This window comes from Acomys russatus, chromosome X (genome assembly GCF_903995435.1).
Source record: "Acomys russatus chromosome X, mAcoRus1.1, whole genome shotgun sequence".
In the NCBI taxonomy this organism is placed as follows: Eukaryota; Metazoa; Chordata; class Mammalia; order Rodentia; family Muridae; genus Acomys; species Acomys russatus.
The window spans coordinates 120,256,862-120,401,040 of NC_067169.1; the positions used below are offsets into that span (position 1 = coordinate 120,256,862).

General features: G+C 40.1%; 1 long non-coding RNA gene across 1 annotated transcript; it reads left to right on the forward strand.

Moving 5' to 3' along the window:
* Positions 1 to 7,433: 7,433 nt before the first annotated feature.
* On the forward strand, positions 7,434 to 121,340 carry LOC127185623 (uncharacterized). Its single transcript, XR_007830198.1, has 3 exons — positions 7,434 to 7,513; positions 49,104 to 49,159; positions 121,247 to 121,340. It is a non-coding gene; the product is annotated as an uncharacterized LOC127185623 (long non-coding RNA).
* The last annotated feature ends 22,839 nt before the right edge of the window (positions 121,341 to 144,179 follow it).

Consider the following 144,179-nt stretch of genomic DNA (forward strand, 5'->3'; position numbering starts at 1 on the left):
TGTCTGGGCAGCTTGAGCCCAGAGACCATGGAGTAGAGTTAGTGAGCAACTGGCTGGGCTGCTGATTCAGGGAGTTCCAACAGTGAAAAGATGGGTCCTTGGTTCCTGAGGAGACCTGATAATCCTCATGAACATATAGGCTAGATACTCCTACTCCAATACCCTGACTGTGGGTCATACTGGGACACAGCCACCTGAAATGAACAGTGGAATATTCCTAAAGATCTAGCAGCCAGTCTGCACTCATGCCCTCCATTCCTAGGAGGACTGCACTAAGAACATCCAGCTTCCTGCCCAAGGATCTTCCTGCAACCTTGAGAAATCCAGCAGGCACTAGGAAGAACCAGCCAGTGCCAGAGACAGGTGGCTAAAGGCCAGCATAAAAACACAATCAACCAAAGATAGGACAATATGGCACCTCAAAACCTCAGTTATCCCAGGGCAAGCAGCTCTAGATACTCTAACACTGTTGATACACAAGAAAATGACCATAAATCTATGATTATGAAGATGATATGGGCCTTTAAAGAGGAAGATAATAAATCCTTTAAGGAAATACAGGAAAATACAATTAAAGAGATAGAGGCCCTTAAAGAGGAAATGAATAAAAAACTTAAGGAAATATAGGAAAATACAAATGAACAGGTGAAGGAAATGAATAAAACAGTTCAGGACATGGAAATAGAAACAATAAAAAAATACAAATTCAGGAAATCATAGAGAAGGAAAAATTAGGGAAGAAAACAGTAATGACAGAGGTAAGCATCACCAGCAAAATACAAGAGATGGAGGAAAGAATTTCAGGTGTGGAAGACACAATTGAAGAAATCAATGCAGTCATCAAAGAAAATGTTAAATCTGAAAAATTCCTGATACAAAACATCCAAGAAATCAAAGACATTATGAAAAGACAAAACATAGGAGTAGTAAACAGAAGATTCCCAATTCCAAGGCCCAGAAAATATTTTCAAGAAAATCATAAAAGAAAATTTCCCCAACCTAAAGAAAGATGCTTAAAACATACAAGAGGCCTACAGAATATCAAATAAATTAGACCATAAAAGAAAATTCTCCAACCATATAATAAAACATTAAATGTACACAAAGAAAGAATATGAAAATATGCATGGGAAAAATACTAAGTAATATATAAATACAAATCTTTATGACTACCCAGCAAAAACTTTAAATGTCAGAAGGGCCTGGACAGAACTTTTTTACAGACCCTGAGACCACTGATGTCTGCCCAGACTACTATACCCAACAAAACTTTCAGTTACCATAGATAGAGAAAGCAAGATATTCTATGACAAAACCAAATTCAAGCAAAAATAAGCACAAACCTAGCCTTATAGAAGATACTAGAAGGAAAACTCCAAATGAAGAATGTAAGCTACACCCAAGAGTACAGAGTAAATAAATAGTGCCACTACATCAAAACCAAAAGAAGAGAAATATACAAACACCCTATAAACCACCAACATCAAAATAACAGGAGCTATAAATGACTGGGCATAATAATCTTCAACATAAATGGACTTAATTTCCCAATAAAAAGACACAGCTTAACAGAATGGAAGTGTAAAGAGGAACCATAATTCTGTGGCAGAAAAGAAACACATCTTAACAACAAAGATACATATCACCTCAGAGTAAAGGGCTTGAAAAAGGTTTTCCAGGCAAATGGACTCAATAAGTAAGCTAAAGTAGCCATTCTAATATATAATAAAATAGACTTTCAACCAAAATTAATCAAAAACAATAAGGAAGGACACTTCATACTTATCACAGAAAAGTCCATCAAGATGACATCTCAATAACGAACATCTATGTGCCAAATACAAGGGCAACCACATTTGTATAAGAAGCATTACTAAAGCTTAAATTACACATTGATCCACACACATTAATAGTGGGAGACTTCAACATCACTCTGTCACCAAAGAACAGGTCATTGAGACAAAACTAAACAGAAAAATAATTAAATCAACGTATTCCATGAATCAAATGTGCCTAACAGATATCTATAGAACATTTCACCCAAGCAAAAGGCCATATACATTCTTTTTAGCACCTCATAGAACCTTCTCCAAAACTGACTATATACTTGATCACAAAACAAGCCTCAAAAGATACAAGAAAATTGAAATAGCACATGGTAGCTTATCATATTACCATGGATTAAATCTAGATTTCAACAACAACAAACAGAAGAAAAAACTACAAACTCATGGAAACTGAACCACTCTCTACTCAATGACCCCTGGGTCAGGTAAGAAGTAAAGAAATTAAGGATATTTTAGAATTCAATAAAAATGAAAAACAGCATACCCAAACTTATGGGACACAATGAAAGCAGTGCTAAGTGGAAAGTTCATAGCATTAAGTGCTTTCATAAAGAAGTTGGAGATTTCTCATACCAGCAAGTTATAAAGCACACCTAAAAGTTCTAGAACAAAAGGAAGCAAACATATCCAAAGGGAATAGATGGTAGGAAATAATCAAACTCAAGACTGAAATCAATAACTTAGAAACAAAGAAAACAATACAAAGAATCAGTGAAACCAAGAGCTGGTTCTTTGAGAAAATCAACAAGATAGACAAACCCTTAGCTAAACTAACTAAAAGGCAGAGGAAGAATATACAATTTAGTAAAATTAGAAATGAAGAGATGGAGAAAAAAATGACAGACACTGAGGAAACCCAAAGAATCGTTAGGTCTTACTTCAAAACTGAAAAATCTAAAAAAAATGAACAATTTTCTTGATAGATTTCACTTACCAAAGTTAAATCAACATCAGGTAAACAATTTTAAAAGTCCTATAATCTCTAAGGAAATAGAAACAATCATCAAAATCTTCCAATCAACCAACTACCACCACCACCACCAACAATAACAACAACAAAAAGCCCAGACCCAGGTGCTTTTAGCACAGAATTTTACCAAACTTTTAAAGAAGAGCTAATACTCCTCAAAATATTGTACAAAAACAGTAACCCAAGGGACACTGCCAAATTAATTTTATGAGTCACTCTGAAACCTAAAGCAAAGATTCAACAAAGAAAGAAAATTTCAGACCAATATCCTTTATGAACATTGATACAAAGATACTCAATAAAAGACATGCAAACTGATTCCAAGAAGACGTCAAATACATCATCCACCATGATCAAGTAGGCTTCATTCCAGAGATGCAGGCATGGTTCAGCATACAGAAATCCATCAATGTAGTCCAACATATAAACAAAATAAAAGAAAAAAATCACATGATCATCTCATTAGATGCAGGAAAAGCATTTGACAAAATCTAACTCCTATTCATGATAAAAGTCTTGGAAAGGTCAGGGATACAAGGCTTATACCTAAGCAGGAAGCTGATAGCTAACATCAAATTAAATGGAGAGGACCTCAAAGCGATTCTACTAAAATCAGGGACAAGACAAAGCTGCCCTCTCTCTCCATATTTTTTCAATATAGTGCTTGAAGTTCTAGCTAAAACTCAGGAAGACTAAGGGGATACAAATTAGATATGAGGATGTCAAAGTATCCCCATTCACAGATATTATAATAGTATACATAAGTGACCACCAAAATTCTACTGGAGGACTCCTACAGCTGATAAACAACTTCAGCAAAGTGGCTCTATACAGAATTAATTTAAAAATATCAGTACTCCTCCTGCACACAAACAACAAACAGAGAAAGAAATTAAGGAAACAACATCCTTCACAATAAAGACAAATAATCTAAAGTATCTTGGTGTAACTCTAATCAAGCAAGTGAAAGACCTATAGGAAATAAATTCAAGTCTGAAAGAAAGAAAGAAAGAAAGAAAGAAAGAAAGAAAGAAAGAAAGAAATTGAAGAAGATATCAAAAGATGGAAAAATCTCCCATGCTCATGGATCGGGAGGATTCACATAGTAAAAATGGCCATCTTACCAAAATCAATCTATATATTCAATGCAATTTCCATCAAAATGCCAACACAATTCTTCACAGAACTTGAAAAGATCAATTCTCAACTTCATTAGCTAAATTAGCTAAAACAATCATATATAATAAAAGATCTTTTGATGGTACTCCATCTCTGATTTCAAGCAATACTACAAAACAATAGTAATAAAAATACATGGTATTGGCATATAAATATTCTGGTTGATAAATGGAATTGAATAGAATACCCAGAAATGAACCCATACATTACTGACACTTGATTTTTTACAAAGAAGCCACATCCATACAATGGAAAAAAGATAGCATCTTCAACATATGGTACTGGTCTGACTAGATGTCTACATGTAGAAAATGAAAATAGAACAATATTTATTATTTTGCACAAAACTCAAGTCCAATCGCATCAAGGGATCTTAACATAAAACAATAAACACTAAGTCTATTAGAAGAGAAAGTGAGAAAAAAAATAAAAAATAAAATTAAAAAAAAAAGAAGAGAAAGTAGGTAAGAGCCTTCAACTCATTGGCATAGGAGATAACTTCCTGAACAGAACATCAACAGTTCAGGCTCTAAGATCAACAATTATAAATGGGACCTCATGAAACTGAAAAGATTCTATAAGGCAAAGGAAACACAACAGAGCAAACTGACAGCCTACAGATTGGAAAAGATCTTTACCAACCCTACATCTGACAAAGGGCCAATATAACATAAATAATTCAAGAAATTAAACATCAACAAACCAAATAATCCAGTTAAAAATGAGGTATGGAGCTAAACAGAGAATTCTCAACAGAGAAATCTGTAATGGATGAGAAGCACTTAAAGAAATGCTCAACATCCTTAATCATCAACGAAATGCAAATCAAAAATGACTCTGAGATCTTACACCTGTCAGTATGGCTGACAGCACATGCTGGTGAGGATGTGGAGAAAGGGGAACATACTTTTGTTGCTGGTGGCGTGCAAACTTGTACAACCACTTTGGAAATCAATCTGGTTCTTTTTCAGAAAATTAGAAATAGTTCTACCTCAAGACCCAGCTATACCACTCCTGGGCATGTACCCAAAACATATTCCACCATACTACAAGGACATTTGCTCAACTATGTTCATATAAGCTTTATTCATAATGATATAAACTGTAAACAACCTAGATGTCCCTCAATCAATGAATGGATCAAGAAATATGGTTTATTTACAGAATGGATTCTTACTTCCCTATTAAAAATAAAGTAATCATGCAATTTTCAGGCTAATGGATGGAACAAGAAAAGATCACCATGATAGAGGTAACCCAGACCCAGAAAGACACACATGGTTTGTACTCACTTATAAGTGGACATTAGCCTTATATTATCAGATAAGCATACTAAAAATCACGGATATAAAGAAACTAAGGAACAAGGAGGGCCCAAGAGAGGCCTTCCTTGAATCTCATTCAGATGGGGAAATAGAATAGAAAGTGGAATTGGAAGAGAAAGTAGAGAGGGAACTGGATAGGAGAGCATGTGAGAAGGGAAACGAGAGGGTATCAGATGTGGGGTGAGTAGGGAGGGGAGGTTTGAGCTCCTGGAAAGAAAAAGGAAACTCAAGGTGGGGGCATCATTGATACAATCTGGAGACCTGTGATAAGTTAGGCTACAGGGTGGATATAGGGATGTCTCTAGCTGAGCCTCCTAGCAGTGGAGACATGGAGAGTGAGGATGCCACCTTCTAGCCAGGAAGGACCTAGAGTGGTGGGAGAGGAACCACAATCCACCTACAGAACCTTCAAGCCAAAATTTACCCTGGCTACAAGATGTGAAGAGATAAAGATAGACTAGAGACTGAGGGAATGACAAACCAGTGCCTGAACTTGAGACACACCCCCATGGAAGAGAGCCAACCCCTGACACCATGTATGATACTCTATGTTTACAGACAGGAGCCTAACTTAACCATTTTCTGAGAGACCCCACCCAGTAGCTGAGACTCATAGCCAAACATTAGGCAGAGCTCAGGGAGTCCTGTGGAAGGGTATGAGGGAAGGATAGAAGGACCCAGAGGGGACAAGAACATTGTAAGACCAACAGAGCCAACTAGCCTAGACATATGGGGGCTTACAGAGACAGAAGCACCAGGCAAAGAGTATGCATGGACTGGACCTAAGCCCCTCTATACATGTGTAACCATTGGCCAGTTTGATCCTCATGTGAGAACTCTAGTAAGGGGAGCAGGTGCTATCTATGACATGGACTCTGTTGCCTGCTTTTGATCACTTCACCCTAACAGGGCTGCCTTGCCTGGCCTCAGTGGGAAAGTGGGAAAGAGGTCAATCCTGATGGCACTTGGTGTGCTAGGGTGGGTTGGTGGGGGGCCTCCGCTTTTTTGACGGGGAGGTAGGAGGAAGAGGGTGAGAATGAGGAACTGGGAGGAGAGGAGGGAGGGACTACAATAGGGAGGTAATGTGAATATATAAATTAAATACATTTAAAATAAAGCATAAAATCCATTTTAAAAAGCAAAATAATCATTTCTTTCTTTCCATCTATATTAAGCTTGGGATAAGGATAGGTAAGACACAAGAAAATTAGATTTGCCCAAGAATGTATTTGTTTAGGAATTCTGGTAATATGCTTTAAACAACATTAAGCTGTAAATTCAGTTTACCCACACACTTAGTATATAATTTATAGATTTGCATGTGTCTAAATATTTGCTGACTAATTTTCATATATTTATATCATACATCTGATAAACAATGGATGTCATTTCTAGATGCACACATTATGTATTCATAAGAACAAAACATATGTAGGAAGAGGGTGTTACCACATCTTTCTAGGCTGTCTCACAAAACAGTTTTTAGTTACGCCTTAAGGAATCTAACCAAGAACAAGATCACAAACCAAAGTGACTCTATTTCAGGGAAGCAGGCAAGTTCTTTTAATACTATTGGCATCTGGTTGTCTAAATAAACATGTTTTCTAACAGGCTAGGTTTGGTCATTGCTGCTAACTGAACTTGAATTAATATTTTCATTCACACGTGTTTATAGGAACACAGAATGATATGTTCCTAAATGAAAGTAGATGGTGATTATTTCACAGCTCAAATATCAAATGCATTGCCTTTATACAAATTAGAGTCTCTAGTGTATATTATATTAATGTACAAATATGTTTTTTCAACTTTTATTCTTTGTGAGTTTCATATCATGTACCCCAGTTCCACTCATCTCCCTGTCTTCTCGAATCTGCCCTCTACCCTTGTAACCTCCTCCCAAAAGAAACTAAAAACAATAACAAAAAATAAACAAAGCAAAACATAAAAACAAATCTCATCGTGGAAGTTGTAGTATGTCACAGTATGTTCCACAATGTAACCCTCTGTCCACACATCTTTACTTGCAAATGTTCATTGGTTAGTTTGAGTCCTCTGGTTTCTCTCACATCATCAATATTGGATCCTCACCAGGATTCCTCCTAGTTACCTTGTTGTTGCCCGCTGTCATGGAGATCCTACAACTTTGGATCAGGAGAATCAGATATTTCAGGTGCCCCAACAGTTCACAGGTGAGGTAGATTTTGGGATGGGACAACTCAAAGCCCTGAATCTGGGCCAGGGTGGCAGCTGGGCTGTTCAGCCCACAGGCTTTCCTACAATCTCACCACCAGGGCAAGCAATCCAGCTTTTCTTCAGCTAGGCCACCCAATGCTGCCTACAGCTGGTGAGGGGCAAGAACAGCTCACCAGCTTTCATGATGGGAGAGGTGATAGCATCTCTCCCCACTGCCACAGGTGGGAAGTAGAAAGTGGGGAGAGTTAAAAATAATCTTTAATCTTGTTCCAAATGTATTGCTTAATCTCATTTACTTTCAAATTATAATATGTTATATGAAAATTTACTTTGAGTGAAGCCTTTATTTTCAGATATGCATTTACCTTTCAAAACAGTTGTTCTCAAACTCATTCAAAGATCGGATATCCATACATCAAGGTGTTTTTATGTAATTTATGAACACATTAAGAATAGTCAATTTGTTATCTTTTCACGTATTTTAAGAAGAGTACTTGAACTCTTGGCAAATGTTTTAGTATTTTAACTTCTAAATGATGGACATTTTACTTCTATTATATTCACTCATAAACACTTATCATATCTTATGTTTATTCACTTCACTTTTCAGTCATTTTTAGATTACTCATGAAATTTAAGAAGCTAGAAAATTATAATCAATTCTTGAAGAAATTTTTTTGCCTAAGGAAAATCTCCAAACCTCATTGTACTAGAGACATTGAAAACTAAATGTCTTAGTAGAAAGGAAAAGCCAGATGGATAGAGAGATCAAAACTCTAATCAAATAAAATATATATCAACTTATTTATGTAAAACTGAAAAGTGAATTTACAAGAATAAATGAGCTCAAGAAAGTCTAAGTAAATATATAAACAAAGCAGCTACGATTAGCCTAGTAAATTATTTCTAGAAATTCTAGGGAATGGTTTTAATTAAATTCTGCCTGGTTCTACCTTCAGGACTCATTTGTTTCTAAGTCAGTAAGGTACCATTTAGATAGCATACAAACATAAAAAAAGCATGCATATACATGGTCACATCAAACAATACAGATGCAACCCAGAGGCTGTATTGATTCTAGTTAGAGTTATCATTAGCTAGTTTTAAAAAGCCTGTTTGCTTTCTTTTGGAACACTAATTTGGTCATCTCCTGCACAACCTTTAACTTCTAAATGCATGGCTCTTGGCAGAAACAAGATAGAAATTTACATGACAAAGACACTGATTTACATTAATATTTCCTTTTTTTCTCAGCAGAAGGAGATACCTCAACTGAAATTACTTACGGAGTTTTAAACTTATCCACTGGAACGTCTGAAAGACATAATTTGGTCTTTTAACCAAATTTACCTCTTTTTTTCCATATTTTTCCCAGGACTTGCTAAGTGAAAGAGAATAATACCATTCTCTCTTTTTTATACCATCAATCCAGCCCCCTTCATTTGAGTCTTCATTATACAAAAACACAAATGGCTACCCATAAGATATTTCAACTCATTCACCTGAGTTCTAATCACTCTATTCCAATTCTAAAGATCCATTAAACAGCTAAATTAAAAAATAGTAAACATGTAGGCTGCATGATGGCACAACAGTTAATCAATGCCTTTTAGTTATAGGGATATGGTTGAAAGCTGTCTATCACCTAAAACACAACTCAAAGGAAGCTGAGCCAGAGAACCCATAAGTAAAAGTACAATAGATAAAGTCAAAGCAAACAAATGAGGATTCTCCAAATACACTTCTTGAAAATTTTCACACTTCTGAATCTTTTCTTAGCCTAAAAAGTACCCTAGTATGACTTAACCCCAAACCAAATGGCCATGTAAGATCATGCTCCTAAGAGATACTCCCAGTTTACCTTAGATCAGTCTATAATGTAAATTGACTCAAGAGAAGTTCAAACAAAAGCCATATAGCACACCCAAGGCTGGAAACCATTGCCTTCTACCAAATCAAAACAACCCCCCCAAAAAAATCCAAAATCCTTTTCTATCAACAAAGGAGCTATTGACACAATGAGAAATAAAGTGAGACTCCAGGACATAAGATGCCTCTGCTAGGATGTGTCTGGAGTCCTGATACCTAGGCTTTTCAGCCACAGAAGCTGAGTTTCCTTTTCAGGAGTCATCACTGGTCCCACCAGTGGGAATTAAGAGTCACAACTCTCAAAGTTGAGTCTCTTTCCTCCTGTCCATCTTGTCTAAACTATTCTTGCTCACTGTTTTCCTGAACACCGGGGAGACGGAAGTTGTTATAAGCTGGCTCTGAAGAAAACAAAGGAAACTCTTCCACCTCAGGTCACTTTCGGGAGATTTTAGTGTACAAAATGATTTTATGGGAGAGAAAAGTATAGCGACAAAGCAGACAGGAAGACAAGTATCATCCCTCAAGTATGTCTTCTTTCCTTTTATCTGGAGGGAGCCTCAAAATGAGCTTTGCTTGCCTATATTTAGTTAACCAGGTCCGGGAATGGTGTTCTTTCAGTAAGAAAGATTAAAATGGAGTGGAGACCAAAAGGGAGGAAGGACAAGGAACTATTGCAAATAAACTTGTTACAGCACGAGCCCTATGGCCTATGAACCAAAAGCCTGTCTGTACTCCTGTACTTTTTGCAAACTCTTCCCAGGATAGCTGTAGCATCATAGGATGTGATCTTTCTGCCATTTGGAAGATGTTCCAGCCATAGTCAATATTGTTCCTTTGCTTCTCTCTCCAAGCCTGAACAGCTCATCAAACTTTACTTTCCTCCATGATGGGCCTTGAGTGGTAGCGTAATCGGCAAAAGAAACCAAACAGAGGCAAAAAGAAGCTGAGCATTCATATTGAATATAGCTAACGGAGATGACATGCGGTCAGGAAATATGTTTGTATATTATTTACTTTTCTTGTTATGACAGAATACCTTGCCCAACAACGTAAAGGAAGCAATGTTTCTTTTGGCTCATAGTTTCAGAGATATTTCAGTGCATCGTGGTAGGAAAGGCAGGGTAGCAAAGTGTGTCTCTGCTCAGACCAGAGGCTGAGCGTGTTTACAAGATGTGTTCCAGAAGGAAACAAAGGCCCGCCACTTATCTACTTCCAACATCCAAACCCCACTTCATAAACATTCCACAGCCTCCAATTTAGCAGCACAAACTGAAGCCTGAGTGTTCCTGGGGGTGATCGCAAGTTCAAACCCTTCCTTTGGCAGTACTGGCCATTGCTGATGTGGAAAGAAAGTTAATTTGGAGTCAGGTGATACAATTGCCATATATTAATAAAAACAGTGATGTCTGAACTGAACACAATTGACTAATTTACTAGAAATTGTTGGAAGAGCAAAGAACACCTGGGAAATACATGTGAAATGGGAGAAATAATATATTCTCAAGAAAATTTCCATAATTAAGATTTGCCTTGTTCCTTTTTAAAATTGTTTTACCAAAAAAAATGTGTCAAGTCTTTACTGTAGAAACTCAAAAAAAAAGCATTGTTTCTTGTTAAAGATGAAGCAAAACTGAGTCTTACTCCTTCCTACCTCAGTCCCAAGTCATCTCTTTAGAACGGAAATCAGCCATAGAATGTGAATTCAGCTCATGTGCTCACAGGTCTCCAGTACAGCCATCAACAGGGAGATGTAGGGGCTGGGGATCCTCTCAGAGGTATGGTGGAAAGAGGGCCAAGCACTGCTCTCGGCTGTCAGGGGAGTTATGTAAGGACTGAGACTCTGAATGGCTTTAGTTCACATGTTGCTCAGTGACACTGAGGGTGTTACCTAACGTCTCTAGGGAACATAAATAAAATTGCAAAATTAGAATAGTTTCTTCCTCACAGGATGTGGTGAGGGTTTGGTTGTATGGGTCTCATGGAGCTTCTGACCCATGAGTAGCATTTGTGGAAAAATGGCTGGTGCTAACAGCTGGTCTCTTTTCATTCTCCTTTCAGTCTTCCTTATTTCTCCTTTCTCCCTTTTCTCTTTATTCAGGTAACACTTGAACTCCCAAGTCTCCCAGACTCATGCTTGAACTCTGGTTCTGTGTAACTTTGAGTAGATCTCATCTCTAAAAATTCATGTGCAAAATGGGATGTGAATAGGCTTCTTGCAAATGCTTACTCCCAAGGCTCATTTCCTGTGTAGCACTCTCCTGTAATTTGTATAGCTCTTCTATTTCTAGTTCATATGACAATTGGTTGTAATTTCATCTGCTTTACAGGCTATGCCTAGAGCTCCCTGCAGATAGGATTGCTTGTTTATGTTTGTATCTGTAGTGCCTCTTATGGTGTCTGGTCCAGAATTTACATTTAATAAGTCCTTGTTGAAATGTTAGTACTATGCTATAATTATTTTTCTAGGTCTGTCTTCCTCATTAAGCTGTGAGATTCTGGAGGGCAGATATTTTATTTGTCTCAGTATCTGCCACACATAGCAGGGGTTTGGATTAGAGTAGAGACTCAGTAAAGTTAGTTAGATAAATAGCTGATAGGGTAGGGAAATGAAGGAAGAAATGAGTGAAGAAATGGGTAATTAAAGAAGTTTCTGTTTATATTTTATATTATCCTATAATATTTTAAATAATTCTTTGAAAATTTAGTATAATGAATTTTGAACATATTCACATCCCCCCATTCCTCATAAGTCCACCTCATCTCCCTCCCTACTCCTGCCCACCTGACTTCCTGTCTTTTTAATTTTTTCAAGTTATTTTCTTTTCTCATATATTATAGCCCTACTGCAATTTCCCCTCCATACTCTTACCCCAGTTTCTCTCCAGCCACCTTTATTTTTTCCCAGATCCACCCCCTCCACATGTCCTCAGAAAAGAACAGGCCTCCTAAGGACATCAACCAAATAAGGCATAAGAAGCTACAGTAAGAGTAGGCACATACTATCATGTCAAGGCTGGACCACGCAACCCAGTAGGAAGAAAAGGGTCTCACAAGTAGGCAAAAGTCAGCTTAGGGATACCCCTTCCCCCAGTGTTTGGATTCTCCCAAGAACACCAAGAAACTTAGCCATAACAATATACAGAGGAGCTAGGTCAGACTCATGCAGGCTCTCTGATCATCTGTGAGGCTCCATGAGTCCCAGTCAGTTGATTCTATGGACCATGTTCTCCTGGTGCTCCTGACCCCTCTGGTTCCTCAGATTCTTCTTCTTCTTCTTCTGTAGGACTCCCCGAGAGGTCCACTTAATGTTTGGATCTCTATCTGCTCCCATCAGTTGCTTGATGAAATCTCTCTGTCTCTCTGATAATGATTATGCTAAGCTCCTGTCCTAGCACATCATGCAGGCAGGTCAAATGTTTTATTTTATTTTGGGCATATACGTTTATATTATTACACATAAGTAAAAAAGTACATACAGCAAGAAGAACCATAAAACAACCAGAGATTATATGAATGTTACATTCATGGTGTTTTGGCTATTTGTATTTCGCAACCTCGTAGATGACATCTTTCCTATCTTGGTGATTCTAAAATTCTGAATGAGAATCAATATCTACCATATCTCATCTCTGTCAACTTAAAAGATCTATCTAGACCTAAAAACATCTTAGCCGCTAAACAACTAAGGTTAATTGTAAAACTAAACTATCTGGTCTTCAACCACATCAGAGACTTGAGAGTGAATGAAACAATTATTTGAGTGAACCAGAAGTGCAGGTTAGCAACTTCCAAAATGAGAGGGGAAAAAAGACAGAGACATTTTGCTGCCTGAACAGTCACCCAAGACTGTCTATAACATTGGAACATCATCTTCTGCCTTCTGGCCCAATGTGTCTGACAAACACACATTTGTTAGGCAGGAACTATTGAGGACTTGCTTACCCTGTCTTGGCAGAGTTTGGCTGTCGACTCTGCCTACATCCAAGCTTGCCCCTGTATATGCTCATAAGGTATTAAGTCTCTTCTTGGTAGCCTGCTATCCTTCCTCTGAGTGCCACCAGATCTCCTTATCAATAAGACGTGGTCAAATATAGGGCACCAGTATTTGTGTGAAAGTGAGTCCCCACTCTCCACTTAACTGTGGAGAATGTCTTGTCCATTGGGTAGATCTGGGTAGGGGTTTGAAGTTTACTGCACATATTGTCCTTGGCTGGTGCCATAGTTTGAGCAGGACCCCTGGGCCTGGAACCACCCGTTACAATATTCTTCTTATAGGTATCTAGGACCCTCTGGATCATTCTATATTCACTATTAGTGATGCAATTGACAGCTTGAAATTAAGATATATGGTAGAAATGTGTACTTAGGAATTGATCCATTTTCTGAGGCCTTTTCTTTTTCAACTCTGTTCTGGGATGTAACATGGCTGGCTACCTTTCTGCTGCTAACCTTCTCTTCTTTAGCTTTCTTGAAGTTAAACTATTTCAGATTTCTCATGCTTTTCTGACTTCTTCCTCATTGTGCTCTTCTCATTGTCTGCTCTTTTTTTTCTTCTCAACACTTTCTCCCTCTTCCATCCAGAGCATCCCATTGAGCTTGAAATCTTGTCTTGACCTAAAACCTGGCTCTGCCTTCTCCTTTCCTGGAGAAAGTCTAATCTCAAGGTTTCTCTCTGTAGAGGTGGTTATATAAATGATTCCCAAATCTCCATGTCTAGCTCTGATATTTCATCTGAGTTTCAGCCTCCCACTGTACATTTAAACCTGTTTGTTTGGCTGGCTTCTTGATCTCCATATCTAAACATTCTCATCTTTTTTGATCCCAAATATCTTTTTTCTCCATATTTTATGTTTTCCTTAGTAGCAATGTCTTTCTTCTTTCTTTTTCTGATACAGCAATCGTACCTATTGTTTTTTTTTTTTTTTTTTTTTTTTTTTAGATAAGGCCTCATTAATCCTCCACTGGCTTCACACTTGCTTTGGCTAAGAATGATCTTGGGTTCCGGATGCTCCTGCCTCTACCTCCCAAGTGCTAGGATTACAGATGTGCACTACCATGCCTAGTTTGTGTGGTACTGAGGATGCAGCCCAGGGCTTTGCACATGCTGAGTAAGTGCTCTACCACTTTATCTACATCCCTAGCCTCTCTGCCTATGTGTGTCTGGAATGCTTCCCCAAGGCCCAAAGATAGTTAGAACTTGGTCCCCAGTTTAGCAATATTTAGAGGTTGGACTTGAGGAGGTGATTGGATCATAAGGACCTTTACCTTGTCAACTGATTCAAGATTTTATGGGATTCCAGGGAGGTAGTGGAAATTTTAGGAGGCTGAGTCTAATTACTGTAAGTGAATAACTAGGGATATTCCCTGGAATGGCATATCCTATTTCTGGACCCTTCCCCATGCCCTTTTTGTTGTTGTTGCTACCTGGCCGTCCTGACATCCTCTTTGTCCCTCCTTTTCCTCCTGTCATGAAATTCTGCCTCACTGAAGACCCACAGTGATGGATGGAGCCAAGTGACCATGTTTTGAAACCTCTTCAACTATAAGCCAAAACAAATCTTTTGTGTTTTGAGTTTATTTTCTCAAGTGTGTTTGTCAGAACAATGAAAATCTGAATGAAAGAATTTACCTCTGTCTGTCTGTCCGATTGACTGTCTATCTTATCTATGTGTTGATCTATTACCAAATATCAAAAAATGAATAATTTATAAATATTACTGAATATACAACACATATTCAAATTTTCCTGATTTTTCTTCAAGACAAATTTTTGTTGGCTTACTTGAAATAGAATTTAAACAAATTTCAAATGTGTATTTTGTTATATCTTATAGCTTGTTGCTTTAGAGTTGTCAGAAAATTCAGATCTTTTGTCCCAAAGAATGTCTCATATTCTTAATTTATCTGATTGCTTACTTCTTGAGTTTTTCTCTATCCCTTCTATTTTTAGAAATCTTTTTAGCTATATGTAGAATATTTTATTAGATTATTCAAGTTAAATTTGTGGTGAGTGGGTGAAAATCCTTTCTGACATCACTTTATAAGTCAACTCTGCTTGCCTCTTGTTTAGTCTGATACTAGGATTGTTCAGTGATTCAAATGGTGTCATCTGAAGTGTTCCATGACAGAAAGCCTCTTTGTCCCTTTACCTAATGGTTTTTATCAATCATTGTAATTATAACTTAGGCCCATTATTTTATTAAGGGTTACAAAGGGCCACTTTTTCTATTTCCGGTATTTCTCCTACATCTATTAGTTCAATTTTTCTATATAGAAGAACTTTACTCACCAACCATTTAGTTACCTTAAATGACAGTGTAAACCAAAAAAGCAGGATAATTATTTGATACCTTCCCTTTAAAAATACCAATTTTCACAATGAGTTGGTACCCTAGCAACCTTCACTAATGGCCAATCAAGCCATTTAAGTATTGCTATGAGATCATAGCTTTTTATATATTTTGTGTGTCTTGATCCACTGTAGCTGTTACTCATTTTTTATATAAAATTATACCACCATAGGCTAATGGGAATAATTTCCTGTGAGCTCATCTTTCCATTTGTATTGAAACCGTCCTTGCTTATTTGGTTTGACAAGACATTTCATACTCATTTTGCACAATTCCAGACCCAGACATAGTGTCAACTGTTCTCTAAAGAGCACCACTTCTCCTTGATGAAATAGTATCAGATAGTAATACGCCAGGGCTGAGATTCTTTGTTTATACTGGGTTATCATGTATTTCCTTTATAGGGTATGACAGAAAAAATATTTTTTTCAAAAAGAGAAAAACAGTAATATTACATTAATATTTCAAAGTTAAATTTAAGTGTATATATTTATTTTTCATTTATTATCACAAAGTGGATATTTGTCTGGAGAAAAGGGCTTATCAGTAGGGTAGAAGGAGCCCAAAGGACCCAAATCTTAGGAGGATTCTACTTTTTCTGCCTTTCCCCATCTGAAACAAACCAACTTTGTGTTACTATTGGTTAAGTCAGGGAATTATACAACCCCATGTCGCCTTTGCCAGCATCCAGGAACATAGTGATTGCCCCATTATATGTTACAGAACAATGGATGTTTTACTGCCTCCTTTCTGTGCTTCTGTTGACTGCTTTCATCAATCTTGGTTTCTTAAATTTACTTCTGAGCATACATACAATTCTTATTTGGTTTATTTATTTATTTAATTTTTCTTATCTATTCTTTTACAAATATTTTATTAAGTATTTGAGAATTTCTTAAAATATATTTAGATCATATTCACCTCCCATTCCAACCTCTAACATCCCCTAGATAAATTTTATATCCCTACCTCACAATGTTATATGTCCTCTTTTTATAACCTAATTAGTCTAATTATGTTGCCCATTTATGATGCCCATATGGGGCCATCCACTGGAAAGAGGTCAAATTACCAGTGATGATAACATTAAAGAGAATTGACTTTCCCTCCTCCAGAAGCTATCAACTGAACAGAACCTATCCACAAATACAGCTTTACAGAAATTACTAGAAGAAAAACTCCACCCCAAAGGGACAACCTACAACCAAAATTACATGGGAAATAGATAGCTACACTGTTGCAAAAACACAACCACACCAACTCTCTACTGCAACCAACATCAAAATCAAGGGACTTACAGTCACTGGCCATTAATATCTCTCAACATCAATGGTCTCAATTCTCCAATAAAAAGACACAGACTAACTGAATGGATGCATAAACAAGATCCAACATTCTTCTTCATTCAAGAAACACATCTCACTAATAAAGATAGACATTACCTCAAGGTAAAAGGCTGTAAAAAGGCTGTAAAAAGATATTCCAAGGAAATGGATACAAGAAAAAAGCTGGGGTAGCCATTTTAATACCTAATAAAATAAACTTTCAACCAAAATTAATCAAAAGGGATGAGGAAGGACACTTCATACTCATCAAAGGGAAAGTCAACAAAGATGACATCACAATTCTGAATATCTATGCTCCCAATACAAGGGTACCCACATTTGTAAAAGATCTATTAATGAAGCTTAAACCACACATTAATAGTGGGAGGCTTCAGCACCCCACTTTCACTGAAGGATAGGTCATTGAAACAGAAACTAAACCAAGAAATAATGACAATAACCAACATCATGAATTAAATGGATTAAATTAAATGGATCTGACAGATATCTGCAGAACTTTTTATCAAAACACACAAGATTATACCTTCTTCTCAGCACCCCATGGAACCTTCTTCAAAATTGATCACATCGTAGGTCACAAAGCAAGCCTCAACAGATACAAGAAGATTGAAATAATACCTTGTATCCTATCAGATCACCGTGGTATAAGGCTAGACTTCAACAACAACAGAAATAACAAAAAGCCTACACACACATGGAAACTAAGCAACTCTACTTAATGACACCTGGGTCAAGGAAGAAATAAAGAACTTTCTGAAATTCAATGAAAATGAAACAACAACATACCCAAATTTGTGGGACATATTGAAAGCGGTGCTAAGAGGAAACTTCATAACATTAAGTGCCTTTATAAAGAAATTAGAGACATCTCATATAAGCAACTTAATGACATACCTGGAAGCCCTAGGAAAAAAAAGAAGCAGAAACACAAGTGGAGTAGACATCTGGAAATAATCAAATTCAGGGCTGAAATCAATAAGTTAGAATCAAAGACAACAATTCACAGGATCAACAAAACCAGGAGCTGGTTCTTCGAGAAAATCAACAAGATAGACAAACAGTTAGCTAAACTAAATAAAGGGCAAAGAGACCCTACCCAAATCAACAAATCAGAAAGGAAAAGGGAGACATAAAAACAGACACTGAAGAAATACAAAGAATCATAAGATCCTACATCAAAGACATATATGCCACAAAATTTGAAAATCTAAGGGAGATGGACAATTTTCTTGTTCAATTCCACCTGACAAAATTGAATCAAGATCATATAAACAAATGAAATAGCCCTATTTCTCCTACGGAAATAGAAGCAGTCATTAATAGTCTCCTAACCAAAAAAAGCCCAGGGTCAGATGGTTTCAGTGCAGAATTCTACCAGACCTTCAAAGAAGAGCTAACACTGTTACTCTTCAAGCTACTCCAAAAGATAGAAATGGATGGAGCATTACCAAACTCATTCTATGAGGCCACAGTCACTTTGATAACTAAACCTCACAAAGACGCAACAAAGAAAGAGAATTTCAGACCAATTTCTCTTATGAACATTCATGCAAAAATACTCAATAAAATACTTGCAAACTGAATCCAAGTACACATCAAAGATATCATTCACCATGACAAGGTAGACTGCATTCTAGGCATGCAGGGATGGTTTAATATACACAAATCCATCCATGTAATCCACCATATAAACAAATTGAAAGAAAAAGACCACATGATCATCTCCTTAGATGCAGAAAAAGCATTTGACAAAATCCAACACCCATTCATGTTTAAAGCTTTGGAGAGATCAGGGATTCAAGACACATATCTAAAAACAATAAAGGCTATATACATCAAGCCAATAACCAACAGCAAATTAAATGGAGAGATACTCAAGGAAATTCCTCTAAAATCAGGGACCAGGCAAGGCTGACCACTTTCTCCATATCTCTTCAATATCATTCTTGAAGTTCTAGCTAGAGCAATAAGACAGCAAAAGGAGATCACGGGGATCCAAATCAAAAAGGAGGAAGTCAAATTATTCCTATCTGCAGATGATATGATAGTGTACATAAGTGACTCCCAAAATTCCACCAGAGAACTCCTAGAGCTGATAAACACCTTCAGCAAAATGGCTGGATAGAAAATTAACTCAAAAAAGTCATTAGCCTACCTATATACAAATGACAATCATGCAGAGGAAGAAATTAGAGAAACTACACCCTTAAGGATACCCACAAGCAACATTAAATATTTAGGAGTAACTCTAACCAAGCAAGTGAAAGACTTGTTTGAAAAATTTCAAATCTCTGAAGAAGGAGATTGAAGATGACATCAGAAGATGGAAAAATTTCCCTTGTTTGTGGATTGGAAGAATTAATATATAAAAAATGGCCATCTTACCAAAAGCAATTTACAGATTCAATGTAATCCCTATCAAAATACCTACATAATTTCTAAAGACATTGAAAGATAAATTCTCAACTTCATATAGAAAAACAAAATACCCAGAATAGCTAAAACAAATCTGTACAGTAAAAGATCCTCCAGGGGAATATCCATACCTGATCTCAAGCTGTACTATAGACCAACAATAATTAAAACAGCATGGTACTGGCACAGCAACAGGATGGTTGATCAATAGAATCAAACTGAAGACTCAGAAATAAATTCACATACATATAGAAACTTGATATTTGACAAAGAAGCCAAATCTACTCAATGGAAAAAGGATAGCATCTTCAACAAATGGTATTGGTCTAATTGGATGTCTACATGTAGAAAAATGCAATTAGACCCATCTTTATCACCCTGCACAAAACTGAAGTCCAACTGGATTAAAGACCTCAACATAAAACCAGAGACACTAAATCTGTTAGAAAAAAAGTGGGGAAGCACCTGAGACTCATTGACACAGGAGACAACTTCCTGAACAGAACACCAACAGCCCAGGCTCTAAGGTCAACAATTAATAAATGGGACCTCATGAGGCTGAGAAGCTTCTGTAAGGCAGGAGACACTGTCAAGAGAACAAAGCGACAGCCTACAGACTGGGAAAAGATCTTCACCAACCCTACATCTGACAAAGGTCTAATATCCAAAGTGTATAAAGAGCTCAAGAAATTAAACAACACCAAACCAAATAACCCAATCCATAAATGGAGCTCAGAACTAAACAGAGAATTCTCAACAGAGGAATATCTAATGGCTGAGAAACACTTAACAAAATGCTCAACATCCTTTGTCATCAGAGAAATGCAAATCAAAATGACTCTGAGATTCCATCTTACACCCACCAGAACGGCCAAGATCAAAAAAACTCAAGTGACAGCACATGCTGGTGAGGATGTGGAGAACGGGAAACACTCTTTCATTGCTGATCGATTGAAAACCTGTACAACTACTTTGGAAATCAATCTGGCACTTTCTCAGAAAACTGGGAATAGGGCTACCTCAAGACCCAGCTATACCACTCCTTGGAATATACCCAGAAGGTGCTCTACCACACAACAAGGACATATGCTTAACCATGTTTAAAGCAGCCTTATTTATAAGAGCCAAAACCTGGAAACAACCTAAATGTCCCTCAGTAGAAGAATGGGTAAAGAAACTGTGGTACATTTACACTATGGAATACTACTCAGCTATTAAAAACAAGGAAATCCTGAAATCTGTGGGCAAATGGATGGAACTAAAAATGACTGAGTTAACCCAGACTCTGAAAGACTTACATGATATATACTCACTTATAATTGGACTCTAGCCCAACAGGGAGGTCCCCTGAAAGTCTTCACTTACCAGGAGATTGGGATAGAAGCAAGGACCTCCTATTGGAACTCTAGGTGAGAGAAGTATGGGAGAATAGGGAAATAGAATAATCCAGAGAGTCCTAGACACCTCTAAGAACATCATGATGGTTGTATCTGGACCCAGGGGGTTCTTCTCAAGCTCCTGCAACAACCAAGGACAATACATGTAGTAAATATTGAACCCCTACTCAGATCTAGCCTAGGGACAGGACATTATCCACAGTCATGTGGAGAGCAGGGACTGAGTCTGACATGAACTCTGGTGCCCCATATTTGACCATTTCTCCTTGGTTGGGAGGCCTGATAGCACTCAGAGGAAAAATAGGAAGGCTACGAAGATAAGACTTGACAGGCTGTAACCATATGGTGGGCGAGGAGGTCCCATTCTGTCACAGACCTAGGGGATGGGAATCAGATGAAAGAGGGAGGGAGGGAGGAAGGAATGGGAGGAGACAAGCAGGGGGATAAAAATTTAGATGTAATCTGAATAATTTAATAATAAATAAATAAATATCCAGAAAACATTTTAATTTAAAGTTAAATTTAAAAAATAAATATATAAAAAATTTAATGATATATTCATGGATTTAAGCACATTTGATGTTCTAATCCCCTCAGTTCTTCATATTTGAGTCTAAAATGGACCATCTTTGGAAACTGGGAGCTTGTTTAAATAGGCTTCTGAGTCCTTTTCACATAAACTTGGTAGTCTTTGAGAGCTTCCTTGCTAGGCATGATAAGATATTCCAGGATCATCATGTGAATTTCCTATTGCAGATCTGAAGAAGCATATTTTTAGATACCAATATGGTACAGAGAAAACAGCACAGACTTTTGAGTCAGAGAGAGAAGTGAACTGTGGCCTCATCCTATACTGCCTGCCTGGCCATGAGCGAATTAACTAATACATACTCCAAGTCTCCTAATTTTGAAAATGAAGCAATAAAGTGTAACTCCAATGATTCTTAGGAGAATTACAGAGGATATACATTCTCATTCTATTGATATATAATGTATCATAGAACTTAAGAATTAATAGTTACTTAGAAGTTCGGTACTTTTTCCATTTCTTGTTTTTACTCTCGTGACAACTTCTAAGCTATAATAACCTAGGCCTCTGTGTTTATAACATATAATATTCTCTATTATGTGTTGTAGACATTCCATGCATATGTCCAAACAGACTATAAAGCTAGACACTATCAAATATATGATTACAAGATCTGCCTCAATGAACTTGATTATTAGAAACATTCAAAGTAAAATAAATTCATAAATTATTAAATTTGTAATTTTAAATATGTATTTAAAATAAAAGATAGTGCTTTTAGTAATCAACGGGGGTAAAAGATGTAAGAGCCAGAAGGAGTAGACCTCTTTATCCAAAAAAGAACTGATAGTACATATGAACTCACAGCAGCTGGGACTACAAACACAACACCTATACAAGATCAAGCCAGCTAAAATCTTATAAAATATGGGGGAGGATTCAAGGAATTCCTATTCCTAGCTGAGAATCCATTGGCAATTGATAGCTTTTGGGGTCGGGGAGTCACTTTTCTTCAGTGACGCAGCCCCCCAAGAGGCTGCTATGTGGACTCAGTGGGTTCAAGAAGAACACATTAAGTCAGGAGGGAAAAAGACGTGGTTAAGGAGATAAGGGAGGAGTTGGAGGAGAGGGAATGGAAACGGATTTGGTCAAAACACACTGTATGCATGTATAAATATTAAATAAAAAACATACCACGAGAAACATAGACTCCTCTTTACACTTTCTGTTCCCTCCTCAGTTGTGTTAATTAAAGGAGGTAAATAGAGAAGTGTGAATAATTCATAAGCATAGTCTGAGTCATTTTAGAAGTCACTTGTACCATTTTGAAAGACATTATTTTATACATGTAAAGCAAACCTCCCTTCTTAAAGTAGCTATATTTATACTACTGCTAAGTTGTGTTTTCATTATTCTAGGTTGCAACAACTAGAGAGAACAATAAATCCAAATTGTGCTGAACAAGCCTCAAAAGCCAACTAGGAATAAATGCTTACTGGGGACATTCTGCACTGACACTGAGCTGTTTTCATAGTATTGTGGTTAACCTAGAATCAGAATTAGGAGTCAGAAAGACTAAGTTTTCTAGCCCTGGTAGTCAGAAGGGTATCAGCTGATACAAGGTGCATACCCTTCATTATCTCAGTGGAAGAGCCTGGGGAAGGTAGGACCAATGAGAAACATCACTTCCATTCAAAGTAGCATTTCCCAATGGCATCATAACTTCCATTGCAACTTGGAAAGCTCAATAGAGAATTAATTTGCTTTATACCCTCTTTCCTTGAAGTAGCCAGTGAAGAATCAGTTGGTCCCAAGGCAGTATTGAGTCAAAATTGTTGACATTCAACTGGAGGAAGCTGTTTGAAAGCCTCCAGTAGGTCCTTCTCACTGAGCTGTTTGTCTTTTGGTGATGTTGAAGCCACTTCCTGAAGCAGCTAGAAACCTCACTTACATTACATTCCTGAGAGACAAATTCTCAGGGTTTTTCCTTTCAGGGGTTGTATAAGTTCCAGGGATAGATTCTAAACAAATGGGTTTACACTGTGCTCAGAATCTTTAGAAGTTCTTTGTATGCATTCTGTTCTTGAACTTTGGTTCATTGTATGCATTCTGTTCTTGAACGTTGGTTGTTTTTAATGCATTCTGTTCTTTACCCTTAGACACAGTATAGGAGCATGGGTATTAGATATCCATCTGATACACAAAGAATCATGGGTTTAGAGAGACTCAGTAACATGTTGCCTTCCCTTCACTGGCCAGGATTCATACAGCCAAAAAGCAAGTTGAAGAGCTGGAATTTAACCATGAGTGTTGCATTCTGAAGTGGGTGCCTTTTTACTCTAACACCACGTTGCCTTCCTTCAGCTCCTTTCTTCTCAGTTCTTTGTTTTTCCCTTTCTTTGCTTGTTCTTACCCCACCTTCTACTTTTTAATTGCTTAAAATTTCATTTTAAGGACTGTATTGACAGCCAACCTTTAAGAAAAGGGAGCACAGACACCAAAGAGGAAAAGATGACAGAGGTTCTGGAGTACATCACTTGGTTTTCTTCTAATTTGTTCTGCATTCCGTCTTTTCTGTCTGAATCTGAAGCTCTTTTAGCCTTGCATTTAAAATTATAGACTCATGGTCTAATGAGAGGAAATGCATAGCTAGGTATGATGGCATTTGTCCAGCTAATCAGAGATAGAGTTTAAGGACAGCTTGAGCTCTGTCATTGAGATCCTGTGTCAAAGTAAAAGCCAAATAAAATCAACTTTAAAAAGGAAAGATGTACTTAGGGTCTGGCCAGTGATAATAACTGTTAGGTATAGACTTGCTCTGATAAATCTGGTGCTTTGGTTATGTAGCTTTGAGACCTTTCTGAGTCTTATTCTTAAACACATTCATATTATGTACTCTAGTAGTGCCCTGAAAAGCTAGATGCTGAGACACAAGGGCACAGTATACTTGGGGCTGATGGCTGAACCATACATAGTCTATATCCACTTCCTAGGATGCTCTAATCAACTGAGCCTTAATAGAATCAATAATGGAGCAAATATATCCTCATACAAGACTACAGATAAGTAGGAAAGGAGGCAAAACTTGGACATTAAATGTTTAATCTGAGAAACAACAAGCTAATCAGAGTCATGGAAGCTTGGAGCCAAGCGATGGAGCCAAATTACAGGAGCAGAAATTATTTGAGCATGTGCTCAGTATATTTAGTATTTTTCCTGTTTGCTTTACTCTGTGTGTAAATTTTACAGATAAAGAAGAAAAATTATAAAAGGACAATACTATTAGGACAATATTTCCCTGCAAAAAATGATTTTCACACAAGGGCACCTTTAAAATAGGTAATAAGAATAATAAGGATTTTTAAATGGATTTTTTTAAAAAAAGGATGGTATCTAGACAGAAAATATTTTCTTTGGGAATATTAATTCTTCTACTTTCCATCTGCTCCCTCATGCTGCTTTCTGCTGATACAAAATAGGGCCATAATGAATCATGCACTCTTACCAGAATTATCCTTCTCATTTTGTCATTTTTTTTTCTAACCACTTTAGATCTCGGTCCTTTATTACTCTGTGTCCATGTGTTTACATTTTTGCATAAAGACCAATTGTTTTAAAATTGGATTTAATTCACTATCTTAGAAAACTGAAAGCTCAATAGTTCTAGTAGTTTCTGCAGACTCCTTCACCTCATCAGACATACAAAATGAAATATCAGAAGGAAGCCTGTTCATCCTTCCATTCACAGGCCTTTGATGGTCTTTATACTGTATGATTGGCCTTCAGTTGAGCCCACATTGGACAAAGGACAGAATCTTTAATGCTACTGCTATTCTGTTTCCATTTTAACAGTTCTCACCAACATGATCTCCTTTCATTCACTATTGCCCAGCTGAGGACATGATTCAAACTTCTATTCCTGTTCTACCGTATGAAATACAACTTAGATATTAATCCTGAGCTAACATAGGAGAGATAAACAAACTATGATCTACACATTAATTCAATCCTCTGGCTTTCTTTCTAAAGATTTAATGGGATATGATGATACACACTTTTGTGTTGTAGCAGCTCAGAGTATTTACAAATGTTTTAAAGGTGAGAGTGAAAATCCACAAGGAAGATGCAGCAAGAACCCTCACATGGGCTCAGGAAAAGGTGTCATAATTCATGTTTTGCTAGTAGTTACACAAACTCAGGAAGATTCTGTTTATTTATTGGACCAGGTTTATTCCAAAGGTCAAATGAGAGAATTAAATGAGATGATCTATATTATATACATAATAGATATTATATATATATTATATAATATATATTGTGCATTCTATGATTCTAAGTTTTAGTCTAATGCAATTTGTTAAGACATACAAAAGTATATTCATAGTGAAAACTATACACTGCTATAATATTTTAAATATTTCATTTTGAAATAATTATGTATTTCCAGAGAAGGTACAAAACCACCATAGAAAAGTAATACACATTCTTCAAAGAGCTTCTTTCAGGTCAATGTTTTATATAATTATGGTATGTTCTTTGTCTTGGTCTTTCTTTTTTAAAATAACAACAACAATAATAATAACTTATTTTTATTTTATGTACATTAGTGTTTTGTGTACATGTGTGTCTGTTGGATTCCCTGGCAATGGAGTTACAGACAGTTGTAAGCTACAATGTGGGTGCTTGGAACCGAACTCAGGCCCTCTGGAAGAGTAACCAGTGCGTGCTCTTAACCACTGAACCCTCTCTCCAGGCTCTGCCTTAGGCTTTCTAGTGCTACACTAAAAGAACATGACCAAAGCACATAGGGATGAAAAGGTTAATTTCAGTTTATGGCTCTCAGGATCTCATCACTGATGGAAGTCAAAGCTACAATGTGGGTGCTTGGAACTGAACTCAGGCCCTCTGGAAGAGTAACCAGTGCATGCTCTTAACCACTGAACCCTCTCTCCAGGCTCTGCCTTAGGCTTTCTAGTGCTACACTAAAAGAACATGACCAAAGCACATAGGGATGAAAAGGTTAATTTCAGTTTATGGCTCTCAGGATCTCATCACTGATGGAAGTCAAAGCAGGAGCTCAAGGCAGGAATTTGGAGGCAGGAACTGACACAGAGGCAATGAAGGAGTGAAGGTTACTAGCTTGTTCTTCATGCCTTCCCCAGCCTGATTTCTTACAGCACTGAGGACCACCAACCAAGAGGTGGCATCATCCCCTGTGTCCTGGACTCTCTTGTATCAAGAAATGACATACAGACTTGCCTACAGACCAGTCTACTGGAGTAATTTGCTCAATTAAGATTCTCTCTCTTTACATATATGTAGGTTTTTGTCAAGATGACAAAACCCTACCAGTACAGTCCTCAAAAAATTACATTAACCTTAGTACAATACACTAAATTATAGACTTTATTTGAATTTTGATTTTTTTCGCTAATTTTTTTCTGTTTTTATTCCAATTTTAGGCTCTCCATTACATTTGATCATCATATCTTCATAGTCTAATCAATTTATGGCACCTTTTCATAGAAGTGTCAAGCTATTATTTGTAAAATGTCCCTCAATTTAGTTTTTCATGATTACATTTAATTAATATAGTATTGGGTCTTCTCAGTTCAACATATAGAGATATATGACATCACTATTTATTATTGTGGGTGTTAAACTTTTTATTTGAATAATGTAGTTTCTGTCAGTATTACCCAACATAAATTTACTCCTTTCTCTCCTCACTCCTAAAATAAATGACTGTTTTGTGAAAAATACTTTGAGAGGGTGCAGCATCTTCTTCTGCTGAAACTTTATTGCATCCATTGATGGATGCTCTTGTCATGTATATCACTATGGCATGTAATTGTGGTTTCCTAGTTCTTTCCTTTCTTCTACAACTATTAATTAGGATGTTTCTATTAAAAAGACTATATTAGTTACTTTTCTCATCTCTGTGACAAAATACCTGACAGAAAAATTTAATGGAATAGAATGAAGATTTATTTGTTCTCACAGTTTGAGAGTATACAGCCCATCACCAAAGAGAAAGTATAGAATAGGGGCTGCTTGTGGCTGTGGCTGTAGGTGTATCTGACAGCTGCTTATGTTACATTGGCAGTTAGAAAGCAAAAACCTTGGGCAAGAACTTGGGGCTGGCATATAATATACAAGGTTTTCCCATTAACTACTTACTTTCTTGAGCTAGGCTCTACCAACTATAACGGCTCCAGTACCTCCTCATACAGTGCTAGAGGTAGAGACCAAATTCTCAAGCACAAGAGCCTGGTAGGGCAGGGAACAGCCCACATTCAAACTATAACCAAGAATGTACTGTGTCTTGTACTTAATTATTTATTATCAATATTAATAAAGGATTTTATTTTATACTTATAATATTTATAAAATATTAAATATATTTATATTTTAATACAGAGTCCCTCTATATACATTGGGGGTTGGTTCTAGGCTACTTCCAACTAAGGTCTGCATATGCTGAAGTCAATTGGTATAGCATTGGAATAAAAATCATACCTACCATGATGCATACTTTAAGTAATTCCTAAATTGTTCTGCATGCCTAACAAAATCTAAGTGCAAAGCAATTAGTTATACAATATTATGTAGGAAATAATGACAAGAAAATATCTATATATTTAATACTATGGTCTCCAAGTATTTTGATAAAATAGCCCAATTAACAAATAAGGAAGCCATGGACTTGGAGTGGTGAGCACCTTCTCAGTATTTCTTACTCATTGCTCAAGGTGCTTCAGCTTTGCCCTTTGGGAACTCCTTCAGGTTGCCTGCTGGCCTTTTCTTATTTTTTAGGATGTACAATTTTTATATAAAAGGGAAAGTGTCTCTGAATTGTCACAGTATTGAAACTTTGATTCTCAACAAGAATTTTCCTCTTCCCTCAGAAGGCATTTGAAAGTTGTTCAAAAATCAGTTTTTTATAATTTGACAATATCACAGAACAAAACTCAACAATATTTGAAAGGACACAACCAAAAATATGAAATTACCAATGTAAATCCTCCAATGAAACATTATTTTGCATGCAAAAAAAGTCAGAAAATTATGATTCACCAGGAGATATAGCAATCAAGAAAAATAGAAATAACAGAGGTGGTGAAACAAAACAAGCATCTTAAAACATCTATTATAGATATGTTGCATGTGATTTGAAGGTAAAGAAAATATGCTCATATCTCATAAAGGATATAGAGATGGAAATACAATATATGAAATGAGAGATACACTGGATGAAAGTAATGGAATAGAAATGTAGTAGAGTTGTTAAAGCGAGCCATATAATATAACGACTTTAAATGGACTACAGAGCAAACCTCAAAGAAAAGAATAGACTATCAGTAAGTGAGCTGGAGGAGAAGATACAATGATCTCCCATCTGAGCAGTTGGATCAGAGGGAGTGCAACTCTCTTGACTGCAGCATTGGTGTTCAAAGGAAATGTTTGTCATGGGGTATGGAAGAAAAATGAGGCTGTGGTGGGGTTCAGGCATAATGGAATGAATGAGTGAGGGAAAAGAGAATCACTAAAGCATACTTGGCCTGAAAATGTTGATGTCTAATACCTTATATGCTATCATAAAATAAAAATGAACACCTGTGTCCCTCCCTTTGACTACCAAGATAGTGAAATAATTGACCTCATGAAGTTGGAATTGTCCAGGAGTCTCATGCTGGAAGAAGAAAAACCCTGAGTACTAGGTGCAGACAGAAGGGAAAGTTGTCTCCCAGGATATTACACACAGTTCTAATAACTTGTCAGGCAACCTTGTAGGACAGACTGGAGCCAAACAATGATAGGTCAATGATGTCCACATCTTGACCGGAACTGCTTAGTTATGCATACGTCTCCCCTTCTATTTAAATCTAAAGTTCATGTTAAGGCTGTAGAGATTGACCTAGAAGGGTAGAGGTCACTGGACCTCTTTGTTTCACTTTACAATGTGGCCACATGGAATAAACCTTCTCTCTCTGCTTTTCACTGTCTCTCATCTTTTTAATTGGCCTGTTGAAGATGGGTGGCTGAGCATAGCTTTTTAGTGCTGCAGAGCCCACGCTTTGATCCTAACAACTGTGAGTACAGAAGGAGCAGCCAGAAAAATATTTGGCAAATAAGACCTGCATTTTCTTTAAATGTTTTATGGCAGCTAAACAACAACAGATCCAAGAATCCCCCCAAACCCCAAGAAAACAATTTTTGAAAGCTGGATCATAACATACTGTAATCAAACTGATCAAAAAGCATTGATAAAGACAAATGTTGAAAGCAAAAAGGAAAAGCAATATATTTTAAAATGATGAACAAAAACTGAATCAGACTTCTTGCCAGAAATCATGAAAGCTAGAAGACAACAGATTGCCATCTTAAACCTACTGAAAGAAAAATAAAATAGTCATCCTAGAAGTCTAAAGTCAATGAAAATATTTATCCAAATTGAAATTGAAATAAAGATTTCAGGAAAAAAATCAGAGAGAAGTATAGCCAAGAAAAACTGTGCCAAATTATTATGTGGACATGTAACATATAAAGATAGTTAAATTGTTATGATAGTATACTTAGATGAAAATTGTTGATTTAAATGAACAACAATATAATATAGCATAATATGTCCCTATGTCTTCAGTATGCAAGAATAAAATGAATGACAACTATAACACAAAACACAAGAAAGGGATAATGGGAGCTTAGTTTTGCAAATTTTTATAATATATGCCAAGTAGTATAATATTCCTTGATGGTACACTGTGCTGAGCTAAAAGTTTTATTGTGAAGAATAGAATAAACAATAGAAATGAAACAGAGCTAGCTGATAAATCATATACTGAAGAGGATAGAGAATTATGAAAGTAATTAACCAAAAAAAAAAAAAAAAAAAAAAAAAAACCAGGAGAAAATATGAAACAAGGCCAGATGGGACAAAGAGAAATTGGGTACGAAAGTTTCAGACTAAAAACAAAAACCAAACCAAACCAAAACAAAACAAATCAATAATGTACTTAAATATAAAAATCTGAACTCTGTCATTAAAATATTCTCAGTTTGGATAAAAACGCAAGACTAAAAACATTTTAGGTGTAAATATGCATACAACTTAAAAGGTAAAAACTATAGGAAAAGACATGGCAGGCAAATGCTAATAAAAAGAAAGCTAGAGTGTTAAGCAACATTAGGCAAGATAGACATCAGTGCTGGGGATGTAACCAGGGCTAAAGAGGAATTATTTACAATTATAAACAGGTCAATTTATCAAAATGTTTTTATAATTAATAGCAAGCTTTAATTTGAAGCAAAAGCTGATGAAACCAGCAGAGGAATAGTCAAACTGACAATTATAGTTGGGGATTCTAGTAACTTTTTTAAAATTCATCACTGGACAGGCAGGAAACAAGTCAGTAAGAATATAGAAAATTTGAATTTGATTATCAACCAAATTGGTCTTCTTGACTTTCACATGACACTCTACCCACAAAAGAACAGAATATACGTCATTACCAAAGAACATTCATGACAAAGACAATATTCTGGGCCATAAAATAACATAAAAATAACCTAAAATAAAATAAGAGAACTGAAATAATTAAAATGATATTTCCTGATCTCCAAGCAACTGAACAAAAGATCAACTCTCTGAAATATGTTGTGACAGCTTTTATAAAGTGAATAAATAAATAAATTTTAAAAATAAAAATTCCAATTCATGTGTCATAATATTTATCTATGTAGAGTCATGGATCTGTGTAACTAATGGATGGACAATTTTATTTTATTTTTAAGATCTATTTCCACTTTTAGGTCTATTTTATTTATATGTGTGAGTGTTTTGCCTACACGTCTGTGCACTGTATGTGTGCCTGGTTTCCTTGGAGTTCAAAAAGGGATATTGGAGCCCCTGGGACTGGAATTACAGATGGGTGTGAGCAACAAGTGCTTTTAACTGAAACAACTACCATTGTTATGCAGCAAACTTATGTACACCTGTAAGAAATATCCTGAGCTTTTGGGTGTTTCACTGATTAGCTTTATTTGTAATTCTTCTATTCACAGGTTAAAATCACATGGCTTTATCATTATAGCTTGTAATAAATATTGTTATATTACAGAATGAGCCACTGTTAATTTTTTTCTTTTCCTTCACAAGTTGCCAATATATGGCTAATCCTAAATATCTAGATATTTGTCTAAGTAATTTTGAGCTCATTCTAATGTCACTGCAGACTTCTAGATGGAATTTCTTTTTTTTTTAATTTTATTTTTTTTAATTTTTTTATTATTAATTTATTCTTGTTACATCTGAATGGTTATCCCATCCTTTGTGTCCTCCCATTCTTCCCTCCCTCCCCTTTTCCCCTTATTCCCCTCCCCTATGACTGTTCCTGAGGGGGATTACCTCCCCCTGTATATGCTCATAGGGTATCAAGTCTCTTCTCGGTAATCTGCTGTCCTTCCTCTGAGTGCCACCAGGTCTCCCTCTCCAGGGGACATGGTCAAATGTGAGGCACCAGAGTATATATGAAAGTCATGTCACACTCTCCACTCAAGTGTGGAGACTGTTCTGACCATTGGCTAGATCTGGATAGGGGTTTAAAGTTTACAGCCTGTATTGTCCTTGGCTGGTGCCTTAGTTTGAGCAGAACCGCTGGGCTCAAATCTGCCTAGCATAATGTTCTACTTGTAGGTTTCTAGGACCATCTGGATCCCTTTACTTTGCCATTCTCCCATGCTTCTCTCATCTAGAGTCCCAATAGGATGTCCTTCCCTCTGTCCCAGTTTCCTGGTAAGTGAAGGCTTTCGTGGGACATGCCCCTTGGGCTAGTATGCAGATATAAGTGAGTATATACCATTTGAGTCTTTCTGCTTCTGGGTTAACTCACTCATTATGATCATTTCTAGCTCAATCCATTTATCCACAAATTTTGGAAATTCCTTGTTTTTAATAGCTGAATAGTATTCCATACTGTAAATGTACCACAGTTTCTTTATCCATTCTTCTACTGAGGGACACTTAGGCTGTTTCCATGTTCTGGCTATTATGAATAAGGCTGCTATGAACATGGTGGAGCAAATTTTCTTGTTGTGTGCTGGAGCATCTTCTGGGTATATTCCAAGTAGAGGAATAGCTGGGTCTTGAGGAAGCCCTATTCCCATTTTTCTGAGATAGCACCAGATAGATTTCCAAAGTGGCTGTACTAGTTTGCATTTCCACCAGCAATGAAGGAGTATTCCTCTCTCCCCACATCTTCGCCCTCATGTGGTGTCACTTGAGTTTTTGATCTTAGCCATTCTGATGGGTGTAACATGGAATCTCAGAGTTGTTTTGATTTGCATTTCCCTGACGACTAAGGAGGTTGAGCATTTCTTTAAGTGTTTCTCAGCCATTTGATATTCATCTGTTGAGAATTCTGTTTAGTTCCAAGCCCCATTTCTCAATTGGGTTATATGGTTTGGTGGTGTTTAGCTTCTTGAGTTCTTTATATACTTTGGATATTAGACCTTTGTCAGATGTAGGGTTGGTGAAGATCTTTTCCCAGTCTGTAGGCTGTCGCTTTGTTCTCTTGACAGTGTCTCCTGCCTTACAGAAGCTTCTCAGCCTCATGAGGTCCCATTTATTAATTGTTGACATTAAGGCCTGGGCTGTTGGTGTTCTGTTCAGGAAGTTGTCTCTTGTGCCAATATGTTCCAGGCTCTTTCCTACTTTTTCTTCTAAGTGGCTTAGTGTCTCTGGTTTTATGTTGAGGTCTTTAATCCACTTGGATTTGAGTTTTGTGCAAGGTGACAAATATGGGTCCAGTTGCATTTTTTTACACATAGACCTCCAGTTAGACCAGCACCATTTGTTGAAGATGCTATGCTTTTTCCATTGAATGGATTTGGCTACTTTGTCGAAAATCAAGTGATCACATGTGTTTGGATTCATATCTGGGTCTTCGATTCGATTCCACTGATCAACCAGCCTGTTGCTCTGCCAGTACCAAGCTGTTTTAACTACTATTGCTTTATAGTACAGTTTGAGATCAGGTATGGAGATTCCTCCGGAGCACCTTTTATGGTACAAGATTGTTTTAGCTATTCTGGTTTTTTTGTTTTTCCATATGAAGTTGAGAATTGAACTTTCAATGTCTTTAAAAAATTCTGTAGGTATTTTGATAGGGATTGCATTGAACCTGTAGATTGCTTTTGGTAGGATGGCCATTTTTACTATGTTAATTCTCCCGATCCATGAGCAAGGAAGATCATGCCATCTTCTCAGGTCATCTTCAATCTCTTTCTTCAGAGTTTTGAAATTTTTTTCAAACAAGTCCTTCACTTGCTTAGTTAGAGTGACTCCTAGATATTTTATATTGCTTGTGGCTAATGTGAAGAGTGTGGCTTTCCTAATTTCTTCCTCTGCAAGCTTGTCATTTGTGTAGAGGAAGGCTACAGACTTTTTTGAGTTAATTTTGTATCCAGCTAATTTGCTGAAGGTGTTTATCAGTTGTAGGAGTTCCCTAGTGGAATTTTGAGGGTCACTTATGTACACTATCATATCATCTACAAATAGGGATAATTTGACTTCCTCCTTTCCCATTTGGATACCCTTGATCTCCTTTTGTTATCTTATTGCTCTGGCTAGAACTTCGAGTACTATATTGAAGAGATATGGAGAGAGTGGGCAGCCTTGCCTTGTTCCTGATTTTAGAGGAATTTCCTTGAGTATCTCACCATTTACTTTGATTTTGGCTATTGGCTTGCTGTATATAGCCTTTATTATGTTGAGGAAAGTGCCTTGTATCCCTGATCTCTCTAAAACTTTAAACATGAATGGGTGTTGGATTTTATCAAATGCTTTCTCTGCATCTAAAGAGATGATCATGTGGTTTTTTATTTTCAGTTTGTTTATATGGTGGATTACATTGTTGGATTTCTGTATATTAAACGATCCTTGCATGCCTGGAATGAAGCCTACTTGGTCATGATGAATGATATCTTTGATGTGTTCTTGTATTGGTTTCGCAAGTATTTTATTTAGTATTTTTGCATCGATGTTCATAAGAGAAATTGGTCTGAAATTCTATTTCTATGTTGAGTCTTTGTGAGGTTTAGGTATCAATGTGACTATGGCCTCATAGTAACAAGAATAAATTAATAAAAAAAAAAAAAAATACACCAGAGAAGAGGAAAAACAAGAATAAAGTTAGAAACATGTCTGCACAAAAATAAGGCCCAAGTAGATCAAAGACTTCAATAGGCCTCTGGACAGCTAAGGGGTATGAGTGGAAGATGGCTTATAAATTGTCTATGCTCCAATAAATACTCCCCTCACTGATATTCATTTAAATAAACTTGATTAAACTCATTGGGTTAAAAAAAGAAAGAAAGAAAAAGACATCAGAGCAGAAGGAAGATTGTTGGAAAGAACGTTGTGTTTTTGGTTTGGTTTGGTTTGGTTTTGGTTTTTTGAGACAAGGTTTCTCTGTGTAGCCTTGGCTGTCCTGGACTTACTTTGTAGACCAGGCTGGCCTCAAACTCATAGCTATCTGCCTGCCTCTGCCTCTGAAGAATGTTTTTATTGGAGGAGGGGGCATTGGAAGTGTGAACGGTATTTAAATGCTCAAAACTTGGTATATACATGTATGAAGGAAAATAAAAAAAAAAAAAAAAAAAAAAAAATAAATTTGGTAATATTCCATCCATTTCTGTCTTTTGGAGTAGCTTGAAGAGTATTGGTATTAGCTCACCCTTGAAGGTCTGGTAGAATTCTGCACTGAAACCATCTGGCCCTGGGCTTTTTTTGGCTGGCAGACTATCAATGATTGCTTCTATTTCTGTAGGTGAAATGGGACTATTTAGCTTGTTTATCTGTTCTTTACTCAACTTTGGCAAATGAAATTGATCGAGAAAATCGTCCATTTCCCTTAGATTTTCAAATTTTGTGGCATATATGCCTTCAAAGTAGGATCTTATGATTCTTTGTATTTCTCCAGTGTCTGTTGTTATGTCTCCCTTTTCATTTCTGATTTTGTTGATTTCAATACTGTCTCTCTGCCTTTTAGTTAGTTTGGCTAATGGTCTGTCTATCTTGTTGATTTTCTCAAAGAACCAGCTCTTGGTTTTGTTGATTCTTTGGACTGTTTCCTTAGTTTCTAATTTGTTAATTTCACCCCTGAGTTTGATTATTTCCAGGCATCTACTCCTCTTGGGTGTTTTTGCTTCTTTTTTTTCCCTAGGCTTCCAGTTGTGTCGTTAAGATGCTTATGTGCCATGTTTCCAATTTCTTTTTAAAGGCACTTAGTGCTATGAATTTTCCTCTTAGCATTGCTTTCAGTGTATCCCACAAATTTGGGTACATTGTTCCTTCATTTTCATTGAATTTCAGAAACTCCTTGATTTCTTTCTTTATTTCTTCCCTGACCCAGGTGTCATTTAGCAGAGAGTTGTTTAGTTTCCACGTACGTGTAGGCTTTTGTTATTTCTGTTGTTGTTGAATTGCAGCCTAAGAGCATGGTGATCTGATAGGATACAAGGTATTATTTCAATCCTCTTGTATCTATTGAGGCTTGCTTTGTGACCTACGATGTGATCAATTTTGGAGAAGGTTCCATGGGGTGCAGAGAAGAAGGTGTATTCTTTCTTGTTTGGGTGAAAGGTTCTATAGATATCTGTTAGATCCATTTGACCCATGGCATTGGTTAATGATGTTATTTCTCGGTTTAGTTTCTGTTTCAATGACTTATCCTTCAGTGAGAGTGGGGTGTTGAAGTCCCCCACTATTATTGTGTGGGGATCGATGTGTGGTTTAAGCTTTTTTAGCAGATCTTTTACAAATGTAGGTGCCCTTGTATTGGGAGCATAGATGTTCAGAATTGTGATTTCATCTCGGATGACTTTACTTTTGATGAGTATGAAGTGTCCTTCCTCATCCCTTTTGATTAATTTTGGTTGAAAGTCTATTTTGTTCGATACTAAAATGGCTATGCCTCCTTGCTGACCAATTTGCTTGGAATATTTTTTCCAACCTTTTACCCTGAGGTAATGCCTATCATTATGGCGAGATGTGTGTTCTTGAATGCAGAAGAATGTTGGATCTTGTTTATGCTCCCATTCAGTTATTCTGTGTCTTTTTATTGGAGAACTGAGACCATTGATGTTGAGAGATATTAATGAGCAGTGACTGTTCAGAGTCTTAATTTTGATGTTGTTCCCAGTCGAGCATTTGTGTAGTTGTGTTTTTGCCATGGGATAGTTATCTATTTCCTGAGTAGTTTTGGTTGTAGCTTGACCCTTTGGCATGGAGTTTTCGTTCTAGTACCTTCTGTAAAGCTGGATTTGTGGATAGGTACTGTTTGAATTTGTTTTTGTCATGGAATATTTTGTTTTCTCCATCAATGGTTATTGATAGTTTTGCTGGGTAAAGTAGTCTGGCCTGGCATCTGTGGTCTCTTAGGGTTTGCAGGATCTCTGTCCAGGCCCTTCTGGCTTTTATGGTCTCTGCTGAGAAGTTGGGTGTAATTTTGATAGGTTTGCCATTAAATGTTATTTGGCCCTTTTCCCTTGCAGTTTTTAATATTTTTCTTTGTTCTGTACGTTTTGTGTTTTGATTATTATGTGACGGGCAGTTTTTCTTTTCTGGTCAATTCTATTTGGTGTTCTGTAGGCCTCTTGTATGTTTATAGGCATCTCTTTCTTTAGATTGGGGAAATTTTCTTCTATGATTTTATTGAGGAATAGTTCTGGGCCTTGGAGACTGATATCTTCTCTTTCTTCAATGCCCTATTATCCTCAGATTTCTCTTCTTTTCATGGTGTCCTAATTTCTCTGGATGTTTTGTGTCAGAGTTTTTTAGAGATTCTCATTTCCTTAATGGTTGCTTCAAGATCTGTGATTGTATCTTCTAGACCTGAGATTCGTTCTTCCATCTCTTGGATTCTGTTAGAAAAGCTCACCTCTGTGTTGCTCGCCTTCTTCTCTGAGGTCTCACGTTCTCGTTTTTCTTCTGTCTGTGTGTTTATCATTGAATCCATTTTCGTCTTCAGATCTTGAACTGATTTTTTGATTTCTTTCATCTGGTTGTTTGCATTTTCCTGAAATTTTTCCAGTTCCACTCTATGTGATTCTTTAATGTCTCTCACCTGTTTGGCTGGGTCCTCCTGCATTTGATTACGAATTTTATTTGTTTCCTCCATTAATATCCTCATTACTAAGGATTTGAGGTAATTTTCTTGTATTTCCATTGTATTTGAGTTCTCTGGTTTGTTTTCTTTGGGATAGCTGGAAACTGGAGACGCCATGTTGTTTTAGGGGTTTTTGCGTATGCTTTTACGCTGTCCTTTAGACATCTTGGTGTCTTTGTTTTTGTTGGGTATCTTCCAGAGTTGGATGGAGGGAGTCTGATGATAGATTCCCTTGTTTTCTCATGATTTCTATAGGCTGGAAGCACTGCTTTGGATGGCAGGAGATTAGCCCTGTCGTTTTGGTCTCTGATAGCCAGTGATCCTCAGTTCCCCTGTGCTGTGGGTCCTGCAGTCGTTCTGGGTCTCTGAATGAGCGTTGGGTCAGGCCAAGGTATCCGCAGCCTTCTGGCTTCCCTGCCAAGTCCTGCCAGGGACACTGGGCCTGAACCACGTGCCGAGCTCAGCTAGATTCTCAGGGCCTGAACTGTCTGCCGAGCTCAGCTAGGGATTCTGGGCACAAAATGCACACAGGGTCCAGCCAGAATTTTGGGGGGCTGGGACTGCACACCAAGCTCAGCTAGGGGCTTTTGGCCCAAATTGTGTGCTGTGTTCAGTTATTGACTCAGGGCCTGAACTGTCTGCCAAGCTCAGCCCAGGAATTCTGGATTCAAACTGCACACTGTGTCCAACCAGAGTCTTAGAGCCAGGACTGTGCCAAAAGCTCTGCTAGAGTCTCTGGACCCAATCTGTCTGCCAAGCACAGTTAGGGACTCAGGCCCCAAACTGCACGCCGAGCTCCACCCGAGTCTCCAGGGCAGAATTGTGCCCTGAGCTCAGCCAGGGACTCTGGACTCACACTGCACACTGAATTCAGCCCGGGACTCCGGGCCTATACTGCGTGGATAGTCCAGCCAGAGTCTTGGAGCCGCCAAGCCTATGCGCACAGCTCAACTAGAGTCTCTGGGCCCAAACTGCCAGGCAAGTCGAGCTAGGGCCTCTGGACTGAATCTACGTGCTGACCTCAGCCTGTGTTAGCGCCCCAGAACTGCTCGCTGAGCTGTGCTAGTGTCTTGGGCAGAACTGCTCGTTTATGTGAGCTAGTGCCTCTGGTTGAGCTGAGTGCTCTGCCCAGCCTGTGTCACAGCTGGAGAACTGCGGCTGTGCTGAGCTGAGCTGGTACCTATGGTGGAACTGAGCTCTCCGACCAGCCTGTGTCACAGCAGGGGAGCTGTGGCTGAGCTGAGCCAGTACCTAGGGCAGAACCACTTGCTGCGCTGAGACAGCGTCTCCACGGCACTACGCACTGAGCTGAACCCGGGACTCTGGGGCTGAACTGTCCGCCGAGTCCAGTTTGGGTCACAAGGCACCACGCGACCCAAATCCCATCCAGAGTTCCCTCTCCCGCAGCAACTCCCACCAGCCACAACACTAATCGCCTCCACCGGAAGGCTCAGAGCAGCAAACCTCAGCCACCACCACTGCTGACGCTGATGCCACTGGTGCCGCCACTGTTGCTGCTGCCTCTGCCGCCGCTGTTCCGATCCGAGAAAATCCACGCTCCTCCCGTGTGCAGGGGCACGCAGGTCCTCCACACCCTGGTCCCTCCGAACCGTGGAGCACTCCCGCTGCCGTGGTGTGGGGACCTTGGTGTTCCTGGCTCAGAAATCTATGCAATTCCCTGAATTGTTCACTGGAGCCTCCAAACACGGTCCACGCTGCTCACTGCCATCTTGGATCCTCCGCACGTGTTTCTTAAATTCATGGACCAGTTCTTGTTCAAAGAGAGCTGCGGCGTTAGTTTTTAACATAGAAGCCAGACCTGGAGGCTTGAAGGGCTCTGGGTCACTGTTTCTCCATCTTGACTAGATGGGATTTCATGGTGTACTAGTTGACTTATCTTTGTAATTGAACAGAACGTTCCTAGCTCCATGCTTCAGTCTTCCATATGCGAATACCTAGGCTGATTGTCTTTCCTGTTTTTAACTAATACAGTTTATATCTTAGTTTTAAAGAGTAATTGAGCAGAAGGAACAGAGAGCTTGTATATATCCTTTCACTTTCCCCCTAATATCAATATCTTCCATTAGTGTGATATAGCCATTAAAATTGATGAATCAATTAACACATTATCAATAATTTGAGCAAATGGCTGACATTGACATTTATCCTTTGTGTTAGGGGTTTTGAAAACTACATCGTGTTATATAGCCACTATCACAGAATTATACAGAATAGTTGTACTGTCCTAAGGACTCCTTGTATTTTACTGCTCCACCACTTTTCTCCCTTCAAACTCCTGGCAACCATGGATCTTTTTTCTTCTGTCTCCATTATTTGATCTTTGAGAATATCATGTAAATGGAATGAGTGCTTACTGGATAACCTCAGCCCTACAGCTGAACAGAACTTTCAAGTTCATTACCTACTATATTCATTTCTCCACTATATTAACTACTTAATTAACTTGTATATATACTGTTTATAATTTTATTTGGGCTTTGTTACACAGGTTCATTATGTTGTTTAGACTGGCTTTGAACCCTATATCCATCTACCTCAAGCTCTCAAGTGCTAGGATTACAGACATGCCCCACCAAGCTGAACTTAACTCTCTCTCTCTCTCTCTCTCTCTCTCTCTCTCTCTCTCTCTCTCTCTCTCTCTCTCTCTCTCCCCCTCCCCCCTCTGTGTGTGTATGTGTGTATGTACACATATGTATATATATGCATGTATACGTGCATTTTCAAAATGTTTCCTTCAATTCTAATTTTTATAGTTTTCTTTTAACTAGCATGAAAGTAATGACCCTGCTCACAGTATTCTAAAAGAAAAATTAGAAGACCAAAAATTGGCAATGGAAACTTAGTTTGTTATAATTTGGCCAAACCAGGGAGAGGCAAAACAAAAGAAACAAACAAACAAACAAACAAACAAACAAAAAAAACCAAAACCTTTATTTCTATTCACTTTTACTATGATGGTTTCACAACTCATATAAAAGGTGAAACATAAGACCAGAAATTATGTAGATTTAACTGTGAAACAGACTGGGGGTCTTTTCCTGAGAAAGGGTGATTCTCTTAGGCTTAATATCCAGAGCTGGCTCTGTTTTTAGCATTGGCTGGGCATAATGTTGCATACATTTAATCCAAGAATGTAGAAAGCAGACATAGGCAGATCTCTGTGATTTCCAGGCCAGTCAAGGCCACATAGTGAGAAGACACTGTCTCAAAAACAAACAAACAAACAAACAAACAAACAAACAAACAAAAACCCCATCATCCATCTAATGAAATCACATTCTTAGCCAATGTATAAACAGATGGAAAGAGGTACAATTCATCCCATAACAGTCAGTAGTGATGGCTTAGGTAAGGTACCATCATCAGAAGGTCTACACAGATACTGACTACTGGGGTAAGAACAGGGAAACCCATGACCTCTTGACAATACCACACACTGACATTTAAGACTGCAAATATTTACTTATAAGCAATTGAGCAAACTGACTACTAGAAATAAGCATAGATTAATCTAAGACTACAGTCTTATGATTCCATATGGTTTTTTGTTGGCTCAACCATGAAGGTTAAGAAACCTATGTCTTTTGCTTCCTGTGATTTGACTCAATTACCACTTGAAATAACTTTTCATGATTCTTTTACCAGTTCCCCCTTACCCTGCCCAACCTGAAGAAACACATGCTTAGGACACAGAAAAGTCCGAATTCAGCCTATGGGGCAATTTGCCAGCATTTTTATTACAGATGGGAAAATCACACTCTCTCAGAAGTCTTGGTTCTCTCTTTAAAATGAGGTGAGAGCTTCTTTGAAATATTATCAAGGGAATACAATGAGGTTTAGGGGAAGAGCCTATAGGTCAAGCTAGTGTGGCTTGATCTCTATATCATGGCCAAAGCCCAAAATGGAAGCCAACCTGGGACATTACCCAGATCACCTGTGTTGACTGAGTGCAACATAAATGCCTAAGGGGGACAGCATCCAGTTGTGTCTGTGTATCTTGAAAGAGGATCCTGCATGTTCCTTTTAACATGCCACTGAAGGAGGAAAAGAGTCCTAACTTATGGATGATACAGAAGAAAAAGGTGCAGTGAAAAAGTTGAGTAGAGGCCCAGGAAATAGCAAGCATTTGCTTATCATGTACCAATATACTGTACCGGACAGGGTCAGGCAACTGAGTTGAGTGTTAGATCAGGACTGAGGAGTATAGGGGCAAGGGGTGAACCTGGGATCCTGATGCCCAGAATGATGTATGCGGAAAATTCAGCCAAAAAGAATTAAAATGAAAAGAAGGTTGTGTTGGGCCTGGGGGTGTGTGAAATGAACAGCTATCAATACTTAAAAGAACACATCTGAGAAGGAAGAAATAGTCTAGTGGGCCAAGTCCTGCTAGTAGGCAGTCCTTCTTGTCCACCTACTTTACAAAACTAGATTTGAGAACTGTCGATAGCTACTGTTGCAGCCATTGTCTTCTGTTTTGTCTGTATCTTCCTCCTAATCCTGAGAAGCAACTCCCCTCAAAATTAGTGACAAGGAAAGTGCTCTTGCCCCGACCTTGTCTTCATTTTGTACAAATTCCTTTGCTTTCTAGACTATCACTCTTTCAGCTTAACACTGATAGTTGGCCTATCTCTCCCCTGAGCTCCCTTCCTGCTTAAACTCTCCTTCCAGTCATTCACATAATTAACTTGAGTTTCCTAATCCAGCAGCTGAAAGGCCTTCTGCATAAGGTGTGTGTTCTCCAGGCAGCCTGAAGGAGAACTTCAGATGTTCCCTGTCTGTGCTTACCCTATCCTAGCTACTGATTTCCAACCATCTTGAACATGCAGATCATATATTATTTGTTGCTTTGAAGCACAGGAGATGGGAAAGACATCAGGGTTTATATAGCCACGAGGCACAAATCGACTTCTTTGCACATATTTTCCACCTCTTGGCCCATATACCTTTGAGCGACCTGAAATACAACAAACATGGTATGTGTCCCAGCTCTGTATTTTGGACTAAGTGTGCCTTAAAAATATGTATCACACTGAGATCCTCCACGCACAGCACACAAAAATAGCTCAATCCTGAACAACCCCAATTCCTTTCCACAGATACTTGGCCCATAGAAAGGAAATATTTCCACAATTAACTCTTTCTCTCCTATTCTTTTGTATACATGTTACGTCCTAGTTTAGGAAGGAAAAACTATTTACCACATTCTTGCATGGCCATTCTACACCAGACTGAGTGGGTGACAGGCAGAGAGGCTGAAAAGGAAATGCCTGTAATATTTAGTTAATGTGGTCATCATATTTGACTTGGCTATACTCCCTGAAATGCAAATATAAATGTCCCACTTTATTTGCAATTCAGTCCTTTTATCCACAGGGAGTGCTGAGTGAGTCTGCCCAAGTCTTAGCGCTGCTGAAGCAGAGGGACATATCAGCTGGGGCTGTGCTGGGCCCCAAGGAACAGCAGTGTGGTATCTAGGAAGCTGCTGAGGGGGAAAGGCCATATGCCAGTACATTAACCTCAACTGAGAGCTTGGAAAATTATTGCAGTTCAGTCTTGCAAAAACCCATTTCATTAGTTCCTGTCGCAGAGAAGGCCATGGACTTTGGTAAGCGCAAAGGTGCTAAAGTAGAATCATTCAAGTCAGATTTGAATGGCACCACTCGACCTTGAGGACATCTCTAAGATCCTTGGGGTCTGCCTTCTCTCCTTACTAAAGGAAGATTAAAAGCCCTGCTCTGTAGACCCCATGCTGCTATTGTTTCATTGACAGCTTGAAGAGTACAATGTTTTGATCATCACTATCATTAAGCGAGGAAGCCAGAAAATTACCATAAAATCAGGCAACAGATTTGAGTAGAGGTGGCTTAAACCGCTATTTAGAACATGTGCGTGTGTGCTTAATGTCAGGCTGGTGATATGGCTCAGTGGATAAACGTTCTTGTTGTGCAACTTTGGCGACTTGGGTTCAATCTCTGAAACCCATGGTGAAACAAGAAAATTGACTTCTGAAAGAAAGTTCAGCTCCTCTCCGACTTCCACATGTGCACTGTGTCATGCATGTACTTACACACACACACACACACACACATACACACACACACTAACAACAACAACACTACCACCAACACTACCAACGCCAAAATCATGTGCCCTGGAGGGGGAGACCTGGTGACAGGTACCGAGAAGAGACTTGATATCCTGTGAGCATATAAAGGGGGAGGAAGTCCCCCTCAGTCACAGACCTAGGGGAGGGGAATAAGGGGAAAATGGGAGGGAGGGAAGAATGGGAGGATACAAGGAATGGGATAACCATTGAGATGTAACAAGAATAAATTAAAAATAAATAAATAAATAAATAGAACAAAAAAATTTAAAAAGAAGTTCTCAGCATATGGGCCACAGACCTAAGTAAGGCCAGAGAGTAGTTTAACTCACTTGAACCCTCAGAGGCTTGTTGTCCTTTCTGGCTCCTACTATATTCCCATCTGCATCTTGTAGGCATGGTCTCTAGCTTCTTCTCCTTTATGCAGCCTGCTCTATGGTTGGCATCCATCACCCTCTCCAGAGGTTGTGGACTCACTGAGCCAGGAGGACTGAGGAAAGTATAATGGAAAGTATGCTGATAAAGCTACAGTAGGAATCTCAGAGGATCTTGGAGAAGAGAATGAAAAAAATATACAGTAGGGGAGAACAGCATAAAGCTTTTATTTAAATAAACTTAGTGTTTTGTCTTCTGCATGTTTGGTGGGCCTGCTTCCAGTCTGTTTGTAGGAACCCAAGAGAACTCTGATAGAAGCTGGGCTGTGTCCTTAGCAGGATAGTCTAGTAAAGAGGAACAGGCAAATTGTCTAAAGTGACAAGAACAGGACTATGGTTGGAACTTTGTAGTGGAGCATTTTTCTAACCTATAGAACACCCTGAGTTCAATACAACACAGCAAAATAGTAAAAACTAAGAAATACTTTCAAAGCATAACGGCACATGACTATAATCCCAGCATTGAGGCTGCTGAGGCAAGAGATTTGTGAATTCAAGACCAGAGACCAGCCTGGGTTATAAAACAAGACCTTGGAGAGAGAGAGGGAGAGAGAGAGAGAGAGAGAAAGAGAGAGAGAGAGAGAGAGAGAGAGAGAGAGAGAGAGAGAGAGAGAGAGAGAGAGAGAGAGAGCACAAGCGCTTTTGTGGGCAGTGGTGTCTGAAGTGTAGACTTAGCTTGTGGGCCAAGTATAACCAAAGAGCATGGGGATATTGGGTACTTAGTGCTTGACTGTCAGATGTTAACTATTGAAACTGAAAACTTATCAGCATCTAGGTAGAAGAACGGATATATCTGTCACCTGTGATGGAGGCTAGGAGGACGTGGAGATGGGACCAGGTTGAAACATACTCATGTTTATGTTTGGGGCTGAAGTTCATCAAAGAGCCAGAGTACTTTGGAGAAAAACCAAGGCAGAATATATCTCCATGGTCTCAGCCAACATGCCTGACGCAGAGAAAAACTGGGACTCTGTAGGTACACAGTGTGCGGCTCCCTTGGCCTCACCAGCTGTTGACTCAAGGCAGCATGGCAGAGTCTGCAGCTTGCTCTGAGAGGGTAAGACTATGTGGAGAGACCGGGGTTTGACAGAGAGCAGAGGTATCTTCAGGGCTGACAAGCTTCTCTTGGCACCTTGTCTGTCTTCACTTGTACACCATATTAAAAATCACTTGGCTACTTTCTCCTTACACATCTGAACAACATTGTTTATTATTTGTTTTGTCTTGTTTTATTTTGTAACAAGGTCTTGAGTAGTCCAAGATGGCCTCCAAACCTTGAATTTCCGATTCTCCAGGTTCCACCACCCTAGTACTAGGATTAATGGTGTGAACCAATGGGTGGTGTGTGTGTGTGTGTGTGTGTGTGTGTAAAATCACCCAAAGCTAGGACTCCTTTTTGATGGTTGCGTCCTTACAGGTCTTCCCTGGTCTCTAAGGGGTTCCAGCCAAACAGACTGACAACCAGAAAGTGACATAGACAACATGTGACAAAGTGCAGGAGATTCCAGTAAGGGGCATCTAGTGAGAAGCTGGTTGCTATTCTTTCAACTTCTTTAACAGGCACTGTTTCCTTTTTCTTCTCTTTGTATTATTAGTATAGAACATGGTTAAGAGAGGGTGAAAATCAAGGATGGTTGGATTTCATTTTCACAGCCAGAATTAAACCTGAAGCTCAAACACTTAAATAGGCAATGCATGATTGTACTAGTATTTTTATTTAAGGTCCAGCTCTAACATGGACCAGAAACTGGTAAGATGGCACAGGGCATTAAAAGGTTGGGGGAAGCAGAAACAGTTAACTTCATCTGGATTTCTCCAAGTTAATAGCAAAGCTTCATGGGAGAAATGAAGCTCCCAGGAAGCTATAGGAACATTTTTGTTTCCCTCTGGATAAGGAGGTTTTTCCCTTTGAAGAACGTTATGCAGATGCCCCACATCCTCCTGCGACAAAAAGAAAATTCTCTTTCAATGATGAGAAGTGAGGGTCTTATTTCACAATGGACTGATAATGGCATACATGGATTGCTGGGGAAAGAGTACTGTAGTCCAGGAAATTTAGTCTGGGTCAGGAAAATAATCCCCTGCAGCTTGGGACCCATGGAGGAATTGCATCAGTAGGGACAGACTAGCACAAAGTAGACACTAGCTGCTTTCTCTTCCCAGAGAGGACAGCTACAGCACAGAAACAAATCACCAAAGAGCATAATGGAAACCACTGGTGGGAATAGTGCAGCTTTCTTTAAATAAAGAAAAAGGAAGAAAGAAAGAAAGATAGAAAGAAGGAAGGAAGGAAGGAAGGAAGGAAGGAAGGAAGGAAGGAAGCTTTGGCAAGCAGTAGGGAAAAATTACATTGTGCCAGAATTCATGGCTTCTCTGGCCTCTTCCCATGCTAAAATGTCCTATTTTCTACCAAGAGTAGGAAATGCACATGTCTCCATGCTTCCTTCCCTCACTGCACTACTTTGCTCCAGTTTCTGAAACCCATGGTAAGGAGCAGCCTATGTCATTGGCAGAATTTTTCTCCTCTCCCCTGCAGCTGTCCAATCTCTAAGCCCCTCTTTTGTTTGTCTTGGAGGACTCTGAGTGCCACCTTACTGCTGGCAACTGTTTTTCATTATAGAGCAATTCAAACATACCCCAACTGGAGGCTACTTTCAGTTGCTAACTCCAAGATTCACAGAGGATCAATATCTACAAAATCTCTCGAAGGCTTACTCCCTGTCCTCTCTTATCTCTGTGTCAGAGGGATAGAAAGAAGAGCACCGAGTTTCACTGGCATTGCTTAGTGCATACTTGAATGGTTGTCGACTATAGAGCAAAGAGCTTAGCTTGGATGGCAAATCAAGTCAATCCCTGTTGTCCCCATGTGGAGGCTGAGAAGATAAAGAAGACAATTAGTTTGGATATGTGAGGTTTACCTCTAAAGTATAGGACCCATCTGTATTCACCAGGAAACAGTGAAAAGCTATTGAGTTGAGTTCAAAATGCATGAGCTTAACTCTTTCCTTTGTCACAGACTAGTATGTGACCATGGTAAATCTAGTCACTCAGTCTGGCCCTTGGCAAAGATACAACACATCTAAGCATAGGCTTGTCAAGGAGGGAGTATGGTAAGGAATTATTTTCAGGGATGTGGTGGTGGGTCCCTTGTCATCAAGTCCTCAATGTGGAGTTTCAGTGGACATGCTAGGCCTCCCTACAGCTTTCTGAAAGATTGTGCCCAGAACACAAAAAGCTACACTTGGTTACGAAAGGTGGTGGATGCCATTAACTGCTTCTTCAAAGCCATTGCCATAGTGGCCTAGGGATACAGCTACAGCAGCTGTGAGAAAGTGGGGAAAGCCTCTCAAAGTGGCTGCTTTCAAAGAAGGCATTTGTTGAATGTTGTAATGTCCTGTTCTGTAAGAAGTCTCAGTGCACTATCTGCTCTTGTGGTAAAGCTTAGTGAGTTGTGTTCTGTGAGCCTCCATTTTCCTGGATTCTGCTCCTGTGAATTAGAGTGGTGAGCTAGCCTGACAGCAGTTGGAGTGTGATGTGAATCTACAAAGCTTTACTCTTCCCTGAGGGATATATTGTTTTCTAGATGAGGAAACTAGGACACAGAGAAATGAAATGGTGCCCCTAATATTACACAGCAGCTAGAAAATTGAAGAGCCTAAGTAAAAATTCAGGAAGCCTGGCTCTAGGGTTCATTCTTTGTTTTATTGGAAGGGAACTGGTTAGCCAAAGTTTCCAGAATGTTCTTGTCTAATAGAATGAGTGAGAGCACAGTTTGTCCACACTGGAATATCTCTCCAAGCCTTTCCAATTGGCTCAGGAAAATAACTGCTGGAGAGAGGGTCATAGAACATATTCTACTCTAGAGCCTACAGAAGGGGCATGCCCCTGCTGACATCTGTGTTTGGGGCTTTTGGCGTACACAATATGTTTTCAACCATCTAATTTGTAGTCATTTTTACATCTGCCTTGGAAACCTTGGGTGGCAGGGGGAACTGATAGACTATAGCTTCTCAGAAGCCATTGAGGGCCAGAGTCAATAGGGACTCATATTAATAACACTAATCCTTTGGAAATGGTGAGCAGAACAGTTGTGGATGAGATGGACTCCTTCCTCTTCACATAGAAACAGCTATCTCGAGCAGCAGGGACATCTGCTTCCTGAGCTGCTGGAGAGGGGCCTCAGTTCCCAGCGGTATCTAGGAAACCCCAAGAGTGGCCAGTCATAATGGCCCTCAGGAGAGCTTATACATTCCAGTTAATTTACCTCTCAACTCGTTTGAGCTATATTTCATCCCTTCTGGCATATTTTGTTTTGTACCTGATAAAATGGAAAGAAAATGGATGGCTAGAGAGTGAGGGGGCGAGAGAAGTATATTTGTTCATTTGCAGAACATTTTCACATTACTGTCACTGACATTTCTCTTGCCTAGAGACATATTTGAAATCAGGGTCTTAGATTAATGCTGTCAAGTCTTCAGGGCTACAGAAAGGTCCTCTACTACATGTACCTCTCTCTCAGGGGCTTCATGGTGCTGACTCAAGGGATTGGGTTGTGAGAGCTGCTGTGTGGTGGGGAATGACTAAAGGAAGACCAAAAGGCCTCAGCTCAGCCTCCGCATCTTATGAGTATTTCCAGGGTTCATCGGGGCCATATCTCTTACCTTAAACCTGACAAATGCACCCAGAGAGATTTATCCCAGAGAGCACATTCTGCCAACTGCCAAACTGGGACAGAAAAGCAGATTTTTTTTTCTTTTCCTTTTGACTCATATTGCTGGACAGGCACGGATCCCTTTCCGAGTCACTGTGGGTTCTAAGCAAGCCTCCTGACTTTGTTTTTCAGCTCCAATTCCTCTGTTCTTTCCCTGGGATCTGCAGCTTAGCACACCACTGCTCTTGGAACACTGTGACCACATTATGCTTGCTTATTGATATCCCTGCCTTGTCCCTTAGGTCAACACCAAAGTCTAATGTATCTCTGCTGTCTTTGCTCTCCTCCCAGGGCTCAGGTAAGTAGATACCATGGAGCAGGAGCTCTGTATGTGTTTGTAAAATGAATGAACAAATGAATGAATGAGCAAATATGGGAACAGTGACGTTTTGTGTTAAAGTACATACTGAGAGTGAATTAAAATGTACTCATTTTCTCTTAAATTGCATTAAGAAGTACATTAGAATTTCAGATTTTAGCAGACAAGAAAATTACAGACAAATTCATATATTCTCATTCCTCAGTGATGGCTAGCCCCCAAAGACTGAAGAGAGAAACAGTAGTCTAATGTTGTCATTCTGTTTTCCTCTTGTTCTCTTCTGCTGCTTGAAGATCTGTGAAATGATTCATGCCTTGAAATACACTTTCTATAATATTCTTACATGAATCCTTAAAATTAATTCCCAACTGTTTCTCTCTTCTTTATTCTTTGCTTATACACTTTTTACTCTATTGGAAATTGGCACTGATCCTCACACATGGTTCCCCGGCTAGTGCCAGGAATGCCAGTGCTTGGCCAGCTCTGCTTAGTGCTGCTTGAAGTAAGGCCAAGTGCTGATCTGAGACCCTGAGTGTAGAAGGTTGGATGTGGGTGGACTCTCCTTATGGCACTGTGAGAAGAGGCAGTGAATATACTACTGTAGAGGCATAGCTCGTGAAAAGGCTTCTTTTAGAGTAGCATAGGAGATGCTTCCTGTCCAGAAGTCCCTCTGGAATAGAGCTAGTGAGAGCCAGATCCAGAAAGCTGCTCATATCTGGCTTTCCTATATCCCTGTAGTCTCTGTGGAAGCAGTTTAACAATGTAGCCTACCACTAGAGAATTAGTAGTAGAGAACAAGTTGGCCAGGTTCCCTTTACTGCCACATGTCTGAGCCAAGAAATCATGGGCAAGTTACTCAGTAGCTTTGAGCCTAAGCCCTCTCTTGTATAAATGGGAGGTAATGGTGTCTTGACAGATAGAATACTGATCTCTGTGCACATTTCTCACAGAGTATAAATGGTACTCTATGCTACCATTATGAATAGTGAGGGAACTGGTAACAGGCATAGATGGCCATCATGGACTAGGAACAGTTTCTTGTTGAGTGCCTTTGCTGAGCAGGCAGTGCCATTGTCCTGATCTAACTCTTGAGAAAAATGAGGTGCTGAGAAGTGAAACAGCTTGCTTTGGGTTACATAGCCACATTTCAGAGCTATCAAGATGATCCAGCATAGTAGCAATGACCATGAGAGCTAGGATGCTAGGACTCCACACTTCCTTACCTTCTCCTGTCCCTTACAAACTCGTCAAAAGAGCAGAATTTATAAACTGTGGCGATGAGTCACTCAGTGGCTAAAGCACTTACTGCACATGCATGAGCACCGAAGTTCAGATTCATAGAATTCATCTAAAAGCTTGACATAATAATCCCAGTGCCCTTATGGCAAGACAAAAACAGGAAAATTCTCAGAAGTTGGGCCAACTAGGTTGGGATACACAGCAATGAACAATTAGAGACCTGCTCTCAAACGAGTTGGAAGGTGAAGATCAACACCTAAGATTTGTCCTCTGAACTCCATACCCATGCCGTTGTACACATGTGCACTTACCTGTACACGTGAATGCACACACACAGACATACACACACACACACACACATACACACACACACACACACACACACACACACTTTTTAAAAGACTAGAATTGAAACAGTCTGGGCCTTCAGCTGCTACTTTGCTGACCTGGAAACTCCCCAAGTCTAGTGAAAAAGTTTCCTAAGAAGGGATGCTCAACAGGCTGTCAATGAACTATGTGGTCCACTGGCCAGCAAGAGGTCATGTCTGGACCTGTAAATTGTGTTTCTTTAGAGGAGGGAGAAGTCATACCTTGCAAACCTGTGTCACGTTGACTGAAAAAGGCCAAGCATTTGTCTTTCTATATTCTTCCCCTCATTGGCCTTCCTGGCTAAGGGAACTTGGAAGTATTTTTAGGCCATAAGAAAGCTGGAGAGGATACTGGAAAACAAGGGGAGGCATACAGCCCTTGGGTAAGGGGAAGGAGGGATTTGTGACTTCCAAGTATCAATTAGGCTATGACTGCATCTTCCAGAATCTCCCTAGGATTTGTCTGGTATTTAAGGTGGAGTGCTTTTGAGGATATAAATCAAGGAAATCTGAAAGGGAGGGAGAAAGGCATAGCAAGAAGAAGGCTATCTTTTACCCCAGTGAGAGACACTTAGTTTCCTCCTATGCAAGCATAAGGGAAAGCCATGCCAGGCCCAGTTCTTCCTGATCTATCATGAGTGCAGGCAGGAGGGGCATGCAAATCATTCTAAGCAAGATGTACTATGCTAATGATGCCTACAATCCCTGTTGCCTCTCTGCTGGCATGTTCTTTAGTTCCCCCTGCCTCAATGTCCTTATCTTCAAAGTAGAATAAATCAAGTGTCTGTGTTCCATGAGCCTATTGTTGGCCACTTCTAGAAGTGGAGGGACACCAAGAGAAGATGGTTTTATTGAGCTGTGGGGTTAACTTGAGGGCAGGAGGTAATAGTTGTTGAAATGTGGAGGTAGATGGACCAGTACATTTGGCTTGTTCCAACATTAGTCCAGCCACATCCTCCTTCCTAGCCACTTGTAAAGGTTCCACAGCCTGTTTAGGGAAACATTATCCATTCTTTGCAATTCCCAGGAGTACAGAAAACTGTTTATAGGATATATACAGGAATGTACTCTGGCTAAAGATTTTTTTCATGACTTTGTAATTTTCAGGAAACTAAGGGGGATGGGTCTGTGAAATAACACTACTTTTTGTATTTGCTTCACATTTAGATAGGGAAAAGCATGGATTAAATATTTTGTTCTCACAGGGCTGGAAAAATATATGTAATATAGCCTAGAATATGAGGAGACAAGCACCATTTCTAGAAGTCTCTGCTTTCTACAGGAAATTCCCATTTCAGAGTTAGATGATTGCTTGTCTACCTGTAAAGAAATGCTACTCATTACTTCCCAAGGCCACCTGTGTTAATACCAGACCGTGCTGATAAGCTGGAAAGCACCCCCTTTATTGAAAATAGATTCTTCTCTCAACCCAACCACAGTTTCTTCTCCATCCTCTCCTCCCACTCCCTTTACCAGCCATCTCCACTAGATCCATCCCACCTCTGTTTCCCTTCAGAAACAGAGAAAGCCCCCAAAAGACAATGTCTGGGTTAAAATAAAATGAATTTCTATGAAACATTTGCCTACCAGTCTTGGTTTTCTCCTTGTTCCCATGATGGCCTCAGCATCTCTTCTCTGGAAGCATCATTCATTCTTTCTAGTATTGAGTCTGTCTCCTGAACCACCCTTCTAGTTTTCTCCCACAAATGGGTTTTGTTATTTTATACTTCTAGAGATTGCAAGGCCAAAATTGGTGTGACACATGCACACATGTTACAGTAAGAAGACATCTTTCCAGAACTGGTTCTCTGCTTTTGTGGGGCACATAGACTGCATCACCAGGGAAGTTGGCATGGAGCTAGAGCGAGGTTGTCCAAGCCCAGAAAATCTGCAGATTGATCCCTTCTTGTTCAGTGCCTACACACCCTGGTGCACATAGTCTTGACCTCTACCTCCCCAAGCTCAAGGTAATCATGTAGTCTAGCACCTGGAATTCCTCTCCGTTCAAATAAAGGATCCCCACCATTTAAGCTCCAGCCAATGATACAGACCCACCCTGAAAATCCCTTCCCAAGCCCTAAGGTTCATATAACCCTTCTTCATCCTGAATAAAATGCACAAGCTGCTTCACCAAATATTGTCTAAAGAGTTGCTATGTCACTGGGAGAGCTCTGAGATAAAAGGTTGTAACACTTGAAGAGCTGTTTTGGCAAAGGCTTTCTCCCTCTAGGCACTCACCACTGGACTGGGACCCTCTGGCTGCCCACCCAGCTAGACTTTGGTCCTTAGGGTCTGGTGCCTGAGCACTCCAAAGGGAAGAAGTGGGCCTGGCTGCTATGGCTCAAAGGAGTTGTAACACTAAAATCCTCAGAGAAGGCTTTCTCCCTTGGCACTCTCATCTGGTCTGGGATCCTGCAGACCCACCCATTCCTGCTCTGCTTCATCATTCCCAGCTCAGTGTGCAGTGGTGCCAGGATGTCCCTAGGGGAGAAGAGGGCTCTGGACCCACATGCTTCTAATGTGTAGGTTCTGAGATTGAACTCAGGTCACAAGGCATGGCAGCCTGACAGCGACTGAATCAGCTTGTGAGCTCTCTTTGATTGAACTCTTTTTAAATGTTTTTTGGGAGTATAATTAAATGATTTCCCTCCTTCTTTCCATTTCCTCCTCCCAAAACCTCCCTAATCCTCTCCTTGCTCTGGCTCCTTTTTTCATTAAGTACTGTTACACACACACACACACACCTTAGTCTTATTATATATGTTTTTAGGGCTGGCCTTTTGGTATTGACATGTTCTTCCCAATGCAAAACAGTTTCTCCTGAGCTCCACATTCATTAGTTGTCTGTAGTTCACTGTATAGGGTTTTGGCCACCATTTCACTTTAGCATCTCTACTGGTGTCATTCTTGTTTAGGTCATATTTAAGCAGCCATGTTGGTGTAACTTCATTGGGAATAGCTTCTCACATTTCTAGAAAACACAATCTCACAGAAAACTCTGTTCCTCAGACTCTTGTAATCTTTCCTTCCCCTCTTCTGCAATGATTCCTAAGCCTTAGGTGTGGGAGCAGGCTTGTAGATGTATCCACTGAGACTGATCCTCAAGCTCTTCATTTTGATTGGTTATGGTTTACTATAATGGTCTCATCTGTTGATGAGGAGTGAAGACTGCATTTATCTCTGGGTAGCAGGACAACTAATTAGAGTATAGTTGGAGGTTATGTGGGTTTACTTGAATAGTGGTTGTAGGTTCTCTTGCAAGATCTAGGACTTCACCAGCCCAGACAGATGAGTCTGGTGAAGCACTCCCTGCCATCTGAGCCCCACATTTTTCTTTGATCTCTTAATCCACTTACAAACACTCTTGCCCTTAGCCTGGCTCGCCTGAGTAGAAATAATAGCAGCACACATTGATAGAGAACACAAACACAATGCTTTTTACAACTGCTCAGGCAGGTATATAGTTGTGTCTGTTTGTTTGGTTTGGTTTTTTATATAAGGAAGAGACCATAGAGTAGTGAAGCATCTCACCAGGTCTATCACTAGTAAGCCGTGAGTAGAGCCAGGATTCCAACTTGGGCATCTTGCTTTCAAAATCTATGGTTTTCACCATTGAAGTAGGACTCCTATCAAATGCTTCTGTGCCTTCATCTTAGAGCACTGACTTTTGGTAAGCTAGTTCTTCCTACCCTTTTGTACTGCAGTGGAGGAGTTCTCCATCATCTGGCCTCTGGAAACCACCAATAGGCCTCATAAATCTTAATGTCCTTACATTTCAGATCTCCTTACTTCTCTGGGACAGCTCTGTAAAGGCTCTGCAGGAGTGAGTGTATATAGAAAAGAAATTCTCTAAGATCAGAAGTCTTTAATTTGGTCAGTCATGGGACCTTTGTATGTTTCTCTGGAAATAATGGAACCTTGCTCTACAAGACCTTAGACACATTTCCCTATTGTGGATAATCTCTGGGTCTTTCTGCCACTCTTAAAGCTTGCCTCAGGGAAGGAAAATGCCATTTACAGAGTTCCTTTAGTCACCAAGGACCTTGATCTCACTCAGCTCTTTTAGCTCCATGGGAAACAGACATTCCACTTGGTGCCTGTGATGGTTAACATTGTCAACTTGTGGAAAAAAGTCTCAATGAGAGACTGTCTAGTTCATATTGGTCTGGGGGAAATGCCTGTGAGGGATTAGTTGCTGCTGCCATATGTTAGCTACCCCCTCATGTGCAGAGCTCAGACCTACAGCTTTTAGCTGAAGAAATAAGAGCTGAGGCAAGCGAAAAGATAAAGACCTGAAAGGCAGAATGTCAGTGCCTACCATGCTCTCTACCAGCTTTGTGATTAGGTCAGCAGTTTAGTTTCCTGTCATGTTGCTATGACAAAATACCCCTGTAAAAGCAACTCAAGGGGAAAGAGCTTATTTTAGCTCTGTTCCAGGTTACTGTCCATCACTGAAGAGAAACCAGGGAGCAGGAACTTGAAGCAACTAGTCACATTACATCGAGGAGCAGAGAAAGGATGAGTGAATGCACTCATCTTCTTCAACTCAGCTAGATTTCTGCACTCTTATACAGTTCAGGATCCCAGGGCTAGGTAATGGTGCCACCTACAGTGGGCTTTGTCTTCTCATCTCAATTAAAGTAATCCGTATAATCCCTCACATGCACAGAACCATAAAGAAGAATCAGAGACATAACATTGTTGACCCTGAGCCTTACCCTCCTGTGATCCTAGGTTAGAATAACTGGGGGATGGGATGACATAGGGGCCTGGAAGTAAGTCAGACAAGGGGTCTTGGTCAGTGAAGATTGTGAGTCTCCACTATCAAGCATCTTTATATGTCTTCCTATCTTTTTAAAAAATTTTTTATTTAATTTATTTATTCAGATTACAACTCAATTGCTATCCCATCACTTGTATCCTCCCATTCCTCTTTCCCTCCCACTTTCACCCTATTCCCCTCCTCTAGGTCTATGACTGAGGGGGACCTCCTCCCCCACTTTACTCATCTTGGTAGCCTCCCTATTCTTTCTTTGAGTGCAACCAGGCCTCCCCACCAAGGAGAGGTGGTCGAATATGGGGCACCAAAGCTCATGTCACAGTCCCCGCTCTCCACATAGCTGTGGAGAATGTCCTGTACATTAGCTAGATCAGAGTAGGGGTTCAATGTTTACTACTTGTATTGTCCTTGGTTAGTGCAATAGTTTGAGCAGACCCCACTGGGCCCTGATCCACCCGTTACGATGTTCTTCTTGTAGGTTTCTAAGACCCTCTGGGTCCTTCTATTTCCCCATCTCCTATATTTCTCTTACCTAGAGTCCCAGTAGGAAGTCCTTACATCTATCCTAATCTCCTGGTAAGTGAAGGCTTTGATGGGACATGCCTCCTATCTTATTCCCAATGAATAAGTACTGAGTGGGGACTTTGATGCTGTCTTTCAGAGTCCTCTTTTTTTTTTTTTTTTTTTGCCTTTATGACTTGCCTGCATTGAAAGAGGCTGGGAACCTGGATAAAGTACAGGGTTTCTGGATGTGAAAGAGAAAAGATAGTTAATTATTGACTCTGGGAGATATCTTCTTGTATATATGTCTCTTATGCTAACTAGGCCATCTCCGATGGCTGATCCCTAACTCTGATATCTCTAGTTCTATGATCCTCATCCTTGACTATGCCAGTGGCTTGGAATGGTACTAACTGTCTTAAAGTATCAACAAGTGATCTAGCGAGAGGGCCCAGGAACTACACATCCTTATATGAACTTGGCACTGGGCACACCTTCATGGAGAGTGAGTGTAGATGAGCACAATTGGGGCAAAGAGTGAGGGAGGAGCCTACATGGATGCCATTACTACTTGCCACTCTCAGGCCAGGAGACTGGGGTGGGAAATATCACTGAAACAATGCACTTGGAAAGACTGTTAACTTTCAGAGAAATAGTTTCTTTATATGCCTTCAGGCTGGCTAAGACAGATAGTGTGCAAATGATAACCTTTATTGGCTCCATTTTATAGACAACACAGGCCCAATGAAGTTTTTAAGTCAAAAGAGAACTTAAATAACAGAAATCAAATTCAGACCCAGATGAGACTGACGTCTAACCACTCCTACTGCCTTTTGCTCACATCCATTGGCTCTGTATTACTCTGGTGTGTTCTAAAAATCAAGAACTCTCTTATTCAAGTTAAAAATTTGCCAGCATCATTAATCTATGTACAACTTGAATATGGTGCTGGGCCCCTGAGCATCATGTGGTTTTATTTTATAAATGTAGGCACACACACACACACACACACACACATGCATACATGCATACACACATATGCACAGGCATAGGACATGCACACATACATCTTCACTCATCTATATCCCAACATGTTTCTTATATATTCTTCTTGGAAAATAGATACATAATCATCAGTTGTATTCTGATGACAGTAGAGGTGATGGCTTGGGATGAGTATGTCACTCCTCATCTAACATATTATTTTCTATCCTTAGTGGTGTCAGAGGTCCCTCATTTCTTAGAGAGATACTTAACTACCTCAAGCCAACTGAAACATTTTTTACAAGTGAGATTTGGGAGGAATATCTGGATGGCATAGCTGGCATGAACTCATGGCTCAACTTGAAATAGAGCCTTCCTCCATCCTGACCTTGGACTTAACTTGGAATGGATTGGTGCAGTACAGTCACAACATTGTTCTTGTACATTCTGCACTGGTACATTTAGGAATGAAAGTAAGACCAAGAATTTGCTTTGTCTAAGAAAGACACTGGGCTCAACTACTTCTGTCATATTTAGTGTCAATTATCAACTTGACATACATGAGAAGAGAGAACCTCAGTTGAGGAATTGTGTCCATCAGAATGTCCCAGGGACATGTCTATGATGCATTTTCTTTGTGTCGTCCTTGGGTATGTGAGCCTTGGCTGTATAAGAAAAGTAGATAAGCAAGGCAGGTGAAGTAAGTGAGTAACAAGCATTCCTTTATGACCTCTGCTTTAGTTTCTGCTTCTGGGTTCCTGCATTGAGCTCCTGCCTTGACTTCCCTAGATAATGAATTGTAGTCAGCAAGCTGAAATAAGCCCTTTTCTCTCCAAGTTGCTTTTTGGTTATAGTGTTTATCTCAGCAACAGAGAGCAGACAACAAAAATCTCAAAAGACTTTTCCATCACTGACATTCCATGATTGTATACTATATGTGTGTGCTTAAGAAAATACACTGATTTGTTTTGGTGTGTTTGTATATTGCATGTGTGCTAGCATGTGCTGTGTCACTTTCCTTGAACTACCTGATCAGGAGTGTCAACTCTTTGCTCCCATGGTTTCTATCACATTATCTTGAATTTTATCTTTATACATAAAACTTAGTATATTATTATTTTTAATGTTTAATATAATAATATTTATTATGTACTCATTGTGTACTTGACTCCTTATTATTTTGTCTTTTCCACCCAGAATACCTCTTCCCAGAGGAAAGAGACTCTGTTGATTTTACCCATCAATTTATTACTAGTGCCCAGCATGGTGGCTGGTTCACAGTAGAGGTAGAAAAATATTTGCTGATTCAATGGCTGCATGGGTCATATTTGCTTCTCTGTGTTTGAGGAGTGTGGGTGTACTGTGTAAAATGGTGACCCAGAAATTACTCCAAACCAAACAAACCTAGATTTGGCTACTGTCTGAGTCTTGGGTAAACTTCTAGTCATGATTATTGCCTAGTCCTTCAAAAAATGGTGCAACTGTTTGTCAAGATCATCAGGCACTGGCAACAATTGGGATAGTAAAGGAATTGTACTGCTGCCTACTTATACCTACTTTATCAAACTGGAACTTTGCCATTGGCCTTTTTTCTGTAGTCTGTATTAGCCATTCTCAAAGGTTCTGATCAAATTAAGGGGCCTTGCAGGGTGTACAAATGAGTTCTTGAGGAAGAGAAGAGTCCTCTGGAATGCTGCTGTGCTGCTTCCTTGATCTCAGCATGTTTTCTAACCAGCTTGCATACCATTGTTCCAGCTCTGTGTGGCTTTCTTGGCCTCAAAATGATTTTCATTGGACTGGCAGACTGGTCCACATAAGGCATGCAGGATGAAGATGATTCTACTCTGCATTCTTTTCCAGAAGAGGATCTATGTAAGGAGTTTGAGTGACTTCTCCAAGTCCCTTAAGCTGGTTCGTGGTGAAGTGAGGGGGTGGTGTTTGAAGCACTGCTCTGGAGCCCTCAGAAGCATTTTAATTTTGCTCAGCACCTCATTCTAGATTTAACCATGAGGGTTCTCTGCTGTCAGGCAGACAGCTGCGGAAATAACTCCTAAGAAGTTTTTACAGCAGCATCCTCCACAACAGCCCTCTCTGCAGTTACTGTCCATTTACATATCTTCTTTTGTAATGTCCTTCTTAAGCTATTTTGCTACTTTTTCTATTAGGTTCTTTGTCTTTTTGTTAGTTATCTATAGGAGTTTTAACATTTCCTGAAATACTTATTCTTTGCATCCTCTCTCTCCCTACCCCGTGTGTGTGTGTGTGTGTGTGTGTGTGTGTGTGTGTGTGTGTGTGTGTGCGTGTGTGTTGTTTAGTATCAAACTCTGGACCTTTTGTACACTAAGAGTTCTACCACTAATCTATAGACCCAGTCATCATTAAAAGTTTGAGACAGTCGCTAAGCCCACCTATTCACTCTATCAGAGGCATTGACCCTCCTTACACAGCCTCCTAAAATAGCAGGCGTCATGGGTCTACAGCACCAGGCATAGCACTTTGTTACTTTTCATGTGTTGCAAATGTCTTCTTCAAAACTGTGAATTCAGTATGAATATCACTAGTATTTGTTTATAATTCTTTATTCTGTGAGTAAATTTACGCAAATTGAAATGCACAAATTATAAGCACCCAGTGTGTCGAGTTTGGAAAAATTCATGCATCTATGTATCCAAGTTTCTTTCAAGAACTAGAGCCGATAAAAAAATCCCTTCTTGAAGCTATGAAATATTAAACAAACCCCTAATGTCATGTGTTGGATAACTCTTTATGAGTTGTTGGTCAAGGAGGCCTTAGTGGTCCATAAAACAATATAGGTTTTTGACATTCTTCTTTTGGTCATCAGAATTTGATGATGGATGAGACCCTACTGTTAAATATACCACACACCTTGGTTACAAGATATAGAGAAACCAAGCTGAAACTGAGCTGTAAGCCTTCTCCCTCCCTGCTGGCTAACTTTCATAGAGTTTGAAGGGTCTGTGCAGGCTTGAGGGAGAAATAAAACATCAAGAATCGTACCCATATGTGAGCCCTATAAACTAGATGACCAACCTTGGAGGTAAGATGTGCCAATTTGCACAATAGTGGCATGATTTTTATTGACCCAACAAAAAATTCTTAGATTGGAGTTGAGTCCCACTCTACAGGAGAGAATCCATACCTGATACTGTAAATCCTATCAAAAGCCCATGGCAAAGGAGGACATAGGACCTGGAGCAGGAGGACTTAATGTTGCTTTTTAGTTAAACTGACATAGCATTGATGGGCTATGAAATGCTCACTTGTTATCTTGGCACAGCCAATGCATTCATGAATTCTCAACAACTATGGATGACTGCCGCATTGAGCCGATACAAGAATGGGCACATCACTACTTCCCTTTCATTTCTCACTTGGTTTTTATTAAATATTTTTCTTATTTTTCACATATACCTTTATATTATTACACACTTTGAGACTCTTTGTTGAAAGAAGATAATTTATTCAATTTAAATCAATTCAGTAAATATTTGTGGAGAATAAATATTTATTATAGGAAAAAATTAGAATTACATTGTTAAAATATATAATGCGACATATGAGATTCATGAGGTAATATTTTACATTAATAGGATTGTGTTTCCTTTGCTTTCTGGCATGAAAATAATACATCTTTTGACTCCTTTCCCTCAAAATAAAGTTTCTAAAGTAGAAAAAAGGATGGTCACATCAACAGGCAGACAATGGTAAATAAGGGACTCGGAGGTTCTTAACCCTCACTATTGAGTAATACTCTATGTGTAGATTGAAGAAAAGAGGAAATTGTTGCCTTCCATTGTATATCCATCCTGGTGAACCCAGCAGACTCCAATGGATATTCCCAATTCAAATGTCAAACAGATGCCCCTGATTATATTTAAACTGAATTATGCAACAAAAGCAAAAATTATGAATCTGGGAAAAGGACAGATAGGGATTTGGGGAGTGGTTGACAGGGGTGATAGAGAGACAGAAATAGGGAGGAGAGAGTGCCCAGAATGTGTTATAAGCATAAATAAAAATGTCAAAGAACTAATTTAGCTTTAAAAGGGGAAGTGGAGAGTTTCGTTGCCCTAGAAATGTAGTTTCATCATGTTCGTTCCAAGTTCACATGTGCTCCTGCATCCTTACAGACAGCTGTCTAGATTTCTCCACTAGACTTCACACAACTACGACAGGGATTCACTGAGTTGTACATGCTAGTCTTGCTGTGTTAGCCAGACTTCAGCCTATAATTCAGTCTAATAAATACCCTGTCTATATATAGATTCATTCTATTAGTTCTGTTATTTTAGAGAACCCTGACTAATACACTTGGCCTCTAGAGTAGCTGTGAGCAGCCACCCGGCCCAGCTTCACCTTTAGTCTCAATTATTTCTGGGTATGGAACACTTGGTTGTTTTCATTTAGCACTTCAATGACAGCGTTGACTGTATTGGGGCCTCCACTGTATACCAGGTGTATTATTATTAATTATGGTTCCTTTGTACATTTTTATAGCTGCTTTTAGGTTCTTCCTTGTTGATATGCTTAGGTGGAGCTTTCTATGAATTTGCCGTTTGGAATTTAGTGACCTTGAACCTATGTAATTTATATATTTGTCAACTTGGGGGTGTGCTTTTCAATTGCTTTTCATATTTTTCCTGATTTATTTCATTCCTTTCTGGCACTATGTATACTTGAGATTTGTTTACAATATCCCATTGTCTTTTGAATCCCTGGACTTTTTTGTCCTATAAAAATCTCTCATTTATATATTATGACATTTCTGTTACTTCTATTTTGCCCTTAACCCTGTCCAGTGAATTTTTTTTAAACCATTGAATGTGGTGTGTCTAGAATTTCTGTAAAAGTAATTTATTTTCCTGATTCAATTGTTGTCTTGGACATTAATTGACTCTTTATGCTAACCTAGTACTACTTTTGGAAGCTTCTAGCCTCCTTACAATCTATCCTAGGCCTAGAATGTTTTCAGCCTCTGAGATTTACTGCTTAATAAGCTCATCCTTACTTGTTCTTTCTGAGCTCTAGGGTGGCTGGTTCAACTCAGCTGTTCTGGCTTAACCTCTTCTCCCAGCTGACTTATTCAATCTGGCTTCTCTCTTGGCCTCTGAATTGCTCTGCTTGGACTCAAATGAACTCAGCAATCTGCTCTAATCAGGCTTCTTCTCAGTTTCTTGTTCGTTCAGTCTTCAACTGAGTTCTCTCTGTGCAACCCATCCCTCTATTACTGTCCTGGTAAACCTGCCTCCTCTCTCTGAAAAACTACCTCAGTAGCTTCCCTTTCCACTCTCTTCTCATGAGAGTTGGGTGTATCCTATCCTGTAAAATCTTCTCTGATTCATCACTCAATTAGATATCATTTTCAAACATAGATGCTTCCTTCTACAAACTAACTTTACTTTTGTTTGTGATTAAAGGTGTGGATCACTACACCCGGATCTAAGCTTTTCTTTACTTGGTATTTACTCTACACTAGGCTGACCTTAAACTCATATTGTTTGCCTCTGTCTCCTGTATTAAAGGCATGCTTGTATTTCAGCTGGATCACACAGACCTAGAAGATCTTTGGATGTGATCTCTTGCCAGCGGGATCACATAGACCTAGAGGTGTTTGGATGCGATCTCTTGCCAGAATAGCCATGTTCTGAATTAACATTCTTCTACAAATTTCCGTCTGTATCTTTATTATGATTTTTATTTCTTTCTAATATTTTCTGGCTTTTTATTCATTATAGGCATGTTTTCCTTTATACGCTTCATTTTAGCAATAGTAGCTATTTTTAAATTCTCATCTGCTAATTCCAACATCTGGGGCATAACAGGGTTGCTTTCAGATGGTTGCCGTTTCTCTTTTGTTCTCTCTCTCTCTCTCTCTCTCTCTCTCTCTCTCTCTCTCTCTCTCTCTCTCTCTCTCTGTGTGTGTGTGTGTGTGTGTGTGTGTGTGTGTAATGATTCTGTTGTGTTCCATTGATGTTTTGCTTTTTCATTTTGTTTTTGTTAGCAATCAATTAGATAATTGACTAGATTAAAACTATGAGCTACTTTTCTCCTGCAGTAAGTGGCAACTCAAATAAAAGTTTAGTTTTCTCAGTCTCATATGGACTTCTCAGAATCTGTCCCATATATAGTTTGGGGTCAATAAACTGTAGAATGGAGTTTATACAGAAGGTTTGCTCACTCTTTCTTTCTGACTCTAATTTTCAGGGATTTCTTCTTTTCAGTAATTGTGTTTGCAACAAAGTCTTTATTCTAGTTCCTTTTTTGGAGTTCTTTTTTAATTAATTTATCTTAATTTATATATTCACTTTACATCCCAATTGTAGCCCCTTCCTCCTCTCCCCCAGTCCATCATTTTCACCCTCTTCCCCTTATCCTCCATCCCCTTGTACTCAGAACAGAGGACCCCAACCCCACCAACCTACCCCAGCACATCGAGTGCCACCAGGACTGAGCTCCACCTCATCTACTGAGGCCAAGCAAGGCAGCCTGTTAAGGCAAAGTGATTGAAAGCAGGTAACAGAGTTCATGTCATAGACAGCACCCGCTCAACTTATTAGGAAACTCACACTGAAGATCAACCTGCCCATTGGTTACATATGTGTAGTGGGTCTAGGTCCAGTCCATCTTTGCAGTGATATTTTAATGACTGGCTGGGTCAATGAATGGAAACTCTTTGTTAGGTCTTGTGAGAAATGTTTAGGTCATTAGGTCATTTAGGAACGCCAGAATTCCTCTACATTCTACTATGGGTAGTCCCTAGCTCTTTTCTTTTTCTTTTTCTTTTCTTTTCTTTTTTTTAGCTATTTATTTATTTATTTATTTATATAAAAATAAAATCATTCATATTACATTTCAATTGCTATCCCATCCCATGCATCCTCCCATTCCTCCCTCCCTCCCACTTTCACCCCAACTCTTTTCTTCTTTAATTATTTCCACAACCATGCAATCCTCCTATGATGGACTATACTATCATGAGCAAATAAAGAAACTTAGCCTCTAAGATGCAAAGGACCTTACCAAAGCTAATAAAGCTTTGAATTGGTAAATCTGGTATTGATACTCAGGCCTGCCTCATTCTAGTGAGCATTATCTTACCAGTTTTACATCTCATATCCTGATGATTAAACATGGATCCTACTTCTTGGACCCTAGATTGTTTTTCAACAGGGGTAGAATAGAAGGTATAGATCAGGCAATAAATATGAGCACTGCAGTTGTAGTGATATATAGACAGTCTAGGGAAACTATAATTTTGAGCTGAGGGCCTCTATAAGACAGGCTTTCTGCAAGAGAGAACATTGTCACTACATAACAATGAAGGCTAAAGATATGGATATGTGGAAATGCAGGTTCAAAGGCTATGATGGCCCTAATGTTAAGGATCTGCAAAGAAGAGCCCTTTATGTGCGCCAATGAATCTGGATTAAGTTTTCCCTTTTCATACACCTTCCTGAAAGCCTATGGTACTTTAGATCTACCACTTTCTCTAGGATATATTAAAATGAAATGGAAGGAGTGAGTTGTTTTCTGTAAATAGAAGTGTTTTTCTTTGTGGTCACTTTGTTGGGTACAGCACTCAAGCCAAAATTGATACACATCTTATAAAATACATGACCAGTACAATTTTCCACAGCTATTAAGGGCATCAAAGAAAAGCAGAGACCAATGGCATGGATAGGTACCTAAAAGCACTTGCCACTCAAGCCTGATGATGACCTGCGTTCAATGCGCCAAACCCATGTAAAAAGTTGACAAAGCATCTGTCCCTGTTTGTTCCACAGGAGGGAGGGAGTAGAGCTTCTTTAACCCACTCCAGTTATAGGATCAGGTCAGATGTCTGTGGCTTTTCAAGGTGGTCAGTTTTTGACAGTTTGTCTTCAAGGCCAAAACGACTGTCCTTAGTCTAGTTTACCAGTGTTTCACCATTCTCCTTCCTTCATCACACAAACTGTTTCTGATAATGTCTCTATCCACTTGTGCTTCGACTCCATCCCCACACATAGCAGATTCATACTGAGTACTGTACTCCAGACATTCTTAGGGACCAACAGGAATTTCCAAGTATTTATGACTCCAAGCCCTTCAAAAACAGGTAAATTGAGGAAATGTACATATAACTGGATGCCAGGGTGAGAAGGGGAAGCACATGTATCTTCCTGGAAAGCTTTCTCAGTCTTCCTCAAAATATACATGCTATTTCCGGTCTCTTTATTCTTCCAGTTGAATATGAATTCTCTGATTTCCAAATCTATCTATCATCTCAAATATACCTTCTGGTTGTGCCCCTTGTTTGAGGAGATACTATTGATGGGAGGTTTAAAGGGAGAGTGATATGTAGGTAGCAAGCTGTTGGTGTCCAGAACTGACTCTCCAAGGTTTCTAGGCCATGGCTTTGTTTTTGTTCTTTCTACATGTTCTCCTTAGAAGATTTTTTCCATTCTCCTGCTTGAACTTCATCTTCTCCTTCAATTTGGTTTAACTGGAGCATTTCCCTATAAAGTCAATGCTGATTGGTTATCTACACTGAACATTCCACAGTTATTGAAAGGGGAGTCTTCAACCCTCCTTAACTCCACTCAAGCAACTTTGTTTCCAGGACATGGCTCCAGCACCTGCTCAGTTGCCAGAACCGGGTTTTTCAGTGACATTCTTAGCTCCTCCTTCTCCCCCACCTACTCATATTGCAAATCTCCCCAATTTAATTATCGCAGCCTACAATTTTTGAAGGGATTTATATTTTCCAACTTAGTCTACCCATCTCTTATTTTGCACCCTGTTCAACACCAAATTGTCCAAGCAGCTGTTGTGCAAATTCAAACCTAGTTAGTTCACCAGCCCTCCAACCACTGCCCTATTCCTGTCATCATTACTGTCCCCCAACTGACCTACTCTCAGCTGGCCTTCTCTAGAGCTTTTCTTACATGACAAGTGTAGGGCTGTAGCAAAATTGCTGATGAAATCAAGGTGTCCAAACTACTGTAAACCATCCAATGGCTCCCCAACCTTTAGGGCACCTTATATGCACTCTTTTTAGGGTGTTACAGTCAAGTTGATGTGATCCTTCCACAGTTATATTAGTTGAGGTCAGGAAAGTCTTTTTCCTGCTCTGGAAAAAGCCTACTTATCTTAAAAATGAGATTGGAATAGCCTCGAAGACATTGCCTTGATTTATGTTCTCATGAAATACTTTCTACACATGTCTAGCATAAAATATGTTTTGTGAATGCTGCATTCTTTAGACCCCAGAAGAGAGAATGAGAGAGAGAATATTGGGGAAACAATATCTGAGGAACATTTTTCTGGGAAACAATGGAGTGGATAATTACCATGGGCAACTTAAGTACCTAGGTTTTTCTTTGCAGAAGGGTAATGACATTTACCTAGGTTTGCATTTGCACAGTAGATGCTGTGAATTTGGTGTTGAACAGGGTGAAAAATAAGATATGGATAAACTGGGTTAGAAAAGCAGCTATTTTTGATGTGGGCACTGAAAGAGCAGAAAGCATAGATTATACCCAGAAAGTATAAGGCCTGATGAGAAAAGCATGCTAATCACAGAAGTGATATATACTTCTGTGGCACATGTAGCACAGTAGGGCATGCCAGTTCAAGGGCATTCTTTTTTATTAAAAAATAAAATCATTGCTATTACATCTCAATTGCTATCCCATCCCGTGCATCCTCCCATTCCTCCCTCCCTCCCACTTTCACCCCATTCCCCTTCCCTATAACTGTGACTGATGGGGACCTCCTCCCCTTGAATATGATGCTAGGGTATCAAGTTTCTTCTTGGTAGTCTGCTATCCTTCCTCTGAGTGCCATCAGGCTTCCCCATCAAGGAGACATGGACAAATAAGGGGCACCAGAGTTCGTGTGAAAGTCAGTCCCTAGTCTCCACTTAACTGTGGAGAATATTCTGTCCCTTGGCTAGGTCTGGGTAGAGGTTTGATGATGACTGCACATATTGTCCTTGGTTGGTGCCATAGATCGAGCAGAACCCCTGGGCCCAGATCTGCCCATCATAGTGTTCTTCTTGTAGGTATCTAGGACCCTCAGGATCCATCTATTTCCCTATCTCCTATATTTCTCTCAAGGGCATTCTTAATAAACACTTCCTCTGAGAATATTTACCCAGCCCGGGACTTATGGGTGACAAAAAGGAGCTTTCCCACTCATATGCTTGCTGTACACAAGATGCTTTTGGCAGTTTTAAGTGTTGACTCTAAGTAGCTGTGCTATAAAATCAGCCCTTTTCTGTCTCTGGACCATATCCTGGACAAGGCAGAAGGCTTTCGTGGCACTGGGCACAGAGCCTGGTCTGCTGTATTCCTCAGTTGGGTCTTGCATTAACACTGATTGCTGGCAAGGCAGCCAGCCCAAGGCTGTGTTTTTCTAATCAAGGAGGAGGCCAATTTAGCACTTGGGAAATACTAGTCAGCTGGGCCATGTTACTATCCCCTCCTAATAGAAATAAGGCAGCAGAGCTTGTAGAAGCTTCTGTGAATGAGTGTGGAAACAGTCCCAGGTGTCTGAGGTCCCTCCTCCCTCGTCCGTTCAAGACTATTCACCAGAGTTCACCAAAAGGTCTTCTCAACTTTGGATTGGCGAAGGAGATCCAATTCTCTTTTTGGTATCTTTCTGGGATTTCATTTATTTATCAGAGTCCTTCTTCAGAAAGATGTCACTTTTTGCCTTATTTCAGTCAAAATTACAAAAGAAACACAGTGCAATTTCCAGTAGTTAATATTTACTGAGCACTTGGTTTAGCACATGCCAGACACTGCTACATGCTATCTTTCAGCTGGCCTATTAGCCCAATGGATGATAACACTAATATCTCTCTTATAGTCAACAAAACCAAGGAAGAAAAGATAAGCATAATATTACTAGCTTAAGATAACATAGAAGAAGAAGGCAAAGTGGGGGTTGCAGTTCACATTGTTAATTATTTGTCTCTATCAGAGTTTGTAAGATCTGAAGAAAGGAACCATGTCTACTTCATGATAGGACACACAGTAGGTGTGGAAGAGGGAAAGGAGTGAGAATAAGACTGCCTAGGGTATAGCTTTGTGGTTTACATGACAAGAGTGTGGGGGAAGTCCTGTGCAATGTGGGCGCAGAGAAACAAGCACATCTGCTCCTTCCTTTCCAAGGCCAGCATCCCCCACAGATAATTACTGTGGACTCTCAGCTGTTGGAGCTCAGAGGATATTCCACATTGGCTGGGTCTGTTTCCCAAAACAGGTTTGCATTGTTTTGAAACCATGGCACAAAACACCCAGAAAGCAAATAGAAGTTTTTCCCACACAACAGGCAGTAACCAAGACACCAAGAATGAGTGGGACAGATTTGGAGGATGGGGAACTTAAGGAGATGGCTTGCTACTGTGGAAGATATTCACATTTGAAAAGAGAGCCCACACCTGCAGAGCCAGCCCAGTTGACTGAAATTAGAGCCCTGGGGCTTTTCCTGATCTTTAATTCTTCCTACTATGATTTTATTCCTGGCAAACAGCTCAACAGAATTGTGAAGATATATGCACGAAGATGTGTATTATGAAATCGACTGTACTAATATAACAGTGGGAACAAGTGAATTGTCCCACAATAAGAGATGGCAAATGAGATTATGGAATATCCAGTCTGTGGCATTTTATGAGACAATTTAATGTGTTCATTCTGAAACAGTAGCGGAGTGGGAAATATGTAGAACAGACTTGTTTTTAAGACAGTATCTCCTTATGTATTCTAAGCTGCCCTAGAACTTGGGATCATCTTACTGCAGCCTCTGGAGTGTTGGAATAATAGACCAGGCTTGTAATAGGTTTTGCATAGGAAAATGCACTATTGCATTTCTCTTATGATCTTGCAACTTACAGAATCTCTTCTTGTATAGAAAATACCCAAATAAGAAGAGTTAGATGAGGGTGATGGGATTTGGGAAATTCCTTTTAAAATGTTTTAATTGTTTATATTTCTTTAAAAAGTGTGTGTGTGTGTGTGTGTGTGTGTGTGTGTGTGTGTGTGTGTGTGTGAGTGTTGGAATCAGCATGTAATTCCTCCTCAAAGCTCAATCTATTTTCAATGGCTTCTGCATCAGCTTAAGAATAAAACTGCCTATATGTAGAACAGGCATGGAAAAACAGGTGCTGGAGCTATTTGATGCATGATCAGGACCATGACATGTTATGAAAAAGAAGTCAGGATCCCTCCTGAATGCAGTTGGATATTCAGGAAGCTTTTGAAATGTATAAAGCTATAGCATCTGGTCCATTGTTATCATCCCTAAATTGCCAGCCAATACTCATCTTGTGTCTTCAATTTGCAAATAGTCCCTGTCTATCAGTGAATAGAGATGTTGCCAGAACATGTCTTCCTGATGAACAGATTCAACTGAGCAATTCTTCAAGCAGAAAGAAGCTTGTCCCAACTTCCAAGCTTGAATGTACACTGGTCTTGCCAAGGTCCTATCAGCAGAGAGTTCCTCAATATTTGCTCACAGGTAGGGTCAACTTTGGTCCATAAGACAGAGCAATTTTTGTAGACAGCAGTGGTAACTTCCAACTCAAGTTACCACATCTGGCACTGATGGTTTGCCTGGCCTGGAAGTGTCCACCTGTGCATACTTACCTCCAAGCCTGACTTGTGAATGTTTATCTCTTGGGACTGTGTCCTATGAGTCCAAGAGAAATTTGGCCTTCATGTGTCTTTGCTTTTCAACTTCTGATACTCCCTTCATAGTGATCACATTTGGGAATAGTTCACTTAGAATAGTGGCTATGTAGCCCCTTCTATCATGTGAATTCACACTCAGAGACAATTAAGACCAAAGACAACCAGATAGGGACAATTGACTGCTATATGTCAAGGACTTCAATGTTTTCATTTTAAGACTTTGCTGCCTTGATCCTCCTTAAAGCCCAGGGTTTGATGCAGAGTACATATTTATCTATGTCTTTACCTATCTCTAATCCATCTCTCCCTGTGCCTTATTGACATGGATGATGAAAAAGAAATGAACACAAAACCAATTGATAAAGAAATAAATGCTGAGAGCAAAAATAGTTTGTTCAAATCATGAGCTAGAAATGTCACTTCTGATGCCTAGCACCTGTTCAACTCCAGTACTGTTTTGGTAGGTAGCCTTTGGAGAATATGCTGTGATTTGGACGTACATATTGCATACCTGGATACATCAGCTCTAATACTACATGCTCATTGTCTGTGCTAGGTATGAGAAGAAAGGCACTGTCTGTCAACCTGGCCTGCATTTTTCTTCTCCAAGTTCAAGGGCCGTCCTAGATTTACTTCATACTCTCCTGACTTAATTTTCCTACTTGAGTCACAGTTTGGAGTTACCACTTCTGCTCTTATTTTTAAAATGTGTTGTAGATGTGAAACACAACATACAGCCAAACAGGTATAAAGCCAAGCCTTTATAGATTGACTACTTATTATAGAGCAAATATTTGTGCAATGAATGAAGAAAGGTAAAAACTGCAAGTTCATCAGGCACTGCCCACATGTCCCTTCCCAATCCTTATATTCCACTCCTGGCTAAAGGAAATGGTCCTGCTGAGTTTTCCAGCAATTGCTTCCTTATCTTCATAATTATACTACGTAAGTATGGATCCTTAAACATTATATATTACCTTTCCTTAGTTTTGAGCTTGATATAAATGAAAGCCTGTGGTATGTATTCCTTTGTGTGTGACTTCCTTCCATTGTGTGTGAGACTGATCCACGCTGTTGATACAGAACATTTCCATTCCCTCAAAAAGCCCCCTCCTGCCCTTTGGCAAGCCAACTCCTACTACCCTGGCTGGAGCCCAGCATTGATTTGCTTTCCGTCACTATATAGATAAGTCTTCCCTTTTCTAGAATTTAAGCAAAGATGCTATAAGCATGTATGTACAAGCCTCTTTGTGAACGTTTGCAGTTGTCTTGGCTAGTATTTAGTGATAGAGTTTCTGGGTTGTGTAGTTAGTATAGGTTGAACTTTGTAAGAAATTGCAGAAGGGGTTTCCAAAGTGATAAAAAAATTTGTATTTCTATAATGAAGTTTATGATCTAGTTGTTCTTTGTCCTTTCCAATGTTGTTCTTGGATGTGAAGTGAACTTTATTTGTACTAATCTGTTCATTTTCTTGCCAATTCACCTTATCTACTATGGGGAGGGTCTGATTTAACTACTTACCTATTGTTATCATTCAGTTCTTTTCCTAACTCCCTGTAAGTGTGATGATATATATTCCAGATATGCATTCTTTTTGGATATCTGATTTATCAGTTATGACATTTTCTGTTCTTATTGATTCTCTCCGAGAAGAAAATGTAGTAAATATTAGCACATTGTTATTTTTCTTTTTCTAGTTTTATGTCTTCTGTCCTATTAAGGAAATATGTTTACTGCTTCTATTTTGTGGGATAATGTTGGGGAGTAGAGGCATTAAGCCCTCTTTGAAAATCTGGTAGAATTCTGTACTAAAACCATCTGGACCTGAGCTTTGGAGACTTTTAATAGTTGGTTCTATTTCACTAGGGGTTATGTGTCTCTTTCAATTGCTTACCTGATCTTGCTTTAACTTTGGTAAGTGGTATGTATCAAGAAAATTATCCACTTATTTTAAATTGGAGTACAGGTTTTTAAGGATTTCCTTGGTGTCTGTTGTTGTGCCCCCACTTTCATCTCTCTTGTATGTTCTCTCTCTTCCTTATAGTTAATTTGGACAAGGGTTTGTCAATCTTATTGGTTTTCTCAAAGGGAGCACCTCTTTGATTCATTCACTCTTTGTATTGTTTTTTTTTGTTGGGAGTGGATTCTTGACTGTGTGAATGAGTGGGTCTCTGGTTCTTGTGTCTTCTCTTGGGTTCTTTTCCTTCTATTTGCTTGTTGGTTTGTGCTGTCCCATTTTGATGTAATATTCTTATTATATTTTGTTTTGTTATCTTTTTAAAAAGAGATTGAGGGAATGGCAAACCAATGAGTGGACCAACTTGAGACCCACTCTGTGGGAGAAAGCCAACCCCTGACACTATTAATGATACTCTGCCATTCTTGCAGACAGGAGCCTAGCGTAACTGTCCTCCAAAAAGCTCCACCAAGCAGCAGATGGAAACAGATGCTGAGACCCACAGCCAAACAATAGGCTGAACTCAGGGAGTTCTGTGGAACAGTGGGAGGAAGGATTGAAGGAGCTGGAGGGGTCAAGGACACTACAAGAAGACCTACAGAGTAAACTAACCTGGGCCGTTGGGGGCTCACAGAGACTGAACCACCAACCAAAGAGCATTCCTGGACTGGACCTAGACCACCTACACATATGTAGCAGATGTGCAACTTGGTCATCATGTGGGTCTCCTAATAACAAGAGTAGGACTGTCTCCAGATCCCTTTCTCCTAGTTGGGCTGCCTTGTCTGGTCTCATTAGAAAAGGATATGTTTAGTCCTGCTACACCTTGAGGTGCCAGGGTAGGTTGGTACCCCTTGGGGACCTCCCCTTCTCTGAGAAGAAAGAGAGGGAGTAATGGGGAAGAGGAGGCATGAGGATGGGACTGGGAGGAGAGGGGGAGGGGGCTGGGATCAGGCTGTAAAGTATTTAAATAAATAAATGAAATTCATTAATTACTAAAAACCTAGCCACTATGGTAAAGGTTAAAAACTGTACTGTCATTTATATCTGCTGGAAAAGGAAAATCAAAATAAATTGACTCTGCATCTATGTGCTACTCCAGGACGGGCCTCATCTTCAGGAGTAGCTGGCCAATAAAAAATAGACACCACACTTTTGTGTGTGTACTTTTATTTGATTACAGTTTGATGGGTTTTGTTTTTATTTTTCTTTTTAGAAATAGCAGCTACAAACTCTGCTGAGGCTCCATATAATATCTATTCTACAAACATGGAATTTGGGCATTTCTCTGGTAAGCTAGTAACTTTTCATCTTGTTAGACCCTTCCTTTGGTTTGCTTGGGTTTCTCAATCAATTAGAGACTAAAGTACCTAAGATTGTGATGCAAAATATGCTTTCTCTTATAAATAAAAAAGAAAATAGGTTTATACCAAAATTGCAAATAACTTTTTCTTGTGAAATTTTGTAGTTGGGTCTTTTATGTTTAGATCTATTTCAAGTTAATGTTTGTGTACAAAATATAAGGGTTGAAGTTCATTTTCCTGTACGAGTATTTAATTATAATCAAATATTCTTTCATCTATTGAATTATTTGATGTAGTTTTTGAAAACTCAATCAGCCTGAGTTGTATAAGGAAGAGCTCTAATTCTTTTCTATGAACATTTGTCTATCATTATAACAGTACCATACTTACCAGATTCAATCTTAAAATGAGTTTTTAGGTCAGTCAATTAAATCCTGTAACTTTCTTCTTTTCAATTTTATTTGTAAGTTGACACTTTTATTCATTCTGTGAATTTTAACACAAGTGTAGATTGGATATAGATTAGTAAACATATCCAAAATCAGTACATAGCAATTCATTGTAGGAGCAGTATAGCAAGACAGAAAATTTTTAGCAACCATCTGTCTACTCCAGTATTATGGGAAGGAAATTTTTTCAACACTTCCAGCCAGTAACAAGGTACCTATTTCTCAAGTTCACTAAATTACATTTGGTAGATGAAAAAACAAGTATACTGCAGTCGGATATGGGTCTAAATATACTTGGAAATCACATTACAAACAGAGGGTGTTAGGGGTGGCTATACTTTATTCAAACTGGTAGATGTATCAAAATGGATATTCAATATCATTAGCCATTAAATCAGCCAAAATGAAAACCAGAAGGATATGTTGCTACAAATATTTCAATATACAAAAACAAAACCAAAAATCAAAAGCCTTGATAACACCAGTTCTGGGGAGAACATAGAGAAACTGAATCACTCATATGTTGTTAGTGGGGACATAACAGGTCATAGACAGTCTATAAAAGACATCGACAGTTTCTTAAACAATACACAATTACCGTGCAACCATAACATAGTCACATAAAATCTACAAATAAAGCATAGAGGCTTTATTTAGCCCTAATAAACTAAAGTGGAAAAGGTTCAGATATCATTCCACAATTAAACAGTTAAACCAAAATGAAGCCACAAACAAGAACTACTACTTGCTAATAAAAGGAAAACTATCAGTGCATGCAGCCACCTGAATGATTGTCCAAAGAGTGACTCTAGAGACAAAATATGAAGCCAGTTTCTGATTGAGCTGGGAAAATTTCATAAATGTAGGATAGATTGATGGGCACTAGTGTTAAGAATAGGGTCTTGGAGAAAAGAAGTGGATGTGGTGATAAAAGACGCAGGCATGAAGTATCTCTGTGATGATGGATATGTTCTGTATCTAGATTGTATCAATGCTAATATCCTGGTTGAGATATTATAGTGAGATTTGATATAGTGTTGCTACTGGGGAAAAATGAGAAAAGGACCACTGGATCTATCTGTGTTATTTCTTAAAAATAAACACAGCTTTATAATGATCAAAACTGTTCAGCTTTTAATTTTTTTCAATTATGCAAGACCTTCCTTTCCTGTAGTCTAGGTATAGGTCTCATTTTTAGCAATATGATTTGCAAAAATTTTTTAATGTGTAGCTTTTATTTGATTTTATTTTTTATCATTTTTGTGTGTGTTGGTGTTTAACCTACATGTGGGGTCTGTGTACCACATGCACATGTGATATCCACAGAGGACAAAGGGCTGATTTAGATGCCCAGTAACTGGAGTTACAGATAGTTGTGAACCTTTATGTGGGTGCTGAAAATTGAACTTTTCCTTTGGAAAAGTAACGAGTGACTTTACCTGTGGAGCCTCTCTTTAGCCCCTCAAAATTAATATTTTATGAAGCTAAAGTCACTGTTTTCCATCTTTTGATCCTGTTTCTGACATCATGTCTAAGAAATCTTGTGTAACTATAGGCTGTGAATATTTTCTCTTTCCTTTTGAAAGGTTTATGGCAATATGTTTATAGCCATAAACTTTTTTTTACATAATCTCTATATTAGGTTTGAAGGTTGAGTTGGGAAGTTTTAGTTTTTATTTGATGTATATGGATATTCAATTGCTTCAACACCATTGACTGAGAAGATTAGTCATTCTCCATTAAATTGCTTTTCACATTTGTCAAAAGTTTATTAACTCTGTGGAGCTGTTATATAACTCTTTTTTCTCTTTTAGTCTCTCTCTCTCTCTCTCTCTCTCTCTCTCTCTCTCTGTGTGTGTGTGTGTGTGTGTGTGTGTTTGTACAAGTGAGGGTCCTTTTATTAATACTGAAAGATGGATTGATAGCTGTGATAAATTTTACTTTAGGCTCACTTTGCTGTTTTCTAAGTTCTAACATAAAAGCATACGTATATAATTGAACTGAGATCTTTCTTTTGGTTATGTGAACATTTACTATCCTAATGTTCCCCATAAGTACCACTTTCACTACACTTCACAATTTTGAATTGCATTGATTTTTACATTTTAAACTAATCTAGCATTGATGGAAATGTCTAATGGTCATAATAACCTATTTGTATATTAATGGATTCACTTGGTTTCTTTGTTATGAAAGATTTTGCCATGTATTGTATTAAGGATAAAAGTATGCAATTTGTTTCATTTAGGTTACCCTCTTCTCATTTTAGACTCAGAATGTAACTGAATTTGGAAGTTGAGGTACCATTCTAGAGGTATTAACTAAGTTATAATACTTAATATCATTTATATCTTAAACATCCTTTTTTCTAGTTGGTCTATCAGTTACTAAGAAAAACAGTCTTGAATTCTCAGTAATGACTGATTTATCTATCTTTTATGACTCTCATTTTTCTTGCCCCATTTTTCCAAAAACCTATACTTATGCACATATTTTACAAATGTATATCCCTGATAGAGTAGTTCTTACATCCTTGTGATATATTGTTATTGATTACTCAAAGGACTCTGTGTCCACCTCTCTCTCTCCCTGCCCCCCTCTGGTTTTTTGAGACAGGGTTTCTCTGCATAGCCTTGGCTGTCCTGGAACTCCCTTTGTACACCAAGCTGCCCTCTAACTCACAGAGGTCTGCCTGCCTCTGTCTCCCTGAGTGCTGGAATCAGGGTGTGCACCACCACATCTGGCCCTACTCATTCTATGTATTATTTTCTATTAAAGTCTATTGTTTAGATAATGACTGATGCTGTTAGGATAAAAAATCCACTGAAAGAAACACCTCAGACTCAGATAGTATGCAAATGGCAAAGAGCATTTTTTTTCTGCAGAAGTCCAGCATGTAGGGATCACCACTTAGGCAAAATGAGGTGAACTCACAGGCTCTTCTAACAGACAGTTAGGGGGATTCCAGATACATTTAGGCCATATTTAATTCTGTTGTTGTAAAATAGAAGCAGAGGTATGGGGTTATGGGTACATTGGGGATTGGGTGGCATCAGGTCAGGAGTTAATCATGAGTTAGGAAACGCCTTAAATTGCTAGTTGAACAACCTTAACTGCTTTTGCCAGATGTCTTGGCCAGTTCTGATTAGTTGCTCATTTTCTGGGAGGTTTCCTGTAACTTAAGTTTGTATTTCTGAAAAACAGAAACTTAGGTATAGGCTGCCTGAGTGAGAAAATGAAGCCTGTAGTAAAGTCAGTTAGTCTTATTTAACCAGGCCCTCCCAATGCCAGGTTTCTTACAAATACTCTTCATGTTATACTTTTTCATTTTTTAAAAATAAAATCTGTGTGGTTATATTTAAGTCATGTATTGTAGATATCATATTATTAAATTTCCCTTTTTTATCTGAAATGATAACTGATAGATTATCTGTTCTGATGAAATAAGCCAATCCAGGCCATATTAAAATTATTAAAAAAGCTAGGTTCTCTGGGCCCAAACTGCCTGCCAAGTTCAGCTAGGGACTCTGGGTCCAAACCACGCCCGAGCTCAGCTAGGGTCACGGGGCCCAAATCTTGCACTGAGTCCCACAGCAATTCCCATCACTTACCATGCCAATCGCCTCTGCCGGAGGGTTCCCAGCTGCCAACCTCAGCTGCCACCACTGCCACTATGGTCCAAAAGCTTAATAATATCATCTTAATAGTAACTTTACATTTATTATTATTTAGTTTTATAACAAATGCATTATATATTGGTATTACTGCCATTCTATATTTGAAGAAATGAGGTCATGAGGTTTTGTAATATAACAAAAGGTTCCTGACAAAGAAGCGGCAGAGCCAGAACTTATGTCAGATTTTGTTGCTTGTTGTCTGTTTTCTTTTTATTATCTATCTGTTTCTTGTGGTTAATATTTAATTATTCCATATCTGAGCTATACCTCTTATCATTTTTAATCTTTTCAGTGTTCACAATATACATTTTAGCTTATCAATGTTCTACCATTTTATATAACACTTTGCATTTTCTAACACTTTCCAGTTCTCACTTTCTGCATGGCACATCTCACTTGACTTCTATATGAATGTAGTCATTTTCAAAAAGCATAATTTTATCTACCAGTCATACTGTGTGCTTTGTGCTATATTATTGCCATAGCCTTACTCATTCATGTTATGGATTCCACCTTAAGAGTTCTGTCATTTTTTGAGAACCAATCAATCTTATTTTAAATAAATCATGAGAAGAAAAAATAAATAGGGAAAGGTCTTCCATGATAATCCATTTCTTAGCATTTACATCATTCAATTATCTTCCTCTAGTCCTGAGTTTCTATGGAGTGCTTTTTTGCTTTTAGTGCTGTGACTGGCCGTGAGTTCTCTCAGCAATTGCTGATCTGAAAGTACCTTTATTTCACTCTTGTTTTTGCACAGTATTTTGTTGGATTGTTTATTTGTTTCAAAAGTACTTTAAAAATCTTATTCCAGAACCTATTTGCTTGTGTTCTTTCTGATAAGTGGTTAGCCATTATTTGTATCATTATTCTTGAGTATGTTATATAATTTTTTCTTGTGGCTTTTTCAAGATATTCTTTTATTTTTGATTTTTAGCAAATGACTATGGTATGCTTAGATTTTTTCCATGTACTCTACTTAAGGTTCACTGAGACCTCTAGTTATATGTCAAAGGTTTTTTGTTTGTTTTTAATCAAACTTGGGAAATGTTTCACCACTATTTTTATAGCATGTTTCTGGTTCACCTTTCTTCTCAGCATATTGTTGCAAATGGATAAATTATAACAGTATCTTTAAAGTTACTAAGTCAATATTTGGTTCTTTTCACATTCTTATTAAGATCATTCAGTGAATTATTAATTTCAGTTATTATCCTTTTTCATTTGGTTCTATTAGATTTTTTTCACTTCTCTGCTTATATTCTCTATCTGCTCACTCATCAATGACATACTTGGATTTCTTTGTAGAATATACTTTTCATAGCTTCTTTAAAGTCTTTGCTGATTAAAATCAGCATCTGAACTATTTTAGTGTTAAGTTAATTGATTTCTTATGTCAAAATTCGATAGAACCTTGCCCTTTGAATATTTTATTGTATATTTAACATCATGAGCCTTAGATTTATAGCTGACATTCACTCATAGTCTTTAAGAAAATTTTGTAGTAGGACCTGTATGTTGAACTGAATCTTGAATTTTGTATACTAAATTTACCACCTCCAGTATTCCTGAATGTTTTCTTATTTGGAAATAGAGTCTTTACGGCATAGTCAAATTAAAGTGAGTCCATTAGTACAGGCTCTAATCGAAAATTATTGGAGTCCTTATAAGAAGAATAAATTTGGACAAAAAGATATATATCAAGGGAAGGTAGTGTCAAGAATTATAAAGAATAAAGAAGATGAAGGGAACCATCTGGAAGCAGATTATTTCTCTTCTCAGCTCTCAGAAGGAATCAGTCCTGCTGAAGCCTTGATCTTGAGCTTCTAGCCTCTAGAATTTTGAGAGAATGAATCTTTGTTGCTGAAGTCATCTAGTTTATGGTAGCTTGTTTTAGTAGTCCTGACATGTGATGCTGTGGAGTTTTGGTGCTTCTGTCCACCTGTGATCCTTCCGTGATTATGAGCCTATCCAACAGATGACAATCATTTTATATTTCCTGGATGCTGATCTCTGCTCCTCTGTCATGTTATGCTTTGGTTCAGTTCAGTTCACTACAGTTGAGACATTTTTCCCATGCAGATAACTGATGCAGTTATGGAGCTCCTTGCTATCAGAGATTGTATCAACATATGCATTTTCTCAAGTGAAATGTCTAATTTCTAGCACCTGGAAGCAATTGTTTGGGCTGTTTTATATAGATTTATGGCTGGTTGTTGCAAAAGAACTACTGTGATACTTGTTATTCAGTTGTTTCTGAAAGAAGAATTTCTCTATATTTTCATCTTTAATTCTAAGTATATCTGCCATTATTGCCACACATTTCAAAGTACAAAGTATTATGTAATTGAAGTTTACTTTATTTGCATATTTTCTTATTATTTTTATTACAGCAGTTTTACTGTGGTGTGCCACAGGGTGGCCCACTCTAAAATTCATCCTTTTTGAGGTATATATGCCTTTTAAATCTGTTATTTGATGCCTTCTCTGTTTGAAATGTCCTAAGAAGTACATGTTAGCTTAGCATCTATACTTTAAGTATTCAGCAGTTCTTCTATTCTTTTATTCTTCTTTTGATACCATATACTCATGGGTTATTTATTCTGTTCTTTGTGTCTCTTACACTCTTTTTATTGTTTTCAACACTTCAGTCTCTGGGCAAATTTTGGCTATTTTCCAATGAATTATTTTTTAGTTCATTAATTCTCTCTTCTGTTGTGTGTTATCTGTTATTATACCTATCTTGTTAGTTAATTATTTTAATTATTTTATTTTTTCATTAAATTTCTACATAATTGTATTTTAATCCTGTTTTTCCATTTTTTTTATCTCTTCACAGCAAAAGTCCCTAGATATTATATTCACCTTTCTGATACCTTGCCACAATAATAATTATTATCTTTACAAATCTTTAATACCCTACAGAAATTATTTTAAATGCATTGACTAGAATAATTATCTCTTTTGATGAGATTTCTGGTTTTCTATTCTCAAAGTCAGTAGTCTTGGCTTTTCATTTCTAATTTCACCATCATAGTTCAGGAATATGCAATATATTCATCCTCACCACCTGTCCTTATTCTCAATCATTTATTACAATAATAGGATTATTTACTAAGTGAACAGAGGGCAAATTGTTGCCACAGCCTCAGTATTAACAGAATGTCTTGCTCATAACACTCAATAATATTGTTAGAATAAATGGGTTACTTACAGTGTGCTTTTTAGAGGATTGGGAGATTTGTATTTGACTTCAAAGGATAGCAGGACTATGGAGAGAATAGAAGAATATTTTCTAGGATTTTAACATATATTTATGGGTTGTTTCAGGATTCTTGGTTAGAGACAATAGAAGGTGGCCCCGGAAAATTTAAGCAGGAAAATGGACATAGGAATAATAATGACGTAGATTATTGCCAGGGCTATAAGAATCAGGGTCAATGTCCTTATGTCTAGGGGCACAAACAAAATCATAATTAAGAATTTTTGTTGTAACCTCTTTGTTGCACCACTAAGCATCAGACTTTCTAGCTTATCCACCAACACCATCATTTATATTTATGGCCTCTGCTCGCACCCAGCATAATGGCTCCAGAAAATGAAATAATATTGTAGAGTTTTCTTCTGGCCATGTGTTTCTTCATCATTGACACTGACCAAAAAACCAAGTACTTAACTGTGAGTTGTGTAAAACTGTGCCTGAAGATCAAAGAGACGCTAAGGAGGTTAATAAATGGTACTTTCAGGTTCTTCAAATCTAGGAAGGGAATAAAATTTCTGGGCAGCTAAAAGGATAGTTAACCACCATGGACCCAAAATAGGATTCTACAGCGTTGATCTAGCTGTTGCTTATATCTGGCTAGCAGGCAGGAAGTGGGCATAGGCCTATGCTTGTGAGGGCTGTACATGAAATATCCCTTCCTTGTGATACAGTGATTGTGAGAAGAGACCACCATCTTTAAGTTGTCACTCTTCTAGCCTCTCTCTACTTCAACCCTCACTGCGTCTGAAAGCATGTGATATGTGGCTCTTAAAAACAGAAAAGATATTTGCCTCAGGTTTCACGTAGAGGTCTCAGTCTGAATCATGTGACCTAGCACATTCTTGTTCTTCTGCCTTTGAGATCTATCACGGCTTTCCGGAACCTCACTTTTACATTATTGGCTAAGCCCAAGAGTGGCTCTGACCTGTGATAGCAAGTTGTGGTGCTCCCAGTAGAACAGTTGCTGTTGTGAAGTTTGAGAGTCCCCAGGTCATATTCTACTCTTTCCATAGTGCACGACTGTAGCCAATTCTGTTGCTTTGGGGCTGACTATGATGTTTATGTCATTATTTGATTTCTTGGCATTCAAAATCCTCATTAATATACATTTGTGCCTCTCTGTGGAAATAAAGGAGCGTGTTCTCTGTGTCTGTGCTCACATTTCTTTATTTAGCCTGGCACCTGCCTTCTTCCCCAGCATGTTAGTTTAGCATCTGTGCTTTTCCCTTACAAATCTCTAGAGCTTAGAATTCTTAGAGGAAATAATTTATTTCTCTCTAGGAAGATTTTTCTCCTTCTCTTGAACTAGATTTGGGTGCTAAGCCTTTGTGCTGAAGGAAGGTGAGCTGCCTTATCAGCTCCAGCAGGGAAAGTTCTGCATAGAGTCCAGCCACTGGCTCCAAAGTGAGCAGGGAGGACGCTCCTGGTGATAATGACTGCTGCTTCCATGGACTCTCATGCTAAGATCTGAAAACTTCCTGGAATGACTTGCTTTCTGAGGTGTCTGTCACTGATATGGGACAACAGGAGAGTGTTGGTAAGAGCTGGGCTACAGACCAGTTAAGAGGAAAGTGAGGATGTCACTGAAAGAATCCTTCATAGTTGCTATTTACCAGGATCTAGGCAAGATATCCCTCAGATTTCAGGAGCTAGAAGGAAGGAATGAGATGATCTACAAATATGTATTAAGACCTCAGCCCTGAGACAAGGGTCTTCCTGGATGTTTTGCTGATCTACTAATTGGTTGATGGGCATTTGAGACCATTCCTTACAAACATCCACAGGGGGCTGGCAACCAACATTTCACTTGTTGAATTCTTCATCTCTGGAAGAGATAAGAAGAGGCAGCTCTGGATGCATGCCGCTGCATGCCAGGCATAGACTTGACCAGATCTACAATTACATACTAGTTTTACCACTTCTGTGCATTGTCACTTTAAGTAAGTTGCCTCCTTTATCTCAGTTTCTGTCTCTATGTTTGTAAAATGATACTGTGTCCTCTAATAACCTAAGGTGGTGTCTGGCTTATGGTAAGTGCTCAAAACTCAAGATCTATTACTATAAAAAATAACTTTAAACTTGAAGTCTGAAATTTGAATCTCAATCCAAATTCCAACTATACCAGTGATGATGAACTTTGCTTCAGTGGTAGAATAGAATAGCACAAACTTATGCATCCTACTTCTTTTCTTAGATCTAATCAAGTTGCAAATGGAACTTTAAAAAACATGAAGGAGCTTTGATACCTATTGTGCGCTGCTCTGGTGGGAAAGAGGATTGTCCCAGGATTAATGTAGGAAGATGATTGAAGTCTGTGGAAAGTTAGAATCATGATGAGCCAAAGTAGGAAAAAATAGTCACCAATAAAATAGGCAGAACGCCATCATGCAAGCTGGGAAGACATTGAGGAAGTGCTGGATTTTGCTTCAATATTTAGTTATTTATTCTTCTAACAAGTCCATTTGCCTCTGTAGCACAGGTAGACCTGGGCAGAGTCACGCACCAGCCTAGTACAGTGAAGACTGCACCTGCTAGTACTTCCTAGTCATACAGCCTAGATCAAAACATCTCACCTTAATGCAAAAAAAAAAAAGAAAATCTCACTTTATGGCATCATGGTCTCCACATCTGTGAGCTCTAGAGAATGTTACCAAGCATGCTGTGTTGATAGAGAGTTAAGCAACAATGGTGAGGGCTGAGTCGATAGAATAACACAAAAAGGAAGCAAGTTATCCTTATTCTGTACCTCTATCTTGGTATAAAATACAGAGACATTTCTTTGAATCCAGCTAATATTCATACATAGTTACAGCCTGCTGTGCCATACATCTCTAGGCATGTAATTCTTTTATACTAAAGTCCCATAAAAACAATTTATACCTATAAGAAGTATATGTGGGTAGACAGAGAGAGAGAGAGAGAGAGAGAGAGAGAGAGAGAGAGAGAGAGAGAGAGAGAGAGAGAGAGAGAGAGAGAGAGAGAATATGATATATCCATGGTGTGGTAATACTGATAGTGCCAAAATACTATAAGCGAGATAAGGGTCTTGGAGCCTGGAAGTCTAAGCTGTCAGTGGAGCTGGTTCCTTCTGAGGGTTGAGAGAGATAAGCTGTCCAATACCTCTTTTCCATCTTCTCTGGTTGGCAAGGCCAGCGGTTTTTCTTTTGCAATTCATACCTGGCCAGGATCTCATGGTGCATTTTTGCCCTTTATGTCTGCTTGTTCAGGAGTTTGGAAAAGACTATCCATGGAGAAGGCAATTCTTTAGGAATTTCTCTAGAATTATTTCTGCAGGTAGAAGCTCATGCATCAGTCATGAAGTATTAGAGAAGCTGCAAAACTAGTAGAGTTTACATTATCATTTGTCCAACTCCTCTAATACTACATCACCTCACATTAGCTTAACATGGTGATCAAAACTTGTATGTTACTGTTTACTATGGTAAAGATGCTGAGATTATGGTTCTATCATTGTCTTCTTAAAGATCAAGAAACTGACTCTTGAAGAGATGCTCAGACATTCAAAATGAGTCAGAAGGCTTGCATTCCAATGTTGACTGTCACTGAGAATCTGTGTCCTGTTTCTTTCCATTGCATTCACTGATATGTGTCCTCCCTCTATCCTCAAAGCCAGTAAAACATCACCCTGACTTTGACTTCCCTTCTATATTACTTTTTTGTTCTTGTGAGTACATTGGAGCTACCACAAAATCTGGTATAATATCCATATTTTAAATTCTTTAACCTCATCATAGCTGAAAATTACCTTTGCCATGTAAGATAACATAATCACAGGTTTGGCAAATTATGATGGAGTTTTCCTTGGGGTACAATTACTTAGCTTGCTAGAGCCAAACATAAACCAAAGACTGAAGAGGGAGTGGAAGAGGATGTCAGACAGACAAGACTTTCAAGCTTGATTCTGGTTGGGCCCAAGGTATTCTAAACCTTTGGTAGAATAAATAGACAAATGGAGGTTATATCTCTAAGCTCTTTATAAAGAAAGTACTAAAGTCAAAATTGGTTATCTGAAAAGATTTGAATGCCAGCTAGAAAGTGATTTCCACTCTGCAAAATCAATATGCCTAAGTGGGATGAACTTAAAGTTGAGGCTCAGTTGAATAGGTCTCATAGAAAATAAGACCATAAAAGAGGGAATAAGCAAGGTGGCCATCCATAGAGCATCCAGAGCTGTTAGTATACACATTAAGTATTTAGAATACAACCAAAGATGATATTCTTTAGAAAAATGGCAGTAGTATGTTCTTCTCTGGGGTTTATAAGCACTTCAATCACCAATAGTTGGCTAGATTTATAGTACTCAGAGTGATTTTTCTCACACTGAGTGGGACATAAGTCCAATTAGGCAGCTGTTGGTTACCTACCAAGAGAAAAAGTACCACTATTATGCCCTTGGAGATATCTAGCAATGCTTAGTGTTGTGGTGATTCATTGGCATTACAGCTGGGTAGGACTATTGATTGCTTTTCTCCACTGGCAGCTTGCATAGCACCTTTGGTTACTATGAGAGCTGGCTCTCGGAGAGGAGGCTTCCAGATTAGTTTCGTATCATAAAGTAAGCTCAGACTATTTCCCTTGGGTTTATGAGATTTAAATTAGCATCTGTGCTCCTGGATTGGCTCTAATAGAACTGTCAACCAGCAGGGAGCCCAAGAAACCACTAACCTGCACTGAGACAAGGTGGCTTTCAGTATATCTGGGAAGCTAGTTCCACACTGAGGACTAAAGCTGACTGTAGCAGTGGGTCAAAGGATTGACTCTGCCTTAGGGAGCTGGGATGTCTCAGATTCTAGAGTGGATGAGTCCTGTAATACTTTGCAGCGGGCTTTCCACAGCAGATGGTAGTTTAGTATTTCCTTGAGCTTTCTCCATGTTAAGAAAGTATCTTCTTTCCAAGATGTGTGATGCGCATCTCTAGGTCTAGATTTCTTTAGCCAGCAACAAGCAAGTAAAATTATGAAGATTTAAATCTATTGTTTTTTCCTATAAAATGAAAATTCTTTGGTTATTTGAAGCCAGCTTTTGTTCCCTTATCAACCTGCCCCACTCCTAACACACACACACACACACACACACACACACACACACACACACATCTTCTCTGAACTAAAGCACTGAAGTAATGAGAAAAGCATGGGGCCAAGCTAGGAGGCTGTTGCTGCTATAAACAGAGGCAACCTTTGTGAACTCTGGACAAACAGGAAGATGGCAGGTTTCGATAGTTTCCTTTGCCACACCATAATGTCAGACTATAAGATCTCTCCAGGTTAGCATGAAGGACAATAATGAGCTTCTTTCTGTTTTGTCATCTCTCGCCTATATCCCTTTCTTTTTCTAAGTGTACATCTATGATTTAGACCCACTAATTGTGATACAACTGACAATTAAGAGAGAAGAAACTGTCAAACCTAGTTCAAGAAGAAAGGCCAAAGAGACGCACTTTACCTTGGGATTGAGCCCTATTTATATATTTAGAATTCCTAAGTAAGGAGTTACAGAGAGGAGAAAGAGTCAGGCCAGGTCATTGCTTAACTTATCAGAAAACCAGGTAGGCACCAGTATGGCGCTGGCCCTTAAGCTTCTGTAGGAAAAAGACCACTTGGTTGATACTGTCAGTCTCTGTAGATAGTCAGAAAATGTGTGCTCACAATCCTGAATCTCTCAAACTTAGCTGGTTTGTTTATAAAACAATGGTAGATGAGGTTATATTTTGTGGCTTCAACTTATTTAATGCTTTATGATTAGATCACATTTCCAAAAGGTATACCTCTGATTAGGAGCATCTTTTGTTACTTCATTTGCCAATCCCTTAGCCTGGGAGCCCAGATGTAGGAGTCATCGTTGGTCATAGTTAGGCCTCCTACCCCTTGCTGTGCCTCTTCCCTTGTATTCCCTCTCTTCATAAGCATGTATCTAACACTATGTTAGACCAATTTCTCCAATGTAGAAGGAGAGTGGGAATTCTGCAATCAAAGAAACAAAAAAGTAAATTCTATATTATGCCAGCAAAGGTTTCTGTGAAAAGTCACAGAGAAGCCCTATGGGCCTGAAAATGCCATAAGGTGCAGGGCAGTGCTTTAGAAAGATCCAGAGGTCTGCTCAAGGCTAGGAATTCTCCTGAAAAGCCTATGTATGTGTCCTTGTCCCCAACCAGGGCCCAGGAGATTTGTACCACTAGGAAGGAAATGATGAAGTTATGTAGTTTGTGCTCAGAGTTCTATGGTATGGGATTTCAGGTAGGAAATAGAAACTCATTCGGACAAGAACATTTTGAGTCCTCAAAGAATGAGTTTTTCTTGATGTCAAGAGTAGTAATATTAGACAAAACAACTATTGCCAAAACTTAATTCCTCTGTCATAAAGGATATAAAGTATTTAAAGGCCCTTTGTTAGAATGATACGAGACGTTGTCCTTAGGGCTTCTGCATTAGTCATCTATACACTTAATTAGAAAAGTGGCCAAATGAAATCATATGCAAATCCATTGGCAGGAATAACTTGCCTGATCCTTTTCCTGGGGAGACATGAACAAACATCTATTCACCCTAGCTAAGGCACCAATAGCATAACAAAGAAATGATTCCACTTAAGTCTAGCTTAGTGAATGACTGAGTTTATCGAGATTACTAAAAAAAATTATGGGTAAGGGATTACTTCTAGGTGTATGGGTGATCCCAGAACAGTTACATCACTGCAAAGCCCTACTTCAGCTTGAAACATGACATAGGAAGACTTCATCCCTGGGGTTCCCTGAAAAACTTGCAGACAGCTTAGCAAGCTAGAGAGTGTCTTCCTCTCAGTAAATTTTTACTGCTTATATAACCTTGAGGAAGGAATTTGTGAATGCTGTAAATTTTAGGAGCTTTCTAATCCGTTTAAGTTTTGTTTCCTCCCTGAACCTAGCTTTCCCCTCCAAGAGGAAATGTTTCCATCTGGAGGAAATAGCTAGATAATAAAAGCAGTCTCCAGCCCATGTTTGTGAAGGGGCAAAACTAAATAGGAGCATGGGGCTGCAGCGAGGTGTCTGATTACACTCACTTTAGCCCAGGAGAGTAGCTTCAAATTAGAGGTTCCTGTAAAACCTGACCAGGAAGAGGCTGGAGATTGGATGTCAGTAAAGTCTACATATCCCATTGGTCTCCTTCCTCAGTAAAGAGTGAATGTGGGTGCATCCAATCTAAGACTTCCAAAGAGGTCTTGGGAGTAGCTGAATGCTCACAGCCTGAAAAATTAATTCACAATGTATTACTTTTATGCTTTCATTGCTATTGGAAGATTTAGCTAAATATTTACTGATGATGAGTCACTTTCTCAAATGTGGACTTTTTTCTCTTCCAATAAAAGCTTCAGTATTTTGTTGTTTGTTTTTTGAAGCAGGATTTTTCTGTGTACCTTGGCTCTCCTGTAACCTCCTCTGTAGACTAAGCTGGCCTGGAACTTGTATAGATCCACTTGCCTCAACCTCCCAAGTGATGGGATTAAAGGCATGCACTGCTATCACCTGGCTTTAAAAATGTGTAGCCCAGGCTTCTTTCAAACTCATGATCCTCTTGCCTCTGCCTCTGCCTCCTTCAGTAAATCCTACGAGCATGCACCACCACAGCCAGCAAAGCTTTATTCATATTTAATGATTTCAAGAACCACTGAATCTGAGAAAAAGAGGATGGTCATTCAACAGGCACTGAGTGATGACCAGAGTCTAACAGGCAACACAGTGTCAGCAGACATGCACTTCTCTACTCAACTCCCCAGGATCTAGAGCAATAAATTCCAACTCACCAATTTACCAGCCTGACATTCTACAGGAAAGTCCATTTCCAAGCTGTAGCCCCTCATGATATCTGAGATGCTTCCCGTTGACTTGCCTGCCTTGTGATCTATAACTAGAATGTCTGCCCCTGAAGAAGCTGACATGGTGCCTGCAATATGACACATTCTTCTTCTCTACTCCTTCATTTAGTCCCTACAGTACAATGAGGGCTGGAAGCAAATCATTCTCAGCTTAAAATCCAAGATAGATACTTAGCAGTAGGATCAGGATTTCAGTCTTGAGTTATAGGGCTTCTTACAAAGGGATATTGGCCCAAATACTTCCTGACTAGTCTAGAGGTCTGTACCAGAAGCCAAAGTACCTCCTCTTTTTCATTGCTCTGATACCTCCAGGATGACTTAGTTCTTGGTCTTTCCAGAGAGGGACAGGTTTATTCTCACCATCCACAAGGAATTAATGATATCTGAGCTAGAACTTAAATACCCTGACTTGAAGACTGGGGCATTTTATTTTCCTGGCTCTTCCCACTAGCTGGCATGAGACTTGTCCTAAAATATGAATCCCACTCTACAAGAGAGAAGTCCATAAACCGGCACACCCAGTGGACTTATAGTCGCTTATCTGCCAAATCCTTAGACTAACATATCAAGATGGTGATAGAGTGCTACCATAATCGTAATGGAAGCAACATCTGAGAAACGAAATCACAATGGTCAGCTCATCCTATGTTCAGCATCTGTCCATCTATCAACTTGATACAACTTAGAATCACCTGGGAAGAGAAAACCACAGTAGAAAATTATCCAGTACCAGAATGGCCAGTGGCCATGTTTGTGAGATATTGTTTTGATTTATGATTAATGTAAGAGGGTCCAACTCACTGTGGGCAGCACCATAACTCGGAAGTTGGGCCTTGGCTTTGTAAGAAAGCTGGCTGTCATGACCTACTGAGCAAGCCAACAATCAGCATTCCTCTATGGTTTCAGTTTCAAGTTCCTGCCCTGACTGTCCTGTAATGATGGATTGTGACCTGGTGGTATAAACTGAAATAAATCCTTAGCTCCCTTAAGTTGGTTTTGGTCACAGTGTGTTTTTATCACAGCAAAACAACAACAAAAAAAGCAAACAAGAATGTCTTCCACTATCTCCCTAGTATTTGTCCAGCTAGCACTAGGAGGGGTCACACTCCAACCTCAGCTCAAATCAGGCAAACTGGAGTCTTAAGAAGGAAAAGAGGAAAGGCTTGCAGGTTAGCAGAAATCATGGGAATTGAGGCAGAGCTCCCAGGGAGGGAAATGAAGCAGAGCTATGAACTTCTCTGGGACTGACCCCTTGAGGATCAGTGATCACTCCCCAAATGGGCTGCCACCCCAGCACATCACAAATAAAGCACTTTCTCTGCTCAGCCATAGCAATACCCTGCTCATATTACCCAGCCCATAGCAGGCAAAGCTGCATCTGTGCCATTGAAATATTTATAAAGCATTTAGTACATCAATGAACAGGTGCCAAAAGGGATTTGTGGCTTTCTCTGTGCTCCATCACTTAGATATTTAGTATCTCTGTCCTGTAAAAACGTTCTTAGAAGTGCCACAAGAGGATTTCCTGTTGGCAGATGACCAACAAACCAAGGCAAATATCATTCATTTCTCTTGGGAAGGTGTCTGAGGACCTTGATCCATTCCTTGGAAAAGTGCTTGATGTAATACAGCCCTCAAATTCTTCTCAGTCATAACCCTGGCCACCAACTTTCCAGTGGGCTTAGGTTTATGGAGACCCAGTTGCAAATTTGAGCATATACATGCATTTTATGTGTGACATTTTGCAGATTCATTTTTACTCTCTGAGTAGCATGAATAGGATCTTTCCTAGGTGGAAGTGATGAACTCTGTTCTGAGGATGATATTTTGGTAGCTTGGGAAGAAGTCACAAAACATATCAATGCCCAAAATAAGTTCAAATATTGACCAACTATTACATGTTGAACATTCATAGACGTTTATGCTAATTACAGCTCTCTTACTCCATTTCTTGTTGCTGTCGCAGAATGTTCAATAATACAAAAGGAAAGAGGTTTAATTTTGCTTGTATTCCTTGAAATAAAACAGCATGCCAGCAAAGGTCTCATCATGCGCTTTCAACTAATAACAAATAGGTACATAGAAAAGGCATACAACTTGAAGAGCAACCTTGCTTTACAACAGTCCACTCTCATGGTAACTAATGCAATCTCATGAGAATTTGCCTAGACCTGTGAGAAAAGCATGAATCTCTAGTGATACACTCACTTCTTAATGATACTACCACTTTTCAATAACATTACAGTTGGACTCAATTCAACATGAATTTGAGTGGAGGAAAACTACATCCAAACTATAACACCCAGAAAGCTAGTATTTTAGGTTAGATTAATATATTATTAATGATGAAATTATTATCTTCCTTTTAAATTTTTTAATTGAGGCATAGTAATTCTTCATGTGTGATGAGGTACTTCTGTACATATATACATTGTTTAATGGCCAAATCAAAGGAGTCACATTATTTTGTGTTGGAAAACATCAAGATCTGTTCCTCGGCTCCTTTGCAGATGTATGGTAAACTGTAATTACTGATCTTGACTAACACTCAGTGCCCAGGGCTGACATTAGCTGTGTCATATATGTATTGACTCTTTACATATAAATAACCTTGCCATGGCGGGTACAGGTGAGCCAGCTGGCTGAGAGAGTACATTGCCTTAGGCTGTGTGTGATGATGAGGCTGGTGTTCAGACAGGCTGTGCCCTCAGTTATTGCTGTCTTCGGCCTCCTCTTGAAACACTTGAAAAATTCTATTCCCCTTTGTTTGTAGTATGACAGCTTAAAGTTATCTATGACCTCTGAGTCCCAGTTTTTATGTCTATATGAGAGGATGTATGTCCCAGGCATGTTGTAAATGAATGTGAGAGAAGGCCCTGTTTTACCTTGCAATACACTCTTACTGTAATAAGTGGAATGGATGTCAGTGTTGACATCTATGCATGTGTGTTCTGCAGATTCTTATATACTTTATGCTCCACTATGCTGCTACCAAACACTTTAGATACAAAGTGCATTGTCTCTAAGAATTGCCAATCACCCTTACATACATTTCTAAGACCATTCTATAGATAATCCTGCAAACATTGAGTAATTTGAAACTTTGAGACTAGGACTTTGAGATTAGGATTCTAATCTCAAGCCTAAACTTGCTTTCCTTTAAACAAGTTGTCTAGCCCAGTCATTCTCAAGATTTCTAAAAGAATTGGGTGATTTGAATAAGTAATAGAAAAACCAAGTAGAAGCATTGAAAAGATGACTCCAAACAAAAATATTCCTGTTCGCCAGGTCCATTCCTTGACTAAGAGCTAAGTCTTCCCCACCTGGGCTCTTGTAGCCATTAATGGATGATATGGAATCTCAGTATAGGTTTCATTTATATTTCTCTGATAAATAAAGATGTTGCCATGTAAAAATAAATATATTCCTATGTATTAAATTTTGAGTTTTTATACAGCCTAGCTATTAATAGTCTGTTAAATAACCATCTGGCAGTCTGGCAAGAATTTTCTCCTGTTAAATACAAGCATGTATGCGTGCATGCATGTGAATGTGCCTCACCCACGTGTGTGTGTGTGTGTGTGTGTGTGTGTGTGTGTGTCTGTGTGTGTGTGTGTGTGTGTTTCTTTCAGTGCTTTTCTTATTAGCTTTCTGTGAAACAACAACTGATTTGCTGCTGTACTTACACATTGGTTTAGATATGATTTGAGTGTGTATCCCTCAAAGGTTCATGCGTTGAAGCCTGTTCTTTGGTGTAGCAATGCTGAGGTGATAGGATCTTCAAGACTTGGAGGTTAGTAGGAGTTGTTTGGGTCTTTGGAAATGCTGTCCTTGAGAAGGGACAAAATAGCCCCTTTTGAACATTGACTTAATTCTTGTGAGAGTGAATTATTATAAAAGAGCCTCTCCCCGCTCTCTAGGTTCCAATTTGAGATGTGAATTTGATCCTCCCTATCACTTCTTACATCCTGATGCCTTCCTGTATGAGGTACTTACCACATCTGAGCTGAAGTAAATCTCCTGAGCCTACAGAGCTCCCTTTAGGGGACTTACAGTCTAGAATTACTGTCTTGAGAAGAAACTTGGGCCAGTGTAGCCATCACCTTACTGTTTCTCATCTCTTACCATTACTATCTTTTGTTACTTAATAACTGGCATTCTGTTAAACATTGCTTCTTGTGTCTTGCTTTTTCTTTGATTGTTTTAGACATCAAGGTAAACTCAGTTCTTTTATTCCATCTCAGAAAAGTATAGGCATCATTATATGAATTTGAAATTTAAATAAGCAAAAATCACCCTTTCAAAAAATTCCCCAATGGTACTCAGATGAATGTGGAAAAACATCATTCTGGCAACAGTCAGGAAAGGCAGAAAAGTCTACTGGAAGGGGATTTTCAGGACAAAATTCCTGATTTATAGATGTTCTTCCTGTGCATGAAGGAAAGGACAGAAGTCATGACATTGCTTTAGTAGAAACATCATGTATTTCCTGGGTTGTTGATTCTTTCTTCAAAATGAAAATATAAACAAACAATCCCTTGTCTAACCACCTGCTGCCTCTGTCATGCCTACTTCATGCTCACATATAGTCACTGAATAAAAGTATAGGTTATCTAGTTAGATATAAATTTTACATTAAACTGGATGATTTTTGGTATATGTCCAATGATCATATAGTATATACATATGCTAAAATAATATTGATCATTTATTTGAAGCCCAAATAACCCTAGGTCCTTTATATCTTTGCAGAACTTTTAACAACTCTATGTATACAGCACATAACATATCTCTGTCAGGCCTCTGGGACTGGTGAGGAAATGCTTTCACTTCAGGTTCATCACTTGCCTGCTTGGGCACGGTTCATGCACTATGTTTATCTCAGTGTCTGAAGTACCTGACCCTAAGTGGCTGCCCCCATGAATGGGGTTATCTAGCCAAGTCAGATATAAATTTACCCCCATAGATTAGGACTGGCTGGTCTGTTGACTTTTGAGCCTCATGTCAGCCTCTCAAGGGTAATATGAGTAACTTGTAAGTACAGAAGATGAAGGTCAGGAAGCATGTGTCAACACGGTATAATATATATAAATACCTGTCCATGTGCCAGAGAGGAACAGCTTTTATTCCAGCTTTGCCTCCAACCCCTACCTTCTTTTCTAAGCCAAGTCTACCACATAACCAAAGAGTTGAGCTCATGACGTCTAAAGCTTGAATAACATAGGCAGAATAGGGGCATTGGTGCTAAACACAATCCTCTCAAATTGTCCTTTTCTGGAAGTGAAGCCTCATGTTCATAGGTTCCAAGTATTCACAGGCAGGTTACTAAAGAGATAGTGGGCAAATTTGTTGCTTTCTTCTATTTATTTGATTTCAAAGTGATAGGACAAACGTGGAATAGAAAAGGCTTAAAGAAGAGAAAGAAAGAAAGAAAGAAAGAAAGAAAAAGAAAAAGGCTCTGGCTATACTAAGCTGCTAACTTGAACAAATGCACCTTGACCCCAAACACCATGTTGATTCTTTCTTCATCTCTAAAATGTGGATTAAGATGCTTTAAAAACACCTAGAAAGGATTTTAACTATATCAAAGGATTGTGTAAGGTGCTTCAGATTCTAAATAGCAATCTAGCTCACTGTAGTCTGTTTGCCGCTTACCCACGAATTTTCTCAGTGCCTGGCTGAGATGCAGTGATTCCAGGGAATGAAAGGGAATAGGAATCCCTCTTCCTTCCAGGACTACTAGGGAGCTCTTCAGATGGAGAGAGGATACAGAGTTGCTCTCACCTCATCTCACTCCTCTCAAGATGATAGAATCTGGAATTTCTTGTCTTTTTCCCATTCAAAGGAGACTAGAGACACAAAAAATGGCTTCTACCTAAAGACCAGAGACTTAAGAGTTTGGAGAGCAAAGAACAGAGACAGGGTGAGACCAAGAAGGCCTCACCTCCATGCCCTCCTGGAGTGCCCAGCTCTGTGTCTGACTTACTCAGGGCCAGCAGGATACAGAAGCCATGATTATTGCTCATGTGACTATGTCAGAAAAGGGAAAGCAAAGCAGGAAAACCTTTCTGATACCTAGTAAACCAATAGATGCCCAAAAGATTGTGAAACTGTTCGGCCTACAGGAAATACCTATAGCACATAAGATAATTTTGCTCTTCATTTTACTTGACAATCAGATGTCTTCCTGAAAAGTCTGTGGTAGATGCTAGTATGTAATACTATTTTCCTCATTTTATAAATAGTTAAATCAAGACTAGAAAGGTTAAGCTATTTCTTCTCAGATGTATGTGGACAGAGTAGGAATTAAAACTTTGGTCTGGCTGCCCTCAAGGCCCTTATTATTTCTGTTATTCCCTACAGCCTATGGTATCCTGTCTGGAGTACAGTGCCTGGAGTCTAGGCCCCAGCCTGGGAATCTCAAGGGAAAAAAGTGAGTGATTGTGGCTGGCAGTTGGTTAGTGGTGCAGGAGAAAGAGCTGGGGCTTCAGCCCCATCACTCTGACCATTCCAGGCCATCAGTAGTAAGGATGGGTTCCAAGTCTAAGCAAAGTCTTTGGAACCAATAGCAACTGCTAGAGGTCACCTATACAGTGACCTAGCAGAACCATAAAGCTCTCTACAAGGTAAACAACATTGAAGATCTCTTACCCTCCTCTGTTGTCATTATTTATTAAATTCTATTTTATTTTGGGTATTTACTGTCTCTAACTGCATTCTCCATGCCAATCCTCAACACTCCAACAACTAAGTATGCGAGAAAGAAGGTTAGTGGAGAGAGGGGGTGTAGACTTCTTTACTTCTCCCAGCTGTTTAGGGTTAATTGAAACCACTCCTCTCTCTCTCTCTCTCTCTCTCTCTCTCTCTCTCTCTCTCTCTCTCTCTCTCTCTCTCTCTCCATCCTATCTAAACTGTCACGCTTTCTTTCTCTCTGAGCTCTCATATTTATACCCTCAGAGTCCTCAGAATTAAACTAACTGCAGCTGGCAAAGACAATACCCCACACTAGGCAATTATCAGCTGTTAGACAAACTAAAAGTCCACACTTGGGACTAACAAAAAACATATTCATATAACATAACTGAGCTTTTAAAGAAACCAAAACTTCCATTACACTCCTTCACCAGTAGATCTCTAGGCTTATCTTCATTTGATCTTCCCATGCCCATATGTCTTTCAAAATGGAGCACACAGAAGCAACGAGTTACAAAAAGAGGTACAGAGCTGCTGGAAAACGTCAGGACCGGTTACCAACATAGGAAAGAGAAGCAACAATACTGTACAAAGCAGGTTTCAATGCAAAAGGTTCAGCCACTTGGGACCTCCGGTTATAATGCCAAATACTCCAATATAGCTAGTTAATGAGGTTTCCCTAGACTTACTTTGTCAATTCTAAATTGCCAAATTACCTCTTGAAAGAACGATGCCTGTCATTCTGAACTTGAGTACTGGCCCACAATCCAGGAACATTAACCAGGTTACAAAGACCAGAAACTATTTTCTGTTCCATGTATAAGGATACTATGCTAGTGATGCACTCTTAGAAGAATAATACACTCACAAGGATTTGGCTCAGACAAAATTGGGTAATGACTTCAGGTTCTATAATCCAGTTCCATTTTCTTTTTTCTTCATTAATTTTTTTGTTCACTTTACATTACAATCACAACCCCACTACCTTCTCTCCTTCCAGTCTCACCTTCCCACCCACTTCCCCATACCGTCCCAGGTACCAACCCACCCTGGCATATCAAGTCACATCAGGACTGAGTGCCTCCTCTTTCACTGAGGCCATACAGGGCAGCCCTGTTAGGGAAACAAGATCCAGAGGGAGAAAACAGACTCCATGTTAGAGACAGTCCCTGCTCCAATTGTTAGGGAACCCTCTTGAGGACCAAGCAGCCCATCATCTTCATATGTGTAGTAGGACTAGGGCCGGGCCTTGCATGTTTTTCAGTTGGTGGTTAAGTCTCTATGAACCTCCAGGTTAGTTGACTATCCATGTCTTTTTGTGGTGTCCTTGACCCCACAATATCTTTCAGTCCTATCTCTTTTACAAGACTCACTGAGTTCTGCTTAATGTTTAGTTGTGGGTCTCTGCATCTGGGTTTCCATTATCTTCTGGATGAAGTCTCTCAGGTGACAATTATGCTAGGCTCCTGGCTGAAAGGATAGTAGAGTATCATTAATAGTGTCTGGGGTTGGGTCTCTCTCATCGGTGGGTTTCAAGTTGGGCCAGGTATTGGTTGGACATTCTCTCAATATCTGATCCACCATTTATTTCTGCATATCTTGTACATAGAACAAATTTGGGGTTGAGGATTTGGGGGATGGGTTGATGCCTACCTCCCTGCAGTGGAAGGCCTTGCCTGGCTACAGGATGTATCCACTTCAGTTTCAGTATCCCCTGCTGGTAGGAATTTCAGATACGGTTGCTCTTATATTTTCCCAGGAGCCTCCCCAATCCCAGGTCTCCAACTTGTCCCAGAGATGCCCTAACACCAATTTCCCTTATCTCTCCAAGCATTCTTACCCTCTATCCTCAATCTCTCCACACCTGATCCCCCTCCTTTCCCCTTTCCATCCCCTCTCTCACCCAGTTTCCCTCTCTCCCTCCACTTCTGATGTCTAGGGTGTCTAATTACCCCTTATTAGTGGGATTCAAGCATCCTTCCTTGAGCCCTCCTTGTAACTTAGCTTCTTTGGGTCTGTGGATTGTACTGTTTCTATCCTGTACTATATGCCTAATATCCACTTATGAGTGAGTACTTACCATGTGTGTCTTTCTGGGTCTGGGTTACCTCACTCAGGATGATCTTTTCTAGTTTCATCCATTTGCCTGCAAATTTCATGATTTCCTTATTTTTGATAAATGAGTGGTATTCCATTGTGTAAATGTACTACAGTTTCTTTATCCATTCTTTAGTTTAGGGACATCTAGGTTGTTTTCCGTTTCTGGCTATTATGATTAAAGCTCCTATGAACATAATTGAGCAAGTGTCCTTGTGGTTTGGTGAAACATATTTTGGGTATATGCCCAGGAGTTGTATACCTGGGTCTTGAGGTAGAGCTATTTCTAGTTTTCTGAGAAAGCACCAGATTGATTTCCAAAGTGGTTGTACAAGTTTGCACTTCCACCAGCAATGTCGTTTTCTCTTTCTCCATACCCTAAGCAGCATGTGCTGTCATCTGAGTTTTTGATCTTAGCCATTCTGATAAGTATAAGATGGAATCTCAGAGTAATTTTGATTTGCATGATGGCTAAGGATGTTGCGCATTTCTTTCATTTTTTATTAATTAATTTTTTATTCACTTTACATCTCTATCATAGCCTCTCTATCCTCTTCTACCATTCCCACCCTTCCCCCCATCCCCCACCCTGCTTTCCCCTTACCCCTCCCCTATTCCTCAGGAAAGTGGAGCCTGCCCTACTCACCTACCCCAGCTTATCAGTTACATTAGGACTGAGCAAGTCTTCATGCCCTATGGTTTAGTTAGCAAGGCAGTCTCACCAGAGGGAAGGGATCAAAGTCTATGCATGGTCCTTAATTGGTGTTTTCCTCTCCATAAGCCCCTCTGGTCCCTGGTTAGTTGGATCTCTTAGTCTTCTTGTGGAGTTGCTGACACCTCTAGATCATTTATCTGCAAGGTAAAGGACACTGCCAACAGAAGAAAGTGACAGCCTACAAACTGGGAAAAGTTCTACACCAAGTCTACATTTGACAAAGGGCTAATATCCAAAATATATAAAGAACTCAAGAAATTAAACACTAACAAACCAAATAATCCAATTAAAAATGGGGTATATAGATAAACAGAAAATTCTCAACATAGAAACCTCATATTTGACCATGTCCCCTGGAGGGGGAGGCCTGGTGGCACTCAGAGGAAGGATAGCAGGCTACCAAGAAGAGACTTGATACCCTATGAGCATATAAATGGGGAGGAAGTTCCCCTCAGGCACAGTCATAGGGGAGGAGAGTAAGGAGAAGATGGGAGGGAGGGAAGAATGGGAGGATACAAGGGATGGGATAACCATTTAGATGTAACAAGAATAAATTAATTTAAAAAAAGAAAAAAAAAAGAAATCTCTCATGGCTACTTTAAAAATGCTCAACATCCTTAGTCATCAGGGAAATGCAAATCAAAATGACTCTGAGATCACATCTTACACCTGTCAGAATAGCTATGATCAAAAACTCAAGTGACAGTGTATATTGGTGAAGATGTGGAGAAAGGGGAATGCTTGTCCATTACTGGTGGGAGTGCAAACTTGTACAACCACTTTGGAAATCAATCTGGTACTTTCTCAGAAAATTGGAAATAGAACTACCTCAATATCCAGCTATGTCACTCCTGGGCATATACCCAAAAAATACTCTACGATTCAACAAAGACACTTGCTCAGCTATGTTCATAGCAGCTTTTTTCTTAATAGCCAGAAGCTGGAAACAATCTAGATGTCCCTCAACCGAATAATAGCTAGAGAAAATGTGGTACATTTACACAGTAGACTACCACTCAGCTATTAAAACAATGACATCATGAAAGTTTCAGGCAAATGGGTGGAACTAGAAAAGATCATCCTAAGTGATGTAACCCAGATTCAGAAAGACACACATGGTATGTACTCATTATAATATTGACCGTATGGTACAGAACAACTGTAGCACAATTCACAGACCCTAAGAAGCTAAACAAGGACAGCACAAGGAAGGATACTTAAATCTCACTCAGAAGAGAAAATAAAATAGACAGAAGAAGTGGTTGAAGAGAGAGAATGGGGTAGGAGAGGGTGTTGGAATGAAAATGAAGGTAGTGATCACATGTGAGGAGAGTAGGGCTGGGAGACCAGAGGCTTGGAGAGAGAAGAGAAACCAAGGTCAGAAGCATCTCTGAGAAAAGTAGGAGATCTATGCCAGAGTAGGTAGCTCTAGCTAGAACTTCTAAGATCAGAGGTCATGGAGACTGAAGAGGCCACCCTCTAACTAGAAAGGACTCCTAGTGGAGGAAGGGGAACACCAACCTACCCACAAAAACTTCGACCCAAAATTTACCCTGTTGACAAGACATGCAGGGATAAAGATAGAACAGAGATTGAGGCAATGTCCAAGCAATGCCTGGCCCAATCTGAGACCCATCCCATGGGAGAGAGCCAACCACTGACAATTAATGATACTATGCTATGATTGCAGACAGGGTCCTAGCAATGTTGTCGTCTGAAAGGTTCCATCTGGTAGCAGATGAAGACAGATGCTGATATTCACAATCGAACGCTGATCAGAGCACAGGAAGACTTGTAGAAGAGTTGAGAGAAGGATAGAAGGACCTGGAGGGGATAAGAACTCCATATGAAGACCAACAGAGTCAACTAGCCTGGGTACATGTGGCTTACAGAGACTGAAGTACCAACCAAGTATCATGCATGGACTGTACTTAGGCCCCCTACACAGATGTATCAGATGGGCAAATCAGGCTTCATGTGAGTCCCCTAGTAAAGGGAATGGGGGATGTCTTCGACATGGACTCTGCTGCCTGCTTTTTGACCACTTCCCTCTGGCAAGAATAAAAACACACATAAAATATATAAATAAAAATTTAAAAAAGAAAATCAAAAGAGTTAAGATTAAGGCCGTATTAGGTTTAGGAATGAGACTAGAAAATAGAGACAAACACAAAGATAGCCATATGAAGAATGTTGACATCTCAATCAGAAGCTAGGAATTGAGAAGTCCTTCCCTGAATCTTCAGAGAAATTATGGTCCTGCCAACACCTTTGTTTTGAAACTCTTACTTCTAGAATCTTAAGAATACATTTCTGTTATGTGCATCCTGCCAAATCATGAGACTTTGCTGTGGCAGCCTCCGGGAAATGATATAACCTGCAGTCTGACGAATCAGTTCAGGGTCCAAACAACACCTGTGAAAGACTCCTGAATGCTAAACCAACCTAGACTTCTGGCTAAAGCAACTTTAATTGAGGTTCCAGGAATGGAACTAAGAGTCTTGTCCATTCTAGGCAAACAGTCTACCACTAGAAGTAGGTGTTTAAGATTACATTTTGAGATCATCCCTCAAAAACATGGTGAATATATACTATAAAAAGAAAATGGAGAAACACACCAACAAAGTATATAAATAATATATAAATAAATAACTCTGTAGAGCAAAAATGAAGCATAACATATATGTTAAGGGGGGATGAAGCCACAGGCCAGCTGAGCTTTGGATCCAGAAGCAGAGAGAGATGGCCACTTCTGCTCCTGCATAGCAATGAAGAGATGGAGATCAATATTTGAAATCAGGTACTAATTTGAGGCTTACCCATCCATGAAGGCTTTCTACAAATTACAAGTACCCTCTGGTCAGAGATGTAGTGTACATTGAGCTGCACACCTACGTATTTAAATGAAGCAAACACAACCAATCATCCAAAAGGTAGTCTAAGTTACCTATAAATGTGAGCATATGCCCAGCATTACAGGAGCAAGGAAGCTCTGAGCCAACAAGATTATTGACTGAGGGTCCTAGAGTACTAGGGGGTAGTGTTAGCAAGCACATTATATGGGGTTGGAGTGGTAGGGTAGAAAATAGAAGAAAATGTGTTACTATATGAAATTATCCAAAAGTTCGAAAACACACAAGGAAAACCACTACTAAAAGTGGTAAATATAAGGAAAATAAATTCTAGTGAGATGAAACACTACTGAGAAAATGAAAATAATATTACACTCTGAAAATGATTTGGTAAAAGGTACATGGAGGGTTCTCATAAAGATAGATAACATTTATCTTTAAACTAAGAAATGCTATAACATATAGGCATAAATAAGAACAAATATACATGAAAAACAATTAGAAATTATGGAATTTACTGCTTGTTCTTGCTTCTTCTTGAATTAACAACTTCCTAGGATGTTGGACATATCTCACCCACTACAGCAGCCTTACATGTCACTTTTCTGTTATCACAGATTCTCTTTTCTCCCAGAAGCTCCTGAAGCTATGGTTAGAACAGGATACAGGAACTGAACAGATGATCTCTATGACTCCTAGTGACTTATCACCACACTCATAGATTAGTACATCTCTTGACTATCATTAAAGAAGCTTCTCTTTTCAGTAGATGATGATTAGTACACAGCCCCACAACTGGTCATTGCGCAGAAAATGAGAGGCTGGGGAATGTTCAGTGCCGGGAGCCATTTATAAAGGCTCTCTGTCCATAAGCATTGCTCTCATGCTCTCTGCTCCAGTGTAAAAATCACATAGATTGCTGAGACAGTGATCAAGCAAGATGTTCTGCCAAGTATACACTCAAGGTCTTCAGACTATCAGAAAAAGTACACTGTGGCCTCAAGGCCGAGAGTCGATTGAGATTACACCGCTTTTGCTGTGAGAACGTCCTCGTTATCTCCTGAGCATGACCTTCTGCTTTGTTTCCCCATGCCTGAGATGTGTATAAATTGAACTGGTGAATAAAGCTGAGGTGTCATGTGGTATTGACTGCAGGCTCTCTCGAGCCTATCTTGTGTTTTGGACGATTTCTTGCTTCTGTTTCTTACTTCTGTCCTTTTATATCTCAATCCTCACTCCCTGGTCTAGGATCTGTTCGATATCATCAAGAGCAGACTCTGGCAGTTCAGTTAGACTTAAATGGAACATCTGTATCACTCCGTTTGCCCCAAGTCTCGGGGAGAGGGAGCAGAAAAATTGTAAGAGCTAGAGGTAGTGGGTGACTACAAGGAAACAGTGTTTTCTGGACATATCAAGTCAGATACACATATGAACTCACAGTGGTTATTACAGCATGAATAAGACTTGGACCACCTCAAAGACAGACAAAATCCAAGCATAGAAGCAGGGAGGTGGGGCATGAGTTGCTGAGGAGTTATTGGCTGTTTATAGCTTCTGGTAGAGGGAGAGTCGGTTTTTTAAAGACCTCTGGTATGTTGACCATGCTCCAGGGCAGGCCCCACACCGCAGAGTATTTAGACAGCACAAATTTCACTGAGAGTGAGAGAAAGAGTGAGTGAGTGAGAGAGAGAGAGAGAGAGAGAGAGAGAGAGAGAGAGAGAGAGAGAGAGAGAGAGAGAGGGAGAGAGAGAGAGAGAACATGAAGTCCAAAGAGTCCAAAGTTGTGTGGGAGGGATATGGGGTGGATCTGGAAAGTGGCAGGGGTTAATATGACAAATAATATATTGTGTGAAATTCTCAAATAATTGGTACAAATATTATCTAAAAAATAAATGGTGTCCAAACATTACTGACTCATTGGATATGATACCAATTCATAAAACAGACACCCAACGTCTTCAAATTTGCCCTTCCTTTTCTGTGCATCCTTTTCCATCACCTTTATCCTACATGCATGCCAGAACATCTCACCCTCTGCTGAACTCCAAGCTTCTATATGTATCACTTGCCAAGAAGTGTGAGCCTCACTGGCCTCTTGTAACTACTTTTTGTTAATTCATTCCCACTCTTTCTAAGACCAGAGGATCTCAAATGTGGTACATAGTCTAACAGCATTACCATTCCCTAGATTTAAGATTTTGGATTTTGCATTTCTTGTTAGAAATGCAAATGTTTGGGCTAGTCTCAGGCCTACTGATTCAGAATCTCAAAGGGCGGCACCTGGCAATTTGTGTTCTCACAAACCCTTGCTTGGTTCACATGTATTTCCATATTGTAGAACTGCTACTGTGAGCATGTGTGCACTCAGCAATTACAACCTGCACGGCACATGGTAGGGTACACATGCTGTCGATGTCACAGCTGTTACTCTAAAAACACCTATGAGGCCACATGGGATATTCAGGCACTGTTACTGTGGTAGTATGGTGTGGGATAAGCAAAAAATAAAAAATGAGGAACATAGTCCTGCAGATGCGGAATCTGAAGCCAAGAGGTGGAGAGCAGAGGAGGACTATTAAAGGCGCTTGTTCAGACCTGAGGGACAGATGCAATAATCACAACCTGATTAAGAACAACAAATATGATTATGCAAGACTAGGCATCCTCTCAGATAAACTCAGGGCTCCTAAAGCCTGGGAGTAGAGAAGAGACAGTGTCATTGTTACTACTGCCAAACAATGTTAGGTTGTGTTAAGGAGCCACCAAATTCTACTTGACAAACACTAGGGTGCAGAAATTAATCAACGATAGTCCCATCTCACCACTTGCTCATGGTCACATGAGGGCAAAAGACAAAGCACTGATCTCTCCAAGGGAGTGTATTTTCTATCAGAGGGGTCTGAGAAAACTGTTAAAGAGAAATAAGGAATGTCTGAGAATGCCCATGCAGGGACAATTCAAGTTTTGAGTTGGCCAAGTGGAGGGTCAGTGCATATGATGCCCTATGAAGAAGGATGGGAAGAGTGATGGTCATGATGGTGGCTGTGTTAGAGCAGGAGGTAGAGAAGAACAAGAGGAAAGAAGACATTGGAAGGCTTGAGATAGATTATGACCCTGTTTTTTGTCCTGTAAATGATGGAAAGACCCTGAGTTCTTCTGAGTTGAAAGGTTATATATTTGTTTGGGGAATTATGATCAAGCTGAAATGGTGATTGTGAAGCCAAGATGTCCATATGGAAGCTGTTTAAAGTGTTCTAGAGAAAGCTAGCACAGGCTTGAGCTAGAAGGACTCTGGAATAGAAAGCTGAACCAACTACAACCTTCCCCACCAGCAAAAAAAACTTAGCAAGAAATGGATATGGTGGTGCACACCTTTAATCCCATCAAGGAGGAGACAGAGGCAGAGGTAGAAGCAGGTAGATCTCTGTGAGTTCAAGGCCAACCTGGTCTACATAGTGAGTTCCAGATAGAAACAGATAACAAATGCAAGGGCAAGTGCCTTACAGAAGCAAAGCTTACATTTATTTCATAAGGCTGATATAATGAATTAATGCAAAATTACCAGCTTCACATATCATAGATACATACTTATGCCTCTGAGAATCAGAAGCCTAAAAATGTTAACAAAATTGTTCTTATCCTGGAAGGTCTTAGGGAAGATCTCTTCCATATCTAGAGTCCATTTTCTTTTTCTCATAGTGACACATCACTCCAATACCACATTCTCTCACTATATTTTCTTCTCCAATGCTAACAAAAACCCTATCCCTGTCTTTATAACAAAGACACATGATTATAGTCAGGGGAAATTTAGAAAATTTAATGTTCTTCTATCTCCAGATCTTTAAATGAATCACAAGTCAGTTTTGTCATATCAACCAACATTTTAATAGGCTCTGGAAATTGGGAAGTGAATATCACTTTGAATTATTCTTCAACCTGTTATATATTAGAAGGCTTATTAATAGTTCCTTAATAAATGATGACATTAGTTAAATCTTCAGTGTTTTTAATATTCTACTATAGGTAATCCTTACTTTCAACTTGACCAGAATTAGAATCACCTAAAATCACATGAATGGATATGTCTATGTGGGTGTTTGTAAAAAGGTATAACTGAAGAAGGAAGACCTATCCTGAGTGTAGGCAACACAATCCTATGTACTGAGTGACACAGAAATGGAAAGAAAGCTGGGTACCAGTCGTCAGTCAGTTCTCTCTGCTTCCACACTGAGGATAGAGTGTTACCAGTTGCTTCATAACATGCCCTCCCTACCACGAGAGAGAGAGAGAGAGAGAGAGAGAGAGAGAGAGAGAGAGAGAGAGAGAGAGAGAGAGAGAGAGAGAATATCTTCTGAACTGTGAGCTAAAATAAATCCTTCCAGAAGTTGTTTTTGTTATATATTTTGTCACAGAACTGATCAAAGTACTGAATACGCTATCATGCATTTTCATATTCAACTCTCTCAGGAAGTCTTAAGAGGTTATGTCCTATTTCTAGCCATTCATATATTAAAGCAGCCCAGCTGGGGAGTGGAAGACCTCAAGAGATCTCCTATTTACAGAGTTCTGTGCCCCCTACATCTGCTTATGAACATCAGGCAGCTTTGATGCAAAGCTCTGTGTTAATGTTGCAACATCTTCTGCAGTTCTTTATTATTTTGAAAATAGCTTTATTACATTGCAGAATGAGAAAAGGCATAGCCACTTAAAACCTTTAAAATATACTGAAAATAAAGAGAACATTAAAAGAATAGTCAAGATTTCACTTTGAAACAATATTGATAACCCTGGCTTAACATCTTTTAGGCTTCTGCCTGTATATTCTACATGGTATTCCCATCCTCAGAGTGAGCTGCTAAATGGGCCTCAACATGCATACTGGCTTACTCTCTATCCAAAAGTTAAAGATTTCACCACCAATCTAGAATCCTTTAAGCCTTTGTCAATTCCCCTAATGGGAGGTTAGGTAGGTTTTTGTTTGCTCTCTTGATCTACAGATGCTTTTTGTTTATTTTTTGTTTTGTTTTGTTTTTTGTTTGTTTGTTTTTCAAGACACGGTTTCTCTATGTAGCCTTGAATGTCCTGGACTCTATTTGTACACTAGGCTGGCCATGAAGTCACAGAGATCCACCTGCCTCTGCCTCCCAAGTGCTGGGATTAAAGGAATGCACCACCACACCTGACTCACATGCTTATTTTCATTAGGAGTTGGTTATAAGTTACTATTGGTCTTATACAGAAAGAAAACGAGGTTGGACTCAGGGATGTCTCTCTTTTCTTTTGTGTTTCTTTTGTAGGTATGAAGCTAGGGGTTGAAAAGAAAGAACGGGATATAGAAATATATACAGATGAAATGACAAAAAGTAGACTATTGAATCTACTCCTCAACTTAAGGCCTTAATTGTTACACAAAAATAAGGTTATTTTTTAATTTAAATTTTTTATTATTAATTTATTCTTGTTACATCTCAATGGTTATCCCATCCCTTGTGTCCTCCCATTCTTCCCTCCCTCCCCTTTTCCCCTTATTCCCCTCCCCTATGTCTGTTCCTAAGGGGGATTACCTCCCCCTGTATATGCTCATAGGGTATCAAGTCTCTTCTAGGTAACCTGCTGTACTTCCTCTGAGTGCCACCAGGTCTCCCCCTCCAGGGGACATGGTCAAATGTGAGGCACCAGAGTATGTGTGAAAGTCATATCCCATTCTCCACTCAAGTGTGGAGACTGTTCTGACCATTGGCTAGATCTCGGTAGGGGTTTAAAGTTTACCTCCTGTATTGTCCTTGGCTGGTGCCTTAGTTTGAGCGGGACCCCTGGGCCCGAATCTGCCTATCATAATGTTCTACTTGTAGGTTTCGAGGACCCTCTGGATCCTTCTATTTTGCCATTCTCCCACGCTTCTCTCATCTAGAGTCCCAATAGGATGTCCTCCCTTCTGTCCCAGTTTCCTGGTAAGTGAAGGCTTTCGTGGGACATGCCCCTTGGGCTAGTATGCACATATAAGTGAGTATATACCATTTGAGTCTTTCTGCTTCTGGGTTAACTCACTCATTATGATCATTTCTAGCTCAATCCACTTATCCACAAATTTCGGGAATTCCTTGTTTTTAATAGCTGAGTAGTATTCCATAGTGTATATGTACCACAGTTTCTTTATCCATTCTTCTACTGAGGGACACTTAGGCTGCTTCCATGATCTGGGTATTATGAATAAGGCTGCAATGAACTTGGTGGAGTAAATTTTCTTGTTGTGTGCTGGAGCATCTTCTGGGTATATTTCAAGGAGTGGAATAGCTGGGTCTTGAGGAAGCCCTATTCCCGTTTTTCTGAGATAGCACCAGATAGATTTCAGAAGTAGCTGTACTAGTTTGCATTCCCACCAGCAATGAAGGAGTGTCCCTCTCTCCCCACATCCTCGCCAGCATGTGGTGTCGCTTGAGTTTTTGATCTTAGCCATTCTGATGGGTGTAAGATGGAATCTCAGAGTTGTTTTGATTTGCATTTCCCTGATGACGAAGGAGGTTGAGCATTTCTTTAAGTGTTTCTCAGCCATTTGATATTCATCTGTTGAGAATTCTCTGTTTAGTTCCAAGCCCCATTTCTCAATTGGGTTATTTGGTTTGGTAGTGTTTAGCTTCTTGAGTTCTTTATATATTTTGGATGTTAGACCTTTGTCAGATGTAGGGTTGGTGAAGAATTTTTCCCAGTCTGTAGGCTGTCGCTTTGTTCTCTTGACAGTGTCTCCTGCCTTACAGAAGCTTCTCAGCCTCATGAGGTCCCATTTATTAATGGTTGACATTAAGGCCTGGGCTGTTGGTGTTCTGTTCAGGAAGTTGTCTCCTGTGCCAATATGTTCCAGGCTCTTCCCCACTTTTTCTTCTAAGTGACTTAGTGTCTCTGGTTTTATGTTGAGGTCTTTAATCCACTTGGATTTGAGTTTTGTGCAAGGTGACAAATATGGGTCCAGTTGCATTTTTTTACACATAGACCTCCAGTTAGACCAGCACCATTTGTTGAAGATGCTATCCTTTTTCCATTGAATGGATTTGGCTTCTTTGTCAAAAATCAAGTGACCATATGTGTGTGGATTCATATCTGGGTCTTCAATTCAATTCCACTGATCAACCAGCCTGTTGCTGTGCCAGTACCATGCTGCTTTAATTACTATTGCTTTATAGTACAGTTTGAGACCAGGTATGGAGATTCCTCCGGAGCACCTTTTATGGTACAAGATTGTTTTAGCTATTCTGGGGTTTTTGTTTTTCCATATGAAGTTCAGAATTGAACTTTCAATGTCTTTAAAAAATTGTGTAGGTATTTTGATAGGGATTGCATTGAACCTGTAGATTGCTTTTGGTAGGATGGCCATTTTTACTATGTTAATTCTCCCGATCCATGAGCAAGGAAGATCATTCCATCTTCTCAGGTCATCTTCAATCTCTATCTTCAGAGTTTTGAAATTTTTTTCAAACAAGTCCTTCACTTGCTTAGTTAGAGTGACTCCTAGATATTTTATATTGCTTGTGGCTAATGTGAAGGGTGTGGCTTTCCTAATTTCTTCCTCTGCAAGCTTGTCATTTGTGTATAGGAAGGCTACAGACTTTTTTGAGTTAATTTTGTATCCAGCTACTTTGCTGAAGGTGTTTATCAGCTGTAGGAGTTCTCTGGTGTAATTTTAAGGGTCACTTCTGTACACTATCATATCATCTGCAAATAGGGATAATTTCACTTCCTTCTTTCCCATTTGGATACCCTTGATCTCCGTTTGTTGTCTTATTGCTCTGGCTAGAACTTTGAGTACTATATTGAAGAGCTATGGAGAAAGTGAGCAGCCTTGCCTTGTTCCTGATTTTAGAGGAATTTCCTTGAGTATCTCACCATTTACTTTGATTTTGGCTATTGGCTTGCTGTATATAGCCTTTATTATGTTGAGGAAAGTGCCTTGTATCCCTGATCTCTCTAAAACTTTAAACATGAATGGGTGTTGGATTTTATCAAATGCTTTCTCTGCATCTAAAGAGATGATCATGTGGTTTTTTTTTTCTTCAGTTTGTTTATATGGTGGATTACATTGATGGATTTCCATATATTAAACCATCCCTGCATGCCTGGAATGAAGCCTACTTGGTCATGAAGAATGATATCTTTGATGTGTTCTTGTATTGGTTTTGCAAGTATTTTATTTAGTATTTTTGCATCGAAGTTCATAAGAGAAATTGGTCTGAAATTCTATTTCTTTGTTGAGTCTTTGTGAGGTTTAGGTATCAATGTGACTATGGCCTCATAGAATGAATTTGGTAATTTTCCATCCATTTCTATCTTTTGGAGTAGCTTGAAGAGTACTGGTATTAGCTCACCCTTGAAGGTCTGGTAGAATTCTGCACTGAAACCATCTCGCCCTGGGCTTTTTTTGGCTGGCAGACTATCAATGATTGCTTCTATTTCTGTAGGTGAAATGGGACTATTTAGCTTGTTTATCTGTTCTTCACTCAACTTTGGCAAGTGAACTTGATCAAGAATATCGTCCATTTCCCTTAGATTTTCAAATTTTGTGGCATATATGCCTTCAAAGTAGGATCTTATGATTCTTTGTATTTCTTCAGTGTCTGTTGTTTGTCTCCCTTTTCATTTCTGATTTTGTTGATTTCAATACTGTCTCTCTGCCTTTTAGTTAGTTTGGCTAATGGTCTGTCTATCTTGTTGATTTTCTCAAAGAACCAGCTCTTGGTTTTGTTGATTCTTTGGACTGTTTTCTTAATTTCTAATTTGTTAATTTCAGCCCTGAGTTTGATTATTTCCAGGCATCTACTTTTCTTGGGTGTTTCTGCTTCTTTTTTTTTCTAGGGCTTCCAGTTGTCTCGTTAAGATGCTCATGTGCCATGTTTCCAATTTCTTTTTAAAGGCACTTAGTGCTATGAATTTTCATCTTAGCACTGCTTTCAATGTATCCCACAAATTTGGGTATGTTGTTCCTTCATTTTCATTGAATTTCAGAAACTCCTGATTTCTTTCTTTATTTCTTCCCTGACCCAGGTGTCATTTAGCAGAGAGTTGTTTAGTTTCCACGTACGTGTAGGCTTTTTGTTATTTCTGTTGTTGTTGAATTGCAGCCTAAGAGCATGGTGATCTGATAGGATACAAGGTATTATTTCAATCCTCTTTTATCTGTTGAGGCTTGCTTTGTGACCTAAGATGTGATTAATTTTGGAGAAGGTTCCATGGGGTGCAGAGAAGAAGGTATAGTCTTTCTTGTTTGGGTGAAAGGTTCTATAGATATCTGTTACATCAATTTGACACATGGCATTGGTTAATGATGTTATTTCTCGGTTTAGTTTCTGTTTCAGTGACTTATCCTTCAGTGAGTGTGGGGTGTTGAAGTCCCCCACTATTATTGTGTGGGGATCGATGTGTGGTTTAAGCTTTTTTAGCAGATCTTTTACAAATGTAGGTGCCCTTGTATTGGGAGCATAGATGTTCAGAACTGTGATTTCATCTTGGTTGACTTTACTTTTGATGAGTGTGAAGTGTCCTTCCTCATCCCTTTTGATTAATTTTGGTTGAAAGTCTATTTTGTTCGATACTAAAATGGCTATGCCTGCTTGCTTCTTGTGACCATTTGCTTGGAATATTTTTTCCAATCTTTTACCCTGAGGTAATGCCTATCATTATGGGCGAGATGTGTTTCTTGAATGCAGAAGAATGTTGGATCTTGTTTATGCTCCCATTCAGTTAGTCTGTGTCTTTTTATTGGAGAATTGAGACCATTGATGTTGCGAGATATTAATGACCAGTGACTGTTCAGAGTCTTAATTTTGATGTTGTTTCCAGTTGAGCATTTGTGTAGTTGTGTTTTTGCCATGGGATAGTTATCTATTTCCTGAGTAATTTTGGTTGTAGCTTGACCCTTTGGGATGGAGTTTTCCTTCTAGTACCTTCTGTAAAGCTGGATTTGTGGATAGGTACTGTTTGAATTTGTTTTTGTCACGGAATATTTTGTTTTCTCCATCAATGGTTATTGATAGTTTTCCTGGGTAAAGTAGTTTTGCTGGGTAAAGCAGTCTGTGGTCTCTTAGGGTTTGCAGGATCTCTGTCCAGGCCCTTCTGGCTTTTATGTTCTCTACTGAGAAGTCGGGTGTAATTCTGATAGGTTTGCCATTAAATGTTATTTGGCCCTTTTCCCTTGCAGTTTTTAATATTTTTCTTTGTTCTGTACGTTTTGTGTTTTGATTATTATGTGACGGGCAGTTTTTCTTTTCTGGTCAATTCTATTTGGTGTTCTGTAGGCCTCTTGTATGTTTATAGGCATTTCTTTCTTTAGATTGGGGAAATTTTCTTCTATGATTTTATTGAGAATAGTTTCTGGGCCTTGGAGACTGATATCTTCTCTTTCTTCAATGCCTATTATCCTCAGATTTCTTCTTTTCATGGTGTCCGTAATTTCTTGGATGTTTTGTGTCAGGAATTTTACAGATTTCCCATTTTCCTTAATTGTTGCTTCAAGATCTGTGCTTGTATCTTCTAGACCTGAGATTCGTTCTTCCATCTCTTGGATTCTGTTAGAAAAGCTTACCTCTGTGTTGCTCACCTTCTTCTCTGAAGTCTCACGTTCTCGTTTTTCTTCTGTCTGTGTGTTTATCATTGAATCCATTTTCGTCTTCAGATCTTGAACTGATTTTTTGATTTCTTTCATCTGGTTGTTTGCATTTTCTGATATTTTTCCAGTTCCACTCTATGTGATTCTTTAATGTCTCTCACCTGTTTGGCTGCGTCCTCCTGCATTTGATTACGAATTTTATTTGTTTCCTCCATTAATATCCTCATTACTAAGGATTTGAGGTTATTTTCTTGTATTTCCGTTGTATTTGAGTTCTCTGGTTTGTTTTCTTTGGGATAGCTGGAAACTGGAGACGCCATGTTGTTTTGGGGGTTTTTGCGTATGCTTTTACGCTGTCCTTTAGACATCTTGGTGTCTTTGTTTTTGTTGGGTATCTTCCAGAGTTGGATGGAGGGAGTCTGATGATAGATTCCCTTGTTTTCTCATGATTTCTGTAGGCTGGAAGCACTGCTTTGGATGGCAGGAGATTAGCCCTGTCGTTTTGGTCTCTGATAGCCAGTGATCCTCAGTTCCCCTGTGCTGTGGGTCCTGCAATCGTTCTGGGTCTCTGAATGAGCGTTGGGTCAGGCCAAGGTATCCACAACCTTCTGGGTTCCCTGCCAAGTCCAGTCAGGGACACTGGGCCTAAACCACGTGCCGAGCTCAGCTAGATTCTCAGGACCTGAACTGTCTGCCGAGCTCAGCTAGGGATTCTGGGCACAAAATGCACACAGGGTCCAGCCAGAATATTGGGGGTCTGGGACTGCACACCAAGCTCAGCTAGGGGCTTTTGGCCCAAATTGTGTGTTGTGGTCAGTTATTGACTCAGGGCCTGAACTGTCCACCAAGCTCAGCCAGGAATTCTGGATTCAAACTGCACACTGTATCCAACCAGAGTCTTAGAGCCAGGACTGTGCCAAAAGCTCCGCTTGAGTCTCTGGGCCCAATCTGTCTGCCAAGCACAGTTAGGGACTCAGGCCCCAAACTGCACGCCGAGCTCCACCCGAGTCTCTGGGGCGGAGTTGTGCACTGCGCTCAGCCAGGGACTCTGGACTCACAGTGCACGCTGAATTCAGCCCGGGACTCTGGGCCTATACTGCGTGGATAGTCCAGCCAGAGTCTTGGAGCCGCCAAGCCTGTGCGCACAGCTCAACTAGAGTCTCTGGGCCCAATCTGCCTGGCAAGTCCAGCTAGGGCCTCTGGGCTGATTCTGCGTGCTGACCTCAGCTTGTGTTAGCGCCCCAGAACTGCTCGCTGAGCTGTGCTAATGTCTTGGGTAGAACTGCTCCTTGATGTGAGCTAGTGCCTCTGGTTGAGCTGAGTGCTCCGCCCAGCCTGCATCACAGCTGGAGAACTGCAGCTGCGCTGAGCTGGTGCCTAGTGTGGAACTGAGCTCTCCCCCGCCAGCCTGTGTCACAGCAGGAGAAATGTGGCTGCACTGAGCTGGTGCCTAGGGTGGAATTGAGCGCTCTGCCCAGCCTGTGTCACAGCAGGAGGACTGCGGCTGTGCTGAGCTGGTGCCTAGGGTGGAACTGAGCGCTCTGCCCAGTCTGTGTCACAACAGGGGAGTTGTGGCTGAGTTGAGCTAGTGCCTAGGGCAGAATTGCTTGCTGCACTGAAGCAGCGTCTCCACGGCACTACGCACTGAGCTGAACCTGAGACTCTGGGGCTGAACTGTCCGCCGAGTCCAGTTTGGGTCACAAGGCACCACGCGACCCAAATCCCATCCAGAGTTCCCTCTCCCGCAGCAACTCCCACCGGCCACCACAGTAATTGCCTCCACTGGAAGGCTCAGAGCTGCAAACGTCAGCCACTGCCACTGCTGCCGCTGGTGCTGCTGGGGCCGCTGCTGTTGCTGCTGACTCTGCTGCTGCTGCTCCGATCCAAGAAAATCCGCGCTCCTCCCGTGTGCAGGGGCACGCAGGTCCTCCGCACCCTGGTCCCTCCGAACCGTGGAGCACTCCCGCTGCCGTGGTGTGGAGACCTTGGTGTTCCTGGCTCAGAAATCTGTGCAATTCCCTGAATTGTTCACTGGAGCCTCCAAACACGGTCCACACTGCTCGCCGCCATCTTGGATCCTCCTAAATAAGGTTATTTTAATTCATTGATATAAAATTTTGTATATTGATACAAAATGCAAAATAACGTTAATTGTGATATATTGGTATAGAATCCAAATTTAAGATTATTCTTCACACATACTATATATATTTCTACTCTTATATGAGGTATTGTACCCACACAACTCAATTATAATATAGTGTTTACTTCTAATACCTTGAAAGTGGTATTGCAGGCTGTTTAGGATAATTAGGTAATATAAGCGAATTGTTTAACAGATAGATAGGATTCTATAGATAGGTAAAGTAAAATAGTAAGATAAGGTCTTCAAAAGCTTCAAAGACCTATAGAATATGGCATTTAAAGATGTTTTTATTAGGTTAAAGATTATTTGACAACAAGATAGGTTAACTCCTGGCAACACCCAACCTACCTCAAAGAAGAGGATGAGCATCAGTGAACCTCCTTATGGAGATGGCTTAAATGTGGCAAACAATCCACTGGGAAAAATGTCTTTCTTTAGGCCACATAGGATTCTGCCTAAAAGTGGGCAAGCTTGCTTGCAGGCAGAATCGGTGGCCAAACTCTGCCAAGACAGGGTAAGCAAGTTCCTGCCTCACAAATATGTCTGTCAGATATATTGGGCCAGAAGTTTGAAGATGATGCTCCAATGTTATAGAGAGTTTTGGGTGACTGTTCAGGCAGCAAACTGTCTTTGTCATCTTCTCGTTTGGGAAGCTGCTAACCTGCACTCCAGGGATACTCTGGTAATTAATTTTATTCCTTCTCAAGTCTCTGATGGGGCTAAAGTACATGTAGTTTAGTTTTACAATTAAGCTTAGTTGTTTAGGGGTTGAGATGTTTTTAGGTCTAGATAGATGTTGTAAGTTGATAAAGAGGAAATATGATAGATATTGATTTACATTCAGACTTTTAGACTGACCAAGATAGGAAAGATATTTTCTTCAAGACTGAAAAATACAAATAGCCAAAACACTATGAATGTAACATTTATATAATTCCTGATTGTTTTGTGGTTCTTCTTGCCATACGTAGTTTATTCTATTTATGTGTAATAATATAAATATACGTGTAAAAAAAGGTGACAGCTTTCCTTGGCACTGCTTTAATAAGTGATAGTTAACATCTTCCTGTTCATGTATTGGCCATTTAAAAATGTCTCTGTAAGAGTAATTACCTCCAGCTCTTTGTTATTTCTCTATACTTGACTAGATTTTTGACTCTCTGCTTTAATCCCTGTTGCAGGAACTATATGATTTAAGGTGTCATCAAAAGTAGACTCTTCCCGAAGCTCAAGGGAGAATTTGTCTTCATATCTTCCTGCTTCTAAGGCTGCCATTACTCCTTGGTTTGTGATCACATCACTCCAACCCCTGTCTCCATCTTTACAAAGCCTATTTCTGTGTTTATGTTTTTGTTTTGTTTGTTTTGTTTTGTTTTTCAAGACAGGGTTTCTCTGTGTAGCCTTGGCTGTCCTAGACTCAGTTTGTAAAGCAGGCTGTCCTTCAACTTACAAAGATACGCTTGCCTTTGTCTCCCCAAGTGCTGGGATTACAATTGTGTGCCACCATATTTTGCTTACTTCTGTGTTTATGAATCTGTGTCAAATCTTCTGCCTTCCTCTTATACAGATACAATAACTGGCACTCAGAATCACCTCATGTCCACAGCTTAAGATCTTTAACTAAAGTCACATCCTCAAAGATGCTTTTTCTACAGAAAGTAGCATTTTGAAGTTCCACACTGGGGACTATGGAAGAGTTTTCATCACCATCACACGTTTTACATGAGGGATATAACCTCTTTAAATACCTACTAACCTCTATATTAAAACGATATGGAGGAACTACTGTGTTATGGGACAAGAGCAAGGAGAAAAATCTTGGTGCAACATTTTAAAATACAGTAAATATGTCACCCACAGACTTGAATTTATAAACCCAAAGCCTCATCTTTTATTATAGTTTTGAGAGACAATACCTTCAATTATCTGTGGAAATTATATACTATATTTCATGCACTGAAAATAAGGCCATGCTTGTATTCATGTAGTGGATATGAGTACATTGTGGGAATGCTCTCCATCTTGTATCCTTATAAGAAAAGCTATCAGTGCCCATTTAGTTTGCAGAAAGCAGGCAGAATGCAAAGGTGAGATGGGAAAGCTAAATTGGAGCCAGCTCTACTCGTGAACACCGGTCGTGAGCAATCAACAGTTTCTCTGAGTCTCAGTATCTTGGTCTGTAAACTGGCGATGTTGATATTTGCATTGTCTACTTCTTAGGAAAGATGTCAATTGTGTATGTCTATTATCCAACTTTACGATGGTAAAATTGTGAGAAATAGACTTGATGATATAACGGGAAACTACAAAAAAGATTCCTCTGGTCCTTTTACAAGAGATCATGGGAATTTTCAGCATCCACTTACCAAAGTGACCTTTAATTCATCTGAGTGCAGAATCTTGGGACTATTCTTTGACGTTTATGCACAATGCAGAATGTTAGCTGGCCACCTAGTCTTACCATCTCAGACAGAATGCACTGGGATGTCCAGAAGCCTGGGGAGATTCTGTAGAGGGTTCAAGTAAAGGTAGGATGGAGACATGCAGGGACTAAGTACGTATGTGCTCATATGTCACCAAACCTTTGGCAACAGGCTTGTGGCCTACAGCTCAGAGGTGCTGCTCATATTACACAGAGCCTTCTACATGAATGAAGTAGGTAATTTAACACTGGTGATGCCCCTCCAGGAAAGATTATGGCCATGTCTGCTTTGCAGCCCAAGGTTTTTTTTTTTTTTTAAATCAACCTTGGGGCTGCAAACAATGCCTCTAATAATCTTTCTCAATTCCACTTCCCAAGAAAGGCAAGGGTGACAGGGAATTAAGAAAGGCTAAATTCCTTGGGAAGCTGAATGAGTTATTATTGCAGTATTTTTGGAACAAATAATCATTTAAAAAGAACAGAAAGAGGAATGACCTACTCAGCACTCTATGGCATCCTTGGGAAGAGAAAAGCATCTTGATTGCCAAGGCCTCTTGTCTGCTGTCCCTCTAAGGCAACCCTGTGGCAAAGATACAAGTCTTTCTTTGCTGGGACAGGTCAGCTGGGGCCTTCAGCATCATATGAGAGATGGAGCTCTAGAGGAAAAGCTTGGTGCAAGTTTCTTTGCTTTTCCAAATACAAGTGACCTATGCACAAGGAACAGATGAATAAAGACAAAGAAAGCCCATTAAGGCACTGGGAAGACTGTGATGTGATTGGTCTTGCCCAGGAAGAAGGGCTCATGGATCCATCATGCCAACAGCACAATTTGTGTGGGTGTTTTGCCATTACACCCAGGAAATAAAAGCCAGGAAACGGTGTCAAAATAGTCTTCAAACTTGTTACCAGTGTGACCCCTCTCCCCAACAATTACCTAATTGTCACTAAGTGCCTCCTACATAGTAAGGATGTAGGCATTTGATGCTGTGCTGATTCTCACAAATTCCATGTAGGACAGACATTAGAATGAACTCCTTCTTCTAGAACAGAAGAGCAGAGCATGGGATGAGGAAGTCATCTACCAGATCCTCCTGGATATGTGATATAAACCTGGCATTCACTCTTCAAGGATGCCAGTCATATTTTGCTTTTTTTGTTATTGTTGGTGGTGGTGGTATTGGTGGTGGTGGTGGATTTTCCAAACAGGGTTTCTTTGTGTAATAGTCTTGGCTGTCCTAGACTTGCTTTGTAGACCAGGTTGGCCTCGAACTCACAGCAATCAACCTGCCTGTGCCTCCCAAGTGCTGGGATTAAAGCCATACAGAACCATGCCCTGCAGGCCAGTCATATTTAGAAACAGTGGGCATAGACGTGGAGTTGTTCCTTTTTTCCAGAGGACCTAATTTCAATGTAATGATAAAAACTACAAATTATTGAGTATTGCTTTGTCAAGCATCTCTCCATTTAATCTTCACCATATCTTTTGGAATACAGCATCCTTATCTTTATTTGCAGGCTCAAGAAATTGGGAGACCTAGAAATTATGCCAATTGATTTAGGCACAGCTAATAAGAGCAGAACTGAGATTTTATATACGGTATCAGTCGTTCTCAAACTTTTTGTTTCATTGCCTGTACATGTTTAAAATACATTCACTGTAAGTCCCTAAAGAGCAGATATGTGGTTGTCAGGGGCTGGGGGCAGGTGGGAATAGGAGTGAGTACCTAATGGGCATGCAACTCTTTAGGGAACTAGAAATGGATGATAGCTGCAGTACACTGTGAATGTGTTCAGTATTATTGATTATGCACTTGAAAATGACAAATTTCAAAGTCATGAAAATTTCATCTCAATAAAATTATAATACAGTGAGGTTAAGCAACAATAATTTACTGAGGCCTCCAAAGCACTTTGGTTTATATGGGCTATAGCTTGTTATGTTAATGGTATTAGGAACAGATGAACATGTTTATTTACTATTTATTTTTAAATTAAAACATGAAACCCAGTACAGGAAAGTATAAATATTTATATGAAAATAGCTATATTTTCCAAAACAAAACTTGTACTGAGAAGAGAAGCATTGTTTTCCATTTTTGCAAACTTCTCTGATGTCTGGCTTGAGAGGACACAGCTGGATTCTCACATCTCTTTTTGGTTGTGATATGTTGCCTTGGTTGTTTATGAAGAAAACCCAAGCTCACGCAGATATGCAGTAGAAAAAGGAAAGAGAACTTAATGTGCTTTTGAGATCAGTTGAGACATTTTTCTCAGACACACACCAATGCCTGACCAGTGCTTGTTTCCCAGAATAAGTGCAGTGTGGAGTGTGAACTGTCAGTGTGAACCCTCCTTGCTCAGCTCCATTGAGCCCCGCTGGACTCTCCTGTTCTTTAAATGGATCTTCTGCCCATTCATGGTTTGCTAGCACTGTTCGTTGGTCACTTGAAAACACTGGTGCCCTGGATAATGCACAGTGCCCATATTTTGATATGGTTCACTCTATAGTATCACAAAACCCACACTGATTAATATTGCCACCTGCCTCATTGGAAAAAAAATCCATTAACTGTTGCAAAGCTGTCATGATCACACTGCTTGATATTTGATTTTCAAATTTTTAGTCTTTGCTTAAATGCTCAAATTTTATCATTGGCAAAAATAAATAGTTGTTTTCCTTGGAGTGACAGGCTTACTCAGTCCGTCATCTACAAGAAAATGTCTGCCAAATACCCAAGTCTGAATAACATTAGTCATTCTTTCAAGTAAAGAAGACAGTCTATGAGAATTCAGCCAGTTAAACTGACAACTCCTAGAAGTCACATGAGTACTTTGTCTTGAGTCAAACAATGCACTTGGTTTCTACCAGAGAAGTGATTTAGCATATGACTCATTTTGTCCCAGGGAAGTTAAAAAGTATGGGGGCTCAAGGGTCAATCGAGGCCATCTACATCGACAGAATTGACACACATATGAACTGACAGAGATCAAAGCAACATGCAGAGGACCTGAACAGGTCTGCACCAGAGGGGGTCTTAGAGCTGAAAGGAGAAGTAGACACATGCCCCCATCCCTAACCCAGAAGCTATGTCCAATTGATTGCCACTTGAAAATGAAAATTTAGTTTCCTCCAAGGAAGTCTCACTGGGGAAACCAACTACTCTTAAGGGTAGGCCCCATGCCCAGCAGTAGACGGCCAACAGAAAATGAACTCAACAGCGTCTTTGGAGGTTCCTTGTCTCATAACGTCAGGTTAGGAATTTTTAAATTTTCTCTTATCTTTATTTATATTTTTATTCGTTTATTTTTACCTTTCTTGTTATCCTACTGGCCCTTTGCATGTGTATTGTGGTTTCCAGTTTGGTGTTTTTATGTGACTCCTGAGTGCATGAGTTAGTGCTGCTTTATGTTTATATCTGTTTCTTCTGCCTTCTCCTTGCCTCTTTTCCTTCTGTTTGTTTGTTTGTTTGTTTGTTTTGTCCTATCCTGATGTGTTAGTTTTGTTTTATATTACTATATATTATTATTATACCTTAGAAGCCTGTTTATTTTCTAAGTAGAGACAGAAATGGGGTGTAACAGGATGGGAGGGGAGGTGGAGAGGAACAGGGAGGAGTAGAGGGAGGGGAAACCATTATCAGGACACATTATATGAAAAAAAATCTATTTTCAGTAGAAGGGAAAAGGAGAAAACTTTTTCACTGCTTTGCTGAGGGCATGTCTTTTTTATGTTTAACTATAAATGTGCTGTAGTGAACAATCCTGTGCCAACTACTGCAGCTGCTGGCACTGTTCTGATTCCAATGGAACCCATCAAAAAAGTCACAGTGGAAATGTTCTTATTGTTGGGAATATAAGCGTGACCATGTAGGTCATTTAAGAGACTTGGAGGGCTTCTCGTACCCCTGCAAAGATATTTCCTCCTCGTAGCACTGCACATGATTCCATACCACACTGTGTCCTTTAGCTAGGAGCTTGCCCACCAAGTGCAGAATTGGGGCTACCCTTGGCCACTCTTTCCCGCCCATGCCATGGAGCTCCATCTAGATGAGTTCCTCACTTACTCTCACCCAGGGCTCCTGCTTCCCCTTCTCACCATAACGGTGATCATTGAAGGAGCTCATTCTCCACAGCCCACCCACCCCCTCTGTCCCTTGGGTACGTTTTGCTGGTTTTTAAATACAACAGACTGTGCTTTCCATAGGGCTCCCAAAGCTGAAGCTAATAACTTCATCGCTAGCATTCAGAAGGCTACATTCCACATTAGTAAGAGTGCTTCCTCTTCAAGAAAGACTGCCAAGCTATCTTTCACTTCCCCACAGTACAGGTCATCCTAAGGTGGGGGCCATATTTACTAAACTGTTTTGGGTTAAAAGGATTCAGCAGCAGTTCTTAGACTGTAAAATTCAAAGATGTTATATGGAGGGTTGGAAAGATAGCTCAGCCAGGAAAGTGCTTGCCTCACATGCATGATGACATGAGTTTGATGAGTATGTACTTGTGCTAGGAGGCAAAGATAGGTAAAGCTCTGCCGTTCATTACTCATCCACCTAGCTTACTTACTGAGCTCCAGGACATGAGCCACCCCATGCCATGAAAGGCACCTCTGGCACTGTTAATGATATTTAGCTGTACATGCAGACAGAAGCCTAGCATAACTGTCATCAGAGAGGCTTTACAAGTACAAAGAGCCACAGCCAAACTTTAGGTGGAGCTTGGAGAATCCTGTGGAAGAAGGGGGAGGAAAGACTGTAGGACCCAGCAGGGTCAAGGACACCACAATATCATGTACAGAATCAACTAACCTGGGCCCATAGGGACTGACAGAGACTGAACCTCCAACCCAGAAGCATGCATGGAACTGACTTAGACCATCTACACAAATATACCTGTTGTGTGGCATGGTGTCCCTGACAGCAGGAGCAGGGGCTATCTTCCACTCTGTTATCTGCCTTTGGGATCCTTGTCCACTAACTGGATGGTCTCATCCAGCCTCAATAAAAAAGATGCCAGTGTTACTACAACTTCATATGCTGAAGCTGATTGACATGCATGGGAGGGCTACCCTTTTCTGAGGAGAAAGGAAGGAGGAGTAGATGAGGGGGAGAGGAGGTGGAGGGAAGGACCGGGAGGAAGGGAGGAAGGGGGAACTGCTATCTGGATATAAAGTTAGTTAAGTAATTAATAAAAAGACAATAGAAGGAATGAGTAGATGGCTCAGTGGTTAAAGTCTTTTTCTGGCAAGTCTGAGGACCAGAAATTGGATGGAAATGCCAACTAGGTATGGCAATCTATCTGTAATTCCAGTCCCAAAGGTAGAAATAGGGGATTCCCTGCAATGTGGCTGCAGCTATGTCTACTCAAAGACTATGGGCATATTGTGCTTGGGTCTCCATGGAATGGAACATTAGTATGTATATTCAGACATGCTTCTAAAGTGGGCTTTATTGCAGGCATGGTGAAGAGGAAATCCACTTCTGGACTACCTGAGAAACCTTGCTCCTTGCGTGAGCCTTTGAAGCCCCTGCCACAACACAAGGCTACACTCAAAGTACTAGCACTTCCCTTCTTTCCAGATGATGAACTGTAAAAATTCTTGCAGAAGGCTGTGTGCAACCCAAACACACACACACACACACGCATGCGTGCGCACACACACACACACACACACACACACACACACACACACACACACGCATGAGAGAGAGAGAGAGAGAGAGAGAGAGAGAGAGAGAATAGCATGTGTCACTTTATAGTGAAGATGTGTTCAGAGAAGTGCATTGATTCATCATCACACAAACATGGTAGAATGAACTTACAAAGCTCCACGTGAAATACCTAAGGCCCACATTCTCCTCTCCTAGTTTTCTTCAGTGGCTTCCAAGTCCAACAGGGCCATAGTTCGCCCTACTCTCTGCCCCCAAGGTACCCAGCCCAGCTTCAACTGAAAGCCTTTATCTCATTTAGGGCTCATCCTGGAAACTCACGGAATCACAATTGATGCCTGCAGAGATGCACTTGTTTATTTCAAAGGCCAATTTAATTTTGATGCCTTTGGCCTCAATAGTTTCCTGATTTCCAGGAATTGCTCTCAATTTAACTGGTGCCAGCTCCTAGCATTGTACAGCAGCCCTTTGCCCGCCTGCTGTGCTGCAGCTTCACTCTTCTTGATGATTTTGTCACTTGTTAGGGTGGGCAGAGGGGGAAAGTGGGAGGGGTGCTTCTGCAGGGGAACTAACAGGCTGGAGCATGACAGAGTTGCAAGAGATCTTGGGTAATGCAGACAAAAGGACCAAACAAAAGACTAAAGAATCTATATGGCTCGATACATATAGGAGGTAGGTGAGGATACTTGACCTTTCTGTGTGAGTGTCAGGATAGGTAGCCAGATAAGCAAACAATACTTTGGGATATAGACAGAGCCATTTAGGACAAGGGAGGTGTGTACACTGCCCCCTTCTGTAGCATCTTAATGTGTAATGCATGCCTCTGGGGCAACATTGTGGCAGACTTTTTACTTTACCACATACTATCTGTGTGGCTTGGAGCAATTTAACCTTTCTGAGATTCAGTGGTCTTTATTTATTTATTTTTTTAATGAGTATAGAAATGTTGGAAACTAAGTGAAAGAAGTGTGGAGATTTGATGAGACTGCAAGTGTCAGGTGTTTGGCACAGGTATCAAATATTTGAAGTATACAATTTAATTCTGCTCTGATCAGACTTTCTGGTTAATTTGGAGCCCAATTTCCTGAAAGGCCCTGGTAGACTAGAGGTGGGAAGTCTAGGGTAGGCCTGCAGAGAGTCCTACCACCACTTGTACAGTGGGAGAACTGGGCACTCTTGATCCAGTTGCCAGGTTTCCTAGAGAAGCTTATACATAGGGTTAGAACAGGGATATAGAAGTGACTAGGATGCTGGGGCTGATCCTGCTGAGGAATCAAGATTTGACATGAAACATCTGTTGCTTGAGGAAGGACAGAATTCAAATTAGGGCTCAGTTTCTAGAAAAATAGTCATAGGCATGTAGCTGAACAATCATGGAAAGCTGACATCATGTGATAGATTGGGTGGGATTTCTTTAGCCTCTTTAATAGCCATTTGTCACCTCCCTTGGTGTATGACCTAACATCTTTGTAGCTATTAAGTTAATCTTTTGGAATTTATAAACAGACCCTTAACTTCCAGCAACATAAAGGCTAAGAATGTCATCAGGTATCACCTAAGGCTTAGGACAGAGCTTTTTCTCCATTCTTTTGTAATATCTGATATATGCATACCCTCATACCTGATCAAAAACATATTTGAAAACTATCTTCATTTATGACTTCATTTGATCTGTTACTATAAAAACTTCATGAAATTATCACCACATCAGGACATGGTCTTTGGAACAAGCTAAATCTGTGTTCCTGGGTTATGGTCACGCCTATTTGGCTTCAGAATGAGTTCTGGTTCCCTTTGAAGCAAGAGACACTTTTTTTTTTTTTTTTTGCTTTGACACATATTGAGAGAGATCATGTGACCTGGCCAACCACTGATTTCAGTCTTCTGGCCACCACCATTGTGGCAATGCATTTCTGTTGACTGAAGCCATTATTTTGTGGTAACTTGTTGCATCTCCCACAGGACACTCATACAGTAGGCCATGATGGGCCCAAGATGCTGACCCTAGGAACCATCTGATTTCTAGGACCACAAGGGTCTCTGATGAGCAGCCAGAACCTTGTTTTGTGGAATCCTTTTGCCTTTAATTTGATGTTGTGGCTAAGATAGCAAAACTGGTCTATCCCAGTCAGGTCCACTAAGTGAGAAACAGGTTTTATGTGCAGCCACATTGGAAGGTGAAACCACAATGTGAAGTCTGTGGATCAACAGTAATTATATTAAACAAAACAAGCCTGCCTGGCAACAGAGCTGACAGCAAAGCCTACTGCAGGTAGAAAGTGATGGAATTCACGTGCCTAAATTGCTTGATCCTTTCTGGCTGATTCAAATCAGATTTGGAGGTATTTGATGATTAAAGAATGGTAATTCATGAGTGTTTGGACCAGGAACTTTCTGTCATCTCCAACAAGGATAGCCCAGTGTTTGCTGGGAAATAGCTAAACATGTCAAGGAAGGAAGCATTACAGTCATTACATAGCCCTTTCCAGTCTCCAGGAGCAAAATTCAGCTCAGCCAGGAAACAGCCGATCATCACACCTGTAATACTTTCCCTGGAATCCTTGGTCAGGTTGTGCTGAGAACTGGGGTCTATAGACAGCCTATATGTAGACATATAAAAGTGTCTGACTTTGGCCTCTTGGAATTCCCTCTGTCTCTGTAATCTGCCCCTTCCACCATTCTTCAGAGAGGATACCAAGCCTTCTGTTAGGTATAAAGATCAGAATTGGACCACGTTTGCCTATGGTGAGACTGTGAGCCAGAATGCTTTACACAGGGTAGCGGTCAGATGGGAGAGAAGGCTGTGGAAGCAAGGGTACCAGAAATATAACTGCCTCTTTAGGCCTTCATTTGGAACAATGTGACTCTCTCCTGAGGGTGGACAATGCTAGGGAGTGGGTGGTCTATGTGTAGAAGTTCTAATCACAGGCCACTTCCAAGAAAACTACTGGTGACAATGATGAGACCAGTGAGGCAGAGACACCATGATAATAGCTCCTTGACGATAGATGGTAGTGGCTTAAGATCACACATCTCACTTTGCACCTTTGCTCCCCAACTCATACCTTTTTGTACCACACTCCCTGTCCAATTCATAGTGGGAGCAGAGTGTTGTCATTAAGGACTTGGCTTGGCCCCACTGTTGTCTCCCTTGCCTGTAATCATCTGAGACTCTGTAGTAGGAGGCTGTTTACCCCCACCTAGTGAATCAGCCCATGACACTGTGTCCTCTATAGGCCACTTATGTTCTAAGTGCCCCCTTAATGGAGGATGATAGACTAGGGAGCATCCCATAAGCAGTGCATGGCACAGAGAGAAATCTATACCTGCCTTTGAACCAGCTTAGTTCTGCAAAGAATGCCTCTGACCGCTATCACTCTGGTGACTGAGAGCTAACCTCTCTCCCTCAGCAAGGTATAGCCCAGGCAGACAGAGAACAAGCTACAGCAGAGACTCTGGTCTTTATAGATGTCATACACTGCATCTTCTCAGAGACTTGTTAAGGCTTTGAGGCTCAGAAGCAGCGATGCTCCAAAGCCTTTGCAAGAATTGCTATCATTGTATAGCCATTCCAAGTCCCCAGAAGTGGAAAGTGACCAAGGTTATGAATGGCCCTGGAATATGTGGGTATGCTTGGCTTCAAATCCTCTGCTAAGTCTGGGCTGGTGGGGCAGAAGCAGAATGGCAGAATAATATATACACTGAGGCCACTATGCCAGTGGTCCTGTGTCTCCATCCCCAGTTTCATCTAGAGTGAAGCTCAGAGTCTTAGAGATTTATTCCTGAGCTAAAATATTATGAAAAAAAAAAAAAACACATTGCTGAGAAAAGGCTCTTCATTTCAGATTACAGTTCACCATTCTGAGAAGTTCAAGGAGTCAGGCACAGTAGGAACTTGGAGGCAGGAACTGAAGCAGGAAGGGCAGTGCTTACTAGCTTTTTCCTCATAGCTTTCTCAGTCTGCTTCTTTTTATATCATCCAGGATCATTTTCCTAGTAGTGGCACTAGTCTCTGTGGGGGTGTGCCCACCCATATCAACCATAAATCATTATCCAGAAGTTTTCCATTCTAGTATTTCTCATTTGAGCTTCTCTCTTCCCAAATGACTCTAACTGAGTTGAATTGTCATAAAACTATCCAGCACACCAAAATAAAGGTCATGTGTTCACTCAGCTCACCGGTTCCCTTTGGCATCATCTAAACATGCTCCTGGAAGAGTCTTCACTAACCCAAAGACAAAAGGAAAAAGAAGCCAAAGCCATCTTTCTCAACTTGCAGATCAGCTGCTTGGGCTTCTTGGGTGATTCAGGCCAAGTGTGCTAGTTCCCAGGAAGCCTGATGAACAGGATGCCTCATAAATGTATAGCTTTATGCCTTGTGTATGATTACTCTTTTCTGAAGCCTCTACATATCCTTGTCACATACTAAGACCCTGGTGTCAAAATGAGCTCCTAAAGGAGCTTCTGTATGTTGGATTGAGACTTTTGTTAATGGCAGTAGTGAATTTGAATCCTTCCACTATTATCAAATTAAGTCAGCAAGAAGAGGCCCCAGGAAATGATTAGGGCATCGAGGAGTGGGCAGGGAAGTACAATGTGCAGATGCCATAGCAGACAGGCAGGTCAAGACTCAAGAAGAAGGCAGGCATGAAGAACAGGTTCAGGGAAGATCTACACCATTCTCTACACCGTTAGGAAGCAAAGGGGCCCAAATGTACAGTTTTCCATATCAATCTATAGGACAAGATTCCCTATGGCACAAAGCATTTGTGAAGCAGCACAGTTTCTAACTGAGACATGGAACACAAAGGGGCCAAAGGACATTACGCCAGCTCATATTAGAGCTGGATTTGGAACCTAGCCTTTCTTCACTATTGGCTGGTGGCCCCTGTAAATGGCATATGAGTAGCAGCTGTGCAGAAAATATATTTTGGGTGCACATGGGGTGGTGAAGAGCTGGAGGCTGACCATGGATCTGGCACACATATAGTTCCCCAAAAAGGTTCATATTTCCTGTGTGTGATGGTTGCCGCCACACTCACTCAACTTGCCTGTCTACTGTGGTAGCCAAAGATCTCCAAATAATCAGAACTAACAGAAAGGCAAGAAAGATCCAGAGAAAGGTTGGTTTTAAAGAATTATATAATTCAGACATAGGGCAAGCTGGGAACTGAAGTAAGAGTTGTGAATATTGCTGGGTTACGCTGGAGATAGGACTACTGAAAATTGTTGCACTGGATTGTACTACTGAAAATTGTTGCACTGCATTGTTTTAAGACTTCGCTTTAAAAAAAATGAATAGTAAAATCAGATTGTCCATTCCAAAATGTTTTTTTCTCTGATCACAAAGAACAAATGTATCTCTTAAAATGGTGGGAAAAAGGAGTTAATTAATGCAAATAAACTTTTCACAATATTAAAAAAAAAGAATTGACATTGCAGTTTTTGATCTAGAGGCTGGAAAGTGCAACAGAGTTTTCTGTTACCTTCCATGGGCAGAATTATTCCTTATTTGGAGATTCAGAGTCTTGCCTCCTAAAGCCTTCAACATGCGCTCTCTCTCTCTCTCTCTCTCTCTCTCTCTCTCTCTCTCTCTCTCTCTCACACACACACACACACACACACACACACACACACACATGGTAGATGTCTGATCTGAGTAATTTACAAACTCAAACTCAATTGAGTCAAATATTAATCAAACAATGACAATATTAATCAAACCATGACATATAGTTTGTCCTTACAACTTGGCCCCATACCTTAAAGAACATTAATGATTCTAATCAAGGAGATAGCTGTTGGCTTTGGGTAAGAAAAGGAGGAGTTATCTGCTATGCAGGGTGGGCTGAGGAGCATCAAGTTATATAATGGACGTGTGGCCTCATAGCTCATGAAGCTTGACAGTGTAAAAGAAGAAAGAAGACGTGGGTGTTTGTACCTAGAAAGTTGGCTCTTCGAAAGTTCTCAGTGTTAACCAGATAACCAGGTATGCTTACAATCACAATGTTTAGGAGGTGGAAGTAGGACCACCAGGAGTTTAAGATCACCATCAGCTACAGAGTGAGTAGGAGGCTACCCTGAGCTACATGTAGAATTTAGGCTTTTCACTGGGAACCCTGTCAAAAAAAAAAAAAAGTTTCCCAATGAAGAGCCTATTAACAGGCAGCCAAGGAATCAAGCCTCCTTCCAGAAGCCAGCTATGCCCACAGAGTGCACTGATAGGAGGTGGTAGGCTTATACTTAGCTTCAAGGATTTGTGGGAAAGTGTTTAGTGGGCCTGGAGGGACGAGGCTTGGCTGCCTAGGCATTGAGTTATATGAGAACGATCTCTACATTGAGTCTGGGTTTAGGTGCCTAGAGTTTCACCCAACTGTATTTTCTTCTCTGTAGATATTCTCCTTTTTTACTACCTTCTTCTCTAGTTAGTTCCTAAAGGCCACAACCTTGGATTCCAGCCCATAGCAGACCTTGGATCCAGAGCAGGGAGCAGTGTCTAGCAGCTGCATGGCTCATGAGAACATATCAAGGACATGTTGGCTCAGCCTCCCAAATCAAGGGATCTGGGTTTCAGCAAATGCTCCCATTAGCTCTCAGCCTTGTCAATCACAAAATAATCCCCTTCTTCAGGCTCTTCCCAACATCTGGTCCAAGGCAAGACACTTCCTTGGAAAAGACACAGACTTCTGTTTGTTTCTTGGTAGTGGCTCTAAGTGGCTTCCATAGAAGCTACTTATCCCCCTTGCACCTGCCCCTGAGAGTGCACATTCCTACCATCCCTTCCTCAAAGCCTTTGTCCTAAGGCTGGCTCATCCACACGGACTTTTGCGATCTAAAATATGTGGTTGGGAATTGGCAGCCAATCTCTGTTATGAAGTCAGATAAACTAGTAGGGTTTCTCTTCTGCCATAAAGAATGAGAAGGAAGTCGCGAAGTTGGGAAGGGCTTTTATCCGTGCAGTCTTTTGCTTGCATAACACTACAAATTATAATCAGGTGTTAACGGGGTCCTCACATCATAAAAGAGCAGACTGAGCCTTTAAAAGAATGCTTGGTATACAGGGGGAGGTAATCCCCCTCAGGAACAGTCATAGGGGAGGGGAATAATGGAAAAATGGGAGGGAGGGAAGAATGGGAGGATACAAGGGATGGGATAACCATTGAGATGTAACAAGAATAAATAAATTTTAAAAAAAGAAACAGTTATCATAACTGAATATGGTGAAAGCAGTCTACCTTCTCATGCTGAGTTTTGTGGAATCTTTGACTGAGTAATAATAATGTTTTACAATCTATAAAAATGGAACTTTTAAAAAATGGAACTCTTTGCCTGTTATTTGAAACCAGATGTAAAATGCATGTGTCTCAGAAAAATTGTGACTGCAGTGATTAAACCTAGCATACAACTGAACCCTACAGAAACTCAGCCTGAGTTCAGTGTCTTTGCCTGTCAGATTAAACCTGCTAAGAAGAAATCTGTACCAGAACACTTCCACATGAGCTTCCCCTCATTCTCTTAATCCTGCTGTGCAGTGGCAGACTTCCCTAACTTTTCTATTGGCATGCCTCAAAAAGAATAAGAGACTTCATGGGTTTTCCTTTTTTCAGATTAAAGACAGGGCTGAGCCCAAAGCCACAAGGCAGATCATTTTAATATGAAATTTCTTGTGAAATGTATATTCCATTCTAAGGTATATCACTCTGCTCTGGAAATAAAAAGAAAGATTTAAATTATTCAAAAAAAAAAAAAAAAAGGATGCTTGGCTTTTGTTAGGTGGTACAGTGTTTGCTCTGTAAGGCTGACAAGATCCAGACAGATTTCTTAGATATCTACACACCCATCTCTCATGCCCACCTCAATACTCTCTCTTCTCAATACCTCATGTGCTCTGTACAGGACCAAGACTGCCTTCCTCCTTATATTCTAGTGCCTTTCTTATAATTCCACAGTTTCATTTCTGACAAGGTTCCTTCCTGTACCTCTCATTCATGCCAAGACCATATTTTACTATCCTCAAAACCTTTACTAGTGTGCTGCTCCAATCATAGCAGTACCTCTGATGCTGCTGGATTTTATCAGTGCCCCTGTGGGGGAATGCCACATTCCCCAGCACACCTGGCCAACCCCTTCAATCTGTACCTTTATATTATCTTTATGCCTTTATATTGCCACAGAGTAATTGTGGGTAAGAATTATGAATATCTCTACCCTTAAAGACTGGAATCTGTTCTAGGACAGTAGGCAAATATACCCGAGTCAGCATGCTTACTCCTTGCTTGGGACCAACCAAGTGTCCTTCAAAACCATGATGGAAGGACTGTCTAGAATGCCAGAAACACAGCCTGAGGGAACGAACATGTGGCAGGAGAGTAGGGTATAGAGAAGTGCATCAAGGTTAACATATGAAAGGAGCCAATTGGCAGAAAGACAACAAAGCCCATCCCACCAGTATTATATACAAGGGACTCAGCATACAGAAGAAAAACTCACAATCTCAAAGTGCAGGGAAAGGTGGGTGTCAAGTAAACAACTCATATAAGGTCTTAATATTCTAGACGTAGGGCATTTAAGCCTTGAACCTTTCCCAGTTCTGTGAATCACTCCCATTCACAGGAGAAGAAATTCCTTCCTCTCTCTATAATCTGTCTCTAGTTCCTTCACTATGTGTCCCTGCTCTACTTCTTTACTTTAAAATTCAAGAACCTGGATATCTAGGTGAGTGCCCTCCAGACTCTGGTTCACACATATAACAAACAATGCCCTTAAAGAAGCTTGTGTAAACTCCTCGTGCTAGGTTAAGCATCAAATGTAGCTTTTCCAAGCTCTGTGCCAGAGACACCAGATGACAACCTTGGGATGAGAACACAGGATAGCCACCTCATCTTTAAATTGTTTCTACAAGTGCTTGACTCCACAGGTTGAGGATCTAGAGCTCCCAATCACACATTGAAACATCACAGACTAGGACCAGAAGTCTGGCTCTCAACTCCCACTGTGGGGTTCACTTCCTTGTGTCATCAGGCCAGCCTGTGCCAAAGTTGCAAAGGGTAAGGAACTATATGCATGAATCATGTTCTGACAAGTCATCCTCCCTCAAATGCATGAGTCATATCAGACCACAGCTGGGGAATGGTTAGCTCTAAAGATATCAACAGGAGACACTGGGAATGCCTCTGCTATCCTCTACCATAGGAGTGGGTGATTGTAGCAGGAATAGACCCAGTTGGGAGTGGCCTGTGCTCCTGAGGCAACAAAGTATCCATTATCTGAGTAGGAAACCTGTGCATCTGAGGTCCATCCTTTGATCTGTTGCTGTGGACTCAGGCATTCTGTTTGTCTAACATTTAGCTGAGAGCTGGAGCCATGAGAAGAATATACTAAACACAGCTCTTGATACGTGGAAACTGCAAAATGAGATGCCAGAAACACATCACTTAGGTATGGGAATGTTGTGTGCATGGTAACATACTGAGGAAAACAATCAGGGAAGAGGAGTTGTCACATCAGCAAGATATATGTGCAGAGACTCCAAAGCTTGGGGATAGGGAAAGGACAAAGGGAAAGGGCTGAGGGACATATGTCCAGAGTCAAAAGTAGAGGGTAGATGGACACACAAAGGAACAGGACAGGAGAGGACCTTGAAGGCTCAGCAATAATGCTTTATTTTTGCTTCAGAACCATGGGAAGGGCCAAGAAACATGAATTATTATAAATATCACTAGTCAATAGAGATATAAAAATTAAAATCTCAGTGAGACATCACTTCACAGCCACTAGAATCAAAATAAACAAAATAACTTCCAGAAAATAATAAATAACAGCAAGGGTGAAGATACCTCAGCTCTTTGTACAAGGTAGTCACTGTTGAAAACAGTTTGGTAGTTCCTCAAAAAGTAAAACATAGAATTATCATATGACCCAGCAATTCCACTCCTGGGTACAAATCCAAATGAACTGACAATAGGTGACCTCATGAAAAATCGCCATAGCAACATTATCCATAATGGCTAATAGGTAGAAATAAAAATGTCCATTTACTGACGAATGAATAACAAAATGTACTATATCTGTGTAGTGGAACATTATCCTCCTACAACAAAGAATGAAGTACTGATCCGGGGATGCACCTTAGAAGCATATGCTAAGTAAAGGAAGCCAGACACAACAGGTAACGTACTGTCTGATTCCATTTCTATGAAAGGTCCACAAGAGACAAATCCATAGAGACAGACAGTAGTAGATTAGTGCTTACCAGGAGCTGGAGGAGGGGGCAGAGAAAAGTGGCTGCTTAGTGGGGAAGTCCTATCTGAGATGAGATTACATTCACAAGTATGATAATTGTGATTATTTCCTATCACTGCTGACGTAATTGATGCCACAGAGTCATACACTTACAAATGTGAAGTGTTTGGCTGGGTATGTACCTCAGCAGTAAAGCACTTGCCTAGAATCTGGAAGGCCCTGAGCGTAATCCACAGCAAAGAAAGAAAGATGGAAGGGGTGAGAGAAGGAGAAAGGAAGGAAGAAAAGAAAATGTATGTGAAATTGCATTTTCCTATCGTAAGATATAAAGGAGGAAGGGCACATGAGGGTCTGAAGCGGGAGACAGAGGCTGAATCGAGTAATACATATTTTTGCCCATTCTGTGCTTCTCTCCACATCCTCACACTCTGAGAGGTCTGAGCCTGCTTTCTTGACTATGCAGCATGCCAAAGCATGGCTTTGTCCCTGCCTGCTCTTTGGCTTTAGTTACACGGCAGAGAATGTGGGAATCCCCAGCATATAGGTGCAATCAGTGTCATCCTGTTTCTGGTGTGGGCAGAGTGCTGTAGTGCTCTTTACAAACTCATGATTTGACCTACTACATTTCTTCTTCTGCAGCCATGAACAGGACCCTTCATCCTCCGGCCCACCACTTCCTTGTTCACCTTGTTCAATGATATAACAGCAAATATAACACATGCTCTTCTGTACCCTGGCCTGGGCTGGGAGACCAGGAAAGAAAAATCAAAGGCAAGTTTAGTCCCATTTCCTGCTAAGTGATAATAAAAAGTGTTGCTAGCTTTTGCATGGAGTTTTTTGTGAAGTTCTTAGCCGACTAGAATATGCTTCCAGAGTTGTGAATCTCGAGAACTGAGGGACTCCCTGAGGGTCTCTTCCTCCGCCCTTCCTCTCTTCCTCTTCCTGTTGACTCACTGCCTTTTCTCTCATGCTTCTTGTTACTTGGATTCCCTCAAATATGTCAGCTCAAACTCTAGTTATCTAAGATGACTTGCATGTACACAGGTTAGGGGTAAAGCTACCATGTGGCTTATAGGTAGTGCTCATTAAAGGTTAATGCTAACTGCAAAAGGCAGCACATTGTTTTTTTTTCTATACAAGCATTCATCTAAGTGATAACAGACTGTAGGTTCTGTCCATGCCATTCAATGGATACATTTTTAATATTAACGGCAAAATGGAGCGACTCCATACTATTCTTTATGCTGCTTCAGCTACTCACAGTCAAAATCAGCCCCTCCCTAGTCCAGATACCCGTCATGCTCCTCTCAGGGCCTGACATGGGTCTCAGGAGCTATAGGCAAGAACACACATTCCTGAGGATTATCTCCTGTAATCATTTTTTAAACTTATTTTTATTCAAGTGTATTTTTGTGTCTGCTAGCTTGCTGTATGCACACCATGTGTGAGCAATGTCCCCAGAGGCCAGTAAAGGGCATCAGATCCCCTTTAACTGGAGTTACAGATGGCTGTGGGAGCCTCCAGCCCCTTGTGTGTACTTAAAACTGAACCTTCGTTCTCTTCAAGAGCAGCATGTACTCTTAACCACTGATCCATCTCTCCAGCCCCTAATCTCCTTTTCTTTCTTTTTTAAAATTTTTTATTATTAATTTATTCTTGTTACATCTCAATGGTTATCCCATCCCTTGTGTCCTCCCATTCTTCCCTCCCTCCCCTTTTCCCCTTATTCCCCTCCCCTAGGATTGTTCCTGAGGGGGATTACCTCCCCCTGTATATGCTCATAGGGTATCAAGTCTCTTCTTGGCTACCTGCTGTCCTTCCTCTGAGTGCCATCTCCTTTTCTTAAAATTAACTAATTGTAGGTGCTGCCTACAAGCAGCAAATACCTTCAAAATACCTAGACAGGTTCACTGGGGTCTAGTCTCTGTTCTATTGCCCATACCATTTGGCTGATGTCAGGCCCTCACTGGCTTCTTTAGCCATCTAAATCCCCTAATGTTATAGGATCTGGAATTGTTCAAACCACAACTGATGACCAATGATTTATTCTTCCAAAACTCAGTACAGTAAGTTGAATATATCTGAAGCGGTCATGTGGCTTGCCTGATGAGGCATTTGTGTCCCAGTACTATAACACTGCCTCCTCATAGATTTTAAATTACCTGTAATCCATAAGATTCAATAACATTAGACAGAGGCTCCATTTGTGTGTCTCTACTTTTCAGCCTACCTTGTCCCTCCGGTATTTATGAAGCCTCCAAAGGCACTCATAAATGTGTTTGCAAGTTTCTATTGGTTCCTTACTATCATGGGCCTATCATAATCTTTGCGCCCATGATCCATTTCCTTTCTCACAAGAAACTCATGGCATTACTTTGTTGGTGGGCTGGCCAAAGAATGTTCCAATTGTCTGGCCCTTGTACTGTCTAGACTGTGCAAGTTTCCTCCTGACATAGCAGAATAAGGTTTGGGGAAGATGGTAGTGGAGAGCAGTTTTGCCTGTATCTCTTGGGTACATTTTGTTCTCTGGGCTCTCTGAAGCAAGAAGTATTGGGCCCAGCAGCCATGAGGCTCTCAACAGAGCTATATCTCTCACTACTTTAGAGAAAGTGACTGCTTCCCAGGATTCACAGCCTTAGCTATCTAACGCCTCAGCTCTTCCTCCCACCACTTGGCAGCACCACCTGAACTCAGGCACATGGAATGTCTCCATGCTCTGTCCCTGCATGTCTGCCAGAGCTCTGTGGATTATTTGCAAGTCTGTAAACTGAGCCCTAAGCACCTGACTTGGTGGTGAAGAGCAAACTGTTGCATTTCTCCCTTCTTTTTACCTCTGCTTTAATCAGGTGACGGGACTCTTTGTCCCAGCTTTCTTCTTTCTGTTGGGCTCCAAATTCAGCCCAAGCTCTCAGGGAGGTCAACTGCTCTGAGGTCTGTTCATGTAGTACCAGATAAGAGAGTATAGGAGGTCCAGCCAGGTCTTCATGTCCCAACCATGGGGCTGACTGTTCTTGTAACCTTCTCAAAACTTCCATTTAGGAAGATAAAAATCTGCTAAAATAATGCAAACTATGCTGAGTGCTATTAATAATTTGGCACAATTGAACATTCCATATATTCTGATAGAAAAGATAAGAGTCATCATGGCAAGATGAGTGTCTCACAGCTTGGTGTGGGGCCCTGCTACCAGGACCTCACAAGAGATCATCAACAGATGGCAGGTGGTTTGGGGAGTGATTATTCTGCCTTACTTTCCACAACAAACAAATGTTATTGACTCAAATACTAATCAGTGCAGCCTGTCACCTGTGTCATCTGTAGCCCATTCTACATGGCCTTTGACTGTCTTGCTGATCAGAACTTGACCTCAGTTCTGACACAGAATAATCTATCCTACACAGAACATCAGTTGCTATGCAGGCCATCTCTCTAGCAAGAAGGCAGGGAGCAGAAGTTAGTTCCCCATTCTGTTGTTGGTGATGGTAAGTCTTCCTGTGGGATCTTGGCAAGGAGGTTCAGCCCCTCAGTTCTAATTGGGTAGATCAGTGGGATGAGGGACTTGGCTGCTGAAAAGGTAGTTGCCAGAAAGGCCCCATGCAGCTCAAGATGCTTTCCCCCTTTGTAGCTTTTCCTATTCTCCTATGGCTGTTGCTAAATAGAATCTTAATGTTCAACAAAGATATCTGAACTTATAGTGGAATCCATGGTGGATGACGGCTGCTTTTCTGGCAAGAACATTAGCCCAGGTAACTCATACAGAATGAGGTTTTAGGGTCATGAATCGGTAACATGTTTCTTCTGAGGGAGGGGTTGTTGTTAAGGAGATTCCTATAACCAGTTAAAAGTCATCTTCTAAGATTTCCCAGGGTAATAAGGGAAAAGCAGTGCTTTCTGGGGTTAAAGAAGTACCTTTGAGGCTTGCCTAACACTGACATTCTCTGCTCCATTGTGAAGCCTTTCAACAGCTCCAATCATTAGGAGGTCAGGCCCCTCTAATAATTTTCTTGGGACTCCAGAAAATTGACTCAGGCTAGGAGATCACAGTGTAGCCCCTTAGAATAACTTGCAGCCAAAGGGTCTACCTGGGCCACAGTGGGGGGCCACAGTGGGGGTTCTTACATGGTGTCCTGTCTCTCTGAACAAATCTAGAAACTCTACTCAGTTACTTTCTTCAAGCTGACATTACCTGTTCCTTGTCTAAACAAAGAACATATCAAAAAGCAGAAAATAATTTTAAGTAGTGAAATCAGCTGGAAGACAGCATCCTAAAAGGAAAGTAGATGATTGGCAAGAAAGCAAAGTGTGCCAATCATAAAGTCAGCAACCAACATGGAGGTGGCAGTGTGTTGGCTTCTGGCTTTACTAGCCCCCAGGCAGTGACTGACTACAGCTGTGGGCAATAATTATCCTGTTGTCCTGTGGCCAACTGTCAAGTGAGAATTTCTTCAGAGTCCTCAGGGTATTTATGAAGGTTTTGGGGTGACACAATTCAGAACAGAGACATGGGACCCTGGCAGCTCACTCAGGTTTGACACAACAGTGTTCGTGAAGCCTTAAGCTTGCCTCTTCTCTCACTGTGGCAGCGCAACCCCTAAGCTATTCCCTTCTAAGTCCTCACTAGAAGTTTCCTCCTCAGCAGATGCTCTCCTGCAGCCCTTCTGTTTTAATAAGCCAATGTCTTCAAGCAGTTGTTAATCCTAGGAGCCAAGTGTGTAGTCCACAGAAGGAGCCAGGTTAGGTCGCGACCATTGCTTAAAAGCAGTTTTTCTTTCCTGGATCTCCACTTGGACTCACACCCCACAGAGCTCAAAGTCCAATAGGCTTTTGTGTGTGTGTGTGTGTGTGTGTGTGTGTGTGTGTGTATGTATGTGTATGTATGTATATACATTTACATATGTGTGTGTGTATGTGTATAAAGTGGTTCCTAAGGAGTGATCACGTAAATAAATGACTTAAGGTGGCCTTACTATTGTGAAATACACTATATATAAAAAGGCTTAAAGAATGAATGTACACCTTAAGCAGTTGTGAACATTCATCACTAGATGCAGAGAGCAGGCATGTACCCTTCCATCCACACATACCACCTTTCCTTCATCCCCTATTTCTCTGAGAATCACTTCTTTGCTATCTTTTCCAACCTGATAGAATATCTTAGAAGACCAAATATTTCATTTGACAGTTGGAAGTTACTAGAAATGGAATGAAACAGTACATATCTTTTAGGCGTGCTGCTAAAGATCCATAGTCTTTCTTAACTTACATTTTTTGAAGCTTTAATTTTAAAATAATTATAGATTTCATAGGAAACTGTAAAAATAATATGGAGAGAACTCATCTATTTTTAATTTAGCTGCCCCAAAAGTAATGATTTCCGTAACAATCACATCATTAAAATCTAGGAAATTTTCATTAGTGCAGTCCATGAACCATATTTGGATCCCCCCATGTATACTTCAGTGACATGTGCATTTTCCAAGTTTTTAAAACTTATTTATTTATTTAAATACTTTAAGCCTGATCCCAGGCCCTCTCTCCTCTCCTCCCAGTCCCACCCTCACACTCCCTCCATCTCCCATCTGCTTCTTCTCAGAAAAGGGCAGGACCCCAAGGGGTACCAACTCACCCTGGCACCTCAAGTCCTAGCAGGACTAAGTGCATCCTCTCCCACTGAGGCCTGACAAGGCAGTCTGGCTACAGAAAAGAGATCAAAAAACAGGCAACAGAGTCAGAGACAGCCCTTACTCTTTTTTCATTTTTAATTTTTTTTTTGTTGGTACTATTTTTTGAAGTAGGATATGTAGCCCAGGCTGGCATCTCAAGTACTGAGATACCATTCTTGGCACCCTCACCAGCATCATATATGCTTTATCTGACATCTATTACTTCACATTGTGCTTTAAAGATCCTGTAGGCACATGGTTATTGTGTAATTCAAATTCTGATTTCTGTATCCCCCATATCTGGTTGCAAGCTTTGTTCTAAGAATCTCCTGTCTCAATGATGCATAAACTCTGCTCTCCAATTGCCCCCTTTTATGCCAATAGAGCAGTTTACAGCCAATTGCTGAGCAGGGGAGAAAACAGGGCTGGACTTGCTGCCTGGTAGAAAATGGGGAGTTAGAAGAAGAAGTAGAGGATTCAGCCACAGGCAGAAGTCCAAGAGACATTAAGAAGGAGCTAGAACTGAGGAAAGCTACAAAGTGCATGTATCTCTGGGATGTATGCTGAGAGAGAACTAAATTAGCTTAGAGAGCTAAGAATAGAAAAATTCCTGCTCAGTTCTTCCACTGTGAAGCTTATTATTAAACAAAAATAAAGAGTCTCAGTTATTTGTGTGATAACAGAGTTAAGAGAGAAACTAAGAGAAACAAATACTGTTTTGTAGAAAAGACTTCGGCAAGATTCATTTACATTCCATAGGAATATATCACCTGATTACTTGTTCACCATTCACAGTGTACAATTAGGTGTCTGCAGAGTTTGGGTTCTGTGTATAAATTTCTCCTGATACACATGTGTACTCATTTCACTAATGTACAGGGAAATAAAATACTAGGTTATTGATGTGACTGTCTTCAGCTCTACTAGATATACAAATGTTTCCCAATTGCCATTGTACACTCCTACCTACTTTTGCAGGTTTTTTTTATTGAGTTGCCCAACTATACCGCTGTTGCGTGCTACAAATACCCTTTTCTGGACTGTGGCTTGCTTTTTCAATCTGGGCTACCTTTTGAACAAATAGAGCTTCATTATTATAATATAGTCCAGCTGGCCTATCTTTTCCTTGTGCCTCATGCATTCATATCACGTCTAAGAGATCTGACCCTACCCTTAGGTCAGAAAGCCATTCGCCTATATGACCTTCTAGAAGCCTTACAGTTTTACTGCTACCATCTAAGTCATATTTTATTTTTCTAATCCTTAAAGATATTCAAGTGATCCTTGCACAACTGATTGAGAGGATAATCCATTTTCCACTCATGTGCAGTGTTTCTTTGTCATCAATCACAGCTTATTTATCCACGAGTTTGTCTGTAAGCTCACCCTTCTATTCCAGTACTCTATTTTTTTTTCCTAATGCTAAAATTATAGCAGGTAAATGTCACTGAAGAGCTTTGACAACAGACTTCTCAACAGGGATTAGAAGGCTAAAAGTTAGAAATAGCCAGATTAGCAAGGGTCTTGACAATCAATTGGAAAGGCTTGGGCTTCACCCAATAAGCTAACAGGTTCCCTGGCATGTCTGAGACAAAAAGAGTATGAAGGCTTGCTTTAGGATGATAAATCTGAGGAGAATCACATCTTAGTGTGGAGCCTGGAGAACAATGTGGAGGTTAATCTAGCCTTCCAAGGCTGATATCCCAGGGACCTGGAGCAAGAAGGTTACAGTACAAACAGAAATTAAAAGATGCATCCGAAAGATATTTAGGAGAGAAGGATGGAATTATGGCATTTGCTATGAGTCAGCGTAAGAGGGAGGAAGTTGGATCCTGAGAAATAGTGCCAAGCTTCCCAGCTTGGAAGCTGAGAGATGCTTCTGGTTTGATAAAAGACACAAATAAAGTAGTTAGGGGAGTGTTTTTCACCACTCAGTCTTGAAAGCTCAGTTGATGCTGCAGAGAATCTAGTGGAGTCACAGCCTTGACTCTAGATATCTCCTCTGCCAGGCTGTAGACACATGCCTGCATGTTTGAGAGTCGGAGTGGGATTGGGGGCCACATTCAGCCCCCCTAAGCATAGCAAACAGGATCTGTTTGGCAAACTGAACACAGTTTGCTCATAAGGCTATTCAGAAATATATTATTTCATCACTAAGCAACTGTGTCTTCAGTGGCAAAATGAGACATAGCACACGAGTAGCAGCAACTATCAAAACAGAGAAGGTCAACTAGCAGGAAAACCCAACAGCTAGCCCTAGGCTCATCCACGAAGCAGTGCAAATGTAAACATATCCAAATGCATTTTGAATATCCATAAATACACACAAATGTTCCTTCCTCTCTTGGCCTCGTGCAGCGTTCCTCTCACTGTCCTGACTCTGCTGATGGGCACCAAAGCATTCAGGAATAATCTCACTGAGAAGAGCCAGAAGCATCGTTACAGAGGCTGAGAATGTGTAAAGAGCAGACAGATGAAGCAAGTTCTTTGAGGAAAAAAGAGTCCTGTAGTAGATTACATTGTGAAAAGGCTAGAGTAGAGTTCACAATTCAACGGCACTCCCAATCAGATTGCTTGAAAGAGGCTCTTCATGTTTCAGATCATAAAATCATTTCCTCAACAGTTTAAATAACAAATAAAACTAAACTTTGACTTGAGATTCATTTGCTAAAAAAGGACTTGGAAAGCTTTGGCAAATAATTAAAGGGGAGCTAGTAGTGGGATTAGCTAATTTCAAGACACATTAACAAAGAATGGGCTATGGGAAGACCAAATATGAAAAAATAATTTTATGTGGGGAAGAGTACCATTTATTCTCAGTACTACTGATGTTTGCAAAAGAAACAGAAGGTGGTATGGGAGCATAGCAGCGTGTCCTGAACTGTATGGGCTGAGTCAGCAAAATGAGTCCTCTGGAAACACTGTTCCCTGAAAACAGGGCCAGAGTCCACTGTCACGTGAGGAAAAAATGTGGCAGAGTCCATGAGTCTGATGGCTCCAGCAACCTTTCCTTTGTTCTGTGGTGTGAGAACTAATGAGAGCTTTTTTTTTCTTAGTTTCTAGAAATTCTGTGCCCAGGCAACACAATATTTGAATATAGAAAACTATACCCTGCCCTCCTCTATTCAATCTGGTATTAACTCTTCAACTAACTCCATTTCTTCCTCATTCTCCTGTTTGGTCACTTACTTATTTTTTACTTGTCTATTCCTTCACTCACTCACAGTCAAACTTCCTATTGACTTATTTATTCAGTCACATACATTCACTCATTTATACACACACACACACACACACACACACACACACACACGTATATGTTTTCAGTTGTCCACTTACTTTCAGTGCCAGGATTCAAGCTCAGGGCCTCACGAATGCTAGGCTAGTACTGGGTCACCCACCCCAGGGGACTGCTTTCTATGTGTCCAAGCCCCAAGATGGCTTGGAACTGTGGTCCTTCTGCTTCATCCTTCCAGAGGCAGGAACTATACTTGTGCTCTACTACATCTGACCACAAACATTTCTTGAGTAGATTCCTGGCACTGTGGTTCTCAAGGATCTCAGTCCCTACAGAAGGCCAGGGCCACAAGCAAAGTAACTACATATCACAAACCAATGTGAAGAAATGGCTGTTTGAAGAATAAAAAATCCAGACATTGCAAGAGAAGCAAAGTGCACCTCTAAAAGCCTGCATGATAAGAACAGTTAAAATTATTGGCTGCTCTTCCTTAGTACTGGAGTTTGATTCCCAGAATGTGTATTGTGATTAACAACAGTCTGTCACTCCTGTTCTAGGAGATCCAATACCCTCTTCTGGTCTCCACAAGCATGAGGTACACGTGTGGTACACAGACATATATGCAGGCAAACTTCCACACACATAAAATAGTAAATAAACATTTATAAACTTAAAAAATAAGCTCCTTTTCTTGGGTCTCTCCTCCATTTAGAATGTCTTCTCTAGGAAGGCAGAGATCATGTCCTTTTGTGATGTCTCCTATGTGCCCAGAACAGTTCCCGACACCCAGGGGATACTCATGAAGTAGTATGTGAATAAATAGGTGAATCACAAGGTGAGGAATTACAGATGCTTGGTCATGCTATTTCCTGAAATGCTTTGCAGAGAAAAGAGCCTAGAAGACAGACTATGCCGGATGAGAAGGGTCTCACAGATGACTGGACTTGGATGGTATCTTGTTTTGAAGAACATTTGGCACAATGGCCAGATGATGAGAAACTGCTTGGAATGTTCAGGGAACAGAACTATCCAAAACAAAGTACGAAGGGCCCCTTCTGTGATAAGGTTTGGGCCAGACACACTGTGTGTTTTGTGAAGACATTGGGATCTCTAAGGAAAGTTCAGTACTTGCTTGTTGAGAAGCCTGGCTGCCCTTCCAATCACAATGGGTGCATAACAGTTCTAATTGCATCCACCAAGTACCTGTGGAATACTCACTCTGGATGCCAAAAAAACAAGGAGTAGAAAGAAGTATTAGGAAGGCTCTGGCAAGGAGGGAGGCAGGAGAAAAGTAGGGAGGAGAGAGACAGGAGGAAGAAGAGAGGCAGGAGGGAGGAGAGAGGCAGGAGGAAGAAGAGAGGCAGGAGGGAGGAGAGAGGCAGGAGGAAGAAGAGAGGCAGGAGGGAGGAGAGGCAGGAGGTGCCCCACAGCTGGGCCTCAACCCGGGCTTGTCAATGATGTGATGGAGACAGGCCAGCTGATCCTAAGGGCCTCAACAGCCCTGACATTTTAGTACTCTAATTATAGAAGTGAAAGCTTCATTCCAGATAGCTGGGGAAATCCTTGGGTTCAATTTCACCTCCTGGGGCTTTAGTTCAGCTGGCACTGAGGCAGTTAAAAAGGAATGGAATGGGAATCCAGAGAGCCTCCATCAACCTAATTGTCCTCTGCAGACTGTTTCCTTCTAGATGTCAGCAGCTCCCTGAGGAATGCGGAACAACAGCCTTTTCACAGGCCAGGGTCTGCTTTGGTTCCTGATCTTTGCTTTTTGTATTGTGAAGAGAGCCAACAGGAAATCAAAAGCCAGATTCCTTCCATACTTTTTCCCAGCAAAGCTAAAATGAAAGGTGGAACTATAGTTGATCAGACTGACAGTCTTCCTAAATTCCTGCAGTTTGCATGGAAGAGAGTTCCCATTCCAAAAGCTCTTCTTTTTCTGGTCTGCTTAAGTAGGGCTAATGGAGAGCCAGTGTCATGTGGGTATCAGTCCAACATACACTACAAACAAACAAAGTAACTAGTTTAGGGGAAAGAGCTCTGAACAGTTAAACTGGTTACTAGGAAGCCAGTAGGACCAACTCACAAAAAACAAAGTCCATACATTGCAGCAGCTAGTAATCAGCTCTTTCCTGTGCTGTAATCTAGAAAAGTCTGAGTGCAGTAGAGCTCAGTCCCAGGCAGAATCCACAAAGCTAAGCTGGGTATGGCTAAGGAAGTACAAGTTGGGAGGAAGTGGAGAGGAGGATGGAAAAAACTGAGACCCAGAAGAGGCTGAGCTTTGTCAGCTCATGCTGATGGGGCCTTTGCTAGGAAAAGAATAGAGGAGGTCTACAGTAAAATGTTCCAGATCCAGCTGTGGAGCCTATAGAGAGTGTGCCCATGGGTCAGCCATCCTGGAGGGTGGGGCAATAGAAAGAGTTGGGAAAACAGATGTACCTGAGGGAAGAACTGGTGGATACTGAGGAACATATTTCCAGCATCACCTCAGTTTTGTCCTTGAGGGCCAGGGAGGTGAGGGCCAGAGAAGTTCAGGTTTGGTCAGTTGGTCAGAGAGAGTCCTTAGGAATATCCAAATGTACCATGTCCAGCAGGCTGTTGGCTATCAGTTTGGCAAGGAGTTAGAAGCAGCCATGAGAGTCTCAGGAAGTGATAAACCCCTCTCCAAACTCCACCCCAGTCTTCTTCCTCAGCACCACTGGCTACAATGACTATGACAGAAGGTTTTGATTTCGTGGAGTTCCAGGAGATCAGTGATGGGAGTTTCCAAGCCATTTTGTGAGCCCTTAGCTGCCCACCCCTCATGGAATCCAGGAGTCTCCTTCATCCAGATCTGTCATGGTCACTTAAACATCTCTTTTTCCAAAGCATGCTCACTGGCTTTACCTAAATGCCATCTATCCCTTGACCAGTTGCTCCTGCTTGGACCTCTATAGATGTTCAATCTAGGGCAGTGGGAAGAAGTGGCTAGAGTGCATACTATGTATTTACAGTGGGACCTGCCATGCTAGGGATACAGACATTCTAATGCAATGACAGAGCAAGGTTCTGTCACTAGAGCCATGCTGCATTCTGTCAAAATCCCTGTGTTTATCCAAACAGGCCAGAGGCCTGCCTGTGTCCAGTGATCCATCTCTCACCTGCTTTTTTGCACAGTGGCCCAGCATTACAGGTGGTTGAGAGAGTCACAGGCCTATTTCTAAGAGGAATGCCCTCTTTAAGATGACTCAGAGCAAAACCCAGTTCTTATGCTAGCCTGAGGGGAATGAAGGACTTGCCGTGCCTCCTTGGGTACCCAGTGGGAAAGCTCTGGCAGCTTCCATCCAAGCCAGCCTGGGACCAGGGCAGTGGCTTCTGAGATGCATGCTGTACCCTTGGAAACCATGCACTAGACAGGAGAACTTTAGGGGATTCTGAGTGACCCAGGACAAGTCCACAGTGTCACCCCAATGAACTCTCCCACCTGGATTGGTGCTGAGCATGCTGCTTCTGAGGGTCTTGGATAAGCTTCTGGGTCCCCTATATCCCACTGGTAGCTTGCAAGGCCCTGACAAGAAGCCTGGCCCAGGATGCAGGGCCT